This window comes from Lutra lutra, chromosome X, assembly GCF_902655055.1.
Source record: "Lutra lutra chromosome X, mLutLut1.2, whole genome shotgun sequence".
In the NCBI taxonomy this organism is placed as follows: Eukaryota; Metazoa; Chordata; class Mammalia; order Carnivora; family Mustelidae; genus Lutra; species Lutra lutra.
The window spans coordinates 44,005,091-44,149,269 of record NC_062296.1 but is presented as its reverse complement, the minus strand read 5'-3'; the positions used below and the strand labels follow the sequence as shown (position 1 = coordinate 44,149,269).

General features: G+C 40.5%; 3 protein-coding genes across 10 annotated transcripts; 1 reads left to right on the top strand and 2 right to left on the bottom strand.

Annotated features, from left to right (window-relative positions):
- Positions 1 to 23,698: 23,698 nt before the first annotated feature.
- TSPAN6 (tetraspanin 6) lies at positions 23,699 to 33,830 on the bottom strand. Its single transcript, XM_047716585.1, has 9 exons — positions 33,757 to 33,830; positions 29,857 to 30,342; positions 28,668 to 28,856; positions 28,314 to 28,388; positions 27,360 to 27,458; positions 26,741 to 26,875; positions 26,047 to 26,130; positions 24,539 to 24,644; positions 23,699 to 23,910 (listed from the first exon to the last, which is right to left on the bottom strand). Exons 2-8 carry the CDS (start codon positions 29,941 to 29,943, stop codon positions 24,576 to 24,578), a joined length of 738 nt encoding a protein of 245 aa, XP_047572541.1. The 5' UTR covers positions 29,944 to 30,342; positions 33,757 to 33,830; the 3' UTR covers positions 23,699 to 23,910; positions 24,539 to 24,575.
- Positions 33,831 to 37,522: 3,692 nt separating this feature from the next.
- Positions 37,523 to 62,466, top strand: SRPX2 (sushi repeat containing protein X-linked 2). Its single transcript, XM_047716560.1, has 11 exons — positions 37,523 to 37,853; positions 39,518 to 39,743; positions 44,466 to 44,546; positions 54,217 to 54,408; positions 56,494 to 56,670; positions 56,970 to 57,096; positions 57,246 to 57,367; positions 58,703 to 58,882; positions 59,063 to 59,196; positions 60,507 to 60,628; positions 61,937 to 62,466. The coding sequence occupies exons 2-11, from the start codon at positions 39,662 to 39,664 to the stop codon at positions 62,115 to 62,117; spliced, it is 1,398 nt and encodes a 465-aa protein (XP_047572516.1). The 5' UTR covers positions 37,523 to 37,853; positions 39,518 to 39,661; the 3' UTR covers positions 62,118 to 62,466.
- A 3,507-nt stretch (positions 62,467 to 65,973) lies between these two features.
- SYTL4 (synaptotagmin like 4) lies at positions 65,974 to 137,888 on the bottom strand. 8 transcript variants are annotated; one of them, XM_047715872.1, is made up of 19 exons: positions 137,758 to 137,888; positions 131,478 to 131,556; positions 105,146 to 105,222; positions 99,756 to 99,934; positions 99,316 to 99,531; positions 99,066 to 99,175; positions 98,730 to 98,832; positions 81,976 to 82,077; positions 81,421 to 81,496; positions 80,973 to 81,063; positions 80,758 to 80,861; positions 80,162 to 80,254; positions 78,471 to 78,649; positions 78,076 to 78,178; positions 77,176 to 77,337; positions 73,146 to 73,254; positions 70,726 to 70,825; positions 69,747 to 69,955; positions 65,974 to 67,857 (listed from the first exon to the last, which is right to left on the bottom strand). In XM_047715872.1, exons 4-19 carry the CDS (start codon positions 99,863 to 99,865, stop codon positions 67,709 to 67,711), a joined length of 2,016 nt encoding a protein of 671 aa, XP_047571828.1. In that variant the 5' UTR covers positions 99,866 to 99,934; positions 105,146 to 105,222; positions 131,478 to 131,556; positions 137,758 to 137,888; the 3' UTR covers positions 65,974 to 67,708. The 8 variants fall into 8 exon arrangements, with proteins under 8 accessions (XP_047571828.1, XP_047571829.1, XP_047571830.1 ...); XM_047715873.1 differs by lacking the exon at positions 131,478 to 131,556 and adding an exon at positions 108,042 to 108,128; XM_047715874.1 differs by lacking the exon at positions 131,478 to 131,556 and having other exon boundaries at positions 105,146 to 105,247.
- Between the last annotated feature and the right edge of the window lie 6,291 nt (positions 137,889 to 144,179).

The following is a 144,179-nucleotide window of genomic DNA, read 5'->3' as shown; positions in this document are numbered from 1 at the left end:
TTGTAAGACCTAAAATCTCTATTATTAAAGTCATCTTTTCTGTATTCATTTGCTGTCTTTCACAATCTCTGAATGTAAATATACTACTTGAAAAGAGGTAAAACATTAACAAATTGAGACCCACTTTTGTATGATCACAAACTAGTTTATGAGATTAGCTTTTTTCTCTGAAGAAGGTGACCATAAGTAAAGAAAATAAAAAACAATAATGGGGAAACAAATAAAGGATATGTTAAGGGAAAGTATCCACAGGACTCTTGAAGTCAAGACACTACAAGTTGAAAGGCTGAGGGTAGGAAGAGCCAAAATCAATTTTACTTACTTCACAATTTTGCTGAGGACTAACCCCACATGTCTAGGTTTGATACAATGGTATGAAATAGCTGTAGTCTGTAGACCACGCCCAAAAATAGTGTGTCACAAAGCAAATAATTCCATTAACTATTATCTTTTGTAAGGCTTTTATTTGTTTTTCATTTTTATCAGCAAAGTGGGGAGGTGATTCTAAAAGATTTAGAACAAGTTGGAAGAAGGAGAGAAGAAAAACTTTCAAGTATCTATAGTTCTTATATTGGAATCAAAGTAGAGCACCATTTGAAGAAAAGTATAGGGACAGTTTTTTCTTTTCAAAAACCCTTAGGAGTTTTCGAGTAAGACCTTTACAAAATGAATATTATTCATCAAAGAGGTTTTGTTTTGACAGACTTAAATTGACTAGAAAAGTTCATCTTCTACATTATGGGGAATCAAAATGTGTCTAGTAGAGCAAATTTCACAACACATCATACACAGAGCAGATGTGAGAATCTAAGGCCAGAAAAAACAAGTTTTATTTTACTGTCACCCAAGGGAAATTTCCGTTTTCTTTCAAGTAGCCAATAATCCACATTTATTTTTCTAAATCTTCATTTTTTGCACTACCAATGGATCTCATCCATCATCCCTGTGAATATGGCTTTGGAGATATAAAAGGCTATAACCAATTTATAGGCCAATCCCAGGAGTATAAACCTTTATATTCAGAGAAACTTGGATGACTATTTAGGCCACCAGAGAAAACATAAAAAAATTATTAGTTTGAAACTTATTTACAGTCTTCGGGCCAACCAACACAAATTGATTCCCTACAGTACATTCACTGTGGGTATTCAATAAATATTAACCAACATTCCCTAGTGTTTTGACTCAGTATTATATTTAGGCATCTTAAGAATGAAGCCCACTTCAAGTATTAAGAGATTTCTTCACAGAAATTCCACTTGTCTTGATATTGGTTCCAATTTTTTTCTAAAACTTGTTTTTCTAGTGTCTACATTTTATTAATGAACTAATCCTTCCCTTTGAGTTTATAAAAAGTTTTACAGAAACACTGAGAAATGTTTTCATCTGAGTATTGCTACCATAGTCTCAGATATTTTGACTTTGAGGGATTAGAAGGGGAGAGATAGTTGATCTGTTTTAGCTTTTCGTCAAAGCCCTCAAATGTGTGCCCTTCCAGTTTGTGTTTAGATAATTAAATGGTTTATAGGAGCTGAGAAAAAAAACACCTCGAAACATAGAAAATTGAAATTTATCTTGCATCAAGCATTCAGGTTATTTCCCTCTAGGTATCTAATTTCACATGCCAAAGCATGTTGTTGTAAAACTGGAATGATTCAACATCTCATAACTTTTCTTACATATTTCTCTACATTTCACACCTTATTCAAAAGTGCTCAATAGGAATACATGTTACTCATGAAAGAAAGGCTATTTTTCACTTTATAGGGTAGGAAGTCTAGGAGATCATATTTTTCAGATATAAAATTTATAGAATTAAAAGTCTTATTCTGTGTCATCTTTGAAAAATGAGCAATCCTACTCTGAAGGTCACATTCCTACCCCACATAGAACTAGCCCTTATCTCCTATTATCCAACCCCCAGGAAAAGATTTCTATACTAAAATAGAGAAAAGACCTTCTCAGATTTCTTTGTTATACAAAGCCTAAGATCAATAGACTTACTATGCTCCCTGCTGGCAAAATTGAGAGCTACAGCGAGCATCAAAAATTTATTTGACAAAAGCCTTACAGAGCTAAGAATTTTAAATTTGTTTATGAACAGGATATTTTGCCATTTGAGTTCAAAAATTACCAAAATAAGACTATTCATTAGCTTGAGAGCAGAAGTAATGTGAAGTCAGAGCACCTCTTGGTCAAGCTGAATATAGATTCATATACTAGTGCCATTTCACATTATTGTCAGTGTTACTAGCTGTTCATTGGATTCTGATCAAACCATATCTAAACATAGCCTGATCCAGCGGTTCTCAAACTTTAGTCTGCATCCAAAGCTCCCAGGGTGCCTGTTTAAAAATGTACAGTCTTAGATCCAAGGCCCAGAAAATCTGATTCTGCAGGTTTGGGATGAAACTCTGAGGTCTGCATTTTATCAGTTCTTCCCTTCCCTGATGATTCTGATGCAAATAGCTCAAGGAATACATTTTTAATAACATTGACATATTCTTTGCAAGACACCCTAATAAGGTGGTCAGAATAATTACAGAATAATTACTGACTTATATATCAACAACATCACCATCAGAAGTATGATCTCCCTGATGGTACTAAAGGAATGCCTCCCAATTCCTTGCTCTCAGACATACTAGCTCTCTGCCTCTACCTGCCTTATGGGCTCCTGTTAAGTGACCAGCCAGAGGAGAGCATGTTTAGCTAATAATAATAATAACAATAGTAATGGAGATTTATTGAGCATTTTCTTTTTGCCCACCACAAAGTGCTTTTCTTATGCAGGTTTTCCTTGCTACCCAAAAGTGGCAAAACATGAACTTTTTAAAACAGGGGAGGGACACCTGGGTGGCTCAGTTGGTTGAGCATCAGACTCTTGGTTTCTTCTTAGATCATGATCTTGGGGTCTTGAGATCAAGCCCTATATCAGGCTCACCCTCAGTGCAAGTCTGCTTGGGATTTTTTCCCTCTTCCTCTCCCTCCCTTTCTTCCTCTCCCTCCCCCTCTGCTTTTCCCCACCCTCTGGTACACATAAACACTGGGCAGGTCTCTCTCCTCTCTCTCTCTCTTTAAAATAAATTTAAAGAGCAGGGGATACCTGTATCAACTAACTTAATCTTCATTAAGCCTGTGGATGAGTTAGGAAATATTATCATTCTTATTTTACAAAGGAAGAAACTGAGACATTGCCCAAGGTCACACACTTTGTAAGTGACAGAGCCTGGATATGAAAGCAGGCAGTTTGGCTCCAAAGCCAATGCATTTAACCATTATGTCACACTAACTGTCTACATTAAAAAAGGGGAAAGTACTAGCTTTTTTTTTCTTTGTTATGATATGACTTCTATTTTGCTCACTAAGATACAAAATTACAAAATTGTGAAGAGAGAAAAAAGATTTGAAGTATAGCCCTTTATCAGATGCTTACTTGATCAAGTTCAATTTAGTAGGCGATTGTGATAATACCCAGTATAATGTTTTTATAATGCTTTCCATGTTCCCAGCTAAATTGTTGCTTCACTTAAGAGATTTGAAAACTGAGACATTAAGCAAAATTTCCAAGGTCACCACAGAGTTGATGGTGATACATAGTAAAACCTGCTCACCTTTCTCTGCACTCCCAATTCCTGCAGGCTCCACATTCAATTCCTCTACACACTGGCCTGATTTGAATAGCACAGTATCCATAGCCTGGAAATGGTCATGTGTGGAAGATGTAAAAGAACAAGTTGTGTATTAAGCAGACTTGGCATGGCTTTTGGAAAGCATGCTAATGCCTAAAAGATAACAAACATGGTTGAAGACATCAGCCTAGAAAAGAGATATGTTTTCTTTACAGTTGTCATAATAAATCTCTCTCTGAACTTTACCTGGCATTTAGGTGGATCAGGTCTTCAAAAGCAGAGCTTGGATTTTTTTTCCCCCATCTTTCTTAACCTCACTTGAAACATCACTATTTCCTTCTCTATACCCCTCTCATAAAATACTTTTAAAGGATCCTGGACATAATAGTATTCTTCCATGGCCTGTAAACACAATTTGTGAGATTAAAGCACATACAATTCTTTCTAGTTGCCACTGTAAAAGAAGTCACCAGTAACTGGTTATATTCATGGGCAACTCTAAGGTCCACTTAGAGCTTACCAGGGCCCAAGAGCAACTTATAAGAAGAAGCTGCATTAACTATCCTGACTCCTCCATTTTTTCCAGTAGTCACCATGAGTGTAAATAGTGTGAACTTATCAAAATTCACGAAACAATGGTAACAGCAGATGGTTTTATCCCCAGACTGCTTTTGTAAACCTCTGGAAAGGTCACTTTGATAATAAGACATGCTCTGTGATGCCACTACATCTGCAATTGCTTTTTCCCCTCCTCTTCCTTATTATAACAAAGCTTCAATCCAAAGGACCTTTCAAATTGTATGTGTGAGGTAAGCAGGTAGTCAGCTTTATACTAAGCTGCTTAATCATATTCATAGCATTAAAACCAAGTAAAAAATAAATAAGTGAATCAATGGATTGAAATACCATTCTCCTAACTACTGAATTAGCAAAAACTAAGAAGACTCTCAGTGTTGAGATGTATATGTGAAAAAAAGGCACTTTGATATAGTACTAAAGAGAGTGTAATTGATGCAGCTATTTTGAGGGCAATTTGGCAATATCAATCATGATTAGAACTGCACATACTCTTTGAATAGCTATACTTCAGATGGGAATTTGGTTATTTTTTGTTTTGCCAGTAGTTGAAATAAATTTTAGAAGTCTGTAGTTTTCAGAAAAAAAAAATCTATACTTGCAATATATATAAAAGATAATTCAAAGGGTATGATTGGTTTGATTGTGCTGGGAAAAAACCTCAATGATTCAGTGATAGGGCATGGTTAAATAAATTATGTCACATCCCTACTCCAGAACAATACAAAATCAAAACAAAACTCCATGACCTAATGTAGAAAAATCTTCAAGAAGAACTGTTAACTTGGCACTTGTTAACAGCTAAGGAGCAGATTGTAAAATAAAAATAGTGGGTAACCAGACAGGACTTCTGGAATGGCAGGGTAAGGACTTCTGTAAATCCACTCTTCCATTAAAGCAATGAAAATACTGGCAAAATATTAAAAAAAAACTTTTTCAGAAGTATGGGAATTCATCAAAGTCTGAAACAATCTGAGGAGCATTTAATCAAGAAAAACTATTTAATCTCTGTTAAGAACACTTTATGAAACTTTCAACTTGGTCTACTCCCATGACCCTCTCCCCAGTTCCATAATGGCCTTGAAAAACAGCATAGTAACAACCATAGTAGCTGCAAAGAAAACAACAGCATTACAGCCACCAGAGGGAGCAGACTGGATTTGGAGCTCCTTGAATATTCTCATCTCCAGAACATGATTGTCATTATTTAACCTGTCTCATACCTTCCTAGAAAACCCCATTCATAGAGTGCTTTCATTACTGGACCTGACTTTGAGCTTGCTCTATGAGAAATACCTTATCTGTAGAGCATTAATTGAAAACAATAAGCAGCATGTGATGCAAAGTTGCCAAATTATACTATCTAAAATGCCCTGTTTTGAACAAAAATTATAAGACTCAAAGAGATAGGAAGAAGTGGCCCATATATGGGGCGAGGGGAGGATATATTTAGTAGAAACTGTTCCTAAAGAAGCACAGACATAAAAAAAAAAAAGCACAGACATTAGACTTACTAAGACTTCAAAGGAGCTTTTATAAATATGTTTAAAGGAACTAAGGAAAACCGTATCTAAAGGTTAAAGAAAAAGTATGACAATGATGCCTCAACATATACAGAATATCAATGAAGAGAAAGTGTTTTTTAAAAGATCCAAATAGAAATTCTGGAATTGAAAAATACAATAACTGAAATGAAAAATTTACTCTAGAAGTGTTCAACAGAAGATTTGAGCTGTCAGAAGAAAGAACCAGAAAATCTAAAGATAGGTCAATTAAGATTAGCTTGTCTAATGACAGAAATGACAGAATGACAGAAAGTAAAAAGAATGAAGAAAAATGAACAGAGGCTCACAGACCTATGAGACACCATCAAACATACCCACATACATACAAAGGAAGTTCCAGAAAAGAGAGAGACAGGGAAGGGGGCAGAAAGAATACTTAAAGAAATAATGACCCAAAACTCCCCACATTCTAGGAAAAGCTTTAATCTACATGTCCAAAAAACCCAAAAAACTCTACGTTAGATAAAGCCAAGGATATATACAACCAGATACATTGTTGTCAAACTGTTGAAAGGCAAAGACAAAAAGGATTTTGAAAACAGCAGGAGAGAAAGCAACTCATCATGTACAGGGAACCTCTATAAGATTGAGTGGATTTCCGACCAGAAATTGTGGAAGCCGGAATGTAGTGGAAGCACATATTGAAAATCTTGAAAGGAAAACACTGTCAATCAAGAACTCTGTATTTGACAAAACTATTCCTCAAAAATGAAGGAAAGATGAAGACATTTCCAGATGAACAAAAAAAAAGAAAATGTTTTTTCCTAGCCGACCTGCCATACAAGAAATACTCATGTGTATCCTTCAGTCTAAAATAAAAGGACTAGGCACAAGGAAACAAAAAGTGCCAATAAAGGTAACTCTGCAGGTTAATAGAAAAGATAGTATACCTGAAACTAATGTAACATTGTATGTCAACTATGCTTTAATAAAAAAAGATAGTATAAATATATTTTTTGTAACTTTTGTCCTCTCCTACCTTGTTTAAAATACAATTTCATAGAGAAATAATTATAAAACTGTGTTGGTAGAACTAAAAATGTATGAAACAATAATTTCTATAATAATAATAACTCAAAAGAATGGAAACAGAATGGAGGTATATTGGAGTAAAGAGTCTGTATAGAATTGAAATTCAGTTAATAGTAACATGAACTAGATTGTTTTAAAATGATCATTGAAACCTCCAGGGCTATCATTAAGAAAATTACTTTAAAACTTCATAGTAAAAAAAACAACAACAACAATGTAATTTAAATGGTACACTTGAAAATACTTATCACAAAAGAAGGAAGTAATGGCAGAGAAGAGGTACAAAAAGACATGAGACATACAGAAAACAAATAACAAAATGACAGAAGTCAGTCTTTTCTTATCAGTAATTAAATTACATGTAAATGAAATAAATTCCCCAATTAAAAGACAGAAATTGACAGAATGGCTAAATTCAAATGTGATTCAACTATATTCTATCTACAGGAGACATACATTATATTAACTGACATAGGTTAAACATAAAAGGATGGGAAAAATACATAAATAGTATAAGTAAAAATATATGCAAACAGTAACCAAACGAAGACTGGAATATCTATTATCAATAACAGAAAAAATACCCTTCAAGGTAAAATTATTAGAATCAAGGAGGGAAGGATGCCTGGGTGGCTCAGTTAGTTAAGCATCTGCCTTCAGCTCAGGTCATGAGCCCTAGGATCACATCCTACATCAAGGGCTCCTTGCTCAGTAGGGAGTTTGTTCTCCCTCTGCCTGTTGCTCTCCCTGCTAGTGCTCCCCTCCTCTCTCTAACAAATAAATAAATAAAATCTTTTTTTTTTTTTAAAGAATCAAAGACGGAGATTTTATCATGATAAAAGGGTTGAATCAGTGGAAAGAGATAATTTTTAAATTACATGCAACTAAGAAGAGAACCTCAAAATACATGAATGTAAAACTGGCACAATTGAAGGAAGAAATAGACAATGCAACAATAATAGTTGGATGCTTAGTTAATATCCCACGTTCAACAATAAATAGAAAAACTGGACAGAAGATCAACAAGAATGTAGAAGACATGAAAAAAACTATCAAGCAAATCAGAATAGCAGAAATCCATGGAACATTGCACTTAACAACAGTAGAGTACATATTTTCTTTCAAGTGTATGTTATCAAAATCAAGAATGAAAGAGCAAATGTCACTACCAACCTTAGAGAAATAAAAATATTATTAGGGAATACCATGAACAATTGTATGCATCAAAGTAGATAACCTACCTAAAACAGACAAATTTCTAGAAAGACACAAGGCAACAAAAGTAATTCAAAAATAAATAGAGACCTAGATAGCTATCAAACCATTCTGAACACCTACACGACATTACAGGAGATTGAAGAGAAGAAGAGCAACAATTCTAGAAACAGAAAAAAGACCACTTTCTGGAAGGTAGGACCTGTGGGGAAGTGAATTTGAGAATTGTATACATATATACGAGAAGATAGATGGGGGAGGGGAGGAGCAGCTCCCAGCAAGCGGTAGAGCAGCAGAGCACAAAATCAGAAATTTTAGAAGTCTGCTCCACTGAGGGATGTCATTCCAGAGGCTAAGTGGGGGGTGGAGACCTCACGGGGACAGTGTGGTCTCAGGACCCACAGTGAAACAAAAAGAAGAGGGGTGTCTGAGTGTGGCAGAGCTCCCAGGTATTGGAGTGGGAAAGCCAGCTGCAGAAATGGAGCCAAGAAGAGGGCTTTCAGCTTGGGGTTACCTTAAACCATGATCCAAGGCACAGTTGGACCACTACTTTTCAAGCAGGGACCCCACAAGTGGCAGATCCAGAGAGACCCCCTCCTTCCTCCTCCAGGAGGAGCAGCATGGGAGCATGCTGCAGGAATCTGCTGGGTTTCGAGACTCCAAATGGGGCCATGCACCAGAGATGGAAATACTTGGTCATAGGCCAGTGAGCTTGGAGTGCAGCTGGAGACCAGGGAGACAGGAGGTACTGACTGCTTTTCTCTGAGGGCACACTGAGGAGTGGGGCCCAAGCTCTTGGCTCCTCTGGGATGGAAACTGAGAGGCCATCATTTTCATTCCCATGCTCCAAAGCTGTAGGGAAAGCATTCAGGGAACAAAAGATACCAAGAGCGAACCTGAGCAGGTTTCTTAGCCTGGCCCTGGCAAGGGGGGGTGCAATTCTGCCTTGGGCAAAGACGTTTGAGAATCACTGGCCCCTGCCCCAGAAGATCAGCAAGAACATGCAGCCAAGACCAAGTTCACCAACAATGAGAACTACGGAACTCCAGGCCTAGGGGAATGCAATACATAGAATTCATGGCTTTTTTCCCATGATACTTTAGTCTTTCAAAGTTAAAATTTTTTAATTTTATTTTTTTCTTATTCTATTTTTTAATTTTTCCTCTTTCCTATTTTAACCTTTTTAAACTATTTTATCTTATCAATACCTTTTTTAAAAACATTTCTAATTTTCATTGTTATAATCATATTCTATCCCTTCATTGTATTTAAACTTATTTTTGTATACATATAAGTCTTTCTTTCTTTAAAATTTTGGCATACAGTTTCTTCTAACAGATCAAAATATACCCTAAATCTAGTGTATGGCTTTGTTCTAGTCTCCAGCCAGATCACATTCTATTTTTTTTCTTTTTAGGACCAACTTCTTATCTTAGCAATTCCTTTTTTAGAATCTTTTAATTTTCATCATTACAGTCATATTCAATCCTTCCATCATGTTTACCCTTATTTTTGCACATATATAGTTTTTTTTTTTTTTTTTAATTTTGGGAGGCAGTTTCTTCTAACAGACCAAAATACATCCAAAATCAAGTTTGTGGCTCTGTTCTATTCACAAGCCTAATCTTAAATATATATGACTATGTGTACATATTACATAATTTTTTTTTCTTTCTTCTCCTCCAAGTTTCCAGTCTCTCCTGACTTGGTTAGTGTATAATTTTCTGGGATTGTTGCTACTGTTTCAGTATTTTGTTCTCTCATTCATCTATTCTTATCTGGATAAATGACAAGGTGGAAAACTCACCTCAAAAAAAAAAGAACAAGAGACAGTACAAGCGGCTAGGGACCTAACCAATATGACATTAGTAAGATGTCAGAACCAGAGTTCAGGACAATGATTATCAAGATGTTAGCTGGGCTTGAAAAAAGTGTAGAAGATACTAGAGAATCCCTTTCTAGAGAAATAAAATCCTTTTCTGGAGAAATAAAAGAACTAAAATCTAACCCAGTTGAAATTTAAAAAGCTATAAATAAGGTGCAATAAAAAATGGAGACACTTACTGCTAGGATAAATGAGGCAGAAGAGAGAATTAGTGATATAGAAGACCAAATAATGGAGAATAAAGAAGCTGAGAAAAAGAGAGATAAACAACTACTGGACCACGAGGGATGAATTCAAGTGATAAGTGATACCATAAGATGAAACAATATTAGAATAATTGGGATCCCAAAAGAAGAAGAAGGGGGGAGCAAAATGTATGGTGGACCAAATTATAGCAGAGAACGCCCCTAAATTGGGAAGGAAACAAGCATTGAAATCTAGGAGGCATAGAAACCCTCCCCAATAAATAAATATAGGTCATCTAATACCAAAACTTACAAATCTCAGTGAAATAGATAAAATCCTGAAAACAGCTCAGGACAAGAGGTCTGTAACATACATCTGAAGAAATATTAGATTGGCAGCAGACCTATCCACAGAGACCTGGCAGACCAGAAAGGACTAGCAAGATATATTCAGAGCACTAAATGAGAAAAATATGCAGCCAAGATACTGTATCCAGCTAGGGTCATTGAAAATGGAGAGATAAAAAGCTTCCAGAACAAAAACTAAAAGAATTTACAAACACCAAACCAGCCATACAGGAAATAATGAAAGTCATATTCTAAGCAAAGGGAGACCCTAAAAGTAACAGACCAGAAAGGAACAGAGACAATATACAGTAACTGTCACCTTACATGCAATGCAATGGCACTAAATTCATATCTTTTAATAGTTACCCTGAATGTAAATGGACTGAATGCCCAATCAAAAGACACGGGGTATCAGAATGGATAAAAAAATAAATAAATAAAACAAGACACATCGATATGCTGTCTGCAAGCCATTCATTTGAGACCGAAAGACACTTCCAGTTTTAAAATGAGGGGGTGAGGGGCACCTGGGTGGCTCAGTGGGTTAAAGCCTCTGCCTTCAGCTCAGGTCATGATCTCAGGGTCCTGGGATCAAGCCACGCATTGGGCTCTCTGCTCATCAGGGAGCCTGCTACTCCTCTCTCTCTGCCTGCCTTCTGCTTACTTGTGATCTCTGTCTGCCAAATAAATAAATAAAATCTTTAAAAATAAATAATAAATAAATAAAAATGAGGGGATAAAAAACAATTTTCCATGATAATGAACATCAAAAGAAAGCTGGGGTGGCAATCCTTGTATCAGACAAATTAAATTTTAAGCCAAAGACTATAATAAGAGATGAGGAAGGACACTATATCATACTCAAAAGGTCTGTCCAACAAGAAGTTCTAACAATTTTTTTTAAAGATTTTTTATTTATTTGTCAGAGAGAGAGGGAGAGAGAGCAAGCACAGGCAGACAGAATGGCAGGCAGAGGCAGAGGGAGAAGCAGGCTCCCCGCCAAGCAAGGAGCCTGATGTGGGACTCAATCCCAGGACGCTGGGATCATGACCTGAGCCGAAGGCAGCTGCTTAACCAACTGAGCCACCCAGGCGTCCCAGAAGGTCTAACAATTTTAAGTATCTATGCCTCTAACATGGGAGCAGCCAACTATATAAACCAATTAATAACAAAATCAAAGAAACACATTGACAATAATACAATAATAGTAGGCGACTTTAACACCCCCCCCCCACTGAAATGGACAGATTATCCAAGCAAAAGATCAACAAGGAAATAAAGGCCTTAAATGACACACTGGAACAGATGGACATCACAGATATACTCAGAACATTCCATCCCAAAGCAACACAATAAACATTCTTCTCTAGTGCACATGGAACATTCTCCAGAATAGATCACATCCTGGGTCACAAACCAGGTCTCAACTGGTACCAAAAGATTGGGATCATTCCCTGCATATTTTCAGACCACAATGCTCTGAAGCTAGAACTCAATCACAAGAGGAAATTTGGAAAGAACCCAAATATATGGAGACTAAAGAGCATCCTACTAAAGAATGAATGGGTCAATCGGGAAATTAAAGAAGAATTGAAAAAATTCATGGAAACAAATAATGAAAACACAACAGTTCAAAATCTGTGGGACACAGCAAAGGCAGTCTTGAGAGGAAAATATAGCGATACAAGCTTTTCTCAAGAAGCAAGAAAGGTATCAACTATACGACCTAATTCTACACCTAAAACAGCTGGAGAAAGAACAGCAAAGAAAGCCTAAACCCAGCAGGAAAAGAGAAATAATAAAGATCAGAACAGAAATCAATGAAATAGAAACAAGCAAAAAAACCCAGAACAGATTTACAAAACTATGAGCTGGTTCTTTGAAAGAATTAATAAGATTGATAAACCTCTGGCCAGACTTATCAAAAAGAAAATAGGAACCAAATTAATAAAATCATGAATGAAAGAAGAGAGATCACAACCAACACCAAAGAAATACAAATAATTATCAGAACATATTATGAGCAGTAAACTTACACCAGCAACTTTGAGAATCTGGAAGAAATGGATGTATTCTTAGAGACATATAAACTACCAAAACTGAACCAGGAGGAAAGAGAAAACCTGAACAGACCCATAACTGGTAAGGAGATGGAAGCAGTCATCAAAAATCTCCCAACAAACAAGAGCCCAGGGCCAGACAGCTTCCCAGGAGAATTCTACTAAACATTGAAAAAAGAATTAATACCTAGTCTCCTGAAACTGTTCCAAATAATAGAAATGGAAGGAAAACTTCCAAACTCATCTTATGAGGCCAGCATTACCTTGATCCCAAAACCAGATGAACACCCTATCAGAAAAGAAAATTACAGACCAATATCCCTGATGAACATGGATGCAAAACTTCTCACCAAAATTCTAGCCAATGGGATACAACCATACATTAAAAGGATTATTCACCACAAACCAGTGGAATTTATTCCTGGGCTGCAAGGCTGGTTCAACATCTGCAAATCAATCTGTGCTACAATATATTTATAAAAGAAAGAACAGGAACCGTATGATACTCTCAATAGATGCTGAAAAAACATTTGATAAAGTACAGCATCCATTCTTGATCAAAACTGTTCACAGTGTAGGGATAGAGAGTACATACCTCAATATTATCAAAGCCATCTATGAAAAACCCACAGCAAATATCATTCTCAATGGAGAAAAACTGAGAGCTTTTCCGCTAATGTCAGGAACACAGCAGGGATGTCCACTACCAACACTGCTATTCAACATAGTATTAGAAGTCCTAGCCTCAGCAATCAGACAATAGAAAGAAATAAAAGGCATCCAAATCAGCAAAGAAAAAGTCAAACTATCACTCTTTGCAGATTATATGATATTTTATGTGGAAAACCCAAAAGACTCCTCCCTAAGACTGGAAGGCAGCTATGCTCACCACTATACCACCAATGCAACTCCTCTCTAAAACAGACAGAACATGTACAGGAATTCAGTAAAGTGTCAGGACATGCACAGAAATCAGTTGCATTTCTATACACCAATGACAAGACAGAAGAAAGAGAAATTAAGGAGGCAATCCTATTTACAATTGCACCCAATACCATAAGATACCTAGAAATAAACCTAACCAAAGAGACAAAGAATCTCAGATAACTATAAAGTACTCATGAAAGAAATTGAGGAAGACACAAAGAAATGGAAAAATGTTCCATGCTCATGGATTGGAAGATCAAATATTGTGAAAATGCCTATGCTACCTAGAGCAATCTACACATTTAATGCAATCCTTATCAAAATACCATCAATTTTTTTTAATTGGAACAAATAATCCTAAAATTTTGTGGAACCAGAAAAGACCCTGAATAGCCAGAGGAATATTGAAAAAGAAAACCAAAGTTGGTGGCATCACCAGTTTTATATATATATATATATATATATATATATATATATATATATATATATTGAATACCATGCAGCCATCAAAAACCCCAAAATCTTGCCATTTGCAATGATTTGGATGGAACTAGAGGATATCATGCTAAGCAAAATAAGTCAGTCAGAGAAAGACAATAATCATATGATCTCTTTAATATGAGGAATTTGAGAGGCAGGGCAGGGGGTCATGGGGGAAAGGAGGGAAAAATGAAACAAGATGGGACCGGGGAGGGAGGGAGACAAACCATAAGACACTCTTAATCCCAGAAAACAAACTGAGGGTTGCTGCAGGGCGGGAGGGATAGGGTGGCTGGGTGATGGACATTGGGGAGGGTATGTGCTATGGTGAGTGCTGTGAATTGTGTAACACTGATGATTCACAGACCTGTACCCCTGAAACAAATAATACATTATATGTTAATTAAAAAAGAAATAGAAATCTAAACAAATTGATGGTTACCAGAGGGGAGGAGGTGAAGAGAATGGGTAAGATAGGTGATGGGATTATGGAGTACATGTATCATAATAAGGAAAATAAAATAATTTAAAAGGAAAAAAAAGAGGGAGGGTGGGGGACAGGGAGTATGTAGGAATTCTTTTTAGTTTATGCTCAATTTTCTATAAACCTAAACTGTTCAAATCAATAAAATCTATTAATTAAAAATTTAAAAATTTTAAAAATAAAGATTTATTTAAAAATGAAGAGATTAAATTAATATTCAATACACCTTCCACAAAGAAAAATCTGGGTTCAGATGGCTTCACTGGCTAATCTATCAAACATTTGAAGAAGAATTAATACCAATCCTTCACAAACTCTTAAGATGGAATACCTCACAACTAATTCTATGAAGCCAATATTATCCAAATTAGACAAATGCATCAAAAGAAAGCTACAGAGCAGTATTTCTTATGAATATAAGCACAAAACTCAACAAAATACGGCAAACCTAATTGAGTAATATATAGGAAGGTTTATATACCATGACCATGTGGGATTTAAAGTTTGTTCAATATATGAAAATTAATCAATGTAAGATACCATTCCAATTGCAAAAAAGACAAAAACCACATCATAATCTCAATAAACACAGAAAAAGTATTTGACAAAATACAATACTCTTTCATGATAAAAACACTCAACAAACTAAAAATAGAAGGTAATTTCTTAACCTGATGAAAGTCACTTGCAAAGAACCCACAGATAATATCATTCTTAATTGTAAAAGCCTGAATGCTTTCCATTAATACAAGAAGATCTGTCCTCATCATTTTTATTCAACATTGGATTAGACATTCTAGATAGGCAAATTAAGCAAGGAAAAGAAATAAAAGATATTCAGACTGGAAAGGTGTAAGTACAACTATATTTGCATATGACACAATCTTGTATATAGAAAATCCTAAGAAATCCATAAAACAAAACAAAAAGTAGAAATACACCAAGGCCACAGGATATAAGCTCAATATAGAATATCAATTGCATTTTTGTACAAAAGCAGTAAATAATCCAAATCTCAAATTAAGGATGCAATTTCATTTAAAAAAGAATGAAATACTTAGAAATAACTTTAACAAACAAAACAAAAGACCTGTACATTAATAATTACAAAACTTTACTGAGGGAAGTTAAGGAGATATAAATAAATGGACAAGCATTCCACGTTATTGAATTGGAAGACTCAGTATTGTTAAGATAGTAATTGTCCCCAAATTGATCTACAGATTCAACACAATCCCTATAAAATTTCAGCAGGCCTTTTGCAGAAACTGAGGAAGAGATCTGAAACTTCTATGGAAATGCAAGAAATCCAGGATAGCTAAAACAATCTTGAAAAAAAAGAAAAAGGTTGGAGGACCATCACTTCCTAATTTCAAAAGCGACCATAAAGCTATATTTATCAAGAAAGATAGTGCGTTACAGGCATAGAGAGAGTCATAATGATCAATGGGACCAAATTAGCGGTTGAGAAACAAATCCTAATACTTAAAGCCAACTAGTTTTTGACAAAGGTATCAAGGCAATTCATTGGGGAAAACAATGTTCACTAAATGGTGCTGGATGACTGGATACACACATGTAAAAATATGATCTTACAACCTTACCTCATGCCATACACAAAAATTTACTCTAAATTTTTCACACTTACATCTAAGAGCTAAAAACATATAAAATTTTTGGAAGAAAATATAAGAGGATCTATAGGACCCTTGGTTAGGCTAAAATATGACATCAAAAGCATGGTCCATAAAAGAAAAAACTGGATAAATTGGACCTCACCAAAATTCAAATTTTTGTACTTGGAAAGATACCATTAAGATAATGAAAGACAAGCAAAATTAAGAGAAAATGTTTCCTAAGCACATATCTCATAAAAGTCTTGTATCCAGAATACACAAAGAACTCTTATAAATTAATTTTAAAAAAAAAAGCTTTCCAAATAGATAAAAGACCTGAACAGACTTTCCACCAAAGATTTACAAATGGCTAATAAGCACATGATAATATGCTTAATATCATCAGTCATTAGGGAAATATATATTAAAATGACAATGAGATACCATTTTGTGCTCAATAGAGTGAGTGCAAGTAAGACAGACAATTCCAAATGTCAGTGAGGATATGGAGAAATAGGAGCCTTTATCAGATGCTGATGGGAATCTAAATGGGCACTTAGAAAGCACTTTGGCAGTTCATCAAAATATTAAACGTAAAACTACCATACAACCCAGCAATTCCACTCCTAGGTACCTATTCAAGAGAAATGAAACACATCTCCACATAATGACTTGCATAGAAATATTCACTGCAACATTATTCAGAGGAGCCGAAAATTGGAAACAACCAAAATGCCCACAGACTGGCAAATGAAAAGACAAATATGGTGTATATTCACAGAATAGAATGCTATTCAAGCAATAAAAAGAAATGAACTACTGATATCATGGATGAACCACCAAAATATTTCATAAAGTGGAAGAAGCCGGGGTGCCTGGGTGGCTCAGTTGGTTATCTGCCGTAGGCTCAGGTCATGATCTCAGGGTCCTGGGATTGAATCCCTCATCAGGCTCCCAGCTCAGTGGGGAGTCTGCTTCTCCCTCTCCCTCTGCCTCTCTCTCAGTCTCTCTCTGTCTCACATGAATACATTAAAAAATTTTTTTAAAAAAAGGTGAAAGAAGCCAAGCACAAGAGCCCACGTATTTTATAATTACATTTATATTAGCCGTCTAGAAAAGCCAAATCTACAGAAACAGAACGTAGATTAATAGTTGCCTAAAGTTAGGGGAGGGAACAGGGATTAACTATAAATGATCATGAGGGACCTCATTGTGGGGATGAAAACTTTCTAAAATAGATATAAATTATTGAATTGTATACTTGAAATGGGGGAATTTTCTGATAGCCAAAATATATCGCAATAACGTTATTTTTAAAATTATAGCTAACATATATATAGCACTAGTATGTACCATGGATTGTGTTGTGTTTAGCATGTAGCACCTCATTTACTCTTTATAACAGCCATATAAAGTAGGCAATATTTATCCCTCTTTCATGAATCAAGAAACTGAGGCACAGAGAGATGAGGTAACTTGCTAAAGCACACACAGCCCATAATTCGTAGAGATGGGATCCAAGCCCAGGTGGTCTGGCTCCACACACAATCTATGATCTTAGCTACAGCTTCCATTTGTGGGAGAGAAAAAATATGCAGATACGCTTGTATATGGCAATATGTGCAAGGATTCAAAGGAACTTTGACCAGTAATTCCCTCTGGGAAGTAGGAATGAGGGTGGGCAGGAGAGGGAAACAAATGTATTACTTTATACCACTTTGAACTCTGAATTTTTTATGCCTTTTATAATTCATGCATTCATTTTGTAGACAAGACACATCATTTAAAAAAATCAAAACACTGGTTATCTTTGATGTGTCAGATTTTTACATTTTTAATTTTTCCTGAACTTTTTGCTATTTTCTAAGTTCTTTGGGCTGTAGCTTCAGGCCAAGTTCTCAAAGAATTACCATGACATATTTTCTGTTACATTTCATTCTGCCGGTGTCAGAGCCCCAGGATGGGGCTGGAGCCAAGAAGGGTAAGGCTGAGGGCTGAGGAAGACTTGATGACAGAAGGGCCTGTGTTGCTTGCTCCCCTGCCAGCACCAGACTGTGACTGGGCTGGATCCACAAGCCTATGCTGAGCTGTAGTGTGCAGCTCTGAACAGCCGAGATGCCCTGGGGCACACTCTGGGGTCTGGCCGCTCAGAAATCGCTGCTATCCTGTAGGGGAGAGATCATCTACATGCACGCACATGTGTGCACACAAACTTATTCAAAAGCACAGGTTTGGGTTTGTGTCTCCAGGATGAATGTGATTCTGCTTCAAGCACATGCGTGTGTCTGTGTGACAGAGGTGTGGGTTTTTTGGGTGGTTTTCCACATGGTATTGAGAGATATTCACAAGGGAATACAGTATGAAAACAGCAAAGTGTTGAGGAGTATCTTTTCTCACATAGGAAGTATTTGCTTGTAAACTTGAGGAAGCATTCACTCTGACAAGATGCTTAAAAAAAATGGATAGGGTTGGGGTGCTTGGGTGACTCAAAGGGTTAAGCATCTGCCTTCGGCTCAGGTTATGATCCCAGAGGCCTGGAATCAAGCCCTGCATCATCCAATCCCAGCGTGAAGTCTGCTTCTCCCAATCCTTCTGCCCCTACCCCCTACTCATGCGCTCTCTCTCTTTCTCTCTCATAAATAAATAAAATCTTTTTTAAAAAAGGAAATGGATAGGATTAACGTTTACACTGTGATTAACTCTTTGTAAGCATTTCTTTGGTTTAATAACGTTGTAGGGCAGAGACTAACAGGATTTTTTAAAAGATTATATTTATTTATTTGAGAGAGAGAGAGAGCAGAGTGGCTGGAAAGGGCAAGAGGGAGAGAGAGAATCAGACTCGCCGCTGAGCAGGGAGCCACACATAGGACTGGATCCCACGACCCAGAGATCAGAACCTGAGCAGAAGACAGAGGCTTGACTGAGTCACCCAGGCGCCCCACAACAGGGTTGTTTTTTTTTTTTTAAATATGTACTTGTAATTGAATGCTAACACTTTACAAGAGCATATTGTGAGAAAAGGAGATACTCTTTTTCATGCAAACTTCCTTTTTTTAAAAATTTCATATTCAATAAAGACTAATTGAAAGATACTTGAGGAAGAATCTTTTTTCTTTCATACTTCTCTTCTCTGGCTGTGGGCTAGCATGACATAATCCGCAGAGACTTTTTGCTACTGAGACACAGAAAAATCCAATGAAAGAAGCATGGGGCTTCAGAGTCCAACAGATTGAAGTTCAAATCCCAGATCTACTACCACCTATGTGATCTTGGGCAGGTTATTTAACCTAATCTTCAGCTTTTTTGTGGTGTTTTTTTTTTTTTTTTTTTTTTTTTTCTGAAACGATGGGGTAGGGCCACTTCCCCACACAGCTTCATTGACTGCAGCCCCTTACACAGTGCCTAGCAATTAGTAAGTGTTCAACAAACATTTGTTCTCTTATCTCCCCTGAGTAAGAGAAAAAAAGACTGCGCAGTCTACCTTCTTTTATATGTTAATTTTCCTAAGGCAGTGCTTGACAGAGTGATAATGTATGGATGTTGTCCCTCATCTCTCCAAATCTCTTATACTATACCCCTAGGTATGTTTCCCTATGTCCACAATGTAGCTGCTCTTCCTTTCCGATAATGATTCTGAGGAGTTGTATCACCCAGTTAGATGCTCTCATTTGTGAACTCATCATCTATATCCTGGTAAGCACCAGAACAGTTTGTTTTGAGGATGTCGCTTTCCCAGAAGAGATGGTGAGAAACTTGCGGGGAAAGCCTCTACAAGTTACTCCTCCAGTCGTCTTTGTTTTTCAAAAGAAAAATGTTGAGGACATGGTAATGAGACCACTACCGGATCCCCGAAGGACAATCTTAACAAAAAGAATTTATATTTGCCTGATAATGCATGGGGTGGAGCTGACAATAAGGAACTCTGAGAACTGACTTGTTTCCCTCAATTCCCACAAACTATGTTACCCCTGGTGAAGGAGCCAGTTCAGATGAGGGCCTACTGTGCATGGACTAGATATTATACGAGGAATTTTTTTTAAAGATTTTATTTATTTATTTGACAGACAGAGGTCACAAGTAGGCAGAGACGCAGGCAGAGAGAGAGAGGGAGAAGCAGGCTTCCTGCTGAGCAGAGAGCCCAATGTGGGTCTCGATCCCAGGACCATGGGATCAGACCTGAGCCGAAGGCAGAGGCTTTAACCCACTGAGCCACCCAGGTGCCCTTATAGGAGAAATTTTTGACTTTTGAAAAGTGTTCACCATGCTAAGCTTTTCGGTATCAGAGCAGGGAGGAGGATACAAGCAACCTGCTATGACCAACACACAACCACAGTGTACAACCAGAGAGCAAGGGGTTAGGCCTTAATGATCATCTACATTTAATTCCTCCAAGGTCAGGGGCACTTGGGTAGCTCAGTCAGTTAAGCGTCTGCCTTTAGCTCAGGTCATGATCGAAGGGTCCTGGGGTCCTGCCCCGCATCACCCTTCTTGCTCAGCGGGAAGCCTGCTTCTCCCTCTCCCTCTCAAATAAATAAATAAAATCTTAAAAATAAATAATTCCTCCAAGGTCAGCATAATCTGAGGAAGCCACACTTGAAAAGTAGGAGGAAGTAGGAGGAAATTAAAACAATAAAGTAAACTAGAAAGAGCAGTAAAAGGGAAAGAAAGCAGGATATCACAAGGTCAAAAACAAAACAAAACAAAAAACAAGAATCTTCAGTGGCATCGAAAGTAACAATGAATTCAAAAAAGAGAAGCAGCAAAAAGTGATTTGACCAGGAGGAAGTTAGCAGTGGTTTCTGAGGTTAAGTGGTTTCTATTATTTAAACGATGGTTTATATAGAATGAGATGTTTAGATCAACAGCTTATTGCTCACAGAACATTAAAGAGCCATTATAATTAGATTCACTCACTCATTCATTCATTTCATTAGCATTTGCTGTGCTCTTACAAGTGCCTAATTTTACTAAGCTCTGTGGGGTAAGGGGACCTAATAGAAAAGCCATAATTAAATCATAATGGCTTCTCTCTCACAAGGAATCTGGGTGAAGTTTTAGACCTCTGACTTCAAAATGAGAGTCTCATTTCCCAGTAACTGTTTCAGTGAATGTATTCTTTTCTGATATATTAGCCTTTTTTTCCCTTTTTGAATTAAAAAAGTTGTTTGCCACATCACAGGCCAGGTGTCAACCTTGAAGGATAGCAAGCTTAAAAAAACCCCAAATCTCAATGTATCTTAGGTATGCAGTGAGGAAAGGTAGGAATGGTATTTATACCTTGTGTTAGGTTTTCTTTTTTTTTTTTTTAACAAATACAAAAGCCTACACAGAATAGTCCAAAGGAACAAAAGTCTTAACAGTTTCACCAAAAAAAGCATCCATTGCTTTGCTTCTCTTTAATCAGTTTGGTTGGCCGCATCACTGGCAAAGCACCAACTTAGATTCTCACAGGAGGTTAAAAACATCAAGTCTCAAAGACGCCTATGTGAGCTCTGAGGGAACACAGAAATGGCATTTATACCTTGTATTAGGTATTTATTTCCATAAAAGTTTGATGCCTACCACATAAACCCACCCCCACAGGAATAAACCAAAGCTGCCAAGCTTTCCACATATTCAGAAAATATATCTGTGGAGCTCTGCTTCTCAAGGTGGAGTTCTGAGCTGCTTTGCAGTAAGTAACCTGGTGCCTGGAAGTGAGACAACCCACAGGTTGCCTTTGGCACATCGAAGGTGGTCGTGAATTTTCCAGTCAAGTGTGCACACGCACACATTAGCTATAAGGGACTTTTGTAACTGGCCAGCCAAAATAACAAACTTTAAAAATATATACACCATATAATTGACTCTCTCTGCTTGACTTATTTCACTCAGCATAATCTCCTCCAGTCCCATCCATGTTGATACAGAAGTTGGGTACTCATTCTTTCTGATGGAGGCATAATACTCCATTGTATATACGGACCATATCTTCTTTATCCATTCAACACAGAGGACATTGGGAGAGGAGAGAAGTGAGTTGGGGGAAATCGGAGGGGAAGATGAACCATGAGAGACTGTGGACTCTGAGAAACAAACTGAGGGTTTTGGAGGGGAGCGGGGTGCGGGGTTGGGCAAGGCTGGTGGTAGTATTGCGAAGGGGACATATTGCATGGAGCACTGGGTGTGGTGCATAAACAATGAATCTTGGAACACTGAAAAAAAAATAGAGGAAAATATATGTAGAAGAAAAAAATACACCTACCCACCTACACCGTGATGTGTTTTCTTATTCCTACATTCCACATTTTCTGGGGTTTTTCCCTTTTTAACAATGAGAAAAAATGGGGGCGCCTGGGTGGCTCAGTCAGTTAAACGTCTGCCTTAGGCTCAGGTCATGATCCCAGGGTCCTGGGACCCAAGGTCCTGGGATCTAGTCCCGCATCAGGCTCCCTGCTCAGGGGGCAGTCTGCTTCTCCCCTCTCCCCCCAAATAAAAATAAAATCTAAAAAAAAAATGAGGAAAAACTTTTAACTTAAAAAAAAAAAAAACTACTTAAGGACAACTTTATCAGGTCCTTCTAGGCCATCCTAGTGAGATGTACCTACTTAACACTGCTTAGATTATCCTTTAAATCAGCCTCACTAAGTCCAATAGCCAAAAATCTGAACTACTACATTTGGAAAGCCACTATTTTTTTCAACTGTTTTATCACTTTATCTTAAAAGTCAGAACTGTCAAACGTTTTAATGGAAAATATTCCTTCTGTGATAACTCCAAGCATATATAAGACATGTACCCACCACAAATCACTATGAATCTTAGTTTTTGCCCACTTTATAACTGATTAACTCTCCCTTACCATCAGATTCAAGGACGGTGGATGTGTGCCAGAGAAGAGCTAGGTTCTACTAATGGATGTGTAAAGAAACCCAAAACCAAGGAAATTTCCCCATCTCAGCTCAAATTTTAATTGTTCATTTCCTCATTACTCCAAAGATACAGTGTATCTCTCCCTATCCAACTTCTTAATGTAAACTAGGCAATCAAAATAGTCCCAGCTCCAGGAGAATGCTAAGCATATGCTATTTCATAATATGGAATGTAATCCTTTCACAGGGAATAGTTTTTGTAAACAAAGACTTTTTAAAAAATGAAACAGAGTAAAGACCTCAGTTTTACATCTCCTATCTAAAATTGCACCTCAAGTAGAAATGTGGGGCTTAGTTTTCTCAGTGGAAAACAACCATCCCAGCAGATTTTCTACAAGTTAAACATGATGATTTTAGAGGAAAACAACATTTATTGCGTGAAAAATTTATATTTAATCAAAAGCACAAACCAAAACTAAGATTATTATAGTTGACCTTAATACTGACAACTGAGTCACATCAACCTGATAAATAGTGGTTAAAGCTAATGAAGATGAGTTGCTTTCAATTCCTAAGGAAAATACAGTAATTCCAACACCATTAAGTAATAATTAGAACCTTTCAAATATAAATTTGAGAGCAAAACAGACACTAAGGAAAATATTTTAACATGATGCAAATTATACAATAATTTTAACTCGTCTGGGAAAGGGCCAGTTCAGATGGGTCAATTTTCTATCACACTACATCAGCAAATTCAGAGGGGTCGCTTTGTAACACTACAACAAAACAGAAGATTCACAATGCAATCTTGGAAAATAAAAGTCAAGAGGAACACGGTATTGCATCATTTACAATTTACTAGCTCTTCCAGTGTTTCACAGTGATACAGGGGTTTCAATGATCTAACATCAATGGGACAAAAGGTGGACTTAAACTGCACACGTCTTGATTGAATCAGACTACTGATAAAAGTTTTTGGTCTACAGTAAGAAGTAGTAGGTAGTCTTCCATCCAGGCAATTTCATAGCTCACAGGGGGTAATGTAAATGTCCTAAAAGTAAAGAAAAAAAAGTTAATTGACTTGCAACACAAATTCCAACAGCTGTATGCACTCGCATACGTGAGCATCTATTCATGTGTTCCCCGTCAGCGGCTTAATTAAAATGTGAAGGGCACCCTCGGGGATTAATTCAGCCAGCAACAGTTCTCGTGGTTTACCGTTCCAATACTGAAGTTATTGAAACACCTTTTCCCCAAACCTGGTTCCAGTTTAGGCTAGATGGGTTTATCGCTCTATGAGTTCACCAGAGGAGTGTGGTAAATGAAGACTTGGGAAAATGCCAATATCGGAAGCTGAATGTCCTTGCCAGGGAACCTCACTAGTAAGGTAAGAGGTCACTCTTGGGGTTCTCCAATTCCCTTCAGTGTAGGTCCAAATTTGTTAGAAAGGGGACCCCTCAGGATCTTTAGACCGACATGTCAGTAAACCCCCAAAGGCTCGTCTGCCCCTTGTGGCCACGCCTTGCATGTAAAGACCTGATCTAACTGTGCAGGCCTAACACAATACCAGCCAGATTTGAATGCACCACTCGATAAGACCTCGGAAAACTCGGTCCATCCATCACATGCACGGGCTGAAGTAAACACCGATAGAGAGCTGAGGACTAAAATGAACATACCTTAAAGTTCAAGAGGAATAGGCCCATGGTTTGTTGTTTACACTATCTCATACTGGTTATTTGTTATGGCACGAGAGAGGCAGTAGGCTAGAAAGATTCCTATCAGCTAGAAATAAAATACAAACAAAAATTAAACACACACACACACACAAAAGAGCTTAAAGACCTCAGGATACATGTTTATTTTCCTTTCACTTCGAATTCACTAATTTTTTCCTTCCTTAAGTTTCTCTCGGCAGTTATGTTTGATAATTTGCAGTTCCTGGATCACATTCAAAGAATATACGGGAAGTTTTACTACTACTATGACCTGGAGTTTCACAACTGTCACTGACAAAAATCACTCAAGAAAAATCTTAACTGTCCTAACTCTGGGGGAAACTTATCAGATAACCTGTCAGCTATCAGAACAAAAATGGCATGGCTTAGACATGGCATGGCATCTCATCACGTCAAATCTCCATCGGCGAAGGCAGAGATTTTCTTGAAAGCTCTAAGACAGAGCTGCAACTATGGATTTGTTCTGTAATTTCCGGGCTGTCCGGTAAGCTAGCCACTAGCCACATGTGGCTTTTGAGCACTTCAAATGGGGCTCGAGTAACTGAGGAACGGAATTTTTTATTTTATTTAATAATTAAAACCTTTCGAAGGTGCTAGTGGCTATTTTATTGGGCAGTGCAGACTCAGTTGTAGGTATGCCTAATGCTTGAGAGATATGTTAAGATTAGTCTTCCAAAACCAATTACATAGGTCAAAATGAAGTATATCCATTCTTTTCGTTTTGTCTCCACGATGTTGAATATAGGACAAACCCCCATCCCCTAAGAAAAATTGCTTAGAGCCACAATACAAACTTTTCACAGTATGGTGAGAAGCAACACAACTCAGGAGATAGAATTTGACTCGCAGCGTAGCACGTCCCCAGTATGACAGGCACGTATTGAATGTGGGGTTGCCTGATCTAAGTTCTTATAGGTCAGAACTTATAAGGAACTTACCAGGCAGCTGCAGCCCAGGAAAAGAAAAAATCTGAACCATGTTTTAGAATCTTGACTGCACAGCAAAACAAGGTTTCCATCTAGCTCATGTTTTAATGAACTAGGATGCTGGAGAAATGCCATACCCGAGGGCACCAAGTATATGCTACTAGGAGTTAATTCTAAGCCTTGCTTTTTGTAGTTTCAAGGCATGCAAGGCCATGATTTAAAAAAAAAAAAGCAGATGAACAGGGAATAAAAATCTGGAGAAGTCTCTTTGTGAAAATAGTGTGGGAGAACATAAGATCCAAGACATCAAAAAATTGGAATGAAAATAGCAAAACATCCCCTCCCAAATAAAACAAAGCTAAACAGACCCAGACACAAAGAACTATGTATGTTTCACATACAAAATAAAAGCAGCGGGGAGTCTGTGAAAATGTTACTTCTCGGAAATGCCCTGAAGCCTTCTGAGTGGAAATCCGGCTAACACCAAACACGAGTGATGAGACATTCCTAATAAGGACTTACCTGGAAGCAAGCAACTCCAAAAGAAATTCCGGCAATCACTCCCATTTCTGACTCTACAATGGTCATCACCTTTATAAAACAACCCTAATGGGAAAGGAAATAAAGAATATTAAGTACAGCACAAGCAATAACGAACGCTTGGATCATCCATCTCTGCCAAAAGATGAGCTTTAGCTACCTCAGCCTTTGTCATTTCATTAAAATTCACTCTTTCATATAACATATCCTATCTCCTTTCAAGCACAATGCTCTGACAGGAGTCTGAAGAACAGAAGTTCCACCTTTTGGATTATGCATTTAAAAGTGTTATTTGCGGGGTGCCTGGGTGGCTCAGTGGGTTAAAGCCTCTGCCTTTGGCTCAGGTCATGATCCCAGGGTCCTGGGATCAAGCCCCGAGTCGGGCTCTCTGCTCAGCGGGAGCCTGCTTCCTCCTCTCTCTCTGCCTGCCTCTCTGCCTACTTGGATCTTTGTCTGTCAAATCAATAAAATCTTTAAAAAAAAAACCAAAAGTGTTATTTGCTAGTTGTGTGAACTCAAGTCACAAATTGAGCTTCAGTTTCCTCATTTGTTCAATGAGAATAATACCTGCCCCCACATATTTCAGATCGTATCTATTGTGAGGAAAAAATTAAAAACTGAGTTAACTCTGTATTCAGTTAATATTTTCAAATAAAAAAAATTAAAGGCTCCTTACTTCATTGTTTACTTTATCTGCATCTCTCTGTGGAGAACAATTTTCAAGTTTGCAGCAACTCTTGGGAAATCCTTTTTCTGAGTAATAATTAGTATCCTTCCAATCTCTAAAGTCGGTGACACCACAACAATGCAACTGAAAAAAAACCCAACAAAATCATTCATAGTTCACATCACGGCATTGTAGTCAAATACTTAACCTATCATCTTAGATGGCAATTTGTGCTCAAAACATTATACTTAATGATGTCTATCCTAATATTTTAATGTGTCTGTTCTCAACTGGCATTATAATTCAAGAGATAAGCTCCTTTTTTTAAATACCAAGTGTAACCCTTTTAGACTGGCCACCTTTTCCTGCTGAGTGGTACTAACAGTACTTGGTCTGTGATGTGAGGAAAGAAGAGGTGTACATGTGAGGAGAATGATAAGGAGAAAATGGAGATATGTCACTTAGTACCATCCCACACATCTTTTCCAGGGACATATTTTCTCCTGATTTAATTGTAGTGAGAATGTCATACAAGTGGACAACATCTAGTAGTCAGGGGCCTATCCTCTTCTCTAAAGGGATAAGGATGTGTTCCCCTTTTGAGAAGCCACCACCTATGACCACTTACCTTATTTTGAATCTTGTCTACTGCATCGCTTCTATAATCTCCCATAGAGTTATACTGCTTTAAAATTTTCTCATAATTATTCTTAAAACTGTTCTTAATCTACAGCAAAGAAATGCAATGTCAGTAAAGAAAGATTCTAGAAAAGTCTTTTGGTTTCTATGCCAAATAAAAAAATCCCCCACATCTGACCAAGGGTCATATTTTTGACAGCAACAACATGCATGGTAATTAACTTCTATGGTCCAATCCTGTCCTCTATGAGCTATAATCTAGCTGAGGGGATTACTAAGCAAAATTTTACAATAAAAGATAACTGCTCGTGTTCAAAGTGCTATGGGAGCTTTTATTCAAAAGTGGCAGCTCTCTACTGCTGTATCCCTCCCCCAACTTTTCTCTATTTTAAATTAAGTAAAAATTTGATGCCTACAGGATTTTTAAGCTACAAAACCTTACTTTGGGAGACTGCACTGCCACTTTGTAAAACACTCTCTTCGGGGAGCCTTCAATACTCACTGAGTGATTTCCCAGCCCCAGTTTTAACAGTGGAAGCCCAATTTCTACTTCAATATTAAAGTTTTGATCTGCATTAAGTATATCCAATTTTTTAAAGTGTGGCATAAGGGAGAATACAGTTGTGTTATCAGTTTTGCACTTTAAATATTTTCCTATCAGTAAGGTTATAAATTGTACTATCTCCACTTTAATAGGTACTTGTACGCAGAAAAAGAACTGGAAATCCATGTAATTATGGGTACCTGTAATTTTCGTCTAGTAACTCTCAGTCTAAAATTTTCTCAATTTTTTTTATATTACAAATGGGCTAGAATTTTTACAAGAAAGCCATTATTGTCAGCTACAGTTTGAATAGTAAGCTTTAAAAGTGTTCTGAACTAACTGTTTTTATATCTGGGAGGATAAATTTTAACATATTAAGGTTCCCAAATTCAGGCTTACCTCATGTCTGAAAACAAATCCTACGATGGCAGCGACCAGTTCAACCAAAAAAATGAGAGTCAGAAACATTGCATACTGTGGGATAAAAAGAAAGTCCAAGTCAGCATAAATAAGATACATCACAGCTGCAAGGGTAGTCAAAGAAAAAAAAAATAGTCTACTCAATCAGTTCAGCATGTTTTTATTAAAAAGGACAGGGAAAACACAACAAAAGTGGGAACCGGCAGCAGAGCTGTTACTTAGGAAGAAAAAGGAGAAACTGAAAGGGCCATGGTCAGTTTCAAGAAACAAAGTCAACAACATATAAGACTTTTCTAAAATCAAGAATCAATTCTAAGGAAAAGAAGGACTCACCAATTTTAACATCCATGCAGAAGCTCGGCAGGTAGCAAAACAGCCAAAGGTGCCCAATAGAATAATGACAGAACCAGTACCAATGAGCACAAAGGGCACATTGGTGGCCTTCTCATTCAAAAGGGAAAAATAATTCTCCAGGCTCACCTTGCCCCAAATACCCACGGCAAGAAGGATGACACCAGTGATCTATGTAGGAAATCAGAGAACAGAAAGTTATACACTGTATACCGCAGCACCTTCAAACCACAAACCACCAGGTATTTAAGAAACAACAGGTATGAGAAATGATTTAGCAGTCTGTGGCCACAGAGCCGTGGCTGGGATGTGGGAGACAAGGGCTAGGAAGGAGATCTGCAAGTAAGGATAGGCCTTGATAAATCCACGCTAGATCACCAGGTAGCCCAGGTAGCCAGGGGAAAACCAGGGGGACAGCTAGAGAAGGCATCTTAACAAAATTCTTAAACCTCATCTGTTTCTTTTTGTTGGTTTTTTTTTTGTTTGTTTGTTTTGTTTTGTTTTTGGTACAAACCGGAGTCCATAGCCTATCTGTCCTAGGGACAACAATTTATTCAACTGCTTTACTCTCACCATAGGAAGAAAACCTTCCTGGAGGAGGGAAAAAAAGTGTCTTCCAGAAACTTATCCCTTCTCCCCACCCCAGTTCAGAGAGGAGCAAAGCGTACAAAGGGACAGTACACAAAAGCAAGCCCAAGCATAGGTTGGCGGGAGTACAGCCATTACCATACTTACCTGCGAAATACTCCCCTCTTATGAAGCAGTGAAAAGAAAGAGACTATTATGCGGGTGAGCCCACAGAGGGGCAGGGCAAGCCTCGCCTCTCTCAATGGTCCGGGGTCACCCTCTGCGAGCTCTGGGGTGTCCACTCCCTTCCTGGTCCCCCTGCATCGAATTCGAACCCTAAGTACGTCCGTGTCCCAGCACAGCCTATTGGCTGCCACTCTCCGGGACCCTGACCCCCGGCGCGGTCAAGATGCCCCAGCTGGAGCCCCAGCAACTCTTCGCCGGCGCCGGGTTCCAGGCAGGTACAGCCTCCCAAACCCCACCCGCGTCTATCTCCCCTCCCCGGCCTCCCTCCTCATCCCCCAGACCTTCGCGCCCTCTGCTCAGGGTCACACCCCTCACCCAAGCCCAGGACCCCCTCCCGTCCCCGGGCTCCATCTCTCACCCAGAAGATGAAAGTGTAGATCAAGAGAACGCTCTTGAAGCAAGTGATGACTGGTTTGGTCTGCAGTCTCCGAGACGGGGACGCCATGACTAGCCCAAGACCCTGCCCCGCCGCACCGGGCACTCGGAGCGGAGCGAGAGAGACACAGAGTCCCCGAGTCTCCCTGGAAACTGCCGGAAACTTACGAGCGTCTACAACTGAGAAAAGCCGGAAACACTGTACAGATTTCTAGAGGGTAAAGTCTTGGGAGGCTACGCGGAAAGTGACGACAATTTCCGAGCGCCCCCTGCTGCAGGTTACCGAAAACTGTATGCAAAGGTTCTAGTGCCGGGAATTTCTTAGATCTTCAAGTGGAGCTAGCTTCATTTTTTCTCTGAATCTTTCCCGCCCCCCACCCCTCCCCCGCCCTTATAACTTGATCATATTGTTCTATCACCAGCAGCGCCAGCAGCGCTTTGAGATTCGGCCTCGCCGGCCCCTGGTGCCCTAGAGGGAAAGAAAGGAATGAAAAGAGGTTAAAAGTGACCCAGGAGTATTTTATTACATGGCCAAATACCAAGAAGCATATTTCCAAAGAGAAACAGATTGCAAAGCGACACGTACAGTCATAGGTTTTTAGACACAAACCGAGCAAAAGTGAAATCTACCTGAGTGGGGGAATTAGGCGATTTCTTTTTCCAGGAGGCTGAAACCTAAAGTCACACCTCTAAGAGCAAAGCCAAAACTAGAGATCACTGTGCTTTTCAATCCCCTCGCCTGTTGAACACAAGCTACATATGGTATTGGGTTGTGGAGTGTCTGTCCATTCCCCTAAAATTCTCCCAATTGCTTAGATCTTTCTAGCCTTAAAAGCATTTGAAGTTCCATACATCTGTGAAATGGGATGTCTCTATTTCATAAAGGATGCATCTGCATGTGCTTTGCTCAGCCCACAAGAATAAGTGCAGATATTTGAGTTAGTAGTTACAAAAACGGGTTAATTCTATGCCTATTGTTACAGGGGAGAAAAGAAATGAGCCTAGACATTATAGATACTCACTGTTTCCTGCTTTCTGGCACCTTTTAGGCTTCAAGAGTGACAAAATGAAACATTCAAATTGCCCTCAATTTAAATAGGTCATTTACTTTTGATGGGAACCTCAGAATAGGGAGGTCTTTTTTATCTAGTCAGGTTCAAAACACATTTACAAAATGAATTAAAATACAAATGAATTAATGAATTGCTATTGGCATCCTGGTCTACCATTTTACTCAAGGACATTAGTTTGATCCCTAGCATTCATCTTTCTAGAAATTCAGGACAGGTGTAATCAAGAAGAAAATATCACCATTGGTTGTCAAGACTTAATTTTCTGTTTAGTGGAAAATATGCACTTTGTGAAACTTTCTCTGGACCTTCTTGCTCCCTCCATAAAAATATATCCTTATGAGAAAAAACATTACTTCTAGGAAATCTGAACTGATACCTAACACCAACAGTACTATAGATCTGTATGTACCTTTACCCACTTGGTGAGACAGACCATTGTAATGTCAACCAAAAACAAGTCAATTCTTAAGAAAAGTTTATCACTGGACAGTCCTAGTGAATTATGGTGTCTAGGCATTTGAAGCATGGAAGTGTGGTTTTTTTTCCTATTAAATCATATATGTAGATAGCTCCACGTTTCTGTATTATGTATCATGAACCGGTTGGTCAATATGACAGCACAGAGTATGTTTTAAGGTCTGGTTTCTCAACTAGAGTGTAAGCTCTTCGAGGGCAGAGACTGTGTGTCCACTGAGTGTGAGCTGTTTCTTGGAAGAATGGCAGTAGAAGACAGTATCAGTTACCTAGGCAACCCATCACATCATAATGGACACAAGCCTAACATCACAGTGGGTGTTTCCTGTATTGCTGTTGTATTGTCTAGGAGAAGTGACACTCAAACTGTTTTTGCTTGAAACCTTGCTTTAAGCATAGACCACAGTACCAGACAAGAAAGTTCCATTAACTTGGTTACACACAGCTTCTCTGTACCTCAAATATTGACCTGGGACCAGCTCCTCTAGCATCATGCCAGATGTCTGAGGTCCAAGAGAGCAACTACTGGAGAATGAATATTGCACCAACAGCCTTTACACTAAAATTTTATCCCGAAACTTTAAAAGCCTAACATAAACACATGGAGAGAATGGGTAAGTGATACAACTATACACCTATAAACACCGAAGGAAAGTTATCAGGGAATATAGCTGATGTCAATTTTGAAAGTAACACGCATGCTGTCACTACAGGAAATGAGGTTGAGGGAGGCTCCAAGTAAATGCAAAGCTTTCTTCCTAGGCTAAATAACACTATCTGAGGGGTTCTCATATTAAAATAAGTATCAAGGGAAGTCTTGCTAACTCTGTCATCGTAAATGGAAGCTTCCTCTGAAGCTTAGGTTTGTACCATGTTCTGGAAGGGATTTTCGTTGTGAGCCTGAGAGTGAAGAAATATTTTTGCAGCTGAAGAGAAAACAAAACAGTCAAAGCAAAAGCCACATTTTACTTCCAAGAATGTGTTGATTTTCCGCCTCTCCCTTCCTCTGTCACTACAACCCTGCTCTGTTTGAGTAACACTCAGTGCCAAATTAAACCAAAGGCTGACATGGAATTAAATATTCCTAGGGCCACAGCACCTTGTACCACCACCTCCCACCCTGCCATGCCACTAGACCCAGAAGTTCAGTTTACTTCAAATTTAGGCCTGGGTCTGGGCCCAAACCCAGAACAAAGGGGCATCTAATCCCATCTAAGGCAATGTAAATAGTAATTCATAAGTAATAAATCATAAGATGCATTTATTCTTTAAAGTATTAATACTGTAATATATAATTGTGTTATTGATATTACATTGTATTATATATTTTATAGTAACTGTAATACTGACCCTTGAATATGTAGCAACCATGGTTGCTAAGTGCTTGACAGGTGGTAACTCATGTCTACATCACAAAAGCCCCTATTGTGAGGTCAAGACTGCCACTGCCCTTATGTTACAGATGAGGAAACTGGTTCAGAGGCTAATGTGCCGAGGATGAAGCTTTGCCTACTTCTGTTTCTCTCACCAGAAACAGGGCCCACTCTGTGATGAGACATGGCTGCTGTTGTATAAACAGCTGTCTTGGCTGGGAACAACCCAAGCAAAGACTGCTGTGTTCAGACATTTCGCCATTAACAAGGGCTTTTAAAAGCCCCTGAAGCACAAGAGCCTTGATGATCTCCCCAATTCGGCCTTGTACTTGGGGTTTTTGTTGAGTTTTACTTTTGCCTTCATTCCAGTAGCCCAATCACCTAAGAAGGAACCCTGCCCATCCCAGAGTGGCAAGGCAGAGAAGTCAATACTTTTTCTGGTTCACTCTATTTTCCTCCCTCTTTCTGACCACAAAAACACATGTTTGATGCTGAAAAGAGGAAAAAGGAATATAGTTTCCTTAAGTATTGTTGCTGTTTGTTTTACATTCAATATTTAGTAGGGATTTGTATCCCTTAAAAATTTCCTTCAAGATTAAGTTTAAATGTTGTTCCTTGGCATTTAAACTATGCTTCCCCCAGCAAATATATCAGCTTATTTCCTACTGCTTTCCCAGCATGACTTTTCTGTTCTGCAATAAACCACCATGATTATATCCCAATAAACAATATCTGTTCCCTGCTCCCTTCCCCATCTCCAACCCCACTCTGAATTCCTACTCCCTACTTAAGGCGCATCCCAACCCCAAATCAATGAGAGCGTTCCTCTGCCCCCTTTATCCGTACCCCCGACCCCCGCCCACACACGCTTCTAGTTCTAGTATCAAACCTCATAGTCTGACCACTCACACTAACTCAGACCCTTACTTAATTACAAGAGTACCTGTTTTCTTCTCCACTTACCTGTCTTACTCCTGCTATCTACATGTTCAGAAACTACTGAAGAGCCAATGTGGCAGGGTCCTGCGCCGCCTTTTATACTCTCCCCAATGCCCTAGGACACAATACTCAATTGATGAGCTCATTTGGTGCTCAGCCAATCCCTGTTAAGCTCCTTGGTCAGAACTGGTCTGTGAGACTAACCATTTAGTAGTGACTTGAGGTTTGATTAATTAAATTAATTAAACTGAATGTCTAAACCACCCCAGTGTCACACTGTCATAAACAAAATAATTAAGTTGAGCTGCTTGGTAATGTCTTGGAACATTACTGTTTCCAGTCTTAGGAACCAGTGAAAAAACATCAACTATTTCACTCAGAATACATCTTATCTCTTATTCACATAATGCCTTCCCATTTTCATTTTCTAGTACCTTTTCTAGAATACCTTCAATTACCTAGGGCTAAGTGCCCATCATAAAATTTAAAAGCATGTCCTGCTTACTTTCTTAAAATCTCATATTTTCACATTACAGCCATCAGATAAATATCATTTAAACAGATAATTTAAACATCACCATTTAAATAGATAATTCATATGTACAATTTTAAAAAGTAGTTTCCCGAATAGGAGTATCGTTATTCTTGTCTCTTGTGTATTCTCATTGTTCCTTTTCTGAAATTCTCTTCTGTGTCTAGTTCTCATTCACTATTTTCCCATCTACTCCTTTCGATTCTCCATGAATCCTCTCCTCCCTTTCCAGCCCTGATCTTTCCTTCTTCAAAAAAGTTCATAATACACAATTTGGAACACATAGAAATGAGAAACTCTTAATGAGGAACTCTTAAATGATATAAAAATTCACAATTTCATATCAATTTGCCTTAGTTGGTATTCTAAAAAGTCGTATCTCATTTAGTTTTGTTAAGCTTTGCTGAGATCTTATCTGGGCAAGTCAGTTTCCATATCTAATGTTTCTTAAAACAGTACCTTATTGACTGCTAAGGAACTTCATACTAAATGTCTTCACGTTGAAAATGGTACTGAACTTTAAGAACTTTACATTTGTATGTATAGCTGTTGTTGGTCTCTTTGTGTGTCTTTGTCTTAACTTCCTAACTAAATCATACAAAGAGGTGGTTTGTATACCCCCACTTTATACCCCCACAGTGTCTGATAGAGTGTTATCCACAGATAGTAGGGGCTGAAGAAATGCTGTTTTTTTTTTAATTAGTTCCCCTTGTTTTGCATAAGCTCTTCCTATTGCCTATCTCAGTGCTTCACAGTGACGTTGTCCCTCCTATTTAGCCCCTTACTTTGATCTCCCTATGATTTCCATATTCTCCCCCTTCCCTTTCTTCTTTAATTTCTCTCTGCCACCCCTCTGTCCTGCTCCTTCCAGCTCTGAGTGGGACGCGAGGCCTTATGCTGCATCTCTGGCCTAGCATGTGCTGGGCCCTGTGTTGGGTGCAGGGAAATGAAGAAGACTAAGGCAGGGTTGTTGCCCCCTAGGCTTTCATAGTCTAGGAGGAGACAGACATGAGTCTGAGATGAACAAACTAGTAAAGCAGGGGACAGAGATTGTCATGGGTGTACAACGACACTAAGTGCAATAAAACTACAATTGAGATATGTACAAAGTGGTGTGATAGCAAAGGCAGGCAAAGCAGATCTGCCTGGAGTGGGCTGAGGGGAATTTTTCAGCAGCAAAGATGGATACAGTTTCAACAGTTCAGGAAAGGAATACAGGGTAAAGTAAATATATCTGTGCAAAGCCACCAAAGTATGAAAGGAAGAGCGAGAAGTTCAGTATGTCCAGAACGAGTCATGAGGTGAATGTTTAAAACTAGGCTGAGGACATAGATGGGGCTTGCTTGTGAAGGGTATAGTATGACCTGCTGAGAGCTTGGACTATACTCTTTGCCAAAGGGGGGCCAGTAAAGGTTGTTTTGTTTTTTTTTTTTTTTAAGAAAACAACCCTAGTAGAATATGTTCCTCTGTGCTCTCTCATTCTCTCTCCATCTCTTTCTTTCTCTCCCTCTCTCTTTCACACACACTGAACAGATATGCATGAGTTTAGAGTGAACTCTATCTGACTTCAAAGGCCTCACAATCTGACCTTAGTTGATTTATTCAACTTTGTTCCCTATCACTCTCTTGATCCCTCTAACCAGTTAGCCCATCCCCCTCTGACCTAACAATGAGCTCTTGTTTATGTCATTTGCCTTGCCTGAGAACAGACCATGGCCTACCTCTTCCCACAGAGTATTCACAGGGTCCTCATAGTTTATACCATAGCTTTTAGAATTTTACATGGTCTTGTACTGTTTTCTAATTGTTTGAGTCTCTCTTATCTCCCCTCCTAAACATAAATCCTCTGGGAGCTGGAGAGTAAGCTTCATTAGATGAAGGATCACACAGTTTATATTCACCTCTGTTCCCCCTTCTTAGCTTATAGTAGATGCCCAGTGAAGGCTAATTCCCTAAACACACATAGTTGTAATCGAGAACATTTTTGTTGAGGGACACCTGGGTGGTTCGTTGGTTCAGTGTCTGCCTTCGGCTCAGGTCATGATCCCAGGATGCTGGGATCGAGCCCTGCACTGGGCTTCCTGCTCAGGAGAGAGCCTGCTTCTCTCTCTCTCCCTCGGCTGCTCTCCCCGCTTGTGTGCTCTCTCTCCCTTTCTCTATGTCAAATAAATAAATGAAATCTTTTTTAAAAGAACATTTTTAGTAAATGTCTGCCTCCTCCATTCCATGGGGGCAAGAATCTTTGTCTCTTTTGCTCACTGATGTTTCTCAAGTACCTAGAACAGTGTGTAGCACATAACAGATGTTCAGTAAATATTGTCAAATTAATTATGTGTTATGATATCAGGGATTTTGTCTTTGTCCACCCTCCTTAACACAGTAGAAGCATGATAAATTTATTGAGTAAATGAGGCCAAGATCATGTCTTCAGTTTGTTTTTTTTTTTTTTTACCACTATCACACTATTAGACACTCAATACATATTTCTGATTGGTGGACTGGACATGAAATGGACTTGATCCTAAACTTTATATTATCAGAAGCACGGGTCTTCCCTTTACAACTGAGGTGTTACCAGTTTGCTTGCACACACAGGGAAGAAACCCTTTCTACAACAGCTAAACAAAATTCTTCCACAATCACTGATTTTTCAAAGACAATGTCCACTCTAAGAGGAGGGAGAATGTAGGAAGCTGGTCTGTACTACGTTAGAGTACTCTCATTACCAGACACTGAAAAGAAAGCTTGCTTAGTGAAGCATATCCCTCAATCAAAGGTCCCTGGTAAACAGCTCAGCAACAGCTATAACCTTGACATGCACAGATCATTGAGGTTTGCTTAAACAGCCTCCCACTAAGGTCTTTCTAAGCATGCTTTCCCTCCACTCTTATTACAGGAAATCAGTGTTGAGCCTTCAGGCAAAAAGTGCGTGGTGATTTTGGTAAACAACATAATCTTATCAAAAACTGAAATCCATAGACGTTAGATCATCCGTGAGAGGGTCTCCAAGTGTGTTTGACCCTGTGTATATGGATGGCGAGGCAACTCCAAGTTGGGAAGTGCTGAGGAGTTACTGGGGAAATCTCTGGGGAATGTCAAAGTCAGCTACAATCTGCCCCGCTCCTTGGATTTTTCGAAATTCCTTTTCATTCAATCCTGATGTCATGCTGAGTCATAAGAAGAAGGTTTCTTCAGTACCACCCCATCTCTGGAGGCCCTTCAGCCAGCCTCTGTTAGTCATCACTATACTCACGGGCGCTGGGCCAGCACCATTCACACTTTCCCCCTATTTTGTGGCAGACGGACTGTGTGCCTCTAATCTTTGTGTTCTTTCTCCCCTACCTCTCTACAACCCTTCTCCAAGGGAGGAATAGCTTATAGCTTTGGGGATAATATAGCTTTAAGGAAATTTTTGGCAGATGCAGATGTCCTCACATCTGGGCAGTGTTAACAGAATCCCAGAGGCCCGGACAGACCAAGAGCCACTCGTTCTAGGAATGTTAAAATAGAAGTTTTTCCGACTGATGTGAGGAGCAGAGAGGAAGGAGAAAAAGAAGGAGAAAGAAAGAGAGCACAAAACATAGAACAGGTAAGATCTGCTGCTTAACCTTCTACTATATACTACCTCATCTCACAACTATGGGGGGTAATGAGACCCAGGACATGAGCAACATGGCTGGTGGGGGGAGGGTTCTTTTATGAAACTGGATCAAATGCTGCTTGCCATTTGAGCTATGACCTGGCTGCAGATACAGGTCCCCACTACCTTCCCGGCCCGCAGCAGGTTGGGGGGGGGGGGCTGACTCCTCGAGTCAGGTTTTCAGTCTCAGTCTCAGATCCAGGGAGGAGGAAGACAGGGAAACCTTCACAGATGCAGAGCAGTGGGTCTGAAAAGGACAGCCCCTGCTCCAGAACCAAGGAATTGGATTGAGGATGCATCTGTGAGAGGGGTTGGTAATTAGTTTACCTAGTTGTTCATTTTCCTGAATCACTCCTTCATCTCACTTTTCTTGTCCTTTTGTTCCCTCTCTCTACGTTTATCTCTTGCCTTCAACCCTGGCAAATTTTCTTTTCTTTCTAGCTTCCTTCCCACGCCTTTCCACTTTCCTTGCTTCCCTCGCTTGTTCTCAATTTTTTTTTTTCTATCCTGCTTCCTTGCCAGTCTCTGGACAAAATCTGAAGCCAAGCAGCAATGAATTGGAAAATGAATTTTTGCCTCTCTTGGACTTCTCTTGTCCCTTAAGGACTCTGGCCAGAATCTGCCATCTTTTTGTTTCTCCTTTTCTGGGACTGACTCCTCCCCTGAGCATGGCATTTCATTGAGAGCGTGTGGGCAAATGAGTGCTTGCTGAAAAGTTCGGTGGCCAGTTTATACTAATAGGCAGCAAGTTTAATACTGTCTTATATGAAGTATTTGCTTACTGGGAACCACAAAACTCATCCCATTAGAGTGAGGACAGGACAGGAAGTGAGAGGGCAACTGGAGCATACTCACCCTCTCCTCATGTACATCAGTAGGTTCTTCCCAACCTCACTGTCTTCCTGCTGGCTCGGCAGAGTAAAACTAGAAGGTTAGGCTGGACTGGAAAGCCAAAAGCCACTAAGTCTCAAAACCCAAAGCCAAAAAAAGAGCCAGGCCATAGTTAATACTTGAGAGACTAGAGAAAGGAAACATCTAGTACTAATACAAAGTTGGGTATAATAATATCTAATATATATTTATTGCTTCCCTATGTGCCAGGCAATAATCTCTTCTGTAAGATAGATACTATTATTATTCCCATTTTATAGATGAGGAAATTGAGGCTCAGAGAAGTTAAGGAAGTTTTCAAGACCCCATAGCTAATATGGTCAGAATTGGATACATACACAGATCTGTGTAACTCCAGATTTCAAGCTCTTAGTCCATACAAACAAATGCTTTCCCAGATTAGTGGTTAGGAAACACTAGTTAAACGGATGAAACCAACTGGTAGCTTTTCGATCACAGGATTCCCTCTTGGTTCTATATGACTTTATGTTGGCCCTTTCCTGATCTTGATTCCTCCATGTCCCTCTTTATAACTTGGACAATGGAATATTTGCATCTGATCTCACTAGGAGAATTGATTGTTTTATGTCATCCCCCTCTTGGGAGGAAAAGGGTCAGAAATGACAAATAGAGTCTTGTTATTGTGCAAGATGGAAGATCCTTACAAGGGGGACAATATAACAAGCATTCAATAATTTAAAATTTTTTCTTCTTCCTCACAGATCCTGCATTTCTGCTACTTCTCACTTTTGGAAGTTCACTGATGGCTGATTTCTGAAAGATATTTTCCTTTTCCTTGGTACTTCTGGCCACATATCTCTATTTCTTATCTCCCTAACCTCCCCTCATCCCAACTCCTTTCAAAGATGGCTGGTCAACTAACCCAAAGAGGAGCTCTATCTCTCCTGCTGTTCCTCACTCCAGCAGTGACACCAACATGGTACGCAGGTAAGTTTTATGACCTGTTGCCCATTACTTCCAAGGAAGGCAGGACCTAGACTAAGTCTTGGAAAAGGAAGAGTTAGACTGCAATAAGAGACACTTAAATTAAATGAAGAATTATTTTTTTTAATATTTTATTTATTTGACAGAGAAAGAGAGATCACAAGCAGGCAGAGAGGCAGGCAGAGAGAGAGGAGGAAGCAGGCTCCCCGCTGAGCAGAGAGCCCGACTCGGGGCCCGATCCCAGGACCCTGAGATCATGACCTAAGCCAAAGGCAGAGGCTTAACCCACTGAGCCACCCAGGTGCCCCTAAATGAAGAATTATTGTTTGCAACAACAAAGAAGGTTGGTTAATCATTGCAACTGGATACCAAGGGAGGCTTTTGAGGCAAACAAGAGATACTTCAAAACAGGCTGCATTGGCACAAACATGAGAGGGTTGGACAACATGGCTTTTGAGGCCATTATCTCAACTGCTTCTGCACTCAGCTTCCTTTCTCCCTCCCTCCTTCCCTCCCCACCTCAGTCTCTCCCTCCCTCTCTCTCCCCTAGACCTCACTTACAGGACAAGATTTTTATAGTCCCTTTCTGTCAAAGGTGTTAATGACAATACAGATCACAGTCTCTTAAACAGTAATTCCCCGGTCCCTACTGGCTTATTCCTTACTTCAGAAGGTATAGAGTTTTCTGGATTCCCGAATGTGTCATCCTTTGCCCCTAAAAACATAGGGAGCTGAAGAGAACAGACTCAGTGAGGAGAGGGAAAGGGGGAGGGGGAGAAGTGAAGGAAGGATAATGAGGTGGCAGACAGAGGTTTTTGTTGGGGCCCAAATGGCATTCCAAGTGCTAAGAATATTCTGTGGCCTACAGTGTCTGCCCTCGTGGGGGCTGGGAGGAGTAGGGGAAGGAGTCAGACCCAACCAACAGAGTTAGGAAAATATCCAGAGATGAGTAAATAACAAACTGCTTCAATCACAGCCACAGTCCCAGCAGCTGAAATTTTCCACATGCCCTTAGCTCCTGGTGGAGGCTTTTGGCAGTAGCTCTGTTTGTCTGGAACAGCTGCATCAAACTTTCAAACAAATATGCAAACTCCTTCCCCTCTTTGGCTTAACTGGGCTTTGTAGGGGGTGAAGCACAAGGGCTGATATTGAGATGAAGAAATTCAAGTCAAGCCCTTGGCAGAGTACACACTGTTTGGGGTTAAAGGACCCCCCACGTCTCCAGGATATAATATGTGCAGCTGTCCTCGCCAATCTCCCCCTAGCTTCAGTTCAAGTATGTAAGACGGAAATCCAGCCAAAGACCAGAGGACTAGGGAGTGGAGATTAGATGGCTTGAAGCCCAATTTGGGACACCTGTAAGAAAACTCATGGAGTACAAGGGCCTTTACCTTTTCCAGAGTGGAAGCCTGAGCTATTGGAGTCTTGGGGACAGAGCAGTTTAAAACAAACAAATAAACAAAAAACTTAGACTTATTTGAGACTTTCAAAGGGCTGTTTGCAAAGCGGGCACTCTCCTCTTCCACAACAATCATGAGGCTCCTTCTGAGGAGCCCAGGTTGGTTAGGTCTCTGACAGCCCTACAAACCTACTCACTCAGCTTTCTTCTGTTCTTAGGAGGCTTCATGATGAAAGAAATTCAGAAATTTTTTTATAATCCTCCCCTACATTCCTAGCTCTGCTGTCTAAGCTTGCTGTACTCATTTGTTCATTCATTCAACAGCTATCTATTGACCACTCTCTGTTCATTCAATGTTGTTTATTGAAAAGGTAGAGTTTTGTCCTCCAATAGGAATGACACAAGGAAAGAAGCCAAGTATGGATTCAGGGCTAATCAGAAAAAGGATCCTTGGGGCGCCTGGGTGGCTCAGTGGGTTAAGCTGCTGCCTTCGGCTCAGGTCATGATCTCAGGGTCCTGGGATCGAGCCCCGCATCGGGCTCTCTGCTCAGCAGGGAGCCTGCTTCCCCCTCTCTCTCTGCCTGCCTCTCTGCCTGCTTGTGATCTCTGTCTGTCAAATAAATAAGTAAAATTTTTAAAAAAAAGATTTATAAAAAAAATTAAAAAAAAAAAAAGAAAAAGGATCCAGGAATATTCAGCAGGTATTGGGAAAGGTTAAGAATATTAATGAAGTGAACAGTGGGTTATAAAGTGTGGATTGGCATATCTGTGCAGTTCAGGAAATAAGACTATATTCGTGGCTATAAGCCAAGTATCAGTGTGGATCTTAAAATAGTTTCTATTAGTTACGTTTCCTACCATACCTTTGTGAAGGGCAGTACTTAGAGGTTCTGACAGTACTATGGAATTTGGAAGGACCCAGTAAAAGACCACACAGTAATCTCTGATTGATGGAAAGGAACTAAGGAATGCTGCCCAAACCTCTCTTCCCCAGTGCTGAAAAGGGTTAAGCAGATGGAACAATGTCGGGAGTGTGCCCCTCTATTTTCTTATCTCTCATCTCTCAGTATCTTAACACTGACAAAATAAAATACCCCAAGACAGGCAAAGAGAGGGAAATGGAAAGGCTTCAAGTGGTAAGGGGGCCTAAGCCCATTCCCATCACGATGCAAAGTTGGCCCTGGTCTAGCTACCTCTGCACCCTGCTGGAGACTGTAATTATCTGACTGAATCTTCCCCTCAGCTTTTCCACATCCCCTGTAATTCTGGAATGATCCAAATGTCTTTGTGGCCTTTGATCCCACACACAGAGCAAAAAGGCTGGATTGCAAGAGAGATTCTTGGGCTTTTTTTTTTTTTTCCTCTGCTGGATATTGTCCAAAGCGTTCTCTTGCTGCCATCTTTAGTGGAGTATCTGAGTTCGGTATCAGGGGATCAAACCACCCTGGCCTGGGCCAGAAGGCCCACTCTGCTCCTTCCTAGCTGGGAGAACTTGGGCTGCTCCCTTAACTTCTCTGAGCCTGTTTCTTCATCTGTATATCAGAGAACAATAGGAGTGTCTACGTAACTGAAATGTTAGGGTGACATAATACGATAACATGTGTAATGGACTGAACACAGAGTACAAGGATGTGCTGAGTAAGGAAGTGCCCAGTGATGTGAGCAGTGGTGTTGCTCCTGCTGTTGTTGCTGCTACTGCTCTCAAGCCATAGGCTTCTAACACTCTTGTTTGCTCTTCTGTAAAGAGAGGATTCCTCCCTGCTGGGCATTCCTTCACAAGCAAACTCGGGAACAAGAGTGCTGGGGCTAATCCTTTAAGGAATCCCACACATCTGGTCTCCTGTTTACAGAAGCTGTAAGGCTCTGAGGCTAATACTAAACTGAAACAGCTGACAAGGATTCATTGCCCCACAAAGAACCCTCCCATGTGGGAAGAGAGAGCAAGGGAGAGGAGGCCTAAGGAGAAACAAAGGAAAGCCAAGAAAAAAACTGAACTGGGAAAACAGAAAAAAAAAAAAATAAAGGGAAAGAAAAAAAATGAACTCTTTCCTCTGGAATGAGGGCAAACCAATGAAGACATGATTTCATAAGGCAAACTTTCAGTTTGATTCATTCCCTTGTTCATCAGGTTGGAATGGTTTCCCAACACCCTCTACCCCCCAGTCTGGGCTTGTGGAAATGGAGGAGCGTCATCATCTAGCCCTCTGCTCCACCCTTTCGCGCAGCAACTCCCCCCCCCCCCCACCGCTGTGCTTCCTCCTCTAGAGGCAGACCAGCTTGTGGTCTGAGTGTTTACAGGGGCCAAAGGGCTCCAGCACTAAAACCCAACCCTGTCCTGAAAGCATACCCTCTCCTGGAAATGAGGAATTGCTTTCTGACTCCTGCATGGCTGGCTGCTGTACTCCTGGGCATGCGTAAGGGCTCAGAGAGGCTAGAAAGAAAGCTTCCGGAAACTTCACTCCGGAAAGGACTAAGTTGTATTCCAATTAGTTTGTATTCATGACTGATTTCCTGCCGTCTGGTGGAACACACTCTTTAGTCTCCCAGACAGCCACAGACTTGCCTCCACCAGGGACTGGGCCACTTAACAGAATGGGGCTGGATTGGGAATGTTCTCCTAGCTCAGCAGCTCCCTGCTAAAGCTTTTGCTTATTAGAGGAACAGGACATTTCTCCAAAGGACTCTGCTTTCTTTTTGCTCCAAACCAGGACAAACTGCTGGAGACATGAAACTACACTCATTCCCTCTTGCCTTTTGAACCCTCCTTCTGTTTGTCATGCTACCCCTGGCAATGACAACCAAATGGCAAAAAGGTGGTGCCCTATGGGCTAGTGGGAGATTGAGGAATTGTTTCTCTGAGGAATATGAGCAGGCCTGTCACTAGTGGGTAGACTCTTACTCAGATTATTTTTCTCCTCCTACCTGGAATAACAGGCCATCTTCAGAGCTTGGTCAGCAGTATCTCACCAAGACCCTGTGTGTTGCATCAAGGAAATGGGTCTGTTATAGTCTCCACTGGTGGGACTGATGGATAGTCAAGAAGTTCATTTTTTTTCTTTTGAATGGAAGCTTCTTGTGCTACCAGTAAGTCACTCCCCACCCCACGAACATGAGCTCTTCTTCTATGCACCTGGGATGTTGAGATTTATGTACCATAGTTCTGCTGCCTTACAAGGCAAAATTTTCCCCACTAAATATCCAGCTGGCTGACTCCCCCATGGAGTGCCATGTCCTCAGGAAGAGACCAAGTTGGATAGGGGGAAAGGTTGGGAAGGACTTGAGCGAGATTTTAGTGTGTCATCTTGGTATTTTCTTCTTCATTATAGGTTCAGGCTACTACCCAGATGAAAGCTACAATGAAGTATATGCTGAAGAGGTCCCACGGGCCCCTGCCCTAGACTACCGAGGTAAACCTCCCTATTTCTCAGGCCTGGACCCTCCCTGAAGCATCCTCACCCAGTTTTGCTCACATGTACCAAACAAAACTGCTGCTCAGGGAATCAGGGGCCGTGATTTCCAATCATGAACTTGGTTACTGACTTGCTGTATGACCTTAACTCTTTAGCACTAAGGTTACTCATCTATTATTAATCATTAAGTATTGACTGAATACCTACTGTATGCCTAATCCCATGCAGGGTAAGCCTGTGGATGATACAACATCTAAGGTAAGGTTTTGTCCTCTTCAAGGAGCTTACATTTTACTGGGGGCGGGGTGGGAGTGGGGGATGGGTGAGAGGGCAATAAAATTAGCACATGTAGGGCAAGTAAGTGTGAATCTATGTGGCAGCAGTAAATGCAATAAGAGTTAAGAAAAAGAAGTCAGGGGAAGAATCATGAAAGATGATGTTTAGATTAGGCCTTGAATGGTGTGTGAATTTTGAGAACTGGAGAAAGGAGGGAAGGGCATTCGGTGAAGCAGTTGGCCACAGATAGAGAGGTAAGAACAAAACAGAGGAAGGAGCTAAGAAGAAACCAGTCTGACTGGAGAAGATGGGATGTGGAGGAAGTAGGGGAAAACAAAGTTGAGTATAAAGAGTAAGACAAAAATTAGGAAAGGCTCCATGATCTAAGGACCTCTCTTAGGTCAGGCAGGAGAACTATTTGTGAAGAATGCTGAATAGGGAGGGACTCCTACATTAGAAAGCAAGTTAGACCAGGTGATATCTAGTATCTCTTCCATTTCTAAGATTCTTTGTTTCTATGCTTTGCAAGCCAGGCAGAAGAGTTTAGCTGTTGTACTTGGAGTTATAAGGAGCTGTCATATGTCTTTGCACAGGAGGTGGCATGGTAATGATAATTTCAGAATATCAACCTTGTTATTGTGTACAGAAGTAGGGGTTCAAGAAGGGGAGATCCTGGGTCAGGGAGACTCTTCATTACATGAATCAGTAATTGTAACATTGGTCAGAGATGATTGAGGGTAGTGGCTAAGAAATGGAGAGTAAGGATGAACCCCAGAGATGTTTCAAAGAAAGAGATGACAAGATTTGATTCAGATGTGATGTACCAAGAGGCTAAGAAACAAACAGATATCTGAAAGCATCTATTCTGAATACCTAGGAGAACTGTAAGACCCCTCCCAGAAAGAGAAAGTTAGAAAGGAAAATTAGTTTGGGGAAGGTACCCTATAAGCAGTGGGAAGTAGGAAGATGGAGCTTAGATGGATGAGCTGTCTGCGAGACCAGAGGGCAAAAAGTCAGAGCCTCAGAGGACATTTACAGATGTGAGTAGGAGAAGAGAAGCCAACAAGGGAAAAAGAGATAGTTAGAAGTCAGCCCTGTAGAAGGAGATCCAGGTAGTAATTATCATATTACAGAAGCCACATGAGAAGAGAGTTTTAAGGAAAGGGAAAAGAATGAGGTATCTACTGTGTCAAATACTGCAGAGAAAAACTGAGTGTATTTCAAACATTATACTTGGCAAGAAGAAGGTAAATGGTAGGAAAACTACTTGGAGCTAGTTTCTCAAGAAATGATCAGAGCTTTGGGTTTCTCTATGCTTCTTTCTAGCTACCTTCTACCTATCTTCTTGCCGCTAAATGGTCCACACCCACTGCTTTGTTGCCTTTGCTTCCACTAACTCCTAAACTCTGTGAGGTCTGTTTCCCACTCACCCACAAATACCATGCAGAAACAACATTCCTTGAAGATCACAATACTTTCCAAATGCCTAGATCATATGGCCCTTTCTGAAACTTTAATCTCTCTAGTCTCTTGGCAGCAATGAACAAAACCCTCTCTTCTTACCATCCCCCACCTCCACATACTTGGGCTCCATGCCATTTCACTCTTCTGGTCATAGCTCAAGCCAAGAAAGGAGATAGGCTCTCTAGAGGTGACAAGAGACAATGGGGCATGGATCTGAACTTTATACAACCCTGACATGTCTCCTGAGTTCCCAGATAAGATCTCCAAAAGCTACTGGAAACTTCCATCTAAAGTTATCTAAAACTAAATTCTTTCATCTTCCCTGAAAAAGGCTCAACCACTGACCTTCCTGCTTTTGATAATAATGCCATTGTTCTAAAAAAAAAAAAAAAGACTGAATGGCATTTTTGTTTGTTTCAAGTTTTTATTTAAATTCCAGTTAGTTGGGGTGCCTGGGTAGCTCAGTCAGTTAAGCCTCTCTTTTTATTTTTTTAATTTCTTTAAAGATTTTATTTATTTATTTGATGGAGAGATAGCACAAGTAGGCAGAGCAGCAAGCAGAGGAAGAGGGAGAAGCAGCCTCTCCACTGAGCAGGAAGCCCAATGCAGAACTCCATCCCAGGACCCTGGGATCATAACCTGAGCTGAAGGCAGATGTTTGACTGACTGAGCCATCCAGGAGCCTCTAAGCATCCAACTCTTGATTTCAGCTCAGGTCATGATCTTAGGGTCATGAGTTTAAACCCCACATTGGGCTCCACACTGTGCATGGAGCCTGCTTAAGATTCTCTCTCTCCCTCTCACTCTGCCCCTACCCTCCCACTCATGCTCTCTCTCTCTCTCAAAAAATAAAATAAAATAAATTCCAGTTATTTAACATATAGTGTAATATCAGATCCAGGAGTAGAATTCAGTGACTCATCACTAATATGCAACACTCGGTGCTCATCACAAGTGCCCTTCTTTTTTTTCTTTTTAAAATTTATTTATTATTTTAAAGAGAGAGCATGCATGCAAGTGGAAAGGACAGAGGGAGAGGGACAGAGAATCTCAAGCAGACTCCATAGTGAGCACAGGACTGGATGAGGGGCTAGATCCCTCAACCGTGAGATGATGACCTGAGCTGAAACCAAGAATTGGACACTTAACTGACTATTCCATCCAGGTGTCCCACAGCAAGTGCCCCTCATACTACCCATCACCCATTTAACTGAACCCCCCCCCACCTCCTCTCTGGCAACTCTCATTTTGTTCTCTATAGTTAAGCATTTTTTTTTGTTGTGCCTCTTTCTTTTTCCCCCCAAGATTGTTTGTTTCATTTCTTAAATTCCACATGAGTGCAATCATGTGGTATTTGTCTCTCTCTGAATGAGTTATTTCCCATAGCATAATACACTCTAGCTCCACCCACATTGTTGCAAATGGCAAGATTTCATTCTTTTTTGATGGCTGAGTACTTTTCCATTGTATATACACACCACAACTTCTTTATCCATTTGTCAGCTGATGGACATTTGGGCTCTTGCCATAATTTGGCTATTGTAGATAATGCAGCTATAAACATCAAGGCACATGTGTCCCTTTAAATTAGTATTTTTATACCCTTTGGGCAAATACCTAGTATGCAACTGCTGGATCACAGGATAGTTCTATTTTTAAATTTTTGAGGAACCTCCATACTGTTTTCCAGAGTGGCTATGCCAGTTTGCATTCCCACCAACACTGTAAGAGGTTTCCCCTTTCTCCATCAATGGCATTTTTAATAGTCCCTTTTCCTCATCACTTCTCACCATTCACCAAGAACTATCATTTCTTTATTACTCCATGGGCTTAAAATGTTTATTACCTCATAGGGATAATGACAATTGCCTCCTAACTGGATTCTCAGACTCATGTTTTTCCCTTCCCCAAACCTAGTGGCCTGCTGTGACCACTTCTTTTTTTTTCCCTTAATCCACTTAGCTTGTGGTACCCACTGGGACTATTTCTAACAGAATTTGGCCTCAGTCTAGCTGCCCAGGCTGAGAATTCATTACCCTTTTCCCCCACATGAAACCTATGCTTCAGCCAGATTAGTAGAACTCTACTCTGGTCCCTGATGGCTTTAGCCCACATTGAGCTTTTCCTCATCCTTTCCCTCATTTCCTTCCACTCATTTATTCAATAAATATCTACTGAGTACCTACTATGTACTTCCTCTGAAATAAATATTTATTGTGTGGACCACTCATTTGGCATTCATTATGTGCTGCCCCTTGGGTTTACTTTTTTGTTACCCTCAACAAAATAATTACCTGTTAACAAAAGAAGCCATGTGTGATACCCCTGCAGAGCTATGTAAAAAGTAGTGCTTGAGAAATGTTTGCTGACTCGTTGGCATCCTGGGAACAGAACCCAGATTGTAGGAAACTGTAAATGGGAGAAGTTGAAGGGGAAAAGCAACAAACAGGGGTCTGGCAGCCATACGATTAATATTAACCTGCGTCATTGATTATTTTTAAATGTCATAAAGCTCCTTAGAAAAATGTAAGTGACATGGTGGCCTTTGGCCTTGGGGTCAAGTGTCTCATGGCTTTTTTTGGAACTTAATCTCAGGACATAAAACTGAGTGAAGTTATCACTGTTGAGCAGCTTGGGCATGGCTGGGAAAATACAACCCAAGATCCCAGCCTCCCTTGTAAGGTCTTTGCATTTTCATACTGGCTCTGCGATTGTAATGAGTGAGACTTTCTGTTAAAAAAAAGGGGGGGCACCTGGGTGGCTCAGTTGTTAAGCGTCTGCCTTCAGCTCAGGTCATGATCCCAGGGTTCTGGGATCGAGCCCCGCATCGGGCTCCCAGCTTGGTGGGGAGCCTGCTTCTCCCTCTCTCACTCCCCCTGCTTGTGTTCCCTCTCTCGCTGTGTCTCTCTGTCAAATAAATAAATACAATATTTAAAAAAAAAAAAGTCTGGCAGCAACGTCTTGTTGCTTGAAGCAAAATGAGCAGGCAGCTCACACCCAGACACTGATTTAGGAAATATTCCCAGGGCTAGATATATTTTACACAGGCAATTTCATATGGTTCTCAGAACAGCCCTAGGAAACCAGTTTAGTATCCCCATTTTACAGAACAGGAAACTTAGCTCAGAGAAGGTAAATTTAGAGAGCAGCAGATCTCAGAGGTGGCAGAGCAGGAATCGAGACCCAGGTGGGTCTGTCGGACTCCAAAACCGCGCTCATTCCATCTCTTTCATCATAACATAACCCATCATTTAAAAAAAAAAGATTAAAAAAAGAAAAAGAGTTAACTAGTAAAAACCAGATCATGATTTTAGAGCCAGCTGACCATGTAGTTTGGTGCCATTTTGGCTAATCCTGAACTTTCTTTCATTCCCTTATCCCGCCTCCTAGCGTGGAGTCAAAACCCTTGTCTGAAGTATACTGCCCATTCTCCGGGGGCACCGCTTTTCCAGTATATTGCTTCAACTCTAGACAAACTGGTAACTCTGCCTGGGTAATCTCAAGATAATCACGGATGAGGCCCTTTCACCTCTGTTGTCAGCACTTTGTTTTCTTCTAATCCCCAAAAAGAGATAGGCAGACAGCTGCACAGAGAAGAGAACATGGGTCTGAGTTTCAAGTCCCAGATCCTCTACCTGCCAGCAATTTCACCCTGGACAAACACATATTGTGTGCCAGTCGTTGTGCTGTGTATTTTATAAATGTTATTTCATTTAAATAAATTGTATGCATGCTATGTAGTGATATGGAAAGGTCTCTGAAACACATCGTTAAGTTTATTTTTAAAAGCATTGGTGGGAACAGTAGCATAACGCACTACTCTATGTGTTAAAAGGAAGGGGGTAGGGACTCGTGGGTGGCTCAGTCGGTTAAGCGTCTGCCTTCAGCTCAGTTCATGATCCCAGAGTCCTGGGACTGAGCTCTCCCTTGGGCTCCCTGCTCAGCGGAGAGTCTGTTTCTCCCTCTCCTTCTGCCCCTACCGCTGCTCATGCCCTCGCTCGCTCGCTCTCTCAAATAAATCTTTTTTTCCCAAAAATTTAAGGGGGGTAAAAAGAATCTAGAACAATATATGCTTTATATGCATAAAGAAACAACAGTGGTTTTTATGGGGGGACTAAGTGGGAGTAGACTTGGGAGCAGGGCAGAGAGGGAGACTTTTCACTGTGTAAGTTTTTATACTTTTTGTGTTTCAAATCATGTGACCATATACCTATTCAAAAACGTAAATTTATACTTCCAAATAGCAGCCTAATGCACTGTAGCGGCAGATATTGTGATCAGAAAAAAAAAAGATAGGCTTTAGAGCCAGACAAAGCTTGGGTTCGAATCCCAGCTCTGCCTGATACTTGGCGAGGGACTCCAGGCAAGTTACTTCCCCATCTGCAAAGCAGGGATGAACACCGATCTAACTCACAGGGCTGTTGCAAATTGTATGAAATGATGGATGTGAAAATAAAAAAATATATGTGCAAAGCATTGTGCCCAGCACATGGTAGCTACTCAGTAATGGCTAACACGTTTCCTACCGGACGTTTTTGCCATGCAATTTTTAGCCTCATCCTTAGTTTTAGTTTCCCATCAGCATTCTTTGGGTACAGTTGTTGAACTGATTGTAAATTTCCACAACCATACTGTCACGTCTCCTATATGTATGTCTTACATTTAATCCACATCAGCAGCCTGAAAGGCATTGTCATGTGCCTTACTTCCATGTCATGTGCCTACCATTTACCTTGCTCTACCAGTCTGGTGACCCTACCCAAAAAGGAAATGAGGTCCGTCTGGAATTACTTGCTCTTCAGGGCACCTGGAGATAACCACTTCTCTTTCTAACTGCTCAGAAGCCTATGTTTAAATATTCTAGAACCCGCTGCTGTCAGCACCATCGGCCTCACCAGGCTATGGTTCCCAGATGTTGCCTTCCTCCTTCAGGGCATCTAATGTACAACACTGTGGCCATAGTGAATAATAATACTGTGTTGTGTACTTGAAATTTGCTAGGAGACTGCATCTTCAGGGTGGTCACTACGAAAAAAAATGGTAACTGTGAAATTATGGATGTGTTCATCAACTTGATTGCAGGGATCATTTCACAATGTATATATATATATATATTAAAACAGCATGTCATATACCTTAATACATATATCATTTTATTTGTCGATTGCACCCTTAATAAAGCTGGGGTGAAAACAAAATTGGAATCGTGTTTTTGCTCTTTTCCAGCCCGCCCATGTGTTTTCTTTTATGCTAAGATTCCTCTGGGCGAGCAAATGTGAACTTACTTGCAATAAGGAGGCCCTCTTTTACCATCTCAGCGTTTATCCTGAACTTTGTAGTTCCCTTTACTGAGCTTGCTGGTTCCATTCATTGCAATCTGATGTGTATTTTCCTTGGCAGAATACAGGCGAGCAAGAGAACGGGAGTGATTGTTGGGGTCCCGGCCTCCCATGTGGAGTAGCTGTGTGGTGACATAATCAACAGCTCTGAAACTATAGTGCTGAAGAGACTTGCTGTAATTTGGAGACGGGGTCCCCAGATGGCAGTCGTGTATCACAGGCCTAGGCTCAAAACTAGCACTGGAAGCCACAAGCCTGTTGTTCAGAGGATAGTTTTTCCACACTGTCATCTGTCTTCATTCACCAGCTGCTCTCAGGCAGATGTTCCTGGCCTCTGTTCCTTTAACTCCCGATGTGCTTTTGTTTAAAGCCCCTCCCCTCTTTTTTTGTCCCAGGATTCGGGAACCAAATGAGCTCTTTCGGGGCTTTAGCCTTCCCAACCCCAGGCTAAAAGATCTGTGTCATCCTAATGTATGCCTTCCTAGGCATGTGGCCGTCTGCCTGTTTAGATGTGCTCCTTTAAAATCTGAACCCACTGGGGGCACCAGGGTGGCTCAGTTGCTTAAGCAGCTGCCTTTGGCTCCAGTCATGATCTCAGGATGTTGGAATGGAGTCCTGCATCGGGCTCCATCCCTGCTCAGCACGGAGCCTGCTTCTCCCTCTGCCTGCTGCTTCCCCTGCTTGGGCTCTCTCTCTCTCTCCACTCTCTCTCTTTCTCTCTGGCAAAATAAATAAATAAAACCTTTTAAAAAATGTGAACCCACTGAAGAGTCATTTATTTTGTGTAACCAATGAGGCATCTTTCTAATGTCTTTATAATTTAAGGGCTCTTTTACCTTTCGTGCTCAGTACTGAACTGGGATCTGACTTTCATTCCTAAGCAGCCTTCTTTGGTATCACATTCCCTTCCTCTCTCTAGTTTATATATTTGTGGGGTTTTTTTTTAAGTCATTTTAAATTTACATACGGTAAAATTCATTCTTTTTGGGGTACAGTTCTATGAATTTCAAAGAATGCATATAGTCAGGTAACCACCACCATGGTTCCATCAGCTCAAAAACTTGCCCAGGGCTACCCCTTTGAAGTTATCCCCAACCTTTTCTCCTGATCTCTGGCAACCACTGATCTGTCCCTGTATTTTTGCCTAAGCCAGAATGTCATATAAATGGAATCTTACAGTATGCAGACTTTTTTTTTTTTTTTTTTGGTATGCAGACTTTTGAACCCGGCTTCTTTTGCTTCGCAACCTGCCTTGGCAAGTCATCTTTGTAGTCCTGTGCGTCAGACCTTCCTTCTTGTACAGATAAACCAGTCATTTTAGCCATTCGGCCACAAGACATCTGAGTTGTTTCCAGCTTTTGTTAAGTATGAATTGAGATATTTTAAACATTTGGATACAGCGTTTTGTATGAACACGGGTTTTTTTTTAAGATTTTATTTATTTATTTGGGTGAGAGTGAGAGAGAGAGAGAGCACGAGCAGGGGGAGCAGCAGAAGGAGAGGGAGAAGCAGGCTCTCCACTGAGCAGAGAGCCCAATGTGGGGCTTGATTCCAGGACTCCGGGATCATGACCTGAGCCAAAGGCAGACACATAACTGACTGAGCCACCCAGGCGCCCCGTCGGGTTTTCATTTCACTTGAGTAAATACATAATGTGGACTTGTAGAGGTGCACACCAAGTGTGTATTCATCTTTGTAAGAAAATACCAAAATATTTTCCAAAGTCGCAGTATCGTTTTGTATTTGCCCTTGCAGCATGTGAGAGTTCCAGTTTCTCTCCATCTTCGCCAACACTTGATGTATTTTTTTTAAATTTAGACATCCTAATGGGTGTATAATGGTGTCTTGTGGTGGTTTTAATTTGCATTTCTCTACGGACTAATGATGCTGTACATCTTTTCATGTACTTATTTGCTTATCACTATATCCTCTTCAATGACATGTCTGTTCATGTTTTCTACCCTTGTTCCAACTGGATTTTTTGCTTTTTTACTGTTGAGTTTTGAGAGTTCTTTTTATAATCTAGCTACTAGTCCTATGTCAGTTATTTGCAAATAATGCAAATATTTTCTCCCAGTTTGTGTTTTTTTCCTATTACAGTGCTTTTGACAGAACACAAGTTTTTAGTTTTGACAAGGTTAAATTTTGTGGATTTTTCTTCTATGAATTGAATTCTTGGTGTCGTGTCTAAGATGTCTTTGCCTAGTTCTAGATTCCAGACATTTTCTCCTATGTTTTTTTCTCTCAAAGTTTTATAATTTTATTTTTTACAATTAAGTCCATGATCCACTTTGAGTTAACTTTTGTATAAGTTGTAAGACTTAGGCCAAAGTTTTGTTTCATTTTGTTTGCCTATAGAAGTTCAATTACTCCAGCGCCATTTGTCCAAAAGGCTGGCTTTCCTCCATTGAATTGCTTTTGTGCCTTTGTCAAAAATCATTTTGACAAACAGACCTCTGTGGATCTATTTCCAGGCTCTGTTCCACTGATTGATCCACTGTTCCACTGATTGATGTGTCTATCTTTTCACCAATACCATACTGCCTTGATGACTGGACCTCAGTCTTACTTTTTTTCTATTGCTACAGTCCCCCGGTGGTGTTATACATTGAATATCCAGGATGGAGAAGCCACATGCTACTCTCCAAGGGGAGGAAATTATCACAGCAGCCTGGGAACTCGTTGTGAGCTCTCCTGCGACCGGGGCTTTCGACTGATTGGACGAAGGTCGGTGCAATGCCTGCCAAGCCGCCGTTGGTCTGGAACTGCCTACTGCAGGCGTAAGTGCTGTGTGTGCATATATGGACATGTGTATGTGGGGGAGGCCAGCCGGCCAGTCAGCCACTTGAGGGTATATGTTCTTGGAAATGTCACTGTGCCCTCTGTCGAATGCAAACTGAAAATTTTCCACAAGTGCCCTGCAGGCCCTTTCCCCATCTTAACATTCTAGTTCATTTTCTCTCCCTGTGGTTATTGTCCAAGCACTATGGACAGTTAAGTAACAACCAGCCCTTCTGACTCAGAGGGTCCAGGAGTACATATAAAATTAAGGACTGGGGCCTAGGGTAAACCTGGGCCTTTCTCTGGAGCTCTCAAGGATGTGTGTGGTCTCAGACTCTTTCTCACTCGAGGTGAACTGTTATACTTTCTGCCCCAAGGCCTTAGAAGGCCTTGGCAGTGAAGGTACGAGACATCTGCTATTCTTCATTTTCTTCTGAAAGTCAAGAAGAATCCCTAAGGCTCAAATGTGGAAATACTAATACACACAGTCTAAATCATGTCCCCCTCATCTCCCAAATCCCTATCTCTTATTCAAGCTCCACAACGTACCCACGTTTAGCCGCTGAACTTTGTCTATCCATATGTCCATCGCTGAATACCATTTGTAGAACCACCACGGGTGGAGGACCCTGCATTGGTCTCTTCAAGAGCTTGCTCAGTTCCTTGGTTACTCCCAGACTGCTTATCGACAAATGGGGTAGAAACACAAATGTGTGCGCATGAATGCGGTATAAGTGGATGTATGGCAGTGAGCATTTAGAGAGAGATGGCATTAGTCAGAGAAGATGCTGTGGAGAAATGGGGAGGCTTGATAGCCAGAAAGAAAGAAGCCACCACACACCTTTAGATGATTGTAAGTAATTTGGCTTTGGACGTATACCCATTCATTTCCAAAATGAACTTGAGTTGGGCTTACAAAATTAAAACAATATGCCTATAAATGAACATAAAATTAGCTAAAAGAATGCAGACACCCATATTTCCAGGTGCTTGGAATGAGTTAATTACTATGTTTGAACCCTGAATCTGGCTTTGTCCTTCCCCATTAGAGAGAAAAGGGCAAACACCTTGGGTCATTTTCACTGTCGTATAATACTAGGAATACAAATTTATCCAAAAAGACAAACCTTTGTCCTTTGCCCTGATTTCAAGAAAGTCATTCTTCCATAGGTCTTTAAATAGAGGTTATTAGAAAACATAAAAGGCACTCATCTTTAATTCTCGTTTGGCCAAGAAGCCAAGCGAACATAGATTACATAGAATTTTTATTCAAAGCTCCAATAACCAAACATACGCAGAGCTAGAACTTAGATAACCTAAAGTGTAACTTGCCTACTTCTCTCAAGTATCAGGTATCTCAAACTAGACTTAGGGAAACTCACAGTCAGGCTCACAAGCAATTCAGAGTCAGTCTACACTTTTAGCACACGTGGTGTCTAAAGCCCAAGGATTCCTCTTTAATCAAATAACCACCAAGTCTGGCCCTCCAGGCACTGGTGTGACCTGTATTCTCACCCTGATGTAAGATGAACCTGCTTCCACATGAAAGTGAGCCTCAGCTGAGGGGTGCTGTTGTAACCGCAAAATTATACTCAAAGGGGAGCTTTGCATTTGCTAAAGAGCATCTAGGATTTGAGGAACAAGTTCAGAAAACAGCTACTGAGGCCTTAAATGAGTCCAGAGGTTTATATGCATTGTCTCTTTTAACCTGCACAACAATCCTATGGAATATCCGTATTTTACTGGTGAAAGCACTGAGACACAGAGAGAGATAAGATAATTTGCTCAAGTCACAGAGCTAGTAAGAGGTGGAGCTGGGATCCAAACTTGGGTGTGATTCCGAAGTCCATGCACTTTAACAAGTAATTCACTTCTTTAAGACACCCCCGACCTTCAAGAGTATTGCTGTGTTTTATGATATGAAAATTAAAAGGCAACTGGGCACAAGAATGTAAGGACAGTTTGGGGTAGGGTTTTTTGTACTTTCTGCTGCCTCTGATATGATTATGCCTGTGCTAGATGCCCAGGCATCACCTCCAGGTAGTCCCACAGGCCACTGAGCTTGCCACTTGGTTCTCCCTTAGAGATGAGATGCCATGCACTGCCATTCATCACTAGTGGCACTTATACCTGCACAAATGGGGTGCTTCTTGACTCCCGCTGTGACTACAGCTGTGCCAGTGGCTACCACTTGGAAGGTGATCGCAGCCGAATCTGCATGGAAGATGGGCGATGGAGTGGAGGCGAGCCCGTATGTGTAGGTAAATGGTGGTCGCTCCCATGGGTCCTGTGGCAAAGAGCCACCCTGGCATTATAGCCACAGGTGATGGGGAATTCTCACCACAGAGGCATTGCTGCTTGCTGTGAGGGTGGCACGCTGGGCACAAGCTCAACAAAGTGGTCACTTCCCCTGGTGCTGGGCTTCCTCTCCCAGTTGCACTGAGCATCTTGAACAGTGGTGTGTCTCTTACCTACCCAGTGGGGAGGTATTGCTTCTATGGGTTCCCTCCAGGGAAGGTAGGGGGCCCATGAGTCAGCACTTGATTTCTGACCCTGGTAGACCTAGATCCCCCCAAGATCCGTTGTCCCCACTCACGGGAGAAGATGGCAGAGCCAGAGAAACTGACAGCTCGGGTATATTGGGACCCACCCTTGGTGAAAGATTCTGCTGATGGTACCATCACCAGGTGAGGAACGGATTCCCCTTACACCTTCCAGTGGTTTCTCGGGCTGCCCACACCGCACTTCACAGGCTGATGCCACCGTGATGATGTGCCCCAGACCCCAGTTCTAAGAGTCTGTTTCCTCAATGGCTCTCTTACCTGGTCCCACGCAGGGTGACACTTCGGGGCCCTGAGCCTGGCTCTCACTTTCCCGAAGGAGAGCATGTGATTCGATACACTGCCTACGATCGAGCCTATAACCGAGCCAGCTGCAAGTTCATTGTGAAAGTACAAGGTCAGAAAGAAGTCTTCCATCTCTACATTGTTCATTATTCCTGCTCCACCCTGACCCTCTCCATGCCCACCACAACTCTCTCCCCTCTGTGCCTGAAACAGATGACTCTTTGATACGGGCAGAGGGAAAAAAACAAGTTCATTTATACAGGGTCATTCAGGAAGCTACATTACATGTGTATACACGCTTCAGAAACCCTGATTGCCCCGTAAGACTGTCTCATTCTAAATCCCGATAAAATTCATGAGGATACTCTGTATTTATTTCTTTTCTTAGTCTTCTAATTATCAAATCTAATGAGCCTTCATTCTCAGTCTTTGACCTCTTCTGAAATTGGTGGTTGGTGATGGCAGCCTGATTCTTCCTCTTTGGGTTGTGTTGTATTGTTTTGATTTGGGGTTTTTTTGTTTGTTTGTTTGTTTGTTATAAAAATAATTCATGCTCATCATTGAACATTTTGGAAATAAATATACAAAGGGGAAAGAATCTATTGCCCCATCATCCAGAGGCAATTATTGTTAATCTTTTGGGATTTTCCTCCCAGTCTTTAATCTACATAGACTTTTAAAAAAATAGATAGTTGAGCTCATACTGTACACCCAATCTTAGATCCCCCTTTTTCACTTTCATTACAACACAGGTAGTTTTCTCATGCTTTTTAAAAATTATTCAGAAATATTTTTAATGAGAACATATTAACCTACTTCTTATTTTAAAAAGATTTTATTTATTTATTTGAGATATAACGAGAGTGAGAGAGACAGAAAGCACAAGCACAGGGAGCAGCAGGCCAAGGGAGAAGCAGACTCCCTGCCAAGCAGGGAGCCAAATGCGGGGCTCGATCCCAGAACTCCGGGATCATGACCTGAGCTGAAGGCAGACGCTTAACCAACTGAGCCACTCAGGTTCCCCTATTAACCTACTTCTAAGAATATATTTTGACTTGCTTAACACTTCTACCACTGATGGATATTCAAGTCTTCTCCAATTTATTATTGATACTAAAAATTAATTACATAAGATGGTCATCTTTGTGCAGGGTGTCTATAAGATCTGAAAACAAACTTTATTTTTTTACAGATGGATACTCTTTTTTATAATAATGTGTATACTCCCCTGCACCTCCAGATTTTATGAACACCTTTGTGTGCATTTCAGCTTTAATTCCTTAGGAGGAAAATTCTGGCCCCACCCTTGGCCACTGAAAACACAGAGAAGCCATTCATTCTGATCCTCCTCGGTCTCTTGATCTAGAAAACACAGCATGGGCACCCTCTTAACCTTCTGTTCCTAAAAGAGATACCATAGCCCCTAACGTGAACCCCTCCCTGACAGTGAGACGCTGCCCAACTCTAAAACCACCACAGCATGGCTACCTTACCTGCACCTCGGCAGGGGACAACTATGGTGCCACCTGTGAATATCACTGTGATGGAGGTTATGAACGCCAAGGAACCCCCTCCCGGGTCTGCCAGTCCAGCCGCCAGTGGTCAGGATCACCACCCATCTGTGCCCGTGAGTGAAAGAAGGAGGGTGGGCAGGGTGGACATGCTGATCAGGGCTACTTTGGAGGAAGAAAGGCAGAAACAACCAAAAAGAGTTAACTTGAAAGACTGCAACTCCTCAAGGTGTTGTTACCTGTGCTGGAATGAAGGAAAGGCTGTACTCTGAACTGACCATATGCTCTTGCCCTAGCTATGAAGATTAATGTCAATGTCAACTCTGCTGCTGGCCTTCTGGATCAGTTCTATGAGAAACAGCGACTCCTCATCATCTCAGCTCCTGATCCCTCCAACCGATATTATAAAATGCAGATCTCAATGCTGCAGGTGAGACCCACCTCCTGATTAGGGCTTAGCTCCTTTACTTACCCACTAAGCCCACTCCATTACTAAGCATTACCTAGCCAAAGCCATTTGTGCAGGAGGGAGAGGTAGATAAGACGCAATAGATATGCTCATTGGGTCTTATAAAAAGGTTCTTGAAGAGAATTCATGGAGTACTAGTGGGACCAAGAGACCCAAGAGAAACAGCTCTCAGGAGCTGGGACCAAGAGAAACAGCTCTGAGGAGCTACAAGGGTCTAGACACCCAGGTAAGAGAAGATGCTGTTTAGGGGGATTTCTAAAGGTTAAATCTTAGAAGTTGTTAAGTCAATATTCAGAGCTCATGATGGCAGCAGCTCTATCAAAGGGATGATCCTGGGTGTCCATACCAAAACCGACCTAAAGCCTCCAGCAATCTCTCCCCACCCCCCAAAAAGGGCAGACAAAGACAACACCTCAGCTTGAACAGAAAGCAAGAGCAGGAACAGGAAGCAGCCAGTAAGGACAGTGATTCTGAGGTTCAGGACTAGAGGAGTAGCCCAAAGATTAAATAAGGGGTTGGGCTCCCCAGAGTGTTCACTGTTGCTTTAAACCTTGCTCTGGGTAACTGACTCAAAGGTGACCCTGCAAGACAAAGAGCCAGGATAGGGTTATAGGGTGTCCTGCTCAGTGTGAGGAAGGCAACAAAAGGTAACGAAAAGATCATCGGCCCTACTTCGGAGAACTGTTGGAGACTGAGAGAAGGCCATGGCTATGTAGCCTAGTGGTAAGGAGCATACACTTGGGCAGGCAGTATCAGCTCTCAGTTTGAGTCTTGGCTCAGCATCCTACTGTCATGCAAATTTGGGCAAGTTACTGTGTCCCCTACAGAACGGGAATGATACCACCTTGTTAGGGGTGTTATAAGGATTCACTGATTCCTGCAAAGCATTAGGTATTTGTGTTCAATAAACAATAGCCATTATAATCACATCACCACAGCCATCTGTTAAGAGCCCATGTTGGTTGGGTAAAGCCAATGCAGTACTCAACAAGGAGAGATTATGTTCCTGCAATGTATCAATTACATTTCGCTTTTCTACACCACATGGTGTGACAGGTTTGGTACATTTCACTGGGACAAAAGAAATACTGTTAGGGCAAATGCATTGGGAATGACAGAGGAAAGAGACAGTTGAACCCCACGGTATGATGGTTGGGGGAGAAGCCCCTCCTTTCCTACACTGCCTCAGGGTGGTCCCAGGAAGAATCAGCTAAGTAGCCTTGGGTTTGAGTCTAAGGACCTATTCCATCAAACCTTCGCTTCTCTCCCAGCAATCCACCTGTGGACTGGACCAGCGCCACGTGACCATCATTGAACTGGTGGGGCGGCCACCTCAGGAGGTGGGGCGCATCCGGGAGCAACAGCTGTCAGCCAACATCATCGAGGAGCTCAGGTCCAAGCTGGAGGCCACAGGGAAGGGGAGGGGACAGAAACCAGGGCAGGACACTGGCAATGGGAGGGTTGGAGGAGAAGCAACAGACACTACCCTCTTGAGGCATGCCTTGTGTTTGAACTCTTTGGATACGATAGATAAAACCAGAGAGTGGTAGAATATCAAAATCAAATGGGCAGAGGGGAGAGTGTAAAACACTGATGACCAGGCTCCACCCCAAACTACCTTAGGACTGTGCTTTTATCTGTTACTTAATTTTTTTAAAAAAGACTCTATTTATTTGACACAGAGAAACAGCGAGAGAGGGAACACAAGCAGGGGGAGCAGCAGGCAGAGAGAGAGGGAGAAGCAGGCTCCCCGCCAAGCTGGGAGCCTGACGCAGGGCTCGATCCCAGCACCCTGGGATCATGACCTGAGCCGAAGGCAGATGCTAATGAATGAGCCACTCAGGTGACCCAGGAGGGTGCTTTCATAAGGCACCTCGGGTGACTCTGATTCACAGCCAGGGCTGAGATACAGACCCAAACATGACTCAGAGAAGCCTCTGATTCTGTTGTCTCATGGCCTCATCTCTTTGTCTTCAGTCTTCAAAGGAGCAAAAGGCATCTTTTTAGGCACTAAAATCTGAATCACACACCTCTGGACCCTGGGTGAAGAGAAGACTATTGGGGACAGGTGGTAGAAATGGACTTTTCTCATCATCTATCCATTATCACCCCTCTGATGCCTGCACGTACACTCAGTGCCAATAAAGCTATCATTGCTTGCTGTTCTCTATAAACGATACCTGCCTCTCAGGCTGTTGCAGTGTGGACAGAAAGATTCAGCCCCAGGTAGGGGAGAGCCTGGGAAACACACAGAGGAAAGAGACTACAAACTTGCATCTCTAAATAGAAGAGCTGACCAGGTAATATTAACCAATCTCAGGGCTGCCATTATGTGTGCCAGTTATGCCCACCCCAACTCTAGAAAACACTAGTCGCATCATAGTACATATGACTGGTGCTCCCTGGAGTTATTCTGTGCGGCTCGCATAGTATATGTGATAGTCCTGCTTAAAGGGGCCTATGAGGGAAGCATAGCCTGACAGTTGCTCCGTCTGGGGTAAGGAAGGGATGGTGTAGCAGAGTTAGATGCAAAGGAACAGCAAGACTAGGGTCGGAACAGAGAAAAAAACAAAGGGGCTTGAGGTAGGAGACAGGGTAGGGACAAGAGATCAGGTAGGGAATGAATTAGTCCATGGGTAGAGCGTGGTGGGATGAAGCCCAGACAAGGTCTCACTCACACCCTGTGGGCTCCTCTCTCTAGGCAATTTCAGCGCCTCACTCCCTCCTACTTCAACATGGTATTGATTGACAAGCAGGGAATTGACCGGGAACGCTACATGGAACCTGTCACCCCCGAGGAAATCTTCACATTCATTGATGACTACCTATTGAGCAACCAGGAGCTGATCCAGCGCCGGGAGCAAAGGGACATGTGCGAGTGAACTTGAGCCAGGGCACAGATGGAGGTCAAGAGAAAACTCTCCGAGTTGGCCAAAACTGGGGCCTGATAAAAGGCAGAAATGGTTCCCCACGGTTCTAGGTATAGGACTCTGAGGTGGGTGAGATTCACCAATTCTGGGACATTCCCGGGCCCCTTTGTGGGGCTGTGTAATAGTTTCCCTAAGCAAGTCTCTGCTTTAAGTAGCACTGGAGGAGCATACGAAGCTAGGCAGGGACTGAGGACAGGTCCTGGGCAATGGGCTTGGGGTGAAAGTCTTCTTTTTGCAATCTGGTCCCCTGCGCTACTCTCCAAAGTCTTCCAAGATAGTAAATTCTCAATTCATACACCAACTGGCTGTGTTTGAAATGGTTCCTCTACCCAGAGGTGACAGCAGAGGGCAGCACTGTCACAAGAGATAAGCAGGCCATGTAAATAAGCAAGTGTAGGGGGATTTTCCCCTACAGGTGAGCTGTATCATTGGAGGCACTGGGTGGGAGCTTCAAGATCTTGAGCTTGTCCTTTGCTCTTTTAGGGGATTTGCTTACAAATGTGATGTTAACCATTGCTTCATGTAAAAATAAGGAAAATGTGGCCATGGGAGGCCGCTGAGGAAGATGGATCAGGCCAGAGCAGAATGTTTGGTACTGGCCCCTCTAGCTGGCTCATAGGCAAAAATCTCTTCTTACTGAGCCTCCAGTTCCCAGCAAAAGGCAGCCAGGGCTGTCCCTTCCTCAGGGAAGCCCTCAGCTCATGATCTAGGCAACCTGTAAACCATCACTCCAACCCTCTGTAGAACTAGTGGAGAAGGAAAAAAAAAAAGATTCAGCTTCACGTATTATTCAGATCCTTTTTTATTTTTTTTATAATTTTTTTAATTTTTTCAGCATAACAGTATTCATTATTTTTGCACCACACCCAGTGCTCCATGCAATCCGTGCCCTCTACAATACCCACCACCTGGTGCCCCCAACCTCCCACCCCCCACCCCTTCAAAATTCTCAGATCGTTTTTCAGAGTCCATAGTCTCTCATGGTTCACCTCCCCTTCCAATTTCCCAGATCCTTTTTTTAAAAAGATTTTTATTTATTTATTTGACAGAGAAAGAGACAAGGAGAGAGGGAACACAAGCAGGGTGAGTGGGAGAGGGAGAAGCAAGCTTCCTGCTGAGCAGGGAGCCCGATGTGGGGCTTGATCCCAGCAACCCTGGGATCATGACCTGAGCTAAAGGCAGATGCTTAATGACTAAGCCACCCAGTCGCCCTACTCAGATCCTTAAAAAAGAAATATGAGAGAGAGAGAGAGGGAACACAAGCAGCGGGGAGCAGCAGAGGGAGAGGGAGAAGCAGACTCCCCACTGAGCAGGGAGCCTGATGAGGGGCTCGATCCCAAGACCCCAGAATCATGACCTAAGCTGAAGGCAGATGCCCAACAGATCCCTTTTAAGAGGTGAGCAGAGAGCAGGTAGGAGTTGCCACAACCCAAAATCAAGCTTTAAGAGCCGGGCCTGAAAGTAAATTTGAGGCTGGGCCATTTTGAAATGCAGCAACACTTTACGGTGTGTCCTTATTTGAGAAAAGGTATCCTTCCCGTGCTGCTGAGAACCTTCTTCTTTTTTCCCCTCTTCTTTGCAAATTTTATTTTATTTATTTTTTATTTACATATAATGTATGATAACTTTCTTTTTAACTCTCATGGAACCCAGGGTCATTTCTCCTTTGGCTTTGCCTAGGGGTCCCCAGTGGAAAATTACAGGAGAGAAGAAAGCAGGCTGAGTGGAGAAGCAGAGCTAATGCTTGAGTCCTCACTATGTACTGAGTGCCATTCTGAACACTCTATCCACCAACTTGGAATCTTCACAAGAACCTTCTCAAGCAGGTCCCGTGATTAGTCCCATTTCACAGATGAGGAAATTGAGGCTGAGAGGGGTTAGGCAACTCGCCTGAGATCAGACAGCTAGTAAGTGCAAGCTGGGATTTAAACACCAGCAGGCTGGCTCTGGAGTCCATGTTCTTAAATATTATGCTGTACTGTCCCTGCCTTTTTGACTTGTCATTTCAAGACAGCTGACTGCTCCAAGCAAAGATAAGGGTTTCAACTTCTCTAAGTAATCCTACTCAGCACAAGAGTTGGGAGTGGACCCAGGAGGAAAGAGGGAACTGGGAGCTCTCAACCCAAGAAAATCCACTCTCCAAAGAAGAGGAATGGGATAAAAATCATGAGCCCAGAACAGAGAGGGTAGTAGTGAGTCAGAAAGAAGCTGTTTCCACTGCAGGCTTAGTGGAAATCCCCTTTGTAAAATGCAAAATAAAAAGTGAGGTAGTGGCTGAGTGGACCAGGACATGGAGTGAATGATCAAACCTGGAGCAAAAAAGTCCCTTCTCCCTCTTCCCTCCAGGGAAATACAGGAGCTTGGAAAGTCAAAAGACAAGTTATGGGCAGAAGACAAAATACAATGAGCTAATGTGGGAAATCTCCGGTCAGACGAGGTCTATGGTTCCAAAGGCAAAGATTGCACATTAGTCAGAATAAATGCCCTGCCTTGTCTTTATCGCTTACACGTCAAGTGGCAAGCCAGGGCATGCTAGCCGGTCAAAGGCCCAAATGACAACATGAATGACAACCTGAACCGAGTGTCCACCTGGGCCTGATAGAAATGTTCCTCTAGCTTCGAAAAACTGAAAAGCTTTTCTTTTTATTGAGTAGTCAGATAGGCAAGTCAATATCGCTTTCTTTAGGTTAAGCCTCACTGTAACCTCTTTTGCCTTATGATTCAGAAAATTCCAGCCTCTAAAGTAGGGGGAAGGGGCGGCAGCAGAATCAAGCTCACAGCCAGACAAGGGGGCTCGCCTCACCCCAACCTTGTACATATCTGTTTTTCTCTCTCTGCCTCCCAACTACCCCCATCTCCATCTCCCCATATATCTCATACACACACACACACACACACACACACACACACACACACTAATGTACACAAGCCATTGAGTCCATCAGCTGGTTAGGTAACATTCAAAGCATCCTGATTATCCTACCTTGTAGACTAAACTTATTTCTTTGAGATATTTTAGAAAAACAGAGTCATCCCTTCCTTTGAATCTTCACCCATAACACATATAACGCCCTTGCAGGAAGTAGCATGATACAGTGGAATCAGACCTTGATTCAAAGGCCAACTCTGTTATACGATAGTGGACTTGACTTTCCTCTTCTGTAAAAAGGGAAATTTTCCTACTTCATAAGGTGCTTGGAGAAATTAAGGAAATGACATATAATGTGTCTAGCATAAAGCTTTATACACAAAAGACATTCAATATATATTGATGTCTTTTTGCACAAGAGGTCAAGAATCACTTGGGCTCTCCCTAGAAACCCAGGACCTTATTTCTGAGATGGGTTGCTTAGCATCTGTGTTATTTATTTCCCAAAACTAAATAATGATAGAAGGGGTGAAGGGAAAAGGCCCTACCTCCTAGAGATATCGAAGGATCCAGAAAGAAACACAGCAGAGAACATCTTCCTTCCCCTGTGCACAACTTTCTCCTTCCAGTGGTAGGGGGCTACAAAGCTCGAGAAGGAGTTCCTCTGGTACTTGAGAGAGAAAGAAAAGTGGTGCCAATTTTAAGATGGTTTCTCAGGTCTCTCCCTAGATACCAAACACAAAGGTCAACAGGTCAGAGCTCAGCAGAGGTATCAGGCAGCAACATAGGGAAAGGAAAATTTTCTCCCAATCAGTACAGTGTATGCTTAGGGAAAGTATTTGTCTCTTTGGTTCTTTCCCATCAAGCCACTGAACAGCAACTGCAGTAAGTGAGGACATCAGAGAGAAAAGCCGCAGTTGAACTAACAAATGCAAACACTTGACAAGTGAGAAAGCTTTATTGAAGCACACATACATTTCAGGGCATGGAGAACAAAGGAGCGAGTTACAGACCAGGATTCCAAATTATGCTTTCCAATATAGCATCAAGCCATACAAACAAACCTTTTAAAAAATACTCCTCCATTCGGCTCACCTATACAGTAGAAACCACAGCAGCTGCCCTTGATCTAATGGCCCTTCTAGGAGAAATCATTTCTCTGGGATCATTTCTCTGGTATAGACTCCTTTCACAAACAACTTTGTGTAGATACACTTGCAAGTATAAAAAGGTCTGTTTGGTACAGTGAGTTTCAGAAAAGAAACTCAGGTCACTAGACCCTTCTTAGAAAGGTCTCAACGCATCACATCCACATTACATCTAGGTCACATTTAGGAAACAATAGGAAAAATAGAAACTGAAGTCACTTCAAGAAGGAAGTCAGAATAACTAGGTTTTCTGAACACATTCTGTTAGAGTACTAACAGTGCCCAGTCTGGAGAAACACTGAGCCAGCTTACTTTTTTTTTTTTTTTAGATCTTATTTATTTATTTGAGATGGAATGTGAGAAAGAGAGCACATGCAGGGGGTAGGGGTAGAGGGAGAGGGAGAAGCAGGCTCCTTGCTGAGCAGGGAGGCCAATGTGGGGCTCGATCCCAGGACCCCCAAATCATGACCTGAGCCAAAGGCAGATGCTTAACCAACTGAGCCACCCAGGTGCCCCAACACTGGGCCAGTTTAGACAGTACTTGGCTATTCTGGCTGGCATGATGGTACATAGACCATATTCTGTGTGGTACCACACCGTGGACACAAGCACTCAGAAAGATGTGGCACATGAAGGTGAAGATGTCTTTTATTAAAGAAATGAGGAGCTCTCCAACAACAGCTGTATCTGTATAAAATGCAAAAATGCAGCATGGGCTGGGAGACATTTCATTCTCAGCCAGTCGGGTCCTATGAGACCACCGAGAAGCCATTTGGGGCATGTCCATGACTCAGTCACTATCTAACTAAAGTGTTTTTTTTTTCCTAAAGCAGCTCCATTTTAAGGGTCTGCTAAAGGTCTAGTGAAGGTGTCTGGAGCTGGAAGGAACTTGGGAATTTTCTTAGCATTTCAAAGGAAACCATGAGACCCAAGCACTACAAAAACTGCTTAAGAACACGAAGAGTTAAAAGCTAAGTTCCAGAAATTTATCAAGGTAAAAATGGAGTTAAAAACAGAAATTGGAGAGAAAGGGGGCAGACCTGCTCACCTCTCTCCCATCTTCTCCTACCTTTAGTAACCCAACCCTGCTTCCCAGAGCCTTGGCCTCAGACCAGGCACACCGTCCAACACAGACCTGTATGAATGCCAAAGGTAGCCAGAGCTTCCTGGGGAAGGAGGAAAAGCACTGCAAGACAGGGGATTTTTTTAAAAAGCTTGTTTTAAAAGATTTTAAGTTAATTAAAGATCATAAGAATATACGCATGGACTCTGGAAATATACTAGATGAAGCACAAATAAAAACATTTGGAACAGACCCTTACTCTTGAGCCTACTTTAGAAAAGGGAAAGAGTCTGCATGACTCTAGCATAATGAGAATTGTAGAAATACGTGTTTATACACACACACACATACATAACACACAAACACACACACACACACACACATTATAAATCTTTGCTCTTGGTTTCTTCATGTCCTCTGACTTGCCCTGGACAGGGCTGGACCTGCAGAGAAGGACGGGGACTCATACGCCCAGCTTCTGTTTGGCCATCGAGGAACGCAACTGCAGAGTCCCTTCTGCCCACGACCCTGGGTACTGTCGCATCTTCTGCCACAGGCTCACTTCTTCCCCAGTCGAGTCCATCCAGTCCACCACTTCCCCATTACTGATCCCTGAGGAGAAACACCAGAGGAGCGGCTGAACAGGGAACCCATGCCTCAGCCACCCTCCTCCCAGGAAAGAGGGGTTACGTGGCAAGGGTAGCCATCCCACAAAAGACAGCATATTAGGGAGATGGGTGGATGGGGATGGCCGTCCGGGAACTGCTCCCTAGTGACTTGGCAAGGCTGTCTCTGTGCTCCCGAGACTCAATCAAGAGACTTCAGATTGAAGAAATGAGACTCCAAAGAGCACACAGTGGCTTCAGATCTCTCCTTCTGAGGCCATGACAGAGCTCTTATGTCTGACACCTCATGCCAGAGCTACTGCCTTTCTATCACTGCCAACTCAACTGGAAATTAAAAAAAAAAAAAAAAAAGGTGGAGGTGTGAGGGGTGGGAGAGGCAGTAGCTAAACACCTTTTTTTCTCTAGCTATAGACTCCAGGCCTGAGGTTCGGATAGGATGTGGCCTCATTCCTACTGTCTTGTACATTCATTTTTTCAACAAACAATTATTGAGTACCTACCGTGTACCAGGTACTTTCTGAGGCTTCGGAGATACAGTGGTGAACAAAGCAAAAAAAAAAAAAGAAAAGAAAAGAAAAAAGGTCCTGCCTTATAGGCAGCTTACATTTGAATAGAGGAAACACAACATTTACAAGGAAGTCAAGAATACTTCAGATAGTGAGATAAGTGTCATGAAGTAACTAAAGAGGGTGGTCGGTGGTGCCTAGATTAGGGCCTCCTTTAGCTGGAATGGTCTGGGCACCTCTCCAAGGAGACATCTGAGTAGAACACCGAAGGATGGGAAGGAGCCAGAGAGAGGTTAACAATAATTGCAAAGGTTCTGAAGCTGGAATGAGCTTGGTATATTTGGAGAGCAGAAAGAGTCATTGTGTTTGGAGCACAGGGAGCTAGCAGAAAAGTGATATAAGGATAAATTATAAAGGAACAAAAGGGTCCAGAATCTGGAGGGGCCTGTCAGAATGGCAAGAACTTTGGATTGTCTTCGAAGCACAGGAGTGAGCCCCCGAAGGGTTTTAAGTGGGGGATTGATACGAACTTGCCTGCATTTGTGAAAACCTCATTCTAGACACTTCGGGTTAAGTGCTTTATATGACTTCTTAATATACAAGTAGTATTTAAGGCTGCAGGCATGAAGAGACTGCAAAGAGGAAAAAGGATTCAAGACTAAGCCCTGAAAAACACCAATATTTAGTTTGGGTAGAGAATAAGAAAGTTCCAAAGACAAATGCAGAATCAGTAGGAGCTAAGTATTTCAAGAAAAAGGGAGACAGAAGCCAGATCACAGTGGACTGAGGACTAAAAGAGATGCGAGGAAGCAGAGACAATTCCTTTTAAGAAATTAAAAGTGGGAATGTAGGGTAAAGAAAAGGTTAATTTCTGTTTCTTAAAGATTGGCAATATCAGAGCTTATTGGTTTTCTCCTCCAGTAGGGAGGTAGAGGGAATGAAAGCGATCAGACAGGAGAGAAAGAAGATTCCAAAAGCTTGAGGTTAAGAAGGTTAGGGTATGATCCAGAATACTTGGAAAGAGCATGGACTTTGCTAGAAAGGCCCCTCTTTTGTTACAACAGGATAGAAGATGGAAATTATCCGTATGGATGCAGGTAGGTTTTTAGATTTTTTTTGGTGGTAAGATGGCAGCATTCCTGGCAATCAGGGTCCCATTCATGTGTACCCATTAACAGTGCATGAGCTCAGCCTTCCCCTGAGGCCTGCACATAGTAGGCACTCAGTCAATTGTGACCAGACATTAACTGAAAGAAAAGAAGACTGCTTTTGCCATAGAGAGGCTCCGAAGGAAGGGCTACGAATATTTGAGGACAGAAAAATATGCAAGAGGCCTTTAAAATAGTCAGGACCGGGGACAGGCTCTCACCAGTGCCAACACCCAGCCTGACCCCACCCAGGAAGTCATTGCTGGCCAGAGGCTCCCGGTCCCACACAGTCAGTTCCAGGCACATGTGTTGCAGATCTTCCAGCCTCACACCATTGTAGACAAATGTGTGGTTGTAGTGGGGATTCAGGGTCTTCTTCATCACGGGAGTTTTACGCTTACTGGCCTTGTTCCTCATGGGAAGGAGATATCTGGCAGAGGGCAGGGAGTAATCAATAACCTACTCAAAGCTGGCAAATACCTGTCTAAATTCCCCTTTCCCCTGGTGCAGGCCTAGCCCAGGGAGGGAGGTCGTCAGGCGGATGCTAGCACACACTCCCTCCTCCAGATATCCCGAAGCAGACTTCCCACTACCCCCACTGGATCATTCACCTGATTCAATTCCTTTAACCTGGAGAGAAAATTAATACAGTGTCATTAATAAACTCTTATCTATACTCAACCAAACATGGGTTTTAAATATTTGATTTAAATATTTCTCCTGGACAAGGTCTTCTTTCAAGAAAACCAACAGTCGTTAACTATAGGCCTAGCCAACCATGATTTGCTAGAGAACTTAAGTCAGTGGGATGATCTATCATTGGGGTGGGGGGAGCTGGTGTTGCTTCAGTATTGTGGGGAGCACAGTCCTGAGTTCCTAAATCCTAACGGTCAGGGGATATAGCTTTTGATTCAGGATTCGTTATAATAAAGCCAAAGTCTGTAACAAAGGAAAAGTCCAGCCTGTCTGTCTACCACTCTCCTCTCTGGAAATCCACACTATAACACAGTCCAAACTGAGCTCAGACCAGGACAAAGGTGGTTGTAGAGGTTGTCCCATTACCTATTTTCAGGAACAGAGTTGGCTGCTGGAGGCAGTGGGATATACAAGGATAATATCCACAGAGAAAGGTTAATTTGGGCTCCTCTCTTAGTTTCCTTGTCCCAGAACTGGTTAGTTTGGTACTGGCCAGGGACTCACCCCTTGACAAAGCTGTCTGAAGTCCCTCCTGATTTGGCAGCCGTCAGGTTCTTGGCTTCTTTGATCCACACCTGGAGCTCTCCCCCTTCCCCACCTTTACCTGCAAGGGAGGTCAGCCATAACAAGTTGATCCCCTCCCCACTTCAGATTTCTCTTGACGTTTGCCTACAGAGCACCTTCCATCCCTGGCTCCTGAAGGCAGCAAGCTCCATGACAACTGGACCACATCTGACTTCCACTCTCAGGACCTAACACAGTGCCTGACTCAACTAGTAAGGACAATAGTAGCAATAAATGCTTTTTAGAAAACTGGCTATGTGCCTGATTCTACATTAAGCATTTAATTGTCAAAGCAACAGTAGAAGGTATCTACTCTTATTCCTAATTTATAGATGGGAAAGTGGAGGCTTAGAGAAGTGAAGTTGCCTGGTATTTGTTGAATGATTTTTAAAAAGGGAAATCCCCTACGTGTGTTCTTGATCCCATGCCCACTTTGCAGGACGCATCAGGCATCATCAATTTCAACCCCCATCTTCCATTTTTTTAAGATTTTATTTATTTATTTGAAAGAGACAGAGAGAGATAGCACAAGCCAGGGAGGAGAGGCAGAGGGAGGAGCAGACTCCCTGCTGAGCAGGGAGCTGGATAAAGGGTTTCCTCCCAGGCCCCTGGGACCATGAACTGAGCCAAAGGCAGATGCTTAACCCACTGAGCTACCCAGGAGCGCACTCCCCCCCACACACACTTTTTAAAAGATTTTATTTATTTATTTGAGAGAGAGAGTATGTGTGAGTGAGAGAGAGCAAAAGCCAGGGAGGCGGGAGAGGCAGAGGGAGAACCCACCTCCCATTTTTAATATCTCTTCCTCTACTAGTCCTGTCGCCTCAGTCTAAACATACACTAATCTCACCTCTTCTTTTGAAAATCCTTTAAAAAGTGTCGCCTGGGTGGCTCAGTTGGTTAAGTGTCTGCCTTCGGCTTAGGTCATGATCCTGGGGTCCTGGGATCGAGCCCCACATTGGACTCTCTGCTTATCAGGGAGTCTGCTTCTCTGTCTCCCTCTGCCCCTCCCTCTCGCTTATGCCCTCCCCCCACCACCGTCTCAAATAAATAAATCTCTTAAAAGAAGAAAAAATCCTTTAAAAAGAAAATCTCCCTTTACCCCTACCTCTTTCTTTCACCATCAGTTATCCTGAAAAAAAAAAATTAAAAAAAAAATAGTCCCCACTCACTACTTCTAATTCTTTGCTTTATTCACTCAGCCTAGTTTCTGGTGAAAGCTGGCTTCTGCTTCCACTAACCCACTGAAAAGACAACCTAACGCTGATGAGCCATGTCTTCCTAGTCCTCACCGGCCTGACATCCCAGTTGTATTTCAACACTATTGACAACCTCTGCTCTTTTCTTCTGCAAGCTCTTTCTTAAAATAACCCTCTACCTCATTAGCTTTCTGTCCTCTCTTCATCCTTTAAAGTGTTGCTCTTTCCTACGGTCCCATCCTTGCTTCTCTTCTCTAGTCATCCCACACACCCTTCTTGGGGGTCTTGTTGAACCCTGTATCCTATGGATTAGACCCTGCAACAGTTTTTCCAAGAACTTTGGCTTCCCATTGCACCAGTAGGTCAAAATTCCTTACTGTTATGTTCAAAGCCCTTTTCAGTCAGGCAACTGCAGCTCCACTCCCCCATATACAAACCATAACCTCAGCACCACCAAAAAAAGGAATTCACTACCTCACACTTTACATCCAACCCCACGTTTACCATGCCTTTTTAAAAACCTTTCCTCTTGCTATCTCTTCTGGAACTGCTCTTCTCACCCCATCCTCTTCTGAAGTCCAGTTTCGTCCTTACTTCCTCTTTCGATTTCTCCCCAAATGTAACCAGAGAGAATTCATCACTCCTGTATCTGTGCTCTTTCAACATATGACTGTCATCCTCACTACACTAAGCTTCTCTAGGGAGGGCAAACATGTCTTATTCATCTACATGTCCCTAGTCACTGGCACAGCGCCCGGTGTGTTCATTTACTCTGCCTTGACCTTTAACTTCCTGTCCCTCACATTTCACCACCCCGTGCAACCACCCTTTCTCACCCCCAAAGTTTCTTTTCTAATCTGCCCTCTTAATAGCTTGCTATACCTGGACTGATACCAAGTCAGTTTAATGGCCTAAAAAAAAACAAAAACAAAAACAAAAACAAAAAACTAGTGCCAATGCTAAGATATTCCCTTCTGGTTGAAAATGATGCAGAAAAGGCTTTCTTAGTAAAGGAATCTTCCCTAGAAGATGATCCAAGGAGCATCTCAATCTTATCTCACCAACAGAACTGGCCACCAGCTGCACTATCTCACAGATGCCCTGTACGGAACACCAAGGACTAAATCCAGCAAACATCCCCACCCCCCCAAAAAAACTCACTCTTTTTCCGGTCACCTCCAACAGGGAGTTTGGAGGCTGGGATGTATTTCAATGAAACCACCAACTCGCCTTTGTGTGATGGCAAGCAAGTCAGGGACTCAGCACTGATCTGAAACACAGGGAAACCCGACAGGTCAAGCGGGGCTTCTCAGGAGTTGTTGGGACCTCTTGCTGAGGAGACTCGAAAATTGACCCCTAGAACAGCTTCATGACATGAGAGAATCCTCCTTATGGATACAATCCAGGGTACCTAGGCCATGGCAGCCACAGGATTCTAAGGCAGTTCCTTCAGAAGGAGCTGGAGAAAAAACAGTGAAGTTCTTCTGCAATGCCCACTGTTTTGCTACTTGGGGGATACACTGACTAGATTCCAAATGCCCTCAAAGGTCTTCCAGTGAAGTTGCCACACAGACTCACAGGCGACGGATACCATGATGAGGAATCTTGCTACCAACATTCTTAGTAAAAGCCAAAAAGTGGAACAACCTAAATGTTGATCAATATAGAAAAGGTTTAGTGAGTGATTTTAATGCCCACAGATGGCGTCTGGATTACAGCATGCAATCATCAAAAACAACCCAGGGAATCCATACGTGCTGACTGAGAAAGATACCCAAGCCATACTAGTAAGTCAACAAAGCAAAATGTAGAAAAAGTATCCTGCTTATATTGACATATGTTCATGTTTATACATGTGAATATGTATGTATGTAAATAATGATAATTATCACTTATATAGTACTTACTATATTATAAGTACTTGAAGTATATCATTTTGTGTCATCCTCAAGATTATACATAGGTATGACACTATAGGGACTATTAGCCCCATGTTACAGATTATGGAACAGAGAGGTTAAGTAACTTGCCCAAGGTCACACAGTTAGCAAATGGCAGAGGCAGGATTCAGATTCAGATAGACTAGTTCCAGAGTCTATGCTTTTAACCACTATACTACACTGCATAGGATAAATTTGTATCTTTTTCTCCTGACCAAAAAAAAGAAAGAAAGAAAGAAAAAGAAAAACCCTGAAGGATACACACAAACTTAACACTTGTTTATTCTCCAGAGAGGAGTGGACTGGGAAAAGGAAAGGGGGCTTTCACTTTTGCCTGTGTGTGTGTGTGTGTGTGTGTGTGTGTGTGTGTGTGTGTCTATACATATATATACACAGTCTTTTTCAAGAGAATGGTATGTATTGCTTGTATGACTTTCTAAGATAAAAAGTATTTTTTTTAAAAGAGAGTTTGCAGAGATTTGAAGGCTAGGTGGAACTCTGTTGCTAAGATTTGGGCATGCCACAATTTCTAATTTTATCTGTACATTACTTTTGATGAATGGCTGTCTCTACCACTAGAACCTAAATGGCAGGAGGACAGGAATCACCCTAGTTTTGCTCGGCCTAGTAGGCCTGACACTTAGCCAAGTACCTGGCACGTAGTAGGTGCTCCACAAATATTTACTGAATGAGTGTAAGAATGAAGGAATGAATATCTGGAATGAGCAGCAAGTGGCCTACTGTCTTTGGCTGTTGGTTCCAGAACTGCTTCACTCTATTGGCTCTCTGGGCGTGATTCTGTTCTTTACTTTTTGGTATCCAGATCATAAGCTGGTGCAGACCAGACTTGCCCTTTGACCTGCCTGTGTTCACTGGGGCTCCTCTCACCTAGGTCCTCACCATGGAGTATACCAATGCCAGGAAGGCATAAGTCCCACTGGCTTGGAAGAATGTACCATATACCCAGATGCACAGTTTAGTGTATGGGAGAGATACAAAAGAATAGGAAGGTGGATGCCAGGAAGAGAATGGGAGCTGAATGGGAGCAAATGGATTGCTGGGCGGGGTGGGGGGGATAGATCAGAGGCAATAAATGCAGTGTTTTAAGTTAAAATAGATAATTAATGCCAGAGTGGACTTTTTATTGTTTATAAATGTCTACACAACTTATTCATTTCCAGATTGTGAACTTCAGTAGACTCTTAAAACTGGGGTTTAGCCTTTGCTAGAAACTGGTGTGTTTTTTCAGTAGCATATCTATTCTAGCTCAAAATAATTGCAAAGAGCAAATACCTCCATCTTAATGCAGTTTTTTTTTCTTTTGATGTAAGACACTTTTATTGGCAGTAGTTCATAATGGTTTAGGGTGACATTTCCAGTATCATTATATCAACCATAAGCCCCTGAGAGAATGAGTCACGTGCCAGATGCTTAAGAAATTCTACGTCTCTGGGGTGCCTGGGTGGTTCAGTAAATTAAACATCTGCCCTCGGCTCAGGTCATGATCCTGGGGTCCTGGATCAAGCCTCATCAGGCCCCATGCCCATTGAGGAGTCTGCTTCTCCCTCTCCCTCTACCCCTCCCCCAGCTTGTGTTCACATGCACACTCGCTCTCTTTTTTTTCTCTCTCTCTCCTTCTCAAATAAATAAAATGTTTTTAAAAAGGAGAGAGATTCTACATTTCCAGTAATATGCTATTGATTGGTGATAACTGCTTTCCTGTCTTAGTATTTAAAGGGGCAGATTTAACATTGTTAATATTTTTTATGGAAGTAGCTATCAAAATATTGCATGACGGACTCAGCAATTCTACCACCAGAAACTTCTCCTACATCACATTCACATAAGAAGGTGAAGATATAGTACAGCATAGTTTTAGCAGCAAAAGAGCCAACAATTTATAATACAGGCACATGAAAGAACACTATACAGCAATGAAAATGAGACAGATATGTAAGTGATGGCAGAGAAAGATGTCCACGATAAATAATGGTCAAATGAAAAAATCAAGATATACCTACATGATGAGGTTCATACAAGCCTAGTTGTATAAAAAGGAAAAAATATAAATCCCTACGTGCATATTCATGCTGCTCAATATAAAATCTCTATAAAGATATCCAAGTAGTTGATAATAGTGCTTTTTTCTAGGGAATGGAATGTACTTTTCTTTTTATATACTTCTATGTCATTGCAATTTCCAACCACATGCACACAGATCCTCTTATTCTTAATTTTTAAAAATAAGCAATATATATAGACATGGTAAAAAATTCAAATGTTCTAAAAGGGCATACAGAGAAAACTAAATCGCTCTCTCACCTCAGTCTCTCTTCCCAGAGGCAGCCACTGCTACTAGTTTCCTATATTTCTTTTCAAAAATAGTCTATGCACCATGTCCTATTTTTAGCATTGAAAATGCTAGTGTATGCATCAAAAACTAACGATGCGCTATACGTTGGCTAATTGAAAATAACAATTAAAAAGGAAAACATTAGTGAAAAAAAAAGTTTACCAAGTAACCTTGCCATCAAACAGTCCAGATCATCAAGAAATCCTAACTCTGTTTTAGCAATTTCATCTTAACCGGAATGACAATAACCTACTGAATGCCCATTAGGTACCAGGCATTGCTTGGCCCTTTGTGGACAAGCCTGCAAAAGAGGAATATTATTATGATCTCCATTTTGTAGATGAATAAACTGAGAATCACAGAAGTTAAGTGATTTACCTAAGTTATTTTATAACAGGGGTGACTTACCTAGTTGGCAAATCCTGGCCTGCACTCAAATCCCAGGCACAATTTTGGACACTGCTACAATCCTGCCTGAGGTGCCATCACCAAAGTAAAATTTTTCCTGGCTTGAGTGACAAAGAGCACAATTAGGACTCCCTGAATTGTTTGCTTTACTTTCCACTTCTTTAGTGAAAAGAGGAGATTGGAAAAGAAGTGAGTAGGAGACACCCAGAAGGTTAGCTTGGAGAAGAGGTGCAAGTTAGGATGCTAGGATATGCCCAGCCTCTGGAATGTTATGAGGCAAAGCTTGACACACATATGAAAGACTTTTTAATGGAAAACCATGGCTTCATCCTTTGCCTGGCCTACAAGGAGATAACGCCTTCGACATGCAAGTGCCTCTGAGGTTACGGTCAAACTCATTTGAAGACACTACCAACAGGTAGCAGCAGAGTCCCTGCAGACTGTGCTACCTTGGATTCAACCTGTGTAAGGAGTTGTTAAAGAAGACTACCTTTCCGTGTAAAGGGAGGCAATGATCCAGTTTCTTGTCAAGCTTCCAGGAATCCATCTGGACCTCTGCCTCTCCAAGGAAAGTGTTTCTGCCAAAACGACCATGATGCCAAACTGAGAACTGCAAAGTCCTCTGGGCCAGAAGAGATTCTGGGATCTCATACTGCGAAAGAAAGAAGCCCAAGATGATTAGTTCACGGTAATTCCTCAGAAAAGATTATTCCAAAATCTGAGCAACCACATCCAAATTCCATAATCCTGAATGCCAAATTACTGTAGTCCCTAAGTGCTTTGAGTTTCCTCAGTCAAAGCCTTCACTTACCCCCCATTTCACAAAAATCTTCCACATCCTATGGTAGGACCTGGAAACTTAATTTTTCCTTGACTGGGTGCAAGAACAATGGAATCTTCAAAACAGACTGCCACAGAAACTCCTGATCCCAATTGACTTTTTAAAAGGAGATTTGTGGCGGCAGCTGGGTGGCTCAGTCATTTAAACATCTGCCTTCAGCTCAGGTCATGATCCCAGGGTCCTGGGATCAAACCCCTGCATCCAGGCCTCCCTGCTCAGCAGAGAGCCTGCATCTCTCTCTACCCCCTCCCCCCACTCATGAGCTCTCTCTCTCTCTTTCTTTCTCAAATAAATAAAATCTTTAAAAAAATAAAATAAAATGAGATTTGTGGTCACATGACTCCAATTTCACAACAATGCAAAAAAGTTAGAACACTTTTGTTCTCTTCTCTGAGGGGTTAGTATGTGAACAGATGCCCATGGCCTATCTTCAGACACACACGTGGCCACAGAAAACCGTATCACCCAGGCTTGCCCTGCAGCAGAGGAATCACTATGGCTCAGCACACGAGACAGAACATGTTCTACTCTCGGGATCTAGATACGTACTCTGAGGGTCTCATCATATAGTGGATTGATGGTGTCCCTCTTGATGCTGGTTTTTCTTTTTCCTTGGTGGGACTTGTCAGGCAGAAGATAAGTCTTCACATATCTAGAAATCAAGGAGAGTATGGAGTCATTTGTTGTTTTTTCTCAAGCCCGTTCTTCTCTGCTCTCCATATACAGGTGCCATCATGAAATGAAAATGCCACAGCAAGCCCTCTTAGACATGTCCTTCTAGCATGTTCCCAGTCCTTGTCCCTTTCCCACATCTCCATATGCCACTCTCAAATACACCTCCTCGTCTGCCCAGGAAGTGATAACCTCAGTTCAAGAGTGCCCACACAGATGCCAGGGTCCAAGCTCTTGTCTCAGAGAATCAGTCAGGTTCCAGAAGCACTCACGGGTTAGAGCGCTTCTTAGCTTCATCCGCATAGGCCAGCTGGTGGCACTCCTTCACATGGATGACCAGAGTCTGTGTTTGCTGCTCATACTTCAGGGAAAAGGCAATCTTGCCCGTCACAAAGATGTTGCCAAAGTCGCCAGCTTCACTATAGATGCTCGTCATGCTGCCAATTGTACTCTGCAGATAAAGTGCCCACAGACGTCTGGCAAATAATCGCCCTTCCCACATTGCTCACATCTTCCCTTACAACAAAGCCATAGTCACTGAACAAAACAAAATCTTCAGAAGCCCCAGAGGATGAGACAGTGCATAGCACGTTTGCAACTGCTAAGCTTAATAATCAGTTCATGGCTCACCTGAGCTCTTAGCTTCTCTTCTTCCCCTCTTTTTACAAATTTTATTTTTAGTTTTCACCTGTCCCAGAAGGTAGACAAGGAGTACGGGTAAGATGAAACTATGCTTCTGGTCATGTTATATATGCTAACACATTGACTAGCAGGGGCCAGTTACTAATTAAAACAAAGTACCTTAATTATCTGTGGGTTTCTTTTTTATTTAAATTTTGGTGAACATACAATGCAATATTGGTTTCTGGAGTAGAATTCAGTGATTCATCACATACATATAATACCCAGTGCTCATCATAACAAGTGCCCTCTGTAATACCCATCAACCATCTAGCCCATCCACCACCCACCTCCCTCCACTGACTCTCAGTTTGTTCTCTATCCTTTAGAGTCCCTTATGGCTTGTTTCCCCCTCTCCTTTTTTTTCCTTTTCCCTCTTGCCATATGTTCACCTGTCTTGTTTCTTAAATTCCACATCTAAGTGAGATCTATGGTATTTGTCTTTCCGTGAGCTACTTAATTTCACTCAGCATAATACACTCTAGCTCCATCCATGTTGTCGCAAATGGCAAAATTTCATTTTTTGATGGCTGAGTAATATTCCATTGTGTGTGTGTGTTTCTCTGTGTGCCTGTGTCTGTGGGTTTCTTTTACCTGCCTTAACCCTATTAAGACCTACAGAAAAAAGTGATTATGTCAGATTTGGGGGGGGGGAATCCTACCAGAGGTGAAAAGACTTCTTCCTCTCAGGTAGGAATCAGCTCTGTAAGCCTGCCATTCTATTCCTGTGTGGGAGTAGGAACAAACCCCAATCACCTTAGTTTCTGACTCTCTGTCCCCTAAACACCAATCTTCATAGTTCTGACAGAACTAGGCCCTAATTCTTAAATGTGCCTTTAACTTCATGATTCTGATTGATATTGCTGCTCTTCAATCATACCGTGATGCCAATTAACCCTGCCAGGGCCCCTCTCATGACAATGCTCATAAATGTGAGATTTGGAGTAGACTCTGATGAAAAAATATTACCTTGCTCACTTCAGTCCTCTTATCTTTTTAGGGAAGTCATGGTTTACTGTTCACAAAGCTGTGATCAAGAACATCTCTAGCCCAAATTGCCTAATTACCTGACTATTTCCAGGGCAGAGGCCGAGGAAAGTCACCTAGCTGTGCCCTACGCAACTACGGTCTAAACTGAGGATATGAACAGACAAATGCATCTCACTCACCTGGAAAGAGAGACTAGGATGATTTCCCCAGGTCCTGACTCTGTTCTAGAGAGATACTTCTTTCATTCCTGGTACCCCAACATGTCTGTAGCCACAGAACTAATAGAACTTACCATGGAGGAACCACTTCGCATGCTGCTTCTGGCTAGCTTCTGGCGATGCAGCTTCACCAGATGGTCAATGTCTTCTTCTTCCTCTTCCTCTTCCTGGAACAGTAAATATAGATTCAGAGTTAATAAAGTCAGAAAAAGTTCAAAGACTAATAAACTTCCTTGAGTGGGAGCCATAATTATTGCTCTTCTCTGAGGTGTCATGTGCACATGCATGCACATTATCCTTATTTTAGGTCTCCCATTTCAGGCTTCAAAACTATATTCCCACCATCTTTCTCCAATCTCAAAAGAACAAGATAAGAATATCTCTTTCGCATTCGACTGCCCCAATCCAAACATCCCTTTACGTTTTTATCAAAATAAGTAATTGAGCTCCCAACTATATATCAAGCAACGTATTAGAGGATAAAGAGACAGTGAGGACAATCTTTTTCTTTAAGGAATTCAGCAACCAGATTTACTTTAGGCATTTGGAGGAATCAAGATTCATGTTGCCTTTTCCTAAAGAATTAAACAGGTTGATTAAGAGTATCGAGTACTAAGGTCAACTCTAGATTTATACAATTTCATATAGTGACCAATACAAGGGTACTTACCATATCTACACTGAGGCCTGGGACAGATTTGCTTCTGTCTCCCAAGGAGCCATTTTCATGTCCCACATCTTCCGGGCGAAGATCAATCACAGATTTAGTATATTCTGAATGGAAGACCAAAAACCCAAATCATAAGAGACCTACTCTTTTCCATACCAAGAACACATCCAGGGTACATAGGACTTCAATCTCAAAGGCCATAAAGGGAAACCTACCTGAAGGCCTGAGGATTTTTCTGGTGTTCTTCTTAAATATCATTTCACCCTCATCAATAGATACCATGTTTTGAGCCCCAGGCTGAGTTTCCTAGGAAAGAATAAGGGCAAGGAAATGGAAAAGGATTGTAGGGTAGGTGGAAGAATGGAGAAAGGGAAAAGAGCCTTAAGAAGAACAAGGCTCAGATTTTTGTTAAACTATACGAAGTTAAAGGAAAGATTAATTTAACCTTAGGAATTTAATTTAATCCTAGGAAGTAATACGAAACATATTTTCTCATGTTTTAACCAAAACCTTAAGTGCTCCCAAGTGAATCTGAACTGAAATTTGTTTCGTTGAATTCTTGATGTAAACTGCTCCTGAGAAGGGAGAAAGAAAGCGAGAAGAGAGAGAGAGAGAGAATGAGAGAGAGAAACTGATCCCAACTGACCAGTAACTAAAGCTTACCTTTTCCACTTGAGATGCAGGGGCAGACATCTTCTTCCACTCCGGAAAGAGGCCAGATTTATCCAGAGAGTCTCTCCTGGAGGTAGATATAGAAGTTATAACAAAATCACTTCCTTACCTTCCCTGTCTATGGAAGCTCTATGGAAGGAGATCCACTGGCTTGGGGTCACTGTAGTAACCAAATCCGGAAGGTAATACTCCACATCCGATTTGTCTTGAAGGAATGCAGACAATCAGATAAGCAACTTTGCACAAACACACTCACTCCCCTATTCCTAAGGGACATCAGGGGCAGTTGCTACTGGTCCAAGAAGACTCCTTCAAGATGCAGCAGCCTGTGGAAATTAGTGTGCCCTAGAAGGCTGTGCTCAGAGCCAACAGCGGATGTACTACTGACAAGACTTGTGGTGAGGTCAGAGAAAATACTTCATTTGATCTGCTGAGGACAGAAGTCAGCCACAGTGAAGCTACATTACAGGAGCCCTGCATCCTGAACCAGACAACAAAATGGAGACTTGGGATAAGTGAAGGTACAGGGACTCATAGGGGTTTCACCTTGTCAGGCTATCCGAGTCAGCTGTGTAGCTATCCAGACTTTCACTCTCGGCCTCCAGCGCACTCCTTATGCTTTTCGGCTTAGGCACTTCAAACAGCACACTAGAATAAAAACCAAGAACCGATAAGTAGAGGAAATGGACTCTCCTGCTGGGAGTCGGGCTTCCTTCCAGCCCATTCACACTGCCTGAGTGATCTTTCTAAGATAAATATCTGAGTATACTTAGAAAACTGTTCGGCAGTTCCTCCTTGCTGTTGGGATTGAGTTTAAACTCCTCACCATGGCAAGACAACCCTTAGGGTTTTGCCCCCTGCTCATTTCTCCAGACCCATCTCCACCCTCCTTGTACTTTACATTTCCAGAATGATTAAGCTCTTTTGGTTCCGTGAATATGCCAAAGTTCTCCCTTTTACTCTTTTCTCTGCCTGGGGTGTTCTTTTCACGATGACCATTTTCCTATCCTGGCTAAATCAACTCCTTCTTTAGGTCTCTCCTTCTATGTTAATTCCTCTAGATGTCTCTACGTCCCCACTGCAAGTCTGGAATAGTAACCTTCCTATATGCTCCAAAAGGGCCCTGATTTCTTAGTAGCAGTCATCACATATGTAATTATCTATGTTTTTAAAACAAATTATTTAATTTACCCAATAACTGAAACAAATGACTTATTTACTGTTTTTCTCCTCCAATAGACTAAGTTCTCTGAGATCAGTAACCACATATCTTGTTCACTGCTGTGTTCCCAATGCCTACAAGAAAAACCACCTTACAGTGGGCACTCCTGTATTTGTTGACTGAATCCCCTCAGTGGGGCTTTAAGTAGACACATAAATAAGAAGTATGTTTCAAAGACCATATTCAGAAGACCAGAATTCTTTCTCAGCTTTACGGATGACCCTGGGCATTCAAAACAGCAGTCCTCATTGCTAAAGAGAAGGACACCATTCCTGGGCCTCAAGGAATTTGTGAGAGCAGTAAAAAAAAGGAAAAAAATCATTCTTCCTCAAGAATCTCAACTAATTTCACTTGGCTGCCAGGACACAACACTCTCCTGGTCCTCTGACCTTGCTGCAGTCCCCTTCTCAGGTTCATTTGCTGGTCCTTCTGCTCCTAAACCTCCGATTTTCAGATTGTGTTCAGGGCTATTCCTTAGGCTGCTTCTTGTCACTATCTAGAATTATCCCTAAATGATCTCATCTAGTTTCATGGCTTTAAATATCCCTTATAAACCAATAACTCCTAAATTTATCTCATTCAAACACCAGGCTTGGATTTCTAGCAGCCTACTTAACATTCCTACTTGGATGTTTCAGACACAGCAAATGTAAGACTAAGGCCCTAATCCTCCCCGAACCTGTTCTTCCATCAATTTCATCGAATTACAACTTCCTCCTTTCATTTTTCTTGTTCAAAAATCTTAACAGTTTCCCTTAACTCCCCTCATTATCTCACAGTGCAAACCCAATCTATTCGCAAATACCGTCGGCTCTGTCTTCAATTAAGTCTAGAATCTGACCAGTTCTTAGCCCCTCCACTGCCATTACTTTGGTCCAAACCACAATCATGTAGCTACTGGTCCTGATATGGTCACAACAGCCTCCTGACTGAACTCCCTACTTTTACCCTGTCCCTACACAATCTATCCTCAATAGGATAGTCAAAATAGAAATCCAGGGGCTTTTAAAATATAAATCCGGGGGCTCTTCAAGGAGCCTGCTTCTCCCTCTGCCTGCAACTCCCCCCTGCCTGTGTTCTCTCTCTGACAAAAATAATAATAATAATAAATAAAATCTTTAAAGTAAATAAATTTTTAAAATAAAATATAATTCCAGAATAGAATTACCATATGACCCAGCAATTCCGCTTCTAGATATATACCCAAGAGAACTAAAAACATGTGTACACACAAAAACTTGTACATGAATGTTTAGACCAGCATTATTCACAATAGCCAACAGGCAGAAACAGTCTAAATGTCTACCAATGGACGAATGGATAAACAAAATGTGGTATATCCATATAATGAGATATTCCTGTCAATAAAAAGAAATAAAGTTATGATCCACACCACAACATGGATGAAACTTGAAAACATTACATGAGGTGAAAAAAGCAAGACATATTTTATATGACTCCATTTATATGAAGTACCTAGAGTAGGCACACCTGCAGAGAGAAAAGAGACTGGGGACTGGAGGAAATGGGGAGCATCTGCTTAATGGGTACAGGGTTTCTTTCTATAGTGATAAAAATGTTCTGAAGTTAAACCATGGCGATGGTTGCACCACATTCTGAAAGTACTAAAAGCCACTGAGTGGTGTGCCTTAAAATTGCAAAAATGACGAATGGTACATTATGTGATTTTTACCTCAATTTAAAAATAGAAAAAACATATATATCTTGTCACTCAGAGTGAAAGACAGAGTCCTTACGAGTGCCAAAAAAGTCCTACATGATCTGCTTCTCAGCCTTTTTCATCCCCCCAGATGCTTCCCATCTGCTTCTCATCCTTGCTGTCCTCATCTCCTGCCACTCACCACCTTGCTCACTTGGTTCCAGATTACACAAACACGCCAAATACAAACTCACCTTAGGCTCTTTATATTTTCTGCTTTCTCTGCCCACAATGCTTTTCCCCCAGGTGGGTTTGCTCCCTCATTTGCTGCATGTCTTTGCTCAGATATCACCATACTATTAAGACTTTTCCCTAAGTAAAACAGCATGGGTACACAACATGTTTTCCTGGCACTCCCTATTCCTTTAGCCCACTTCATTTTCTCCATAGCACTTGTCAACATCTGATTTGATATATTCATTTGAATATTGTCTGTGTCTCCCCATCCCAAAATCTAAGCTTCTCAAGCAAGGGACTTTCTTGTATTTACCAGTGTATCCCATGGCCTAAAACAGTGCCTGGCAAATAGCAGGCATTTATAGACGTTTGTTTAAAAAAATGAGTGAACTATGGGGCGCCTGGGTGGCTCAGTGGGTTAAGCCACTGCCTTCAGCTCGGGTCATGATCTCAGGGTCCTGGGATTGAGCCCCGCATTGGGCTCTCTGCTCAGCAGGGAGCCTGCTTCCCCCACCCCGCTTGCCTCTCTGCCTACTTGTGATTTCTCTGTCAAATAAATAAATAAAACCTTAAAAAAAATAAAAATTAAAAATGCATGAACTAATACACGAACAAAGAACAAAGTACCCAGAAAAAAAAAAGAACAAAATAACCAGAATCTATAATGTCTTAGGCAGCAAAGAATAAACTTTCCAAGTTATCACATGATGTTTGCAATAGCTTTATGAAAACAGACAGCCCGGGTTGAAATCCTAGGGCCTGCAAGAGGTAAAACGGTGGTCATTTCTTGAGAAATATTTTAGCTTTATAGTCCAAGGTACAGCAGGGAAGTTGATTTCACTTTTACTTTAGAATTGTTCTTTTTCTCCCCCCTTTGCTCCAATGAAAAAAGAACTCAATGCAGAACCCTTCCTCCAGAGAGGCAGTTTAACAATAGCTCATGGAGTGTGTTTGCTGCTTGTATTTTTTTCCTAAAGATGAATATGTACTAATCCAGAGCTGACACAAATAACCCTAGGGCAAAAAGGCAATTATTGACATCTGTGCAGTAAAAAATAGACTAAGAGATGTGAGTTCTGGGCTCTAACTATCTGTATGATCACAGGTAAATCACTTATCTGGCTTTCTTTTCTGTAAAAGGAAGAGGGCTGAATTTGATTACCTCTGAGTCTCCATAATTTTATGGCAAAGGTCATTTATGGCCACTTAATCTGCTTCCATGTTTAGGATAAATAAGTCTTCTGGGCCCAATGAGACAAGAGGTCATACATAGCCAGAAGCAGCGGATTTCAGAAATTACATTCTGACCGATGATGTCAGATGTGTTAATCGGATTCAGGAAATAAAAGCTGTTTTTTAGCCTTATCCAAAAGGAAAAAGGGGGTCTTGTCACCTAGGACAGATGAGTCACCCACCCAAAGCTGTGTGGATAAACTCGCAGTACATACACACAATGAAACACCATAAAGATAGCAAAAAGAATGAGAGAGAACCTTGGTGTGGACATGGAAAGATGTGGATGTTAGATTTTTCAACAATTGTTCCTTTTACACCTTGAGTTATAACTGACATAAGTAAACTGCAAGCACTTAAGTGTGCAATTTGGTGAGTTTTAACATATACATATACTTGTGAAACCATCACAGCAATTAAGTGAGTGAATTCATCTATCACTCTCAAAGGTTTCCTCTTGCTCCTTCATATCCTTTCCCCTCTCCCTGCCTCTGTCCCCAGACAGAAAGTGCTGATCTGCATTCTGTCATTAAAATGTGGGTTGAGTTTTCTGAAATTTTATATAAATAGAATCATATAGCATGTCCTCTCTTTTGTTTGGCTTCTTTCACTCAGCATGATTATTTTGAGGTTCACCCATGTTATTGTTTGACCCAACAGTTTATTCCTTTCCATTGCTGAGTAGTATTCCACTGTATAAACCAACCACAATTTATCCCTTCACCTGTTAATAGACATTTAAGTTGTTTCCAGATTTTGGCTATTGCAAACAAAGCTGCCAGGAACATTCACATACAAGTCTTCACATGGACATACACTTTCGCTTCTCTTGAGTAAATACCGAGGAATGGAACAGCTGAATCGCAAAGTAACACATTTATTTTTTTAAATTAAAAAAAAATTTTTAATAAACATATAATGTATTATTAGCCCCAGGGGTACAGGTCTGTGAATCGCCAGGTTTACACACTTCACAGCACTCACCATAGCACATACCCTCCCCCATGTCAATAACCCCACCACCCTCTCCCTAGCCCCCTTCCCCAGGCAATCCTCAGTTTGCTTTGGGAGATTAAGAGTCTCTTATGGTTTGTCTCCCTCCCGATCCCATCTTGTTTCATTTATTCTTTCCCTACCCCCCAAACCTCCCACATTGCATCTCCACTTCCTCATATCAGGGAGATCATGTGATAGTTGTCTTTCTCTGATTGACTTATTTCACTAAGCATAATACCCTCTAGTTCCATCCAGGTCATTGCAAATGGCAAGATTTCATTTCTTTTGATGGCTGCATAGTATTCCATTGTATATACACATACCGCTTCTTCTCTATCCATTCATCTGTTGATGGACATCTAGGTTCTTTCCATAGTTTGGCTATTGTGGACAGTGTTGCTATAAACATTCGGGAGCACGTGCCCCTTCGGATCACTATGTTTGTATCTTTAGGGTAAATACCCAGTAGTGCGATTGCTGGGTCGTAGGGTAGCTCTATTTTCAACTTTTTGAGAAATATCCATGCTGTTTTCCAGAGTGGTTGCACCAGCTTGCATTCCCACCAACAGTGTAGGAGGGTTCCCCTTTCTTCACATCCTCGCCAGCATCTGTCATTTCCTGACTTGTTAATTTTAGCCATTCTGACTGGCGTGAGGTGGTAACTCATTGTGGTTTTGATTTGTATTTCCCTGATGCCGAGTGATGTGGAGCACTTTTTCATGTGTCTGTGGGCCAGCTGGATGTCTTCTTTGCAGAAATGTCTGTTTATGTCCTCTGCCCATTTCTTTTTTTTTAATTTTATTTTTTATAAACATATAATATATTTTTATCCCCAGAGGTACAGGTCTGTGAATCACCAGGTTTACACACTTCACAGCACTCACCATAGCACATACCCTCCCCAGTGTCCATAATCCCACCCCCCTCCCAACCCCCCTCCCCCCATCAACCCTCAGTTTGTTTTGTGAGATTAAGAGTCACTTATGGTTTGTCTCCCTCCCAATCCCATCTTGTTTCATTTATTCTTCTCCTACCCCCTTAACCCCACATGTTGCATCTCCTCTCCCTCATATCAGGGAGATCATATGATAGTTGTCTTTCTCCGATTGACTTATTTCGCTAAGCATGATACCCTCTAGTTCCATCCACGTTGTCGCAAATGGCAAGATTTCATTTCTTTTGATGGCTGCATAGTATTCCATTGTGTATATATACCACATCTTCTTTATCCATTCGTCTGTTGATGGACATCTAGGTTCTTTCCATAGTTTGGCTATTGTAGACGTTGCTGCTATAAACATTCCGGTGCATGTGTCCCTTCGGATCACTACGTTTGTATCTTTAGCGTAAATACCCAGCAGTGCAATTGCTGGGTCATAGGGTAGTTCTATTTTCAACATTTTGAGGAACCTCCATGCTGTTTTCCAGAGTGGTTGCACCAGCTTGCATTCCCACCAACAGTGTAGGAGGGCTCCCCTTTCTCCACATCCTCGCCAGCATCTGTCATTTCCTGACTTGTTAATTTTAGCCATTCTGACTGGTGTGAGGTGATATCTCATTGTGGTTTTGATTGTATTTCCCTGATGCCGAGTGATGTGGAGCACTTTTTCATGTGTCTGTCGGCCATGTGGATGTCTTCTTTGCAGAAATGTCTGTTCATGTCCTCTGCCCATTTCTTGATTGGATTATTTGTTCTTTGGGTGTTGAGTTTGCTAAGTTCTTTATAGATTTTGGACACTAGCCCTTTATCTGATATGTCATTTACAAATATCTTCTCCCATTCTGTCAGTTGTCTTTTGGTTTTGTTAACTGTTTCCTTTGCTGTGCAAAAGCTTTTGATCTTGATAAAATCCCAATAGTTCATTTTTGCCCTTGCTTCCCTTGCTTTTGGTGATGTTCCTAGGAAGATGTTGCTGCGGCTGAGGTCGAAGAGGTTGTTGCCTGTGTTCTCCTCAAGGATTTTGATGGATTCCTTTCTCACATTGAGATCCTTCATCCATTTTGAGTCTATTTTCATGTGTGGTATAAGGAAAAGATCCAATTTCATTTTTCTGCATGTGGCTGTCCAATTTTCCCAACACCATTTGTTGAAGAGGCTGTCTTTGTTCCATTGGACATTCTTTCCTGCTTTGTCGAAGATTAGTTGACCATAGAGTTGAGGGTCTATTCCTGGGCTCTCTATTCTGTTCCATTGATCTATGTGTCTGTTTTTGCGCCAGTACCATGCTGTCTTGATGATGACAGCTTTGTAATAGAGCTTGAAGTCCGGAATTGTGATGCCACCAACTTTGGCTTTCTTTTTCAATATTCCTTTGGCTATTCGAGGTCTTTTCTGGTTCCATATAAATTTTAGGATTATTTGTTCCGTTTCTTTGAAAAAAATGGATGGTACTTTGATAGGAATTGCATTAAATGTGTAGATTGCTTTAGATAGCATAGACATTTTCACAATATTTATTCTTCCAATCCAGGAGCATGGAACATTTTTCCATTTCTTTGTGTCTTCCTCAATTTCTTTCATGAGTACTTTATAGTTTTCTGTGTATAGATTCTTAGTCTCTTTGGTTATGTTTATTCCTAGGTATCTTATAGTTTTGGGTGCAATTGTAAATGGGATGGACTCCTTAATTTCTCTTTCTTCTGTCTTGTTGTTGGTGTAGAGAAATGCAACTGATTTCTGTGCATTGATTTTATATCCTGACACTTTACTGAATTCCTGTACAAGTTCTAGCAGTTTTGGAGTGGAGTCTTTTGGGTTTTCCACATAGAGTATCATATCATCTCTGAAGAGTGATAGTTTGACTTCTTCTTTGCCGATTTGGATGCCTTTAATTTCCTTTTGTTGTCTGATTGCTGAGGCTAGGACTTCTAGTACTATGTTGAATAGCAGTGGTGATAACGGACATCCCTGCCGTGTTCCTGACCTTAGCGGAAAAGCTTTCAGTTTTTCTCCATTGAGAATGATATTTGCGGTGGGCTTTTCATAGATGGCTTTGATAATATTGAGGTATGTGCCGTCTCTCCCTACACTTTGAAGAGTTTTGATCAGGAAGGGATGCTGTACTTTGTCCAATGCTTTTTCAGCATCTATGGAGAGTATCATATGGTTCTTGTTCTTTCTTTTATTAATGTGTTGTATCACATTGATTGATTTGCGGATGTTGAACCAGCCTTGCAGCCCTGGAATAAATCCCACTTGGTCGTGGTGAATAATCCTTTTAATGTACTGTTGAATCCTATTGGCTAGTATTTTGGCGAGAATTTTTGCATCTGTGTTCATCAAGGATATTGGTCTGTAGTTCTCTCTTTTGATGGGATCCTTGTCTGGTTTTAGGATCAAGATGATGCTGGCCTCATAAAATGAGTTTGGAAGTTTTCCTTCCATTTCTATTTTTTGGAACAGTTTCAGGAGAATAGGAATTAGTTCTTCTTTAAATGTTTGGTAGAATTCCCCCGGGAAGCCATTTGGCCCTGGGCTTTGTTTCTTTGGAGATTTTTGATGACTGTTTCAATCTCCTTACTGGTTATGGGTCTGTTCAGGCTTTCTATTTCTTCCTGGTTCAGTTGTGGTAGTTTATATGTCTCTAGGAATGCATCCATTTCTTCGAGATTGTCAAATTTGTTGGCGTAGAGTTGCTCATAGTATGTTCTTATAATTGTCTGTATTTCTTTGGTGTTTGTTGTGATCTCTCCTCTTTCATTCATGATTTTATTTATTTGGTTCCTCTCTCTTTTCTTTTTGATAAGTCTGGCCAGGGGTTTATCAATCTTATTAATTCTTTCAAAGAACCAGCGCCTAGTTTCGTTGATTTGTTCTATTGTTTTTTTGGTTTCTATTTCATTGATTTTTGCTCTGATCTTTATGATTTCTCTTCTCCTGCTGGGTTTAGGGTTTCTTTCTTGTTCTTTCTCCAGCTCCTTTAGGTGTAGGGTTAGGTTGTCTACCTGAGACCTTTCTTGTTTCTTGAGAAAGGCTTGTACCGCTATATATTTTCCTCTCAGGACTGCCTTTGTTGTGTCCCACAGATTTTGAACCATTGTGTTTTCATTATCATTTGTTTCCATAAATTTTTTCAATTCTTCTTTAATTTCCTGGTTGACCCATTCATTCTTTAGAAGGATGCTGTTTATTCTCCATGTATTTGGGTTCTTTCCAAATTTCCTCTTGTGATTGAGTTCTAGCTTCAGAGCATTGTGGTCTGAAAATATGCAGGGAATGATTCCAATCTTTTGATAACGGTTGAGACCTGATTTAGGACCAAGGATGTGATCTATTCTGGAGAATGTTCCATGTGCACTAGAGAAGAATGTGTATTCTGTTGCTTTGGGATGAAAAGTTCTGAATATATCCTGATGTCCATCTGGTCCAGTGTTTCATTTAAGGCCTTGATTTCCTTGTTGATCTTTTGCTTGGATGATCTGTCCATTTCAGTGAGGGGAGTGTTAAAGTCCCCTCCTATTATTGTATTATTGTCGATGTGTTTCTTTGATTTTGTTATTAATTGGTTTATATAGTTGGCTGCTCCCACGTTAGGGTCATAGATATTTAAAATTGTTAGATATTCTTGTTGGATAGTTCCTTTGAGTATGATATAGTGTCCTTCCTCATCTCTTATTATAGTCTTTGGCTTAAAATCTAATTGATCTGATATAAGGATTGCCACTCCTGCTTTCTTCTGATGTCCATTAGCATGGTAAATTCTTTTCCACCCCCTCACTTTAAACCTGGAGGTGTCTTCGGGTTTAAGATGAGTTTCTTGTAGGCAACATATAGATGGGTTTCGTTTTTTTATCCATTCTGATACCCTGTGTCTTTTGATTGGGGCATTTAGCCCATTAACAATCAGGGTAAGTATTGAGAGAGATGAATTTAGTGCCATTGTATTGCCTATAAGGTGACTGTTATTGTATATTGTCTCTGTTTCTTTCTGATCTACTTCTTTTAGCGTCTCTCTTTGCTTAGAGGACCCCTTTCAATATTTCCTGTAGAGCTGGTTTGGTATTTGCAAATTCTTTCAGTTTTTGTTTGTCCTGGAAGCTTTTAATCTCTCCTTCTATTTTCAATGATAGCCTAGCTGGATATAGTATTCTTGGCTGCATATTTTTCTCGTTTAGTACTCTGAATATATCATGCCAGCTCTTTCTGGCCTGCCAGGTCTCTGTGGATAAGTCTGCTGCCAATCTAATATTTTTACCATTGTACCTTACAGACTTCTTTTCCTGGGCTGCTTTCAGGATCTTCTCTTTGTCACTAAGACTTGTCAATTTTACTATTAGGTGACGGGGTGTGGACCTATTCTTATTGATTTTGAGGGGGGTTCTCTGAACCTCCTGGATTTTGATGCTTGTTCCCTTTGCCATATTGGGGAAATTCTCTCCAATAATTCTCTCCAATATACCTTCTGCTCCCCTCTCTGTTTCCTCTTCTTCTGGAATCCCAATTATTCTAATGTCGTTTCGTCTTATGGTGTCACTTATCTCTCGAATTCTCCCCTCGTGATCCAGTAGCTGTTTGTCCCTCTTTTGCTCAGCTTCTTTATTCTCTGTCATTTGGTCTTCTATATCGCTAATTCTTTCTTCTGCCTCATTTATCCTAGCAGTGAGAGCCTCCATTTTGTTAGCACCTCATTAGTAGCTTTTTTGATTTCAACTTGGTTAGATTTTAGTTCTTTTATTTCTCCAGAAAGGGCTTTTATATCTCCCAAGAGGGTTTCTCTAATATCTTCCATGCCTTTTTCGAGCCCGGCTAGATCCTTGAGAATCGTCATTCTGAACTCTGGATCTGACATATTACCAATGTCTGTATTGATTAGGTCCCTAGCCTTTGGTACTGCCTCTTGTTCTTTTTTTTGTGGTGAATTTTTCCGCCTTGTCATTTTGTCCAGATAAGAGTATATGAAGGAGCAAGTACAATACTAAAAGGGTGGCAACAACCCCAGGAAAATATGCTTTAGCCAAATCAGAAGAGATCCCAAATCGTGAGGGGGGAGAAAGGGGATAAAAAGAGGTTCAGAAAGAAAGAAAAAAAAATTAAAAAAAGAAAACCAATAAAGAAAAAGTATAAAAAGGAAAAAAATATATATATATTAGATAAACTAGTTAAAAATGTTAAAAAAGAAAAGGGTAAAAGTTAAAAAAAATTTAGCAGAAGAAGAAAAAAAATTGAAAAAGAAAAAAAATTAAATTAACTGCAAGGCTAAAGAATCATGGGGAGAAAGCCATGAGTTCCGTGCTTTGCTTTCTCCTCCTCTGGAATTCCGCTGCTCTCCTTGGTATTGAAACTACACTCCTTGGTAGGTGAACTTGGTCCTGGCTGGGTTTCTTTTTGATCTTCTGGGGGAGGGGCCTGTTGTAGTGATTCTCAAGCGTCTTTGCCCCAGGTGGAGTTGCACCGCCCTTACCCAGGGCCGGGCTGAGTAATCCGCTCGGGTTTGCTTTCGGGAGCTTTTGTTCCCTGAGCGCTTTTCGTAGAGTTCTGGAGGGCGGGAATGAAGATGGCGGCCTCCCAGTCTCCGGCCTGGAGGAGCCGAGAGCCCGGGGCCCCACTCCTCAGTGCGCCCCCAGAGAACAGCGCCCAATGACTCCCGCCACACTGGCCTCCGGCCGCGCTCCGAGCTGACTGAGCCTGCCACCGGTTCAAGGTAACCCCGAGCTGAGAGTCACTCCTCGGCTCTGTCTCTGTAGCCGGCTTTCCCGTTCTAATACCTGTGAGCTCTGCGACTCTCAGACACCCCGATCCTTCTGTGACCCTGCGGGACCTGAGGCCACGCTGACCCCGCGCGGGCTTCACCCCGGTTAAGCCTCTGGAGCGATGTCCCTCAGCGGAACAGACTTTTATAAGTCCCGATTTTGTGCTCCGTTGCTCCGCCACTTGCCGGGAGCCGGCCCCTCCCCCCGCGGTCTATCTTCCCGTCGCTTTGGATTCACTTCTCCGCCAGTCCTACCTTTCAGAAAGTGGTTGATTTTCTGTTTCTAGAGTTGCTGTTCTTCTTCTCTTCGATCTCCCGTTGGATTTGTAGGTGTTTGCAATCTTTAGATAAGCTATCTAGCTGATCTCCCGCTACCTGAAGTAGTCTCAGCCTGCTACTTCTCTGCCATCTTGACTCCTCTCCCCTCTGCCCATTTCTTGATTGGATTATTTGTTCTTTGGGTGTTGAGTTTGATAAACTATAGATTTTGGATTCTAGCCCTTTATCTGCTTTGTCATTTGCAAATATCTTCTCCCATTCTGTCAGTTGTCTTTTGGGTTTTTTAACTGTTTCCTTTGCTGTGCAAAAGCTTTTGATCTTGATGAAGTCCCAATAGTTCATTTTTGCCCTTGCTTCCCTTGCCTTTGGCGACGTTCCTAGGAAGAAGTTACTGCAGATGAGGTCGAAGATGTTGCTGCCTGTTTTCCTCAAGGATTTTGATGGATTCCTTTCTCACATTGAGTTCCTTCATCCATTTCAAGTGTATTTTTGTGTGTGGTATAAGGAAATGGTTCGGTTTCATTTTTCTGCATGTGGCTGTCCAATTTTCCCAACACCATTTATTGAAGAGGCAAAGTAATGCAGATTTAACTAAACTACTGCCAACCTGGTTTTCAAAAGGGCTGTGCTGTTGCACATTCCCACCAGCAGCATATAAGAACTCCTGGTGGGCTCTCTGCTCAGCGGGGAGCCTGTTTCCCCCTCTCTCTTTCTGCCTGCCTCTCTGCCTACTTGTGATCTCTGTCAAATAAATAAATAAAATCTTTTAAAAAAAAAAGAAAGAATTCCAGTTGCTCTACGCATCCTCACCAACAATTGGTACGGTCTGCTTTTAAATTTTAGCCAGTCTAACGGGTATATGGTAATATCTTATTATGATTTTAACTTGTACTTCCCTAATAACTAAAGATGTTGAGCATCTTTTTATGTGCTTATTTGACATCTGTATATTGCCTTTAGCAAAATGTCTGTTCAGATATTTTGCCAATTTTCTAGAGGATTATCTATATTATTGAGTCTTTAAAATTCTCTTTCATTTTTACCACTAAATATATATGTAGTATGATCCTTTTTAAAAAGGAGTTTAAAAATTAAAGAATCCAGGTGCCTGGGTGGCCCAGTCAGTTGGGCGTCTGCCTTCAGCTCAGGTCATGATCTCAGGGTCATGGGATCAAGTCCCATGTTGGGCTCCCTACTCAGCAGGGAGTCTGCTTCTCCCTCTGCCTCTCTCTGTGCTCTCACTCTTTCTCTCTCACTCTCTCTCTCAAGTAAATAAATAAATCTTTTTTAAAAAATTAAAAATAAAAATTTAAGAATACAATCTGTATTTGTACATTAAGACACACTGGTAGTCCATACACCAAAACTAGTAATGCCTACTAAGAATAATAGTCTGGGGCAGAAGCAGTGAGGTTACTGGGGACTTGTTTTATATATTTCTATATTGCTTTTCAACAATCATATAAGATGTGATTAACTCGTTTCCCTTTGGCTGAGGGAGAGTTAGGGGAAAAAATCCAAATGAAAAGCCAAAAACTTCACCAGCAGCAACCAAATAAGTAAACCTTCAAGTTATGAAGTTCAAAAAGTCATGGCTAAGAAAACAGAAGAAAGATTTAGCTCAGCAAAATTCCATCTGATGTAGAAATGTGCAGACAAAATGAGTGAGTAGACAGTCCTGGGATGAATCTAGGAAAATAAAAGTTCTCAAGATTTGTAGCCCCAGGTACCACTGGAGGATCCCAACAGAGGCAGACATGACACCTGAGGTATGTCATCACAGGGGGAGCATGGGTATGAGTTAGATGAATCATCTAGAGCTGGACTGTGTGAGCCTGGACATTTAAGGGAACTTCAGCAGACCCCCAAGCTGCCTTTTGCCCTTCCCTCAGTTCCAAAAAGAAGCATATCGAAAGGAATATTCTATTCTAAAAGTACAGTTGGGGTAAGGAAGAGATAAACTGTCTCAAGTTGAGGTGAGAAGCCTGTCAAGGAGGATTCACATACTGTATCAGAGCAAATAAAAGATACAGGCAGAACTTTCCAGGTTAAACATGAGTAAAATGAGAAGAAATGGTCTGGCAGATATATAAATATGCCATGGGGTAAAGAGAAGTAGAAATAACTCATAATAAAGGCAAAGAACTATTCTGGAGAACAATATAATCCTATGAAAATAAGTAGCTTTTTTCTGAGTGCTTTATACTATGTAGGAACTTAATAAGAATATAGATTTGATAAAGCATAAGAGCTCAAACAGAAAAAAATGGTAAAACAACAAAATTAGGGAAAAAGGAAGCTCGAGAGCAAAGAACAAATTAAAACCTAATCAACATAATTCATTCCCTTTTTAAAAGATATTTATTTATTTACTTACTTATTTGCAAGAGAGAGAGCAAGGTGCATGGGGTGGGGAGGAGCAGGGAGGGAGGAAAAGAATCTTGAACACACTCTGCACTGAGCATGAAGCCCAAGGCAGGGCTTGACCTCTTGACACAGATTATGAGCCTGAAATCATGACCCTGAGATCAATATCTGAGATGAAACCAAGAGTCCGACGCTTAACCAACTGAGCCCCCAGATGCCCCAAGATAATTCACTCTAAAAGTATAGCAGATACAGCAAAAAGAAAGGGGAAAGGGGGAAGAAAGAAAATGTTTGAAAATCAAAGTAACAGCACAGAGGAAAGGGTTGGATTAGTCACAGTTCATTGCTTTTACCTTTCCTTGCTCTTGCATTTGATAGTAAAAGGAAAGGACAGAAAAGGAGGATAAAGAAACAAGAAATCCAATGTTCCTAAGGTGGGAAACTTAACTAATGAAATAGAAAAAAAGTTCAGAGGATATGATACAGAAGAATTTTCCAGCAATGAAGAAAGGACTCTTCTAGGGTACATATTAGGGGGAAATGATGCAGGATGATCACCATTGAGATGTGTGCACGTGCACGCACGCAAACACACACACACACACACACACATACACACACACACACAGTTACCTGCAAGGGATAAAAACAAAAGGCTAGCCAGCCTCACACTTCATCACAGTCACATTCAGTGGCAGAAGACAATGGAGTAATGTCTACAACATTCTGAGGGAAAGAAAGTGTGACCCAAGAATACACTCTCCAGCCAAGAGATCACTCAAGTATAAAGTCACTAGGCAGACATTCTTAACATGAACAAGTAAAATAAATACAGCTTTTGCAAGCCCTTCTTGAAGGAACTTCTCAGTGAAAAAATGCAAACCACCAAGAAATAAATGAGAGGAAAGAAATCAGAAACCTAGAGAACCCATGGTCCAAGGCCTGGTTATAAGCATACAATCCCTTTAAATATGAATTAACACTAAACGGACAGATAAAACAGATAATTTATGTTAGCATAACAGAATGTAAATGTTACAAGTGCTGACAAGGCAAAAGTATTTGAGTAATAAAAAATGGGAGTAGGGGAAAACATTGGGAGAAGGTAGAAGAAAGCTAATCTCCTCCTCTTTCATAGCAGAGAGTCCACTGATAATATTGAAACAGGTAGATTTTTTAAAATGACTAAATGACTGACCTAGCACTCTATTCCTAGGTATCACCTAAAAGAAATGAAAATGTTATGTCCATACAAAAACTCATAATGGAAGTTCATAACTACACTACTTATCATAACCAAAAAGTGAAAACACCCCAAATGTCTATCAACAGATGAATTGATAAATTAAATGTGGTATATACATATAATAGAATATTATTAGAATATATAATAGAATAGTTTGGCAATAAAAAGAAATTAAGTCCTGACATATGCTATAACATGGATGAACCTTGAATACATTAAGTGAGAGAAGACAGTCACAAAGGACCACATACTCTTTGATTCCATTTAAGTGAAATGTCCAGAATAAGCAAATATATAGAGATAGAAAGTAGATCAGCAATTGCTTAGGGGTGGGGAAGGATAAGCAAGTTGGAGAGAGTGATAGCTAAAGAGTACAGGGTTTCTTATTAACCTGATGAAAACTTCTAAAATCAGTTGAGCTGATGGTTGCACGGTTCTGTGAACACACTAAAAACCACTGCATTATACACTATAATGGGTGAATTGTATAGTATGTGAATTATATCCCAATAAGGGTGTTACCAAAAAGACACTAGGAAAAAAAAATGACTACTCAATGGTTTTTATTATTTTTTTTCTTAAACTTAGAAGGGTATTAATGACTAGTATCTTTTATGGTAAAGAAACATTTGTTGAAGATGGGCAATTCTTCTATTTTATTTCTTCTGTTTTAGTCTGTTAAATTCAAGTAAAATTATATAGCATGCTTTCAGTGTATATATTATGATCCAATATTATACAAATTTTTCAGTCTATCCTTCTATCTATCTATCTATATGCACAAAAGATATCTGAAATAATTTTCACATGTGAATACTGGGCTTGTAGGAATTTGGGTGATTTGTTGCTTTATTTATTGTTTCCTTGTTTCCTATACTGGTTAAATTTGTAATAATGAGTATGCATAATTTTTTTCATCTTTAAATTGTTCGTAACAGAACAGAGTAAGGGTGTCTGGGTGGCTCAGTTGGTTTAGCATCTGCCTTTGACTCAGGACATGATCCCAGGGTCCTGGGATCAAGTCCCATATTGGGCTCCCTGCTCAGTGGGGCGTCTGCTTTTTCTTCTCCCTTTGCCTCTCCTCCCTGCTCACGCACACCCTCTCTCTCTCTTTCTCTCTCTCTCTCTCTCAAATAAATAAATGTTTCTTTTTTTAAAAAAAAGAACGAAGTAAATATGCCAAAATGTTAAAGTTTACATGTGGGTGTAGGATTAGGATTTTCCTCCCCTCTTTCTTTATTCTTTTCTGTGCTTTCCAAATTTTCCTGTAAATAAACAGCTATTATTTTATAAATAGAAAAAAGTTTAAAATAATATTAATATAAGTTAAAAGGATGTGTAGCATTTCTGTAAATGATTACTAGTTCTTACCTGGGTTCCTTCTGTTGCTCCTGAATGATCCTTCTTCCTGGCCAGATATCATCCATCTGTGACTGAGGAAGAAGGGACTGTCCCAGTGTCTCTCTTTTATTCACTTGAAGACAAACAAAAGCATGGCAGAGTGGTGGTGATAAGCGGGGAAGGGAAACATATCACACTTGCAGAAGGGATGGCAATATAATCTTTATATTCCCCCACAGAGCTCATGAAGTGTAGATACTACCAGTAAGACTACAATAGGATGCAACATCGGGTGGTCTATCACTGAAGTAAGCACCTCAAAACAATAACAACAACAACAAAAACGTTTCCAAACAGGGCCACTACCTGTAGGCTTGCGGCGCAGGGACATCCTAATTATCTCACTGCCTGTGTGGTAAGCAAAGCGATTCACTTTCTGGTCATAAAACCAGTCTCCAGTTGCCTTCTTCAGCTCTCTGGGAAAGAATAAAAGAAAGTGACAACGGATTTTTTTTTTTTTTAATGGCTCCTGTCATTCAACTAACAAAGGCCAAGGAGGGAAATTCTCCCCCACAGCTGGGGCTTCCTTTTCTCTCTCTCCATAGATGATACTCACATTTCCTTGGTGCACACCTTGCACCTCCAGGTACCATTACTTTCCTGGATGCGGCAGTCCCGACACACCAGGTGATTACAACCGCGACAAGTGTTGGTCTTGGGAGTCAAACGGCCCAGGCTCTCCTGGCACCGGGCACAGGTCCGATCACTATAGTGTTGACTGCCCCTCTTGGCCCCTTTCCTTTTTATCTCCAGTAGCTCATTCTTCAGTCGCCTGCCAAGACCCCAGAGAGAAGCACAAGTGCATTCACAATCTGCATAGGTTGGAATGGAAAGTTGTTGAGGGGTAGAAACAGTAAGACTATTGGTTCTGTGGAAGCAACAACTTCAGAGCCCAATCTGACCCAGTGAGGGATTGTAAACTGTACACAAGTTCCTCTGAAAGTCACATGGGCAGTATAAGGTCCAGATAAAACTGGCTTTTTCTGGAACTCTTACCTGATCCTTTTCTCATCTGCTTTCCGGAGCTCCTCATCTCGTTGTAGAACACTGAGGATCAAATCCCTCTCCACCTCAGACAGAAAAGAGAGGTCAAGTATCTCTGACATGTTATTCTGTTTTTTTCTTCTACTCTTCCTTCTTCAAAGCAACCAGACCAGGAGAGCCACCACAGCTGCCTGAAATAAGAGAACTATGTTCACACAGGTAATTTACTCCAGAGTAGGTCCACAGTCCTAGAGCCTCTTAGTAGGCTACTGTCCCATGAAGTCAGGCTAAAAAAGACAATGTAGAAGTATCTGACCTATTTACCATTCCTACTCCCACCTGAATTCTGCCCTGAAAATGAGGAGGCTTTGATTTTTCAAGATGAAAAACATATTCACGACTCTGGAAAAGAGCTGAGTCTTTTCAGCATAAGCATCTTAGTCTGGAATAAGCACAGAACAGCTAAGTCAAACTTTCCTGACACCAAGTGAATCCCCAATCATCCAATTTTCAATACTTCACATGTTCTCAAGTCCCAAGTCTAATCCAAATAATCAGACAGCTGGTCTCTGTAGTGGAGAAGGAAACCACATGGGGACATCTGCCAGCTGAAGCCCATTTCTCCTTGCCTGACCAGCTTCCATGTTCTTCAGACTCAGCTTTACACTGCACTCCCAAACTTCCATCACCTACTCTATCTCCCAAAGTTCTTATTGCTACCACTACCTGAAGAATATCTTCACCCATTACACACACATTACACACACATTTGTTAAGCAACCACTCCGACAGGCACTGAGCAAAGTGCTAGGGTTACAGAGAAGAGTAAGACACAGTTCTTGTCCTTAAGAAGTTCACAGACGGGGCACCTGGGTGGCTCAGTGGGTTAAAGCCTCTGCTTTCGGCTCAGGTCATGATCCCAGGGTCCTGGGATTGAGCCCCACATCGGGGAGAGAGATACATATAATACAGTATAATGCACAAAGTGCTGTCAAAGGGATAATAAATTTAATGCTATGGGAACCTAAAGAAGGAAGTAATTAATTCTACCCTGCATAGACAGAAAAGAGAAAGAGCTGTACACATGGAAGATTTTACAGAATAGGTAGATTTTTCCTTAGAAAACAGTATTTTTTTTTCTTTTTCTTTTTTTTTTTTGGTGGTGGTGGGGGAAATGATAGGAAAGATGTTTGTGCTAAATTTTATAACCCTCGTTCTTTTTTTAAAAAAGATTTTACTTACCTTTTGAGAGAGAGCACAAGCGGGGGTGGGATTGAGGAGCAGAGGGAGAGGGAGAAGCAGGCTCCCCACTGAGCAGGGAGCCTGATGCAGGGCTTGATCCCAGGTCCCTGGGATCATGACCTGAGCCAAAGGCAGCTGCTTAACCAACTGAATCACTCAGGTGCCCCGACTGACTTCTTTTCTTTTCTTTTTTTTTTTTTAGATTTTACTTATTTATTTGACACAGAGAGAGAGACAGTGAGAGAGGGAATACAAGCAGGGAGAGTGGGAGAGGGAGAAGCAGGCTTCCTGCTGAGCAGGGAACCTGATGCAGGCCTCAATCCCAGGACTCTGGGATCATGACCTGAGCTAAAGGCAGACCCTTAACAAACTGAGCCACCTGGTGCCCCTGTAACTCTCATTCTTAAATATTTAAGATTTTTTGAATTTATTACACAGACAATAGAAGTCCATCCAACATGTTTGTTGTTGCTTTGTTTTTGATGTTAGGAAATCACATGATAAAATCCATTTTACAGAGATCACTCTAGCTTTAGTACAAAAGATTTATTCAAAAGACAAATTGAAGTGCATTCTGAAAGTATACGGCACATTGTAAAATACGTACATTCCTTAGCTAAGCAATACCACTTCTAGGAATCTATCAGTAAAAATATTCATAGAAATGTGCATACAACAGTACATATACAAGAATGTTACTGCAGTATTATTTGTAAGCAAAGCAAAAAAGTTCTTTGAACAAAACAATACTTCCATATAATGACACACTATGCAACCATTAAAAAATGTGTTAGGTCTGTATAAAAATATATCTCAGAGTGAAAAAAAATGCAGTTTCCAGACTATACTGAATGATTTCTTTGGTAAAGTATTCATCTATACATTTGTATATGTAAACTAAAAGATCTGGAAGAAAAATGATAATCACTGGTTTCTCTTGGGGAATAGAATTGGGAGGTGGCATATTTTACTTTTTATTGTAAATGGTTATGATTTTTTTTCTACACAAAAATCTTACTTCTAAATCCTATAAAAAGAAAATTTATAGAGACAGGGGTATTATTGTAATAATCCAGACAAAAGACAATCTAGGTTTACTAAGTGCACCTCTAGCCAACTTGGCAAGTCTTTTTATTTCTGTCACCCCCTGGTTTCTCATGTACAAAATGATCTATTTCACAAAGTTATCAAAAAATGAAATAATAGGGCACCTGGGTGGCTCAGTTGGTTAAGCAACTGCCTTTGGCTAAGGTCATGATCCTGGAGTCCCAGGATCAAGTCCCACATCAGGCCCTCTGCTCATCAGGGAGCTGGCTTCTCCCTCTGCCCCTCGCCCCTTTCATGCTCTCTCTCTCTCTCTCTCTCAAATAAATAAAATCTTTTTTAAAAAATGAAATAATATGTGTTAAAGGGCCAATCACAACTCTTGAAACCCATTTTTGGAATACATGTACTTTCTGAATCTGCTACAGAGCAAGTGGAAACCAGGGCAGCAAGACAAAGAACAGAGTAATAAAGTTTGAGAAGCAGAACTGACAGAATGGAGTGACTAAGAGGATGAAGAAGGCAAAGTCAAAGATGCCTACATTGCATGTTTGGGTTTAACAAGAGATGGATTAGTGACAATCCTAACAGTGGTAAGAGTTATAAGAAAAGAACCAGGTGTGGAAGTAAAGCAGGAGGTTTCATTTTAGTCATACTGAGTTTGCACTACATACAGGATATCACTGTAATTAGGCCCAGAAAGTAGTTGGAGGCACAGGGCTGGTCCTTAGAAGAGGAACTGTATCTGAAAGGACAGATTTGGTAGTCACGGCTGTCAAAGAGCTCAGGGCAGACACAGTGAGAAAGGAAATGAGGATCCTATTTGCTTTTTCTGCTCTCCCTTGAAACTAGACCATAAGCCCCTTTTTACTCTTTTTTTTTTTAACTGACTACCTATAGGACAATAAAAAGTATAGTTATAAGGTTTCTGAAACCTCAACAGTTTCTTGGTTATTTCTTGGTCTTTATTGAAATGTTAGATACTAAGCTTCTGGGATGCCTAGGTGGCTCAGTCAGTTAAGCGTCTGCCTTCAGCTCTGGTCATGATCGTGGGATCCTGGGATCAGGGCCCCTGTCAGGCTCCCTGCTCACCATGGGGTCTGCTTCTCCCTCTCCCTTCACCTCTCCCCCTGCTTGTGCATGCTCCCTCTCTCTCAAATAAATAAAATCTTTTTAAAAAAAGGTAATAAGCTTTTTTAATAGACCCTTTCAGAGATAATCTTGAGGAAGAATTCTTAGTTTTTATACCCAAGGAGAATATATATATAGCCTATGAGAACAAGGACTTTTTCAGTATTCTTCTATGTATCTGGCCCAGCGCCTAACGGAGTATTTACCACATAGTGTTCTACATGCTGCCACTATTGTTGATCATCATCGCTGTCATCACCCCACTAGTTCCATCTATTGAGAAGTGACTATAATGCCAGGCAACACAATACTTTATATATATTAACTACTTTAATCTTCATAACAACCCTAAGAATAGAATGAGGTACTACTGTTATCCTGTTATCCCCATTTTATAGATGAGGAGTCAGGAGAGGTTAGGTTAACCTGCCCAATAATAAAGTAAATGAAGTTGCTGAGATTCAAGTTCAGGCAATATGATTCTAGAGCTAGTGCTCTACTGGCTCTGTCCAGGCAGAATCATAGCCAAAGCAATTATAAAATATTGAACAGTGGGTGCTTGGGTGGTTCAGTCCGTTAAGAATCTGCCTTCGGCTCAGGTCATGATCCCCGGGTCCTGGGATACAGCCCCGCATTGGGCTCCCTGCTCAGTGGGGAGTCTGCTTCTCCCTCTCTCTCTGTAGACCCCCCTGCTTGTGTTCTCTCATTCTGTCAAACAAGTAAATAAAATCTTTAAAAATAAATAAATAAATAAAATATTGAACAGAGCAATCAAAAGCATTGTGCAAATGGACTCTCCTATGTGTGGTTGGGAGGGAAGCACTGGCCAAAATATCAGCCTCCCATGGATAAAACAGATGTCACCATCTGCCTGGCAGCTAAAGACCAAGGACAGCACAGGCACACTGGGAATGAACACAAAACCAGATTCGTGGAGTGGCAGCAGAGTTCTGTGATGACACAGGCCCACTGGCACAGTAATGAGAAAAAGTAGTATCAAGAGCCAGGGAGGTAAGAACATTGTTGAGGAAATAAAGACAACACCCTAAGAAAATGGAACTGCTAATACTGTATATCTTCCCTTTGTTTCTCACTCATGGACTTGATCCACCAGAACTGCCTCCTTCTAAAATTTTAAATTCAAGAATCCTCATTTTCTTACCACAGCTCACTCCCACTAAACCTGTTCTTCAACCTCATGAAGACCAGTCTCTTGAGGCCATCTTTCATTTTCTCTTGGTCTACTTGCCTCCTGATGATCTATTTTCCTTCCCAACCCATCCTGGACTCCAAATGACTCAACATTTTAATGATTCTCACAAGTATCTCCCATATCCATGTATCTTCATCCCTCTGCTATAACTGCCCATCAAAATCTCAAACCTGTACCAATGCTATAGTCTTGCCTTGTATGTTCCTATACCCAAGACCTACACAATGTTTGGTCTCCGACCTCAGGTGGACCTTCACTATCACCCATAAGTCTTTTTACTTGCCCTGAGTTCAGTTCCTTTACCCAGTCTCTTCAGATTCTATTTTTAAGCTTTCATTCATCTCATCCCACATTCCCACTTCCCTTTCCTCCAGGTCCTATCAGACATCCTTGTTTCACACTTGTAAAGAAAAAAAAAAAAGATTTTAAAATCCATCACCCATAACTTCCTCAGCTCCCTGCCTCCTCTCTCCTATAACTTGCCAATCTGACTCCTTTCAGAAAAGCTACATCCCACCCTCACCCACCCACACCCCACCTTTGACCATGGGTTGCTATTTCAAATACTAACCCTGTTACCGGCCAGTTTGCCTGAGATGCAATCTTGCATAATCAGTAGTGGAGGGAAGAAAACAGGATAAGAAAAGATTTCTGAGGCAAGGAGAAAAAGGAAAGCATAGGAAAAAAATGAAAGAAATAACAAAAAGAAGATGGTAAAAGCAAACTCTAATATATCAATAAACAAACAAAAAAATATATGAGTAAAACTCACCCATTAAAATGCAGAGGTTAACAGACCGGATAAAATTTTTTAGAATCCAGCTATGTGCCATTTTACAAGGGACACATCTAAAACATAAAAGATGAGGAAAGACTGAAAACACAAAAGATAGAAAAAGATATACCAGGTAAATGCCAACCCAAAGAAAGTTGATGTAGCTATATTAACATCTAAAAATAAAACTTCAGGACAATAAAAGCATTATAACACACAAAGAATATCAGTACATAGAGTAAATAAACCTGTATGCACTAAGTAAACACTTCCAAATATATAAAGGAAGATCAAGTATACTAGAGAGAAACTGAAAAATCAGACATCAAAATGAAAGATTAATATGCCTCTTTCAGTTATTGATAGTATCAGCAGATAAAAAAATTAGTAAATATATAGACAAGCTGAACAAAATAAGTTTGATTTAGTGGACATATGTAGAAATCTATATACAATTGCAAAATCACATTCCTTTCAAGAACATATGGAACATCTATCCCCCAAATTATCATGTACTAGGTTGTAATACAAGTCTCAGTAAATTTCAGAAATATACGTGAGATATATATGTACCTCACATATATTTATATATATGAGAATATATACATATATATTCTCATGCAGATCATGGTTTCTGACCTCAGGGAAATTAAATATGAGGCTAATAACAAGAGATCATTTTTAATCCCAAAGCATTTTGGAAATTTAAAGACATTTCTGAATAACTCACAGGTCAAATGAAAATTATAACTGTACTAAATCTATCATTAATATCTTAAAGAAACCTGCTGCCTGTTTTACCACCACTACCAACCCCATACCACAGAATGTATTCTAGAAATTCAAAAGAGAAAATATGGAATAAAACTAATGCTTTTGTATGCAAAGGGCTTAATGGTAAATGATGGTAATGGTAAATGATATAACATGTTTTGAAAAACATAACTCGGAAAAATAATGGAGGCACAAATAAAACCAGACAGATTCAAAGTTAGGAAACCTGTGACCTTTTATATTCTCCCAACTGATGAATCCCAGGATTTAGTGGAGAAACCAAAGCTCAGAAATACTTGTTAAGGCTTTTCACTGAAATTCAGTCACAGATGTTTAGTCAAAAGAACAAGGATTATCTACTGAGAAGACCACTGCTCAGATAACATGAGTGTCCAAACCCAAGCTCTGATGGACAATTTGTTCCATGTTAGTTGTGGGGTGTCAGGACTCAGATTAAGTATCTTTTTTTTTTTGAAATTTTATTTATTTATTTGACAGAGAGAGAGAGAGAACACAAGCAGAGGGAATGGCAGAGGGAGAAGCAGACTCCCTGCTGAGCAGGGAACCTGGCAGGGGGCCAAATCCCAGGACCCCAGGATCATGACCTGAGCTGAAGGCAGACTCTTAAATGACTGGCTACCCAGGGGCCTCTCAGATTAAGTATCTTAATATTGCATGCTTGTGGGACCTCATACCCACAGGAAGTTATTTTAGAAAAGACGGTTTGTTTATTTAGAAAATTATACACATTTACTGCTAAATTCAGAATAATATTGTAATGGAAATATAAAAACCAGGCGAAGTTGGAAAATCTATCAAAATGGAAGGTTAACATACCTCTCTCAATTATATATCCAAGTGAATATATTTAAATTATACCCTAAATCTATGATTAGAAGATAATAATAATTAATAAGTGAACATTAACACTAGCAGCTAGTTTTCATGAAGGGGCGGGGAGAGCTTTCCCAAGTTATTTTAAATTCTGAAGACCAGTTATAAAAACAAAACCTGGGTCAAACTCAAAGGAAGCATGGAATACTGAATATAGTGGTGTAAGACAAACTTGGGTTCAAATCTTAGCTTTGCTATTTATTAGTTATATGACCTTGGACAAGGACCCAAAGTATTTTTTAAAAATTATCAAAAATATAGAAAGCCTTAGAAGAATAGTATTTACATTAAAAATCATTGTTGGTGTTCCCCAAATGGAAACTGATATGAATCAGAAAAATACCAAATAATGTCCCTGCACCAGGCAGCAAATAGACAGGTTTCTCTGTGTTTAATTTGTTGGGCACCTTGGTCCCTCTCCCTCTCCCCAACATATGGTGCATATTCAAACTAGAAACTTCTACCATACGTAAACTCCTTGGGGGAAAGCACTGCATCTGAACTTCATACCCCCAGGAACTTATTTAGCACAGTGTTTGATACACAGTATAAATTCAATAAATGTTTACTGAGTGTTTTCACCCTGAATTCTATTTATATTTATATGTTTAAATTTAACTCATGGAAACTGAAGAGCAGCAATATTGCTGAGAGAAACGTGGTTTTGCTTTCCTGAAGCTGTATGGTGTTGTGGTTAAGGGCACAGACTCTGGAGCCAGACTGCCTGTGAGAAGATTTATACTGTTACATGTCAGATTCTGTATACTGTTGAACATAGATAAGCAGAACTGATAGGGCTAATATAAGAGATGTGATGGTGTCTACATTTTTAAAAGGTGAGAATTGAAACTGGGCTACAAATTAACATTGGTAATGAAAATTTGGGATTTTAGAATGTCAGTGGACTTCTAATTCTAGCTAAGATGGGGTAACAAAAAATGGATTTCCACCTTGCCTGAAAGAAGCCACTGCCCCAAATGGATAAAATACATGAAGCAGCAGTGTTTGCAAGACACTGAACATCAGGCAATGAAGAACTGTGATCCCTGAGAGATAATAAACAAACAGGGTGAGACCTCGGATTTTCCAGGCTCACTGTCTTGAGACACTTCTCAGACTACGGTGCAGGGAACAGGAATGTAGGCAGAACCGGACGAACTTGAGCTGAGGTGACAGAGCTGACAGTCTGGGAAAACGCAGGTGGTTAAACTACATAGGAGAATACCTGAGAGAGCTGCACACAGATCTTTGGAGGAGCTACAAAGGGTCTCCCTTGAGTATTCAGCATAGCACTGATCAGGGCATGGCATGCCTGTGATGAAATTACCGAAGGTCAAGGACAGAACCAACTGGGCCAGGAGCAGTGACTGTTCCACCAGCCAAATTGGAAAACCTCATGATTCACAGGGCATGGGGAAAAGTACTCAGAAGGGACTTGCTTCCATAATGAGGATGAATTAGCCCTAGACTGTGTACTGGTCCAGTCCTGCCTAACATAACTAAACAAAACAGCCTGAAAGGATCAATCTGTTTCTAAGTAACTCAAGTGAATCCCAGAACAGAGCTCAAGTGTATTTGTAGTAATATAAAAGATATGTAGCACCCAGCAAAGTAAAATTCAAATTAACAGTAATGATTTGTAACAACATGGATGAACCTAGAGGGTATTATGCTAAATGAAATAAGTCAGACAGGGAAAGGCAAATACTATATGATTTCATTCATATGTGGAATCTAAAAACACGAAACAAATGAACAACCAAACAAAAACAGAAACAAAATCATAAGTACTGAGAACAAACTGGTGGTTGGCAGAGAGGAGGAGGGTGGGAGAATGGGTAAATAGGTGAAGGGGAATGGAAGGTACAGGTACATTTGAGGTGAGCTCAACACAGCATAACATATAGAGTTACCAAATCATCACAGTGCAAACCTAAAATTAATATAACATTACGTGTCAACTATACTTCAGTTAAAAAAATTGACAGGCGATATCTTATTGTGGTTGGAGATATCACCTCACACCAGTCAGAATGGCTAAAATTAAGTCAGGAAATGACAGATGCTGGCAAGGATGCGGAGAAAGGGGAACCCTCCTACACTGTTGGTGGGAATGCAAGCTGGTGCAACCACTCTGGAAAACAGCATGGAGGTTCCTCAAAATGTTGAAAATAGAACTACCCTATGACCCAGCAATTGCACTGCTGGGTATTTACCCTAAAGATACAAACGTAGTGATCTGAAGGGGCACGTGCACCCGAATGTTTATAGCAGCAACGTCTACAATAGCCAAACTATGGAAAGAACCTAGATGTCCATCAACAAATGAAAGGATAAAGAAGAAGTGGTATATATATATATATATATATATATATATATATATATATACATACATACAATGGAATACTATGCAGCCATCAAAAGAAATGAAATCTTGCCATTTGCGACAACGTGGATGGAACTAGAGGGTATCATGCTTAGCGAAATAAGTCAATCGGAGAAAGACAACTATCATATGATCTCCGTGATATGAGGAAGTGGAGATGCAACATGGGGGGTTAAGGGGGTAGGAGAAGAGTAAATGAAACAAGATGGGATTGGGAGGGAGACAAACCATAAGTGACTCTTAATCTCACAAAACAAACTGAGCGTTGATGGGGGGAGGGGGGTTGGGGGGGTGGGGTTACGGCCATTGGGGAGGGTATGTGCTATGGTGAGTGCTATGAAGTGTGTAAACCTGGCGATTCACAGACCTGTGCCCCTGGGGATAAAATATATGTTTATAAAAAATAAAAAAAAAAATTCTAAATTAAAAAAAAATTGACAGGCATGCAAAAAAGCAGGAAAATACAGTTCATGATGAGAAGACAAATCAAAAACTGACTTAAGAACTGACAGAAAGGTCAGAATTAGCAAATAAAATCATTTAAATAGTCATTTTAACTGTATTCTATTTTTTAAAAGTTAAAGACATGGATGATATTAAAGAAAAATACCCAATTCAAACCTGGAGGTAAAAATGACAATGTCTGAGATGAAAAGTATACAATATGGGATTAACAGCAGATTATACATTATAATAGAAAAGATTACTGAATGTGAAGACATTGCAATAGAAACTATCCAAATGAAATGGTAAGAAAAAAGGCTTCAAAAAACAGAGCATTAATGAACTGTAGAACAACTTTAAGCTGGTCAATGTACATGTAATTGGAGTCACCAAAGGAAATGAGGACACTGAAAATTTTTTTGAGGAAACAGTGGCCAAAATGTTCCTAAATTTGATGAACACTAGAAAATCAGATTGAAGAAACTCAATAAGCTTCATGCAAAAGAAATATAAAGAAAACTATACCATATGGCACACCACAGTCAAACTTTTTAAAAACCAGAGATAACAAGAATATCTTCAAGGCTGGAGGCAGGGGGTACATATTACACACAGAGAAACAAAGATGATGATGAAAGGAAATTTATTATTGGGAACCATGAAACAAGAAGACAGTGGAACATCTCTAAAATACTAAAAGGATAAAAACCTGTTAACCTAGAATTCCAAAGCCAGCATCCAAAAAACAGAGGTGAAATAAGCCTTTTTCAAACATGTAATAATTGAAAGAATTAACTGCCAGTAGACCTGTGCTATAAAAATTGTTAGTCTTTTGGGAAGAAGAAAAATAATCTATTTTTTTAAAGATTTGTTTAATTTATTTATTTGACAGACAGAGATCACAAGCAGGCAGGGAGGCAGGCAGAGAGAGAGGGGGAAGCAGGCTCCCCGCTAAGCAGAGAGCCCGATGAGGGGCTCGATCCCAGGACTCTGGGATCATGACCTGAGCTGAAGGCAGAGGCCTTAACCCACTGAGCCACCCAGGTGCCCCTAGAAGAAAAATAATCTAGATAAAAATATGGATCTAGGGGCGCCTGGGTGGCTCACTCAGTTAAGCATCTGACTCTTGATTTCGGCTCAGATTGTGATCTCAGGGTGGTGAGATTGGGCTTGGTGTCAGGCTCATGCACTGGGTGTGAAGGCTGCTTGAGATTCTCAATCTCCCTCTCCCTCACCCCCACTCTAAAAAAAAAGAACTATAGGTCTACAAAGGGAAATGAAGGGCACATGCAATGGCAAACAATGTGGGTAAAAATATTTTTTTCTTATAGAATGAATGGGCAAAGAAGATATGATGTGTATATACACACATACACACAGACAGAGTGGAATATTACTCAGCCATAAAAATGAGATCTTGCCATTTTCAACAACATGGATGGACGTAGAAGATATTTTGCCAAGTGAAAGAAGTCAGACAGAGAAAGACAAAAACTGTATGATTTCATTTACATGTGGAATCTATAAACAAAACAAATGAGCAAAAAAAGCAAAAACAGACCCATCAATGCATAGAATAGACCAATGGTTTCTGGAGGGGAGAGATGTAGGGGTATGAGCAAAATAGGTGAAGAGAAACGGGAGATAGAGGCTTCCAGTTATGGAATGAATAAGTCACAAGAATGAAAGGTACAGTACAGGGAATATAGATGATGGTGTTATAATAGTATCTTATGGTGACAGATGGTAGCTATGATTATGAGCATAGCAAAACATATAAACTTGTCAAATCACTATGTTGTACACCTGAAACTAATGTAACATGTGTCAACTATACTTCAATAATAAAATAATTGATTGTTAAAAGTAAAAAATGTATATAACAATATATTGTGAGGTACAAAATATATGTAGAATAAAGTCAGAAAACTTACACAAACTGATTTTAAGACTTATAAATCTACAATAATTGAGAGTGGTAGTGGCATACAGATAGACAAATAGAGCAACAGAACAGAAGACTCGGGAAATAAAACCTTATGTTTATAGTCACTTGATTTTTGACAAAAGTACAAGAGAGTTCAGTGGAAAAATGATAGTCATTTCAGCAAATGATGCTGGAAGCACAGGATATCCACAAGAAAAGTTTCAAAAATGTGAAGATTTCTTAGATATGACACTAAAAAACATCATCCAGAACCTGATAACTTAGACTTCATTAAAATTAAAAACTTCTGCTCTTTGAAAGATACCGATGAAAAAAATAAAAGGACAAGCCATTTACTCAAAGAAAATATTTGCAAATACTGTATCTGATAAGGACTTGTATCCAGAACATATAAAGAACTCTCAAAACTATAATTTTAAAAACCCACACAACCCAAATTTTTTAAATGGACAAAATTTGAACAAATACATCACCAAATAAAATATATGAGTAGCAAATACACACATGAAAATATGCTCAACATCATTAATCATTAAGGAAAATGCAAACTAAAATTACAATGAGATATCACAACACAGTTATTAAAATATTATTTATTAAATATTATTTATTTATTTGTTTATTATTATTTATTAAAATAAAAAATGTATCAAATGTTGACCAGAATTTAAAACAATTAGAGCTCTCATACACTGTAGTGGGAATACAAAATGGTACAGCTACATTGGAAAAGATTTTAGTAATTTCTCAAAAAGTTAAACATATATCTCCCATATGACCCAGGCTTTCTACTTTTAGATATTTACCCAAGAAAAACTAGTACATATGTCCATCCAAAGACTTGCATGTGCATGCTAATAAAAGCTTTACTCATAATAGCCTAAAACTAGAAACAACCCACTAAGAGGTGAATGGATTTTTTTCAAAGTTGTTTATCCACACAATGGAATACTATTCAACAATAGAAAGAAAGAAGCTACTGCAATATGCAATATGGATCAATCTCAAAACAATTATGCTGACTGAAAAAATTCAGACAAAAAGAACACAAAATGCATGATTTCATTTATATAAAACTCTAGAAAATGAAAATTAATTTATAGTGGCACAAAACAGATTAGTAGTTGCTGGAGAGGGATGTTAAAGTACAGAGAAGGACAAGAAGGAAAGATTACAAAATGGCACAAGGAAACTTGAAGGTAATGAATGTTCACTATCTCAATTTTGGTGATGGTTTAATGGGTATATCTTATGTCAAAATTTATCAAATTCCATACTTTTTAAAATGTAGTTTATCATATGTAAATTATATTAAATTATATGTCAATAAAGTTCTTTTTTTAAAGTTTTAAAATTAAATATAACGATATCTTGTAATCAGAATTTTACCACCTCAGAATACCTATAAAATAGTAGGACACTCTAAATGTATTCAAACAGTAAAATGTTGTTTTATGTCAGAGGGGTTTTTTTTTCTTCTAAGAGGTGTTTTATTATTTTTATGTGAATCTTATTTTTTACTGAAGTATAATTAACATACTGTGGTATATTAGCTTTAGGTGTACAATATGACTCAACAACTCTGTATATTACTCAGTGCTCACCAAGAAAAGTCTACCCTTAATCCCTGTCTATTTCATCTCCCCCCCGCACCACTTCCTCTCTGGGAACCACAGGTTTGTTCTCTGTATTTAAGAGTCTGGGTCTAACTCTTGTTCAACATAGTATTAGAAGTCCTAGCAACAGCAATCAGACAACAAAGAGAAATAAAAGGTATCCAAATTGGCAATGAAGAAGTCAAACTCTCTCTCTTCGTAGATGACATGATTATATGGAAAACCCAAAAGACTCCACCCCCAAACTACTAGAACTCATACAGCAATTCAGTAACATGGCAGGATACAAAGTCAATGTACAGAAATCAGTGGCTTTCTTATATACTAACAATGAAAATACAGAAAGGGAAATTAGAGAATCGATTCCATTTACTATAGCACCAAGAACCATAAGATACCTGGGAATAAACCTAACCAAAGAGGTAAAGGATCTGTACTCGAGGAACTACAGAACACTCATGAAAGAAAGTGAAGAAGACACAAAAAGATGGAAGACCAATCCATGCTCTTGGATCAGAAGAATAAACATTGTTAAAATGTCTATACTGCCTAGAGCAATCTATACTTTTAATGCCATTCCGATCAAAATTCCACCGGTGTTTTTCAAAGAGCTGGAGCAAATAATCCAAAAATTTGTATGGAATCAGAAAAGACCCCGAATCGCTAAGGAAATGTTGAAAAACAAAAATAAAACTGGGGCATCACGTTACCTGATTTAAAGCTTTACTACAAAGCTGTGATCACCAAGACAGCATGGTATTGGCATAAAAACAGACACATAGACCAGTGGAACAGAGTAGAGAGCCCAGATATGGACCCTCAACTCTATGGTCAAATAATCTTCGACAAAACAGGAAAAAATACAGTGGAAAATAGATAAGTCTCTTCAATAATGGTGCTGGGAAAATTGGACAGCTATATGTAGAAGAATGAAACTCGACCATTCTCTTACACCGTACACAAAGATAAACTCAAAATGGATGAAAGACCTCAACGTGAGACAGGAATCCATCAGAATCCTAGAGGAGAATATAGGCAGTAACCTCTTCGATATCAGCCACAGCAACTTCTTTCAAGATATATCTCCAAAGGCAAAGGAAACAAAAGCAAAAATGAACTTTTGGGACTTCATCACAATCAAAAGCTTCTGCACAGCAAAGGAAACAGTCAAGAAAACAAAGAGGCAACCCACGGAATGGGAGAAGATATTTGCAAATGACAGTACAGACAAAAGGTTGATATCCAGGATCTATAAAGAACTCCTCAAACACAACACACACAAAACAGATAATCATATAAAAAATGGGCAGAAGATATGAACAGACACTTCTCCAATGAAGACATACAAATGGCTAGCAGACCCATGAAAAATGTTCATCATCACTAGCCACCAGGGAGATTCAAATTAAAACCACATTGAGATACCACCTTACACCAGTTAGAATGGCCAAAATTAGCAAGACAGGAAACAACATGTGTTGGAGGGGATGTGGAGAAAGGGGAACCCTCTTCCACTGTCAGTGGGAATGCAAGTTGGTGCAGCCAATTTGGAGAACAGTGTGGAGATTCCTCAAGAAATTAAAAATAGAACTTCCCTATGACCCAACAATTGCACAACTGGGTATTTACCCCAAAGATACAGATGTAGTGAAAAGAAGGGCCACCTGTACCCCCAATGTTTATAGCAGCAATGGCCACGGTCGCAAAACTGTGGAAAGAACCAAGATGCCCTTCAATGGATGAATGGATAAGGAAGATGTGGTCCATATACACTATGGAGTATTATGCCTCCATCAAAAAGGATGAATACCCAACTTTTGTAGCAACATGGACAGGACTGGAAGAGATTATGCTGAGTGAAATAAGTCAAGCAGAGAGAGTCAATTATCATATGGTTTCACTGATTTGTGGAGCATAACAAATAACATGGAGGACATGGGGAGATGGAGAGGAGAAGGGAGTTGAGGGAAATTGGAAGGGGAGGTGAACCATGAGAGACTATGGACTCTGAAAAACATCCTGAGGGTCTTGAAGGGGAGGGGGATGGGAGGTTGGGGGAACAAGGTGGTAGGTATTAGGGAGGGCACGTATTGCATGGAGCACAGGGTGTGGTGCAAAAACAATGAATACTGTTAAGCTGAAAAGAAATTTAAAATAAAGAGTCTGGGTGGGGTTTTTTTTTGTCTTTTTTCTTTATTCATTTGTTTTGTTTCTTAAATTCTACATACAAGTGAAATTGTATGGTATTTGTCTTTTTCTGACTAACTTATTGCCCTTAGCATTATACCCCCTAGGTCTACCCATATCACTGCAAATGGCAGGATCTCATTCTTTTTTATGTATGGCTGAGTAATATTCCATTACCTATCTACACACACACACACACACACACCTCCATTTATCTATTGAGGGACACTTGATTGCTTTGTATCTTAGCTATTTTAAATAATGCTGTAATAAACATAGGAGTGCATTTATCTTTTTCTATTAGTGTTTTCATCTTCTTTGGGTAAATAACCCAAAATTCATAATTCAAAAGTAGTGAAATTACTGGCTCATACAGTAATTCTATTTTTAACTTCTTGAAGAAATGCTATACTGTTTTTCATGGAGGCTGCACCAATTTGCATTCTCAATAGCACACAAGGGTTCCTTTTTTTCCACATCCCCACCAACACTTGCTATTTTTTTTATTTTTTATTTTTGTTTTTTTGTGTGTTTTTTTCCAAAGATTTTATTTATTTGAGAGAGTGAGAGAGAGCACAAGTGGGGGGTGGGCAGGAGAAAGGGGAAAGCAAGCTCCCTCTTGAACAGGGAGTCCAATGCAGGGCTCAATCCCAGGACCCCAAGATCATGACCTGAGCCAAAGGCAGATGCTTAACCAACTGAGCCACAGGCATCCCTGTCTTTTTTATTTTAGCCAGCCTGACAGGTGTAAGGTGATATCTCATTGTGGTTTTGATTTGCACTTCCATGATGATTAGTGATACTGAGCATCTTTTCATGTTTCTGTTGACCACTTGTACATCTTCTTTAGAAAAATATTCAGTTCCCTTGCCCATCAGATTATTTGGGGATTTTTTTGTGTGTTACATTACATAAGTTCTTCATATATTTTGGATATTACCCTTTATCAGATATATCAGTTGCAGTATCTTCTCCCATTCAGTAGGCTGCCTTTTTGATGGTTTCCTTCATTGTGCAAAATGATTTCCTTTATAAATAATAAACAATACACAGTAAATTCGAAATTATTTTTATTATTATTTAATTTTGTTGCCTAAAACCTGTGTTTTATCTTCTGACACTTCCATGAAGAATTTCAGTGAGTTTTGAACCACTTGTTGAAAATGTGGGAAGACAGTAGTAGAATTACTGGATGATAAAGGAATTCTATATTTAATTATTAAAAAGATTTTCCTTATTTACTTGAGAGACACAGAGAGAGAGAGAGTATGCACACAAGGAAGGGGAGGGTTGGAGGCAGAGGGAGAAGCAGACTCCCTGCTGAGCAGGGAGCCCAATGCAAGCTTGATCCCAGGACCCTGAGATCATGAACGAGCTGAAGGCAGACATTTAACTGATTGAGCCACACAGGCACCCCTATTTTTAAATTTTTTTAGGAAATTCCATAGTGTTTCCCACAGTGGCTGCACTGAAAAACGTATAAAATTGTTGAATCATTATATTGCACACCTGAAACTAATATAATAATGTATGTTAATTATACTTGAATTAAAAAATGTGAAAAGACAGCATGCATGCTCAGAGCTGAGAAGATGAAACAGCAACAAAATGTTTGCATAATTGTTTCCAGAACTATGAGTATCATTATTTAGTAAGTACATTCAACAATAGGCTTCTTTTATTGTTAGATTTATATGTTCTGTTTCTTTTTTCAGCTCTGACAGTCACTTGAATCAAGTATAAGAATAAATAGGACTTAGAATCAGGCTTTCGAATAGCTGTATCATAAACCAATGTTTTGTTTAAACAAAGCACATTTAATGTCAGTGTTCTCATCAAAATGAGAGCAAAGGAAAAAATGAGAGCAAATGTTATTACACCATTAATAAATACCAAAATTAATTTTTTAATTTATTCGTTTCAGAAAAAGAGAGAGAATGAGAGAGAGCACAAGGTGGGGGAGGGTCAGAAGGAGAAGCAGACTCCCCGCTGAGCAGCGAGCCTGATGCAGGACTTGATCCCAGGACTCCAGGATCATGATCTGAGCCAAAGGCAGTTGCTTAACCAACTGAGCCACCGAGGTGCCCTGATAAATACTAAAATTAATTTTAAAGTATTCATTTCATCTATTGTACCTTTATTTCTGTTTTTATAGAAATGAATGTCTTATATAATATTAGTACAGTTAATATGCCATTTATAAGATACATATATTAGGGGTGATCGAAATTTTTAGTGGTATGGGAGAATGATCAAAAAAGTTGGGCAAGTTTTGCTTAAAGGAGGATGAAGGGAAACCATTTTTACAAACTGCCATATGTTATTGTGATTCTGCTTGCATATATTTATGATGTACGTTAATTAGGAAAGAATAAATCACTCTGATGATTGTAATGCAGTTGCCCTGAGGCAAATAGGGCAGCAAATAAGGATTTGTGCTGCCATGAATGAAGTGTATTCCAAAGTGAACTCTATTAACTAATTGTAACCAAGGCAATTACAGTATCTGAAGCAGACCAATCTTAAGCATTCTCAGAATGAATACTTTATTATATGTGGGTTTCCAAAACACGAATGAGGTAGAGCCCTTAAAAGCTGGCAAAATCCAACTCCCTTTGGAAAAAAAATACTATTTGAAAATCTAAAGGTAAAAGAGTGAATTTTAGAGCACAGAAGTGAGACCAAAATAGATTATGTGGTCTGCACACTTTATTTAAAAAAAAAGATTCCATAAAAAGAAAGCTTCCAGAGATGCAGGGTTTCCCCAAATCTCCTTATTTGGATCCAGCCACCTATGCACAAAGGCACCAACAGATAACATTTTTTTGGTTGGTAACAGCTGAGTGAACATACAACACTGCTTACAGTTAATAAAATGTTTAAATTGGGTAGTGTTAGACATTTTATCAACTGTCCCTTTCAATTTTAGGGTAGATATCCCTCTAAGAAAATAACTCTAAATATTTTATTAAAATAGACCTGTTTTAGGGGCGCCTGGGTGGCTCAGTGGGTTAGGGCCTCTGCCTTCGGCTCGGGTCATGATCTCAGGGTCCTGGAATCGAGCCCCGAGTCGGGCTCTCTGTTCGGCGGGGAGCCTGCTTCCCTCCTCCCCCTCTGCCTGCCTCTCTGCCTGCCTCTCTGCCTACTTGTGATCTCTCTCTCTCTGTCAAATAAAAAAATATTTTTAAAAAATAAAATAAAATAAAATATACCTGTTTTAGACACTTAATATGGTAATTTTTCCAACTTTTCTTTAGACCCCCTAGTCCCATCCCCCCTCAAGCCCCTTCTGGTTCCTGGATTAAATAACATAAATGTATGTGGCCCAAAGATTCTTCTGTGAGACCTCCCTCTACTGTCCTGGTAGTTAACTTTGAATGTTCGTGTGGTTTTAGTTCTTCAAAATCCCACTTCATTCCCTGACCTGAAGCTCTGTATTCCACACTATTTACAGAATACTTCCTAGTTAGGAGGGCCAACTACATGCTAAGGGCAATGTTAACTGGCTAAGGATAAAATCATGTACAGCCCCTGCCCAAAAGCAGTTCACAGCCTATTGAAAGAGATACTTAAATAATCATAAAATAACATGGTGATCCACGAAATATATTCACAAGGTATAATGAGAACACCAACGTGGAACACCTACTCCAGCTTCGGGGAAGGGAACTAGAAAGAGATACCAGCCGTAGCACGTGAACTGGTTGTAAATAATGTGGACCAGTTGGTGAAGCCAAGTAGAGCACACGGCATTTACAAAAGCACGGAAGCATAAAGCAACATGGTATGAGCAAGCAATACAGCAGGACTGGAAAGTACATTATCAGGGGGGTGTGGAAGAGACAAGGTGTGAGAATCATATCATGCAAAGGGAAGAGTTTGATATACTATGCTCAGAAACATGGATAATTAGCCTCTGACAAAGGGAACCATTGAAGAGTTTTAGGTAAGGCAAAGACTTGCTAGAACATTCTGATAGTTATGCAGAATATAGATTTGAGAAGGCTGTGATAAAAATCCAGGGGGCAGATGATGAGAGCCCAAAATAGAAGGCAGTGGTAGTAGAGATGGAAAGGGGCATACAGAAGACATTACACTCAGGTAAAACCCGCAGAACCTGTGAATGTTCTGTAAAACAGAACATTCTCTTCTACTAGAACTGGAGGTTCTAATGTGCTAGATTTCTAATTAAGAGAAGTATTGCTTAGAATAGTGCCTATAAGCACTGGATCTAGGACCAAGCTGCCTGGCTTTCAAACAGAGCTTCACTACTTTTTTAGCTGTGTGACCTTGAGTAAGTTATTTGACCTCCCTGAGTCTCAGTTTCCCCATTTGTAAAAGCAGTGATTAAAAATAGGAGCTCCTGCCTAAGGCTGTGACAATTCCAGTGTATATCACGAGTAAAAGGCATAGTAAAAGGCACATAAAAGTGCCCAGTCTGGAATAAGCAGCCAATTTGGCAGCTGTTTAATTTTAATTATTATTAACCATATGCTTTGAAAAAGATATGAGCATATAGCTGTTTTGACATCTCACTGTGATATTTGAGAAATCTAATCAGTAATCTTTTCCAGATGGAAAGTCACCATACCTCTCTGCATAGAGATAGGCTGACAAGCATCAATGTTAAGTAAATGTTAGTAATTGGATATGACCAGTTGAAAAACTATTTATTAATACATTGTTCCAGATGGGATTTAATATGACTTAAAAAGATACATAAAACATAACAAAATAGTACAATTTAAAAAATAGGATCAGGGTGCCTGGGTGGCTCAGTTGGTTAAAGCCTCTACCTTCAGCTCAGGTCATGATCTCAGGGTCCTGGGATCGAGCCCCACATCAGGCTCTCTGCTTGGCAGGGAGCCTGCTTCCTCCTCTCTCTCTGCCTGCCTCTCTACCTACTTGTGATCTCTGTAAGTCAAATAAATAAATAAAATCTTAAAAAAAATAAAATAAAAAATAGGATCAAAAGAAGAAAAACAAGAGCAGTAATAAAGTAGAGGAGTCAGAATCAAGGCCCCAAACCCAAAGGGCAATTGAGGCTTCCTAACAGTCAAGTAGCGTCTAGGCCCCTGCAATCTCAGACAATGTGCCGAGCCATGCCTGCAGTGGGGTCCATTCTCAAGTGTTATGTTAGCCAAGTTGTTAGTTTTTTTCCCCTAACAATGAGAAATTTGTAACTAGCTCTCAAGTTTACAAGATTCTGATTTAGCATTTACACTAAGATTCTTTTGCCCCTTACAATCCTTCTCAAAACAGGTTCTATAAAAGTGGAGTTTGTATACACTGAGGCATTAGCAGTTTCAGATAGCTTAAAGATACCCACCAACTGATGAAGATGAAAAAAGAGGAGGAGAAGCAGCTTATACTTTATAATGTTTACTATGTACCTAGCACTTTTCTAAGCACTTCCTATAGATGCAGTCATTTAGTCCTCATGATCATGTTGTGAGGCAGATACTATATTATCACGTTTTACAAACAGGGAAAGGGAGGCACGTGTCCAGCAAGTAACTTGCTCAAGGTCATACATCTTATAAGAGACAATCTGGTCTTTAAACCCAGGCAGTATGGTTCCAGGGTCTGACCTCTTAACCACTATACTATACAGTCTCTTCTTTTTCTGATAATATTGCTTATAATTTGGAAAAGGGACACCTTACACTCAGTAACTGGAGTTTGTTTTGTTTTTGTTTTTTTTTTTTTTTAAATCCTCAGCTAGTAACAGATGAACGTTTGAGAGGCCCTCAGTCTGGCTTACTTTCTCAGTCCCCTGATCTTGCCTCATCCAGGATATCCCTTCTAAAGGACAGTAGGAGCATATGGGGGAAGTAACTAAAATATAATCTCTTTTGTTAGTTCTTAGAATCACAGTTGGGGACAATTTCCTCCAGATTGAAACCACATGGTTACCTTTCAATGCCACCAAATTCTGCTCATAAATGGTCTGAAGAAATTCCCACTTAAAATAATACATACTTCTCTAAATAAAGTAAGCCCCAGAGGGATGTTTGGTGTCTTAATATATATATTTCTCCTGCAGGGTGGTTTTTTTTTTTTGGATACATGGAAATGTGGTCTTAATTTTCATGATTTCACACTTTATTTCCTTCTCCTCAGCCACTCCAGACGTCTTAAACCTACTACCAATCCTGGAAGGCAGATCTCCATAAACATGGTACATAGAAGTAAGTACACATAAAAGATCATAAAAATGAGACCATGTGTCCAAATACCACCCTTGGCAACAAGAGAAATGCATATATATGTCAAATCCCATTTGGCTTTCCAGCTCGCAAGACCTACACTTAAAGCTACCTGTCACATAAGCCAGGAAGGCTCGCAAGAGCCCCATGAGGTTGATGGAGGGGGGACCGATGCCCAGTTTATCCTCTTCTCTGCCCAACTGTTTTTCCTTAACAGCCCAGAGGCTTAAACAGATTAAAAATTCCCCACTAAAAAAATATAATGTTTTAAAATCCAGATCATTTATATGCACAAAATATTTTTTTAAGTCTGGTAAGAGCTGACACATTGTCATTTTTCAATAAGTCCCATGACTGTGTACAACATCATTATCTTTCCTTAGTCAATGAGCTTTTATAAACCATCACCCTTGTAGGGAAGACCCTCTTCTACCAGAGTCACAGATGGTGGGGATTTCTAAACTGAACTCTAGCTAATCATCTAATTCTTTCTTGCAAGCCATGTCACTTAAAAATCACCCACACAGTCCCCTTAGATGAGAAATCATGATGGTTCATGACTAATCCAGCCCATGTTCACACATAACTGTGATTTCATGCATTTGGTTTCTTTTTTAATTTTAGGGATGCTGTGATCTAGCTACGGCCACAGAAACCTTAAAACACAATCAAATAACCTGTGGTTGAACTTAAATTTAACTGTATATGTAGTGGATAATTTTAAGGTTTATTTAAGGCCTATAAGACATAAATGCTAATTTCTTTCAGTTCAAATAAAATATTAACATATCCATAAGTATATATACACAAAAGAGGAGGCATAAATTGGAAAATATAAAATAAAGGTAAAAATATGAATACCCTCTTTCCCTCCTAAACTGCTTAACCATAATTACTTAACACATTACATTAAATCCCTAGAACCAGATTGGTACATGCAATATTGACATCTGGTCTACAGCTAGAAGCAATGTAGATATTAAAAAAATCCTAAAGCATAAAAAAATTAAAACAGCTAAAATGTTCAAATTATGTATGTATATCTTTGTTTTATCTTCATTTCTGGCATAGCATATGAAATTACCTTAAAAAGTTTTAAGAGGGGGTATAAATTTTCATAATTCAGTTACTATAACATACAATAAGGGAGGCACTCAAAAGGTCTATCTGAACTTTCCTCACCCTACATATGTAAATATTTCACTTTATCATTCATTATTAGTTCTAAATATAACTACACAAACAGTAATCAGCATATCAATAAGGACGCCCCTTTATAAAAATGAACAATCTTCCGCACTAGACAGCAAGCTGTATGAGAGAAGGGACTTTGTTTTGTTAATCTCTATACCTTCAGTGCCCAGGGCATTGTCTGGCACATAATATGCATACAATAAATATTTGTTGATTAAATGAGCTGGCAACAAAAATACCAAATATATTCAGACACACCTAAGAGCTTATCATCCAGGACTTCACTTTTGATATCATTAATTCAAATACCCTTCTGCTTCTGCTCTGTCAGCTCCCATTGTTTTCGCTTCCTCTCCTAGGCAGTTTGAATTCTATTGTTTCAACTTCACTCTGCCAATATCCTCAATGACCCATTTTCATTGCAAATATCTGATAAAAACATAACCCTACAAGAGCCCAACTGTTGTGCTTTATGCCTGCACTGGAGCTACTGAAGTCTACTGGAAAAAAAATCACAGTCTGGTAGGTTATTATCAATATGATTCTTGGTCACCAAGCTGACCTCAACACTGCCTGACACCCCAACTATGCTTTCCTGTTCACTACAATAACTATTTTAAACCTTCCTTAAGAACTGCAAATCTCCAACCCAACCCTTGCCCCACTTCAACCCCTGATCTAAAGATGACCTTTCTTCCTACATCACAGAAAAATATAAATCCCCTCAGACAAGTTCCTGCCACCAAATCTATAAATCTATTTTCATCTATATTCACTTTTTGTTCTTCCCACCTAGTAATGTACTTCCTCTTGTTTAAGGGTAATCCCTCCACTTCATTCTGGATCCTCTTCTATCCAGCATAAAAACTTCATCCTGTAAGGACTGTGCTCCATCAATTATCCCTTCCTTCCCATCAGCTTTTAAATGTCTAAGTCTCTCCTAAATTTAAAAAAAACATCCCTTGGGACACCTGGATGGCTCAGTTGGTTAAGCATCTGCCTTCAGCTCAAGTCATGATCCCAGGGTCCTGGGATTGAGCCCCACATGGGGCTCTCTGCTCAGCATGGAGCCTGCTTCTCCCTCTCCCTGCTGTTCCCCCTGCTTGTGTGTTCATTCTGGCTCTCTCTCTCTCTCTGACAAATAAATAAATAAAATCTTTAGAAAAAAAAAAAAGAAACATTCCTAGATCTCAACCTTTTCCCTACTACCACTCTCACTGTTATTTAGAGCCAAGTTTCTCTAAGGAATTCTCCAAATTCAGTGCCTCCACCTCCTCATATCCCAAATCAATTCTCAACCTACCAAAGTCTAGCATTCCAGGCCACTCACCCCTTGAAATTGCTCTAAGGTCACCAGGAACCTCCTAAATCCAGGGGACAGTAGCCAGTCTTTATCTTCCTAGACCTCTCTGGATCTTTAACACCACTTACCACTTTTCAGTGGAGCCATTCCATTTTGAAAAACTTATCCTACTGATATTCAAGTACACATACAAATACGTATCATAAGGGTGCTTGGTGTTTGAATAAACAAAAAAGTTATACAACAATATAAACATATACCAATAAGAAACTGATTATGTTAACTATGGTACATATATAATGGAATACTATGCCACTGGTTTTATTCCTTTTTTTTTTCATTGTAGTTAGTTAACATACAGTGAAATATTGGTTTCTGGGTAGAATGCAGTGATTCATCACTACACACAACACCCAGTGCTCATCACAAGTGCTCTCTTTAACACTCATCACCCACCTAGCCCATCCCCAACCCACACCCCTCCATCAGCCCTCAGTTTGTTTTCTATCTTAAGAGTCTCTTAAAATCTTTTTTAAAAGTCCCAATAATTCATTTTTTTGTTTTTGTTTCCCTTGCCTCCAGAGACTGTGTCTAGTTAGAAGTTGCCATGGCTAAGGTCAAAGAGGTTGCTGCACATCTTCTCTAGGATTTTGATGGTTTCCTATCTCACATTTAGGTCTTTCATCCACTTTGAATTTATTTTTGTGTATGGTATAAGAAAGTGGTCCAGTTTCAATCTTCTGCTCATTTCTGTCCAGCTTTCCTAACACCATTCTTTGAAGAGACTTTCCTTTTTCCATTGGATATTCTTTCCTGCTTTGTCAAAGATTAGTTATCCATTTCTGGACCCACAACTGTATGGATATTCTGTTCCATTGATCTATGTGTCTGTTTTTGTGCCAGTATCATAACGTCTTGAAGACTACAGCTTTGTATTATAGGTAGAAATCAGGAATTATGATGCCTCCAGTTCTGTCTTTCTTATTCAGAATTGCTTTGGCTATTCAGGGTCTTCTGTGGTCCTATGCAAATTTTAGGATTGTTTGTTCTAACTCTATGAAAAATGCTGTTGGTATTTTGATAGGGATTGCAGTAAATGTATGATTGCTTTGGGAATCACAGACATTTTAACAATGTTTGCTCTTCCAATCCATGAGCATGGAATGCTCTTCCATTTCTTTGTGTCCTCTTCAATTTCTTTCATAAAGTGTTCTACAATTTTCAGAGCCCAGATATTTCACCTTTTTAGTTAGGTTTATTCTTAGATATCATGGGTTTTGGTGCAATTGCAAATGGGACCAATTCCTTGATTTCTTTTTCTCCTGCTTCATTATTGGTATATGGAAATACAACAATTTCTGCTCATTGATTTTATATTCTGCAACTTTGCTGAATTTATGTATTACTTCTAGCAAATATTTGGTAGTCTTTCAGGGTTTCTACATAGAATACCATGTTGTCTCCAAATAGTGAAAGTTTGATTTCTCCCTGCCAATCTGGATGCCCTTTATTTCTTTTTGTTCTGAGGCTAAGACTTCCAGTACGACATTAAATAGTAATGGTGAGAGTAGACATCCTTGTCTTCTTCCTACAGAAGGGTAAAGGCTCTCAGTTTTTCCCCATTGAGAATACTAGCTGTGGGTCTTTCATATATGGCCTTTATGATATTGAGGTATGTTCCACTTAGCCCTACTTTGTTGAGGGTTTTTATTGAGAAAGGATGCTGCATTTTGTCAAATGCTTCTTCTCCATCTATTGACAGGATCATATGGTTCTTATCTGTTCTTTTATTAATGTGGTGTATCATATTGATTGATTTGCAAATATTGAGCCACCCCTGCAGCCCAGGAATAAATCCCATCTGATCATGGTAAATAATTATTTTAATGTACAGTTGAATTCAATTTGCTAGTATATTAATGAAAATTTTTGCACCCATGTTCATCAGAGATATTGGCCTGTAATTCTCCTTTTTAGTGGGGTCTTTGTCTAGTATTAGAATCAAGATAATGCTGGCTTCACAGAATGAGGTTGGAAGTTTTCCTTCCATTTCTATCTTTTTTGGAACAGTTTGAGAAGAATAGGTATTAACTCTTCTTTAAATGGCTGGTATAATTCCCCTTGGAATCCATCTGGCCCAGGACTTTTGTGTGTTGGGAGACTTTTTATTACTGATTCAATTTCTTTGCTGGTTACAGGTCTCTTCAATTTTTTTATTTCTTCCTTTTTCAGCTTTGGTAGTCTGTTGGTTTCTAGGAATTTGTCCATTTCTTCCAGGTGGACCAGTTTGTTGGCATATAATTTTTCATAGTTTTCTCTTATAATTGCATTTCTCTGCTATTGGCTGTGATCTCCCCTTTCATTCATGGTTTTATTTATTTGGATCTTTTCTCTTTTGTTTTTGATAAGTCTCATAGTGGTTTATCAATTTTATTAATTATTTCAAAGAACCAGCTCTTAGTTTGTTAATTCATTCTACTAGGGTTTTTTGGCTTGTTTGTTTCTATATAGTTTAATTCTGTTCTAATCTTTATTATTTCCCTTCTGCTGGCTTTAGGCTTTATTCGCTCTTCATTTTCTAGCTCTTTTAGGTTTAAGGTTGGGTTGTGTATTTGAACCTTTTCTTGTTTCTTGAAGTAGGCCTGTATTGGTATGTACTTCCCTATTTATTTATTTATTTATTTATTTATTTATATTTTTTTAATAAACATATAATGTATTATTAGCCCCAGGGGTACAGGTACCCTCCCCAATGTCCATAACCCCACCACCCTCTCCCTACCCCCCGCCCCTGGCAACCATCAGTTTGCTTTGTGAGATTAAGAGTCTCTCATGGTTTGTCTCCGTCCCTTCCTACCCCCCAAACTCCCCATGTTGCATCTCCACTTTCTCATATCAGGGAAATCACATGATAGTTGTCTTTCTCCAACTGACTTATTTCACTAAGCATAATACCCTCTAGTTCCACCCAGGTCATCGCAAATGGCAAGATTTCATTTCTTTTGATGGCTGCATAGTATTCCATTGAATATATATACCACATCTTCTTCATCCATTCATCTGTTGATGGACTTCTAGGTTCTTTCCATAGTTTGGCTCTTGTGGACATTGCTGCTATAAACATTTGGGTGCACGTGCCCCTTTGGATCACTATGTTTGTATCTTTAGGGTAAATACCCAGTGGTATGTACTTCCCTCTTAAGACTGCCTTTGCTGTATCCCAAAGTTCTGGACTATCATGTTTTCATTTTCATTTGCTTCCATTTTTTTAATTTATTCTTTAATTTCCTGGTTAATGGATTCATTCTTTAGTAGGATGTTCTTTAACTTCCACGTATTTGAGGTCTTCCCAAGGTTTTTCTTGTTGTTGACTTCAAGTTTCATAGCACTATGGTCTGAAAATATGCATGCTATGATCTCGATCTTTTTGTACTTGTTGAGGGCTGATTTGTGACCCAGAATGTGATCTATTCTGGAGAATGTTCCACAAACACTCAAAAAAAAATGTGTATTCTACTGCTTTAGGATGAAATGTCCTAAATACAACGGTTAAGTCCATTTGGCCCACTGTGTCATTCAAAGCCATTGTTTCGTTGTTGATTTTCTGCTTAGATGATCTACCCATTGTTGTAAGTGAGGTGTTAAAGCCCCCTACTATTACTGTATTATGATCAATGAGTTTCTTTCTTATTAGTTGATTTATATATTTGGGTGCTCCCAAGTTGGGGGCACAATTATTTGCAATTGTTAGATCTTCTTGATAGATAACCCCCTTAATTATAATATAATGCCCTTCTTCATCTCTTTTTACAGTCTTTGTTCTGAAATCTAGTTTGTCTGATATAAGTATGGCTACTCTGGCTTTCTTTTGACATCCATTAGAATTACAGATGGTTCTCCATCCCCTCACTTCCAATCTGCAGGTGTTTTTAGGTCTAAAATGAGTCTCTTGGAAGCAGCATACAGATGGATCTTGCTTTTTGTCCATTTTGATACCCTATGTCATTTGATTGGAGAATTTTGCCCACTTACATTCAGAGTGATTACTGAAAGATATAAATTTAGTGCCATTGTGTTACCTGTAAAGTTGGTCTCTCTGATGATGTTCTCTGGTCCTTTCTAGTCTTTGCTGCTTTTGGTGTTTTTTTTTTTTTTTCCCTCCACTCAAAGAGTCTCCCTTAAAATTTCTTTTAGGGATGGTTTAGTGGTCACGAACTTCTTTAGTTTTTGTTTGTCTGGGAAACTCTATCTCTCCTTCTATTCTGAATGACAGCCTTGGTGGGTAAGAATTCTTGGCTACCTATTTTTCCCATTCAGCACGTTGAATATTTTCTGCACTTCTTTCTGATCTGCTAAGTTTCTGTGGACAGATCTGCTGTGAGCTTGATCTATCTTTCCTTGTAGGTTAAGGATTTTTTTTCCCTTGCTGCTTTTAGGATTCCTTCCTTGTCTGTGTATTTTGTGAATTTGACTATGATATGCCTTGGCAATGGCTGGTTTTTGTTGAATTTAAGGGGAGTTCTCTCTGCTTCTTGGATTATGAGATCTGTGTCCTTCCCCAGATTAGGGAAGTTTTCAGCTATAATTTTTTGTGAATAAACATTCTGGCCCCTTTTCTTTCTCTTCATCTTCTGGAACTCCTATGATACAAATGTTATTACATTTTAATAAGTTGCTGAGTTCTCTAAGTCTACTTTCGTGATCCATTACCTTTCTTTCCCTCTTTTTTAAATAAATATTTTATTTATTTATTTGAGAAAGAGAGATAGTGAGAGAGAGCATGAGCAGGGGGGAGAGGGAGAAGCAAACTCCCCACTGAGAAGGGAGCCCAAAATAGGGCTCCATCTCATGACCCCAAGATCATGACCTGAACTTTAGGCAGATGCTTAACCGACTGAGCCACCCAGGCACCCCCTTTCCTCCTTTCCAGATTCATTATTTTTCATAATTTTATCTTTTCTATCACCGACTCGCTCCTCTACTTGGTCTGTCCTCATTTTTATGGCCTCCACTTTGGATTGCATCTTAGGTATAGCATTTTTAATTTTGGCCTGACTAGATTTTAGTTCTTTTATTTCTACAGCAAGGGATTCTCTAGTGTCTTCTATGCTTTTTTCAAGGCCAGCTAGTATCCTTATAATCAGTGTTTAAAATTCTAATTCAGACATCTTACTTATATTGGTATTAATTAAATCACTGGCTGAGTTCTGCTTCCCAGTCTTTCTTTTGGGGTGAATTTCTCTGTTTCCTCAATTTTCCAGAAAAGAGAAGAAGAAGAAGGAGGAGGAGGAGGAGGAAAAATAAGGAATAGGAAAAAAAAACAAAAAGACTATATCCTGGGTGTGTTTTGCCTGCTTGTTAAAAAAAAATCTAGATCCCAAAATAAATTAAGTAAACAAAAAATAAAATTAATTTAAAAATTTTTAAAGGAAAATAATAATAAAATAAATGGAAAGAATAATAAAATAAAGAATAAAAGGAAAAAGGAAACTAGATTCTGTTTTCCCTTAGAGCTAAAGCTTTGCAGCAGTCTATCATCGGTAAACTTGGTGCAAGCAAGTTGTTCCTGCTGGTCTTCTGGGGAAGGGCTTGTTGTACTGATTCTCAGGTGGAACTGCACTAGGGGAAATGCACCTCCGGGGTGCAGCAGTGGTGAGACTTGGTGTAAGCAGCTCCAGCCTCCACTAGGTGGCACTGTTTTGCTCCCTGAGGGCTTCAGCGCTGATTGGTGGGATGAATATCGCTGAGCCCAGCTCTCTAGGCCTAGAGCTGAAAGTTCATGCCCTCTATCTTTAGTGAGCCATCACAGAAGAGCAATCAATCACTCTTGTGTCCCCGATTTCCATTAGAACCCTGAGTTCACCCTGCCTGTGTCTTAACTTTTTTTCATCACAGGCCTGCGACTGAGTTTGAAAATTCCAAATTTTAGGGACTCCTATGGCATGGACGCACACTGTTCCTCTGGGGGAGGGTTTCACCACGTTTTTGCCATTTGCCAGCCTATTACAGGAAAGCAGTTACAGGACTGCGTAGCAATTCACAGTTTACGGCAAAACAGAGGAGAAAGCCAGCACCATGGTTCAGCGCCCAGCCGGAGTCCCTGCTCCCAGGCCTGGGAACAATGCAGCAGTTAAGCACTACCCATTCTTCTTGCAACCCAGGGGATGCTCAGACCACAGTGTCACACCTGGAATTCCACCCCAGTTTGTCACCTGAGCACCTTTAAGTCAGGCCCATCCCCCACTGTAGCATACTTCTAAAAGCTCAGATTTTGTGCTCTTCTGCTTATAATACTTCGCAGTAGCCTCCATAAGCAGGCTCCCAATCCCATCACTGTATTCACAGCTGTCTCTCCCCCAATTCAATTCTCTGCATCTCCTACTTTCCATAAGGCGGTTGCTTTTCTACATGTAGACCTGCAGTTTTTGTTCTCTCAGGCCTCTGATTTCTTGGGTGTTCAGAATGATCTGATAATTATCTAGCTGTGTTTGAGGGATGAGACAGGGTTAGGGTCTGCCATCTTACCTTCTCCTTCCACACACACATTTGAAAACACCTATGACACTGTTAAAAAGAGATAGTTCTACTTTTACTGACATTGAAGGCTTGACAAAAATATTAAGTAAAAATCCATTGCAATACATAAACATTATTATTCCATTTGTATTTGTTAACATACAAGTACAGATAGAATTAATGGATGGTAATGGATGGATGAGAGGAAGGAAATATTTTATACAGGAAATATTTTATACAGGCTGGAAATATCTAGAAAGATATACAAATTTAATATTGTTACCTCTGGGGAATAGAATTTGGAACGAGAACAGAAGACATATGTATTATTTTTGCTGGGTCAAGTAATAAAAATGTAGTCAAATCCCTATTCACACCAAAGTTTCTAAAGTAGATAAGAAAGAAATTCAAAGAAGATCAAAAGGAAATGGACAGAGACTGGGTAAAATACATTTTAGAGTTTCCAGAGCTAAGGGAGGAGAGAGAGAAGGGTGGTTAATGGGTTCAGATACAGAAAAGAAATCTACTAAAAACACAGAGACTTAAGTAGCTAACAGAAAATGAGCATGAACAGATAATTCTTGAAGAAAGAAGATCAAATGGCCAATAGCTGTAAAAAAGAAAAAAGTTTCACTCTTACTGGTAATGAAAGTGTTTTCATGGATGCCTATCAATTCAGCAAAATTTTTAAAAGACAGCATTCAATTTTAAAAAGGAAAGATTTTACTTTGTTGGTAAATGTAAATTGGTAAAACCTGTTAGAGACAGCAATGTGACAATGTGATTTCCAAAAAATTAGGCATTGAACTTATCACAATTGTGATGAAATCACTACTTATGTGATACATTAACACATACCTCTTCTGCTGAAGTAAGTTCCATGAAGAAAAGGCCATGGTCTTCTTCTCCACTATATCTCAAGTACTTCCCCTAGAAACTGGTACATTATAGGCCCTCAGTAAATCAACCCACGTTTTCTGGTAAGTTGTAAACCATAGTTTAAGGACACTTATATTAAAGCTATCCTGATGCCTGAATTAACAGAGCTACAAACAACAAACAGTACAAGATGCCACAAGAATTTTCCATCTCTTAAGAATTACTCAAGTTCAAAGTAGAATTAGTCACAGATACAGGTTCCACAGGGTTCCACCATTTAAACTATTCCACCAGCACTGTCCAATCTCCTGCCCTCTTATATTTCTGTCATGGCTACCAAGAAAAATCCCTGAACTAGATCATCTACACTCTGCTTCTACATCTGGACTGATGAGTGCTGCTGGAGAGAATGGATACAGGATTCTGTGACTTGCGGTGGAGACAAATTCAAGTTATCCAAGCCTTTCTTGGCTCGCTGTGATGTGGCAATCTGGATGACAGGCCTCTAAAAAGCTCCTCTTTTTATCCCTCTCAAATGCGATCCCAGTTCCTCAGTCCTTACATCAGGTGGGACCTTCCTCACAATCTTGTCCTTCCATCCACAGTTCCTTCCTTCTCCACAGCAACATCAGTTCTGCCCCTTTCCCTCCCGTCTCAGTGGAAGAGTTACCTCCCTTACTCTAAGACCAGTCTTTTTACCTCTTTCACTCTGGAGCCCGCACCCTTCTACTTCCTCAGCAACTATGTACCATCAAGTTCTATGCCATCTCCATATAAATGGGCTCATGTCCTATATTTAAAACTAAACAAAATTAACAAGATGGTCTTGTTCCTTGTACCCAACTGTCTACAGGAAATGCCCTTTCCTTCCCATTGTAGCCAAGCCTCCTCAAAGTGTATATATCATGTTCCTTATCAGGCCTTCTCCATGCTCACTCCCCAATCCTCTACAATCTGCCTTCTCTCCTGCTGCACTGATGTCGTCATTGACCTCCTAATTGCCAAATCTAATGAACATGTTTTTCAAAATGTTTTATAGTGTGTTTTATCTGATTACAAGAGGGGTACACAGCATGAACAAAGTTATGACATATGACAAGAGCAAAAAACTTGCACTATGTAACAGGCAATGAATAAATATCCCTAATAAACACAGTGTTCTTACAAACAAATTAAATATATAACCCAAAAGAAAAATGTGCAAAGGGTCTTATGGAACAAGTCTCAGGAAAAACGCAAAGAGCCAACACACATGAAAAAATACTCAGCCTTACTAGTAATAAAAGGACTGCAAGTTAAACTAGTTAGACACTATTTTTCACCTATCAGACGGGCAAAAATTAGAAAGACTGTCCACCCTCAGTAAGGGCATGCAGAAAAGCACTCTCTGTGGTGAGAGTGTAAACCTTCCTGAAGGTCACTCTGGTGAAGCCTGTTCACATTTTTTAATGTAAATATCCTTTGACCCAATAATTCTACTACAAAGCTATCCTACAGAAATATTTGTATGGGTGCATCTATATCTATATCCATTGTGGGCTCTCTGCAAAGATATTTATTGCAGCCTTGTGTTGCTTGGACTAGGGTAACAGGAAGAGGAGATGGAGATGTGCAACAGAATATATGACACAGTTGGAAGATCAGGTCAATAGGACTTGCCGATGAATTGGATGTGGGGAGGTGAGAGAAGGGGAGGAATCAAGAGTAACCCTAGGTTCTCAGCTTGAACAACTGAATGGATGACGGTGCCATTTTCCTGAGATAGAGAAGGCTGAGGGAAAGGGCTGGGAATCTGAGAAGAATTGGGAATCCTGTTTTGGCCATGTCACATTTGATTATCTATTGGACATACATCCAAGTAGAGCTATCAAATAGGCCATTGGATGTATGAGGCTGCAGCTTAGAAGAAAGGCTTGGGTCAGACACATAAATGTGGGAGTGATGAGTGTATAGATAGATGGTATTTATTTATTTATTTATTTATTTATTTAAATTTAAAGCCATGGGACTGGAAGAGTGCTTCTGGGATTTTGGATGGAAAAAAGTACATGGACTGACCCCTAGGTCACTCCAATGTTCAGAGGTTGAGGAGATAAATTTAGTAGAAGAGGAGGCTGAGCAGAAGTTTTTTTAATACAAACTTGAGTTTTAAAGAAGTTAACATACATCAAATGACAGAAAATCCCACATATACCACCATTTTAAGGGCCAACTCCTTCCAAGCTTGTCTTTTAAGGAATTCTAGGGTTTTTTCCTTTCTTTTTTTTTTTTAAAGATTTCATTTATTTATTTGACAGACAGAGATCACAAGTAGGCAGAGAAGCAGGCAGAGAGAGGCGGGCGGGGGTGGGGGTGGGGGAGCAGGTTCCCCGCTGAGCAGAGAGCCCCATGCCGGGCTTGATCCCAGAACCCTGGGATCATGACCTGAGCCGAAGGCAGAGGCTTTAACCCACTGAACCACCCAGGCACCCCTTTTTCCTTTCTTTTTTCCCTCCCTTTCTTTTTAAGATTTTATTTATTTAGTTGAGAGACAGCACAAGTGGGGTGAGGGGCAGAGGATGAAGCAGACTCCCCACTGGGCAGGGAGACCAATGCAGCTGGATCCTGGGACTCCGGGATCATGACCTGAGCAAAAGGCAGACAGTTAACCAACTAAGCCACCCAGATGCCACGCTCCCTTTTTTTTTCTTTCTATTTCAAACCACATTTAAACACAATTATACCTTTTTTCTTTTTTGTTCCATAGTGGTTTCCTCACACTGCAGAATTCGCCTAGTATAAAACTAAACTAGTCAAGTACTAGACACACAGCACTCAACAGTGGCTTTTCCACAAAGCTTATAATACAGTAACCATCTCATGCCTAAAAATCTAAGGGAAACGTGAGGCCAAAAGCCAAATTTGTGCCACCTTAAATTCTTTTTGGCTGTTCATTTCCCCAGTACACAGTAACTTTCTCTAGCTTACTGAGCCTGCCAAATGCCTGATAAGCCTGAAGACGTCTGACAATCCACATCCTCTCCTCTCAGCGCAAATCCCCCTTCCTACGAACAAGAAGCCCCGCCTCTTTCCATTTTCACTTTAGAAGTTTCCATTCAGAGACTCATGCCTTAAAAAGAGAGAAAGAGAGAGGAAATACTTCCAACTAGGTCAAAGTTGTCATCAGGAACGCAGTCTCAAAGCAAAACTCAGCAGAAGGAAAGCTGTGTGGGAACTGAGCCTGTGGTAGGGTGACAGACTAGGGATACTTCCTTTTAGGTCCAGGAGAGCACAGAAGAGTTCCAATTCCTAGAACAGTAATGGCACTCATTGATTCATTTCACAAATATTAGTTAAGCACCTATGATGTGCCAGGCTCTGTTATGGGTGCTGGGCTCTGTTACCACTAAATAGAACATAAATCCCTGCCCACATGGAACATATATTATGGAAGGGTATGGAAGGGACAGGCAAGAAGAAAGAAAAATTAAGAAAAAAAACACACACACACACACACACAGTATGTTACATTAGAGTAATAAGGTAGGGAAGTGGCATATAGAATGTTCAGGGATGGGGTTGCAAGTTTAAATACTGTGGTTAGGGAGAGGCCTCGCTGAAGTGACATTTAAGTACAAACTCCTAGCTGTCGGATCTCAAGTGTCTCAGGAAGCTGTTTGGTGGACTTCATTTCTACCACCACCAGCCCTCGGGCCTTTAAAGGCCTGGTATCTCCAGCCTAGCACGAATATTTATTAATCTCTTGTACTTAAGAGAAAGGGAACTCTAAGATCCTGACCTTGCCCTTAAAAGAGGTTACAACCTTCCAGGTGGAGAAACAACTAAGAGAGATGTTCAGGGTGTTCCTGAGGTGTAAACAAAGTGCTTTAGGACAGTATAACTGGTAATTTGGCTCCAGGGAAGGAATTGTGTGTTCAGTAAGGTTGTACCAAAGGAGAGGACCTGAGAGCTAATTCTTGAGAGGTGAATAGGAATGAACAGCAGGAGAGTGGGTCTGGGAGGTAAGCTAGCTTTTCAGTAAAAAGAAACATTTGGATCAAAGGCCTACAGATGGGATAGGGTAAGAACATTTTCTCTCTGGTGCTGTGGCTGCAGAAGGTACTCCATCCACCCCAGGATAAAACAAGCACACACTCACCCTCAGGCTCTCTGGGCTGGTTGTTGGGAAATCCTTATCACTTACCACACCCTCATCTCTTCCCTAGCCCCCAGGAAAGGAAGAAGTTGAGTCAGACACACATCCCTAGAATCCAGGGTTACCCTCTAACTTCAGGACAGTTACTACCGAGCTAAAAGCCCCAGAGGCTTCATTCAGCCAGGTACACTCAGGGCTGTGTGCTTATAGTAGTAATGTGCCAACTGGCCCCCTGTTAGAAGTGAAGTGGTGAAAAGGGTAAGACATCAGTGAGGTCAGTGGTCCCAAGTCTCTACAGCACATCTGAAATCAAGTCAAGGACCAAAACTCACGTTTCAGCTTAGAAGGGAAATTTTTAACCACTTAGTCCTCCCCTATGAGCTATTTATTTAGTATTCCTAAAATCTAAGACAGCAGAAGTGGTGGGACAAGGGATGGGAACACAAGCTCTGCCCAGTTAGGCCCCTCATCAGTTGGGTGATTTGGGGCAAGGCGCTTAACCTCTGAGCTTCTTTCCATCACAATATGGTTATAACTGTAGTGTGTACCACAGAGTTATCATGAGGATTATATGAGTTGACTACGTGAAGAACTTAGCATTGTGCATGGCTCAACAGATCCTAACCACCATTATTAGTAGCCTTAAGAGAGAGAGCTCAGAGAGCATCAACCAGAATGCCACATATACTCACTGACCAATTATCCCAGAATAGGCCTCCAAGCTCCATTTCACTGTTCTGACCTAAAATTGTGGCACCAGAAATGTTCAATCCCTGCCAGGAGAAGTCTCACAAGCTAAGTTGGTGATCCTTTTCTACTTGGATTTCCAGCAGATGCTAAAACAAAAAAAACAAAAACAAAAACAAAAAAAAACGAAAAACAAACAAACACAAAACCAAAACCTACAACTACAAAAAAAAAAAAAAAAAACCTTCATTGGTGGGGCCTCAACTCTGTTGCGTTAAACATCTTTCTCTCCACAGCCAGTGAAGTAAACACATTAGGTTATTAACACTTTAATATCAATGGGTTTATGAGGAGTCAGGGTGGGGAGCATAAAGAACAGAAAAGAAGCCAGTTAAAAATAGGAGGTCCAGGATGCAGTGCAGACTCAAATGCACAAGGTCTAGGGTCAACCCTGCCAAAAACAATATTCCGGAATGCTAGCTCCTCCGGTCCTGAAGAAGCAGGGTACTTACTGGGGGAAGAAAATCTCAGTTAATGAAAAACAGATCACCTATTCATTCACTAGAATTATAACCAAATGTTTTCAGCGCCAGAAAAAAAAAATCACATTCAACTTTGGGGGTCTAGAGGAACATGTTTTCTGGCCCCTTACAAACCATCACTGGGGATTAGAGCATTCTGTGCCCCGTCTGAGGGCTCTGGAGACCCTCTTCCAGGAGCAAACCTCTGACGCCTGCTTGAAGGGTGTTAAGAGAAAGCAGTTCAACTCCAGAGCATACCCCTGGGTCCCCAGCCCAGGCTCAGTGGGAGTCCACTGAGGCAGGATTCACAGCCAACCGGCCTCCAGCCTTTACCTCAGGCGGACCTTCGAGGCCAGAGAAGCTGACCCCGCAAGGTCCGAGGTCCGGAAGCAGTGCGAGGCTGAGAGCTGGCGCGACGGCCAAGCGCTGAGAAAGGAACCACCGCAAAGGTGACTCGACGTCTTTGAGGGTGCAGTTCCCGCTAGGAGCTCGACCCCACCCGCCCCCAGGGCCAGCTCCGGAGGGGCTCCAGTTGGGGCTGGCGGGAAAAGCCCACCCACTTTGTTTGAGGCGAGACCCTGAGGAGGCACAGCCCAGAGGGGTGCAGCCCCCATTAGCGACTGGTGGGCCAGGAAAGGGGCCAGAAGAAGCCCGAAGGAACGCAAACTGGCCGGGAGGGACGGCCCCAAGCAGACTGGAGTCAAAGCGTCGGGGGTGCGGTCCGGAGAGCAGACAAGGGAGAAGGGACGGGCGGTCAGCTACTGAGAAGGAAAGACTGGGAGAGCGGATAGAGGGGTAGAGAAGGGCGCGGGTCCCTGAGATAGGGGTGGGGGGCGCTTAGGCAGAGAAAAGGGGCTAGGGGCCCGAGGGAGCCCGGGACTGAGGGCGAAGGGGCGGCCGCTGGCCGGGGACATACCTGTCACCTGCAACAGGTGCCGCGAGAGGGTGAGACGTCCCAGTGCCGGATTCAAGGGAGGGTCTCTGGCTCGGAGAAGTCAGCAATCCTGCTCGGGCGGCCGGCCCTACTCACCCTCCCGGGAGGCGGAAAAAGCTGCAACTTTCCCTGGAGCGGGGAGGAGCTGGACTCTTAAAGGGGCCGCACAGCTCTCTGGGCCCCTTAGTAGGGGGCCGCGCCACCGAAAGGGTGGTCTGAGAGCCAAAGACTTAAGTCACTGGAGGGATGCCCTCCGGGTTAGGAAAGGGAGCCTAAGGGCTGACGATAGGGGTCCAAGACTGGACATGGCCCCCTTTTCACTTCCATCTGTGGTCACTCAGATGATAAATCTCCTGCCTCTTCCGCTTAGCTGAGCCAAAAGTTGTCAAACTGTCATGTACTTATAAGATGAAGACTCTAGACCATATGATTTGGGAAGATAAAATATGATGCCATTCTGATCCTTTAACTTACAGGCAAATAAAGTGTCTAAAATAGAAACGTTTGGGGGCAAAGGACATAGATTTAATTCACACACACGCACACACGTTTAAAACATTCAACTCACTAGTAATGAAGTAAGAGCAAATTAGAGCAATAATGAGATTCTTTGGCAAAGTTTTTGTTTGTTTTTATCATATTTGACAACGGAGTAGGTACCAAAAACAGAGCTCTTTCATAATTGCCCTAGGAGTACGTGCTGCTTAAAAACCCTTTTAGAAGGCATGTGAGCAATATATATCATTAGGCTTTAAAATGTTTATATCTATCCAGTAATTGTAGATTCCTGTCCCCCTCTCTCCCTCCTCCCTCTCTCTCCTTCCCTTCTTCTCATCAGCTATTAACAGTGCTCAATTAAATGTACCCAAGTCTACCATCTTAAAAAAAAAATCCTCCCTACAAACTAGGTACTTCTCCAGCTCCTCTTTATGGACAAATTTATTGAAAATGTACTTTGCAGGTACATTTGCAATCTCTGTTCTCTTCTCTCACTTATCAGTTTGGCTTTCTTCCCCAACACTCCACAGAAACTGTGCTCAATGAAATACCCAACCAATGAATGACCTCCATGTCAATAAATCTATGTAAATAAATAAAATAAATAAAGAGAACATTTTTAATCACTATCTTGCTTGACATCTTCCCTATATTTAATGCTGTTAACTATTTCCTCCTACTTGAAAGTCTTCCTGTCGATTTATAATGCCATACTCTTGCTTTTCCTCCTATCCTTTTGCCCTCTCCTCAGAATCACTTTGTAGACTCCACTTCTGCTATGTAACCTCTGAACATCAGACATTCTCAGAGCTAGGCTGCATATTTTCTCCCTAAATGATCTCTTTCACTCACCTGGCTTTAAATATGTATGTGGCCACAACTGCAATTTTATAACTTTATCCAGACCTCTTCACTGAGTTCTATGTTCTTGACATCTCCATTCAGATGTCTTGCAGGCACCTCAAATTCAACACATCCAAAGCTGAACACACCCTGTTTTCTCTTAAATTTGCCTCTCCTCCAGTGTTTCCTATCTCAATAAATAATAGCATGCCACCCAAGGCAGAAACTTGACACCTAGCATAGTCACATAGAAGACACATAGAAGATCCTCACTCGTATTTATATAATATGTGAATGAATGCGTCCTAAGGAAAACAGAAGTACACGAACTTTTTGTACAACTATGTTAATCCTAGTATTACTTAGGATAATAAAATACTAACCAAAAACTTAATGGTTAAGTAAATTATAAGAGTCATACAATGGAATGTCATATAACCAATAAAACTAACATTTACACATAGTTTATGACAGGAAATGCTTATGCTCTAATATAAAAATAAGATACAACATTTAATATAAAATATGATCACAATTAATGAAAATGGGTCGATATGCATGAGAAAAAGACGAACAAAATATACAAAATACTAGTATTGGTTGTATGTGGTAGAACTAAATGAATTTTTTCTTTTCCTTCTACTTTTCTGTATTATCAACTTCAGTATAATGAGAACTGTATGGCTTTGATAATATAAATAATTATTTTTGAAAAATCTTAGAGAGGAACCTGGGCAGCTCAGTGGGTTAAACATCTGCCTTCCACTCAGGTCATGATCTCAGAGTCCTGGGATTGAGCCCCCCGTTGGGCTCCCTGCTAAGCAGGGAGTCTGCTTCTCCCTCTCCCTCTGACCCTCTTCCCCACTTGTGCTCTCTCTCTTTCTCTCTGCCTCAAATAAATAAAAACTTTAAAAATAAAAAAAATATATATTGGAAAGAGGGGCACCTGGATGGCTCAGTTGGTTGAGCATCTACCTTCAGCTCAGGTCATGATCCTGGGGTCCTGGGATAAAGCCTTGCATAGGGATCCCAGCTCTTTGGGGAGCCTGCTTCTCCCTCTCTCTCTGCCTGCCGCTACCCCTGCTTCTGCTCTCTCTCTGTGTCAAATAAATAAATAAAATCTTTTTTAAAATAAATAATAAAGAATAAAAATAAAAAATCTTAGTAAAAAATCATTTTTAAAGATTTATTTATTTGAGACAGAAAGCACTGAGAGAGTTGGGGGAGGAGCAGACTCTCCACTAAGCCTGGAGCCTGACTGGGCGCTCCATATCAGGACCCATGAGATCACAACCTTAGCTGAAACCAAGAGTAGGACACAACCGACTGAGCCATCCAGGTGCCCTGAAAAAAATCATAATTCTAGCAAATAAAACAGTAAAATTTAGCTCCCAGTTTCTACCTAAAGTTTTCTTCCATATTTTAGCCCTTTAGTACCCCATGCACAGCCTGAAGTGTGAAGAAGCCACTTCAAAAAGGAAATCCTTTTGTTCTATCTTTGCCAACTCAGCACTCAGGGACCCTGTGCTCAGCCCTAGGCTTGCAAGTGTTCCATCTCCCTAATGTGGCCTGTGGGAATTCAGACCAAGCACTTTTCTGCTCTTTTTTTGCTGGTGGTGCTTAGCAGAAACTGGAAACACCTTCAGCCAGAAGGGACTCCAGAAAACATTTAGTTCAATCCCCTTATTCCTCAGCAAAACTTCCAGATATTATTTTATGTTTTTATTTCTACCTCTGCAGTTTCTCACTCTCTAAGGTCCACCTCATTAAAGAGGATGTGAGGATCTGACTCTTTTACTTAAGACAGTCTCCCAAGTCCTTTGTCCATTTTTGAATTGGATTTGTTTTTGTTGAGTTGTGGGAGTGCTTTACCTATTCTAGGTATTAATCCATTATCAGATATATGCTTTGCTAATATTTTCTTCTATTCTGTGAGTTGTCTTTTCATTCTCTTGATAGTATCTTTTGATGTTCAAAACTTTTTAATTTTAATGAAGTTCAATTTATTTATTATATTGTTGTCTGTGCTTTGATGTCATGTCCAAAAAAAAAATCATTGCCAAATCCAATGTCTATATGTTTTCCTCTAATAGTTTTAAAGTTTTAGCTCTATGTTTAGGTCTTTGTTCTATTTTTAATTCATTTTTGTATATGTTGTAAAGTAAGGGTCCGATCTCATACTCTTTTGTATGTAGGTATCCTGTTTCCTGACATCATTTGTTTAAAAGTCCATCCTTTTCCCATTATCTTGTTATTTTTTTAAAGATTTATTTATTTGAGAGAGAGAGAGAGAGAGCATGTGTGAGCAGGGGGAGGGGCAGAATAAGAGGGAGAGAGAGATTCCTCAAGTAGGCTCCCCATTGAGTATAGACCCCAATGTGGGGCTCGATCCCAGGACACTAAGATCATGACCTAAGTGGAAATCAAGAGTCGTCCACTTAACCAGCTGAGCCAGCTAGGCGCCCCTTCCTATTACTTTGTTATTTTAAATGATGAACATCAAAGGACATTTTCATAGTTTTGAAAAATAATGAATAATACTAAAATTGACTATATTTTTAGACTGCATAACATGAAATTTCAATAAATATGTAATTATCACAAAGTTTAGACATTGCAGGACAATGCAAACAGCAACCTAGGGAATATTACCCTATGTATAGTATGTAAGATCCTGTCCCATAGAGAATGATTGGATTCAATGAGTCGTTCAATTTTGACACATTGAAGGAATTCTGGCTAGTGCAAACTAACAAGATGGAGATTTTCCTCAACCCTATGTGATAGGATGACTCAGTATTGAGCAATTGCTCTTTTATAAAAGTGTTAAATATTTCAAAAGTACATAAATATATAGAGAATAATATAACAAAGATATGCCCACTACCCAGCTTAAGAAATAAGGCATTACCACTGCAGTTGAAGCCCTCTGTATATACCTCTGCCCTGAGGTTTTCACTATTTCACTATTCACCAGATTTGATCTTGATCTTTTCCATGCATCTCTTTATACATTACTACATATGTGTCTACCCCTAAACTACATGTAGTACTTTACCTAAACAGTATCACTCTTGTGTGTACCTTCTGCAATTTGCTTTCTTTCCTCACTCAACATTATGCTTAGGAGATTTATCCCTGTTGAGATACACACACACACACACACACACACACACACAGAATGAAATATAGTATATAGTATATATACACTGTGTGTGTATATATATATACATATATATAGTGAAAATTAGATATATATATCTGATTCATTCGTTTTCACTGTTGTAGAGCATTTCAGATTTAAAGATATTATAACTTATATGTCTGTTCTTTTATTATTCAGGTACTTTTCAATTGCCAAAATCTTAATTCTGGATGCCAAAACACTCCCCCCTTCATTTCTTGTCAGGAAATTGTTTATTTCTGTTAAAAAAAAAAGTCAGGCTTCCTGACAAAGCAAATTTAGTATACTAGTGGTCTGCAGAGAGTATATGATATAAAAAGCAGATTCAGTCTCTTATTCAGTCAAGATTAGGGTCTCTCCACCTCCACACTATTGATATTTTGAACCAGATAGTGTTTTGTTTTGGGGAGCTATCCTGTGCATTCTAGATGCTTAACAGCATCTCTGGCCTCTACCCACTAGATGCCAGTAGTGACAATCAAAAATGTCTCCAGATGTTGCCAAATGTCCTTATTTGACACCCACTGGCCAGAGGTACTGAGCACCCATTATGTGTGAAGCACTTTAGTAGGTGCTATGGGGAAAAAAGAAAATGAATAAACACTGAAAAAAGAAGTCCCTTCATTCAAAGAAATTCATTGAACATCTACTATGTGCAAAGTATACTGTACTAGTAAGCTGTAGGATTTTAGTGACCCTTTCCTCAAGGAGTTCACAGTATATTGTGTGGGGTGGAAAGAGGCAGAAAACCCATAAAATTATAATACAGTATAGAAAGTACAAAGCTGGGGAAAGACACAGGATATGTGAGAGCACTGAGGAAGGCTACTTATACAATCCTTGTGGAGAGTGGTCAGTGAAGAAGGGTCCTTGGAAAAAGTAATAGCTTCTCTGAATCTTAAAGGATGAGTAGGACTAAGCTAGACCAAAAAGGAGTTGCAGGCAGAAGAATAGCATAAGCAAAAACTAAAAGGCTAGAAACACCAGCTCTATGCAAAGGAAGTAAGCACAAGGAAGTCGGTGTTGTTGGAGCAGAAAGTGTAAAGAAAAAATGATAATAGATGAGGCTAGAAAGATGGTATATTAATTTGCTAGGCCTGCTGTAACCAAGTAGCACAAAGTGAGTGGCTTAAACAACAGAAACTTCTTATCTCACAGTTTAGGAGTCTTGAAGTCTGAAAACAAGGTGCAGAATTAATTCTTTCTGAGGGCTGTAAGAATCTGTTCCATGCTCCTCTCTCTTAGCTTCTGGCGGTCTAGTGACAATCTTTGGCATTTCTTGGCTTGTAGAAGCATTACCCTGATCTCTGCCCTCATCTTCACATTGCATTCTCCCTGTGTGTGTGTCCCTGTGCTCATATTTCCCCCTTTTATAAAGATACCAGTCATATGACATTAGGGCCCACCCAAATAATTTCATCTTACTCAATTACATCTACAATGGTCTTATTTCCAAGTTATAATATATTCTGAGGTACTGGGGGGTTAGGACTTCAACATATGAACTGGGGGCAGGGGACACAATTTAACCCATGACAGTTGGGTAGAGACTAGACTCTGTTAGCCTTATGAGTCATGTTAAGAAATTTGGACTTTAGGGGTGCCTGGGTGGCTCAGTCATTAAGCATCTGCCTTCAGCTTAGGTCATGATCTCAGGGTCCTGGGATCAAGCCCTGCATTGGGCTCCCTGCTCCACGGGAAGACTGTTTCTCCCTCTCCCACTCTCCTGCTTATATTCCCTCTCTTGCTATGTCTCTCTGTCAAATAAATAAATAAAATCTTGTTTTTTAAAGAAATTTGGACTTTATTCAGTGGCTAATTGTAACCATTCAATTCTCTTCTTCTCTTCTCCATTGTTATTGGTGACATCACTCAAATC

Bases quoted from the DNA above. Each gene is read 5' to 3' on its own strand.
- TSPAN6 (XM_047716585.1), bottom strand. From the start codon at position 29,943: ATGGCGTCCCCGTCTCGGAGACTGCAGACCAAACCAGTCATCACTTGC. The intron at 28,857-29,856 runs GTGAGAGATGGA...TTTCCTACATAG, and splicing joins TCTACACTTTCATCTTCTGG to ATCACTGGTGTCATCCTTCT. The intron at 26,876-27,359 runs GTAAGTGGTCAT...GTTTTTTTTCAG, and splicing joins TAGACAAGATTCAAAATAAG to TTGCATTGTTGTGGTGTCAC.
- SRPX2 (XM_047716560.1), top strand. From the start codon at position 39,662: ATGGCTGGTCAACTAACCCAAAGAGGAGCTCTATCTCTCCTGCTGTTC. The intron at 44,547-54,216 runs GTAAACCTCCCT...CTATTGCTACAG, and splicing joins CCCTGCCCTAGACTACCGAG to TCCCCCGGTGGTGTTATACA. The intron at 59,197-60,506 runs GTGAGACCCACC...CTTCTCTCCCAG, and splicing joins TGCAGATCTCAATGCTGCAG to CAATCCACCTGTGGACTGGA.
- SYTL4 (XM_047715872.1), bottom strand. From the start codon at position 99,865: ATGTCAGAGATACTTGACCTCTCTTTTCTGTCTGAGGTGGAGAGGGAT. The intron at 81,497-81,975 runs GTGAAACCCCTA...ATCTACCTCCAG, and splicing joins GACTCGGATAGCCTGACAAG to GAGAGACTCTCTGGATAAAT. The intron at 80,862-80,972 runs GTAGGTTTCCCT...TCTTCCATTCAG, and splicing joins AAAAATCCTCAGGCCTTCAG to AATATACTAAATCTGTGATT.